Source organism: Apodemus sylvaticus, chromosome 9 (assembly GCF_947179515.1).
Source record: "Apodemus sylvaticus chromosome 9, mApoSyl1.1, whole genome shotgun sequence".
NCBI lineage: Eukaryota > Metazoa > Chordata > Mammalia > Rodentia > Muridae > Apodemus > Apodemus sylvaticus.
Genome location: NC_067480.1, coordinates 24,611,129 through 24,755,307, shown reverse-complemented (window position 1 = coordinate 24,755,307; position 144,179 = coordinate 24,611,129). Strand labels below are relative to the sequence as shown.

At 45.8% G+C, this 144,179-nt stretch overlaps 2 pseudogenes; both read right to left on the bottom strand.

Moving 5' to 3' along the window:
* Window positions 1-70,842: 70,842 nt before the first annotated feature.
* On the bottom strand, window positions 70,843-132,506 carry LOC127692807 (40S ribosomal protein S2-like; annotated as a pseudogene).
* A 5,464-nt stretch (window positions 132,507-137,970) lies between these two features.
* LOC127692806 (PEST proteolytic signal-containing nuclear protein-like) lies at window positions 137,971-138,739 on the bottom strand (annotated as a pseudogene).
* Between the last annotated feature and the right edge of the window lie 5,440 nt (window positions 138,740-144,179).

Here is a 144,179-nt window from a genome sequence, read left to right as displayed (position 1 = left end):
CTTTTAAAGGTTATCGCTTATAAACGGGATACTATTGTCTTATTGGAACAAGAATGAATATCTAGACTATTCCACGTAATCTATTTCAAGAGCTGAATGTTATTGTTCATTTACTGGGACAAAAGTGAACTTCTGGAATATTCCATATAAGGATTTGCAGAACAAGTTCAAGAAGGAGAATTTAAAGCAAATGCCCAATGGCCGGAGGTGAGCCATTAGCAAACTAACATCTTGCAGAGATGGCAGATGGGAAGGAGAGGGATGCATTCCTCTCCTCTGAAGTAGCTCCGGGCATGGGGAAGAGCCCTCAAAACAATGGACCGAAATCCTTTCCTAAGACAAGCCCTCTGGGCCCCCTGTCAGAACCCCACTAATCGCTTCCCAAACTCCCCACCCTGTAGTTGAAGCCTGGCTCACAACATTTACAGCTAAGTACATTATTAAACAACGCTTGCCAATCCCTGGGGGAAATGTGGCAAGGAATGAATAATTCTGAAAAGATCCTGGCATCTGTGTGCACTAACCACAAATGGCCATCAAGTCAGAGCAGCGAGGGAGCAGGCTGCTGAATGGGGAGCTAAGGCCCCCATCTGATCCCTCCTACCCCTCCACCCCTCCATCCCCACCCGCTTCTCCTTTTCAGGAGGAAGCCACAGCCTGGTCCCCACCCACAGTCAGCCCCAGGGCCACCTTCTCTCCCTTTGATCCCTACAATGAATCAACCTAATTCCTCCTCAGCAGCTCCACCAAAATGCAGCATTCAGTCACTGCCCTGCACTTCTGTGAGGCTCCCCAAAGCTCCTCTAACCCCAAGGCCAAGCAGAGCTTGCAAGTAACAAACCACCTTAGAGGCTCTTCTTGCAACCAGCTCCAGTGTACAGTAGCCTGCCTCTGGCCAAAGATGGGAGCACAGCCCCCATGGCAGCCAGCCTCTCCCCTAACCTGTCTTATACTTCGTGTTCTAGGAATGCCTTTGATTCCAGATGCCGTGTTGTTGGGGAGATGGCCACACTGACTTCTGGTATCCTTCTATGGTTGTGACATTGGCTGATGACTTAGCCTGAATCCAGCTTTTAGGACCAAGCATGTTCTGGTTGCAAGAATGGAGGTTCAGATAGAAGTTCTGAGACCTTGCAAGTGAGGATGGCAAGGGAGGGTCTCCATGAACACGGGACGGCTTTGCTCCATGTCAAATGGAGCAGGAACTCAGCCAATATCCTCATGCAGTGTCTCCTTAGCCCTGTGTGGCACTAAGTCTCTGTCTCTGTCTGTCTGTCTGTCTGTCTGTCTCTCTCTCTCTCTCTCTCTCTCACACACACACACACACACACATTCACACACACACACACACCAAAGAAAGTACATACTGGAGACCATTAAATTTCTCTCCTTTTGGGAGCTGAAAAGACACTATCTCTACACTACTCTAGTGAACATCCGGGCTGCCCCCACCTTTTGGCAACCTTGCATGATGGCCTTCTGAACAAGGGCTTACAGAAATCCCTTCAGACCTTGCTTTCAGTTCTTTCGCATATACTTAGAGGCTGGATAGCCAGATAGTATGGTTCCTCTTTGAGGGATACCCACATTGTTGTACGTTAGCTAGGAGGAAGGTTTCTCAAAGGGCACCCCCCCACACACACAGCGGCACACCTATGCCAACAAAGCATATTCAAACCACCACACAGGGTTAAGAGGCATTGGTGTAAGGAGCTGTCTTGGTTAGAGTTTTACTACTGTGAACAGACACCATGACCAAGGCAACTCTTATAAGGACAACATTTAATTGGGGCTGGCTTACAGATTCAGTCCATTATCATCAAGGTGGGAATATGGCAGCATCCAGGCAGGCATGGCACAGGAGGAGCTGAGAGTTCTACACCTTCATCTGAAGGCTGCTAGGAGAAGACTGGTTTCCAGACAGCTAGGTTGAGGGTATTTAAGCTCCTCCCCATAGTGACACACCTACTCCAATAAGGCCACACCTCTTAATAGTGCCACTCTCTGGGCTGAACATATATAAACCATCACAAGAATGATACTCCAAAGGAGTCACATGGGGACAAATTAAATTTTGGCGGATAGAAGCTAACACAGAAACTCACAACCAGTCAAATTGCAAGAAATAAGTGTGTGTGGGTGCTGTGGTGGATTGAAAATGCAAATCTCTGTGTTCGGGCCCAGCCTGGTTCAAAACAAGTTCCAAGTCGAGAAACGCTTAGGTCCGGGCATGGTGGTTCAAGCCTTTAATCCCAGAACTCAGGAGACAGAGTTCTGAAGATCTATGAGTTCAAGATCAGTTTACAGAACAAGTTCCAGGACAGCCGAGCTTAGGCCGTGACAGGTATAATAGAAAAGGGGGTGGGGTGGGGGTGGGGGCATGTTCCAGCCCCAGCAAGGGGCAGAACTCTGAAGCTTCAGCCATGTAGCTCTGGCTTTAGAGTCAAGAAGAATAGATGTAACCCCATCTGGAACAATTGATGCTGGTTAGCTAGAGCTAAGAAATTAATTAGTGTGGTGATTAAAAAAGAGACCAGCATCACTGAGGTGAATCTTCTGGGAAGAGTTTTCTGAGAATACAAAGAAGCTGTGTTCCAGAGATAGCCAAGGTTGTCTTGGTACACTTCTTCTGGACTTGGTAATGTGTAAGAGTCACCCAGGTGGTACTAGTTTGGAAAGCTCCATGAAGGGGTCATGGAGATCAGCTGAGGCTTAGCACTGTGAGAGGCCAAGAAATGGCACTGGTGAAGCTGCATCCTCAGTTGCTTTTGGCCCAGGACGGAATGGGTCATGCAAAGGAGTTGAGATCATGGCACCATGAAGAGAGCCTATGAGAGGCTATTGATGAAGCCTAGTTGCAGTGAAGTGTCCAGTATATTGGAGATGCCAGTACCATGGGATGACCACCAAGAACAGCAGCAGCAGTGCGGTGGATCTACTTATAGCTTAGGGTGCTACAGAGGGCAGAGCTGGAGGAGTGACCCAAGCCCTTTGGAGGAGCCCGGAAGATCATGTGTGGATTCCAGACTATGGAAAAAGAATCTATAAAGTTGATGTTGTTTTGGATACCCCAAGATGTTAAGGATGCCAGAGCCCTGGGATACCTGCTAACAAGGAGTGGAAACAGCCCCAGAAAAATAAATGTTTTGCAGTGGTCAGGGCTGAAAAGAGTTAGACACCAGACATGGAGACACAGAGTTTGGAGTTTGCCCAGCTGGGTTTTGGTCTTGCTTTGGTCTAGTATTTCCTCGCTATGGCGTTTCAGAATGGTAATGTGTATTCTGTGCCATGATATGTTGGACATATGTAATCTGCTTTTTTATTTCGATTTTATAGGGGATTACAGTTAAGAGATTGCATGGATCTCAGAAGAGACTTTGAACTCTGGAGTTTCAACATCGTTGAGACTATTATAGACTATGGGACTTTTAAAGATGGACGAATGTATTTTTCATTATGTTGTATTTAGATATGACCCCCATAGAATCATGTGTTTGAAGAAGTCCATGGGGGTCAGGGAGTGGAATGTGGTGGTTTGAATATGCTTGGCCTATGGGGAGTGCTACTATTAGGAGGTGTGGCCTTATTGGAGGAGGTGTGGCCTTATTGAAGGAAGTATGTAACCATGGGGGTGAACTTTGGAGGTCTCCTCCTGTGCTCAGGTTCCACCCAGTATGGAAGAGACCCTCTTTCCAGCTGCCTGCAGAAGAGAGTCTCCTTCAGGATGATCAAGATGTAGAACTCTTGGGTCCTCCAGCACCATATCTACCTCCATGCTGCCATGCTTCCTGCCATGATGATAATGGACTGAAACTGTAAGCTAGCCCCACTTAGATGTTTGCCTTTACAAGAGTTACCTTGGTCATAGTGTCTCTTCACAGCAACCCTAACCCTTGGAAAGTCTAACCAAGACAGGTGCTCACCCACAAATAGGACAACCATGTCACACTCCTTTCCTACACGGCTCAGGGAACCATCATGGAAGATAGCCAGAAAGATTGAAAGAGTTCGAGGTCAGAGAGGAGCAGGATGAAAGAATTTCTTCTGGATATAACAAGATCAGCACTTGAGAGCTCTCAACAACTGTGACTTTCTGCAGAAAACCTGAACAAGATCAAGTCAGTCATTGTTTAGTGTAGAAGGGACCCCCACCCCACCCCAGCCGAGGAGCTATTAGTAGGTGATGGCTTATAGGGGAGGGAGAGTCAGTTTTCTTTTAGGGTGTGTTTCCTGGTAGGTTGATCATCATCCAGGAGATGGCCTACCCCCCAAGAGTATATGGATAACACAAATTGAACTCTGTGAGATAGATACGGATATGGATATAGATATAGATGTAGATATAGATATGATGTTGGAAATGGGTGGACGGTAGATCTGGAAGGAGAGGGGAGGGAGAGAGGAGAAGGGATGAATATGATCAAAATACACTGCACACAAACATGAAATTCTCAAAGAATTAATAAAAATATTATATCAAAAGCATTCTGCACAAAGTCTAGTGTTATTGCTAAAGTCTGTCCATGCTATTCCTCTAAGAGAAGTTGTCCAGCTGCTTTAGTTTCACAGGACATTTAAGAAGAAAGTCAGCTTTCTGTCAGGGAGCTGGGAGTCTACAGCATGGTCCTGGGAGTAGTCTCTGGCCCCTCTGTGCATGCTGGCCTGCAGTTTGCATTGCCTCTCAGTTGTGTAACTGCTTCTTGGGATTATTAACCCTCTTAAAGACTTCTAGAGGCCTGGCAACTCTTGCACAAGGAAACAGTCCAGGGAGGTTGGGGAAGTGTGAACATGGACCATGAGATGTCCAGGATACCCAGTGTGATGGTTTGTACATGAATGGCCCAGGGAGTGGCCCAATTAGGAGGTGTGGCCTAGTTGGAGTAGGTGTGTCACTATGGGTGTGGGCTTAAGACCCTCACCCTAGTTGCCTGGAAGTCAGTCCTCCACTAGCAGCCTTTAGGTGAAGATGTAAAACTCTCAGCTTCTTCTGCACCATGCCTGCCTGGATGCCTCCATGTTCCTACCTTGATGACAATGGACTGAAGCCCTGAACCTGTAAGCCATGCCCAATTAAATGTTGTTCTTATAAGAGTTGTCTTAGTCATGGTGTCTATTCACATCAATAAAACCCTAAGATACCCAGCTATTATTTATATGACAGGCTACTCTAGGAACCTCAGGCAGGCAGTCTTAAGCAGAGATCTTGAGTGCCCTTCTACCTCTGGAATGACAGAGAAGGACTGGTACCCCAGGAAATGCAGTTCAGTGATATAGAGATAGCCACAAAGCTGGCTTTTCTGGTGTGGAGACGGGTTTTCCACAGCACAGGTGAGTTCTTCTGAGATGAATCACTACAGATGGTGGTTCCAAATAGGCTTGTGACCATGGAGACACTCTTCCATGGCCTCTATGAGAGCTGGGCACCTTGAAAGAAAGAGCTAGATTGTGATTGGAATGATTCTTTATTCATAGCAGGAAGTGAAGCAGAAAGTGTATGTATAAGAGGCGGAGCACTTCTTAAAGTCTTAGGTCCTGATAACCCAAAGGGTACTAAAGCCCACACTCTCATGGAGGTGGCATCAGATCAGAGAATGTTTGTAGGCATATTATCCCAGCTACATATGAGGCTGAAGCAGGAGGATCACAAGTTCAAGGTCATCGGGGGGCTACACTACGAGGTCAAGGTCAGCCTAGGCAACTAATTGAGACTCTGTCTTAAAATAAAAACTATAAAGAAGGCCAAGGGTATAACTCCATGGCAGAGGGCTTGCCTAGCATGTGTGAGGCTCTAGATCACTGATTTTTGACCTTCCTAATGCTGTGACTCTTTAATACAGTTCCTCATTTAGTGGTGACCCCCGAAACTTAAAACTGCAATTTGCTACTGTTATGAATCATAATGTAAATATTTGTGTTTTCTAGTAATCCTAGGAGACCCTTCTGAAAGGGTTATTTGATCCTAAAAGGGGTCATGACCCACAGGTTGAGACACTGCCCCATAACCAAGTAGGAGTATAAAATGGACAAACAAACACCAAAATGCTTTGCTAGCATATAAGTAGAGATAGCTCAGAAGGTTGGATGTCTGGATGAGAACTGTCTCCCGTAGGCACATATATGTGAACACTGGGTCCCAGCTTTGGTGGTGCTGTTTGGGGAAGTTATGGAACATTTTGAGAGGTGCATCCCTGCTTGGGGAATTATGATTTGGAGGTAGGCTTTGCAAGTTAATAGCTTTACCACACTTCTAGTTTGCCCTTCTGCTCTGTGTTTTGTGGTGGAAGATGTGATCTCTAAGCTCCCTGCTCCAGCTGATGGCTAACATGCCTTTTCTGCTGTTATAGACCTTCCTTCAGGAATCATAAGCCCAAATAAAATCTTATGTAAGCTCTCCCCCCTTTGGTCATATTGTATTTTATCACAGTAACAGAAAGTAGTTAATATATTGTCTTTGGAAGGAATTACTTTAGGCAGGCTTATTCAGGCCACATCGCTATGACCTTTGCTCTGAGAGAGATTTTCCAGGTTAAGAAGGCTGAATGTCTTCTAATATAGATTGCCAGACTTCCAAGCCAAGCTGATTGGCAGCTACCATCTCCCAGTGTTACAGGACTTTGCCTCTCATGGTTGCCATGGAGTTTAGGTACAATGGAACTCAAGGAAGTCCCAGGAAAGTGTGATATGTTATTCAGGTTTAGGTATTGCTATTCGAAGTCAAGTAAAATCTCATTTGCTTTAAAGTCATTGATACTGATTTACTCACACACTAGAAACCTTAATTTTGTGATTCAGTTTCATCTTTACAATGACCCTGAAGGCAGATATCAATCATATTGGTTTTGTTTTAAATAAATATAACTTATAGCTTTTCTATTTTAAAAATATGACCTTAAGTGTTAAGTCTTTGGCTCATATTTCTCATGAACACCATGTAGCTCTAAATTGAACACACGAGGAATCCAGAAATTTATAGATAAGATTAGACCAAACAGCATCTCAAAGCCCAGGCCGATGTGCATGCGGGGCCTGGCTGTCAGTGCTAGTTCATAAATACAGAGAGGTGAGAGGGGATCAAGCAAAGAAATGAAGGTCCTATTTCTCCTGTCACTCTGGCTGTGGACTTCTGCCTCACTGGGTTGACAAGAGGAGACTCACCAGGTTTTCCTTAATCTCTAGCAGGAAAGAATGAAAAGAGAGGCCCATAGTGGAGACCAGGCTTGAGAAGGTATCACACAGACTAAAAGTGCAAAATGACCCCCAGACTCTCCTGAAGAGCTGCAGAGCTGTCCCTGTTAGCTGCAAAGAAGATACGGAGAAGAGGAGAGGTGATGCTATACAGCTGGAAAATGCGTGACAACCACAGGAAGAGAGGGAGATCCGATGGCAAGGACATTTGTAGGCATGCTACAGGAGAATGGAGATTCTCTTCAATGTGGTGCTGAAGAACATGAGTAAAACCTGGACACAGTTTATTGGTGGTGTGTTGGGGAACCAGGCTCTGTTGAAATGCCATGGATGGCCATGGGTAGGACTTACTGCCTACATTGGTCCCTAATGCAGGACTCAGACAGGTGAACAGAGGCTCTGAGACCCAAACATGGTGCTCACAGCACATCAAGGCCCTGACTGCCAGACACAGTCCGACATACAGTAGCCCTAAGGTGACGGGAAAGTCCAGCTTCTATTTTGAGTGTGTCTAAAGGAGACACAGAAATGGTCAACACTGTGTCTATCCGTGTGTCTCTGTCTCTATGTCTCTATATGTCTCTGTGTGTCTGTCTGTACATGTGTGTGTCTGTGTGTGCCTGTGTGCCTGTGTGTCTGTCTCTCTGTATGTGTCTGTGTCTCTATGTATGTGGTGTTTTTATGTGTATATCTCTGTGTGTGTATGTGTGTCTGTGTGTGTGTGTGTGTGTGTATGTGTGCCAGAGAGAGAGAGAGAGAGAGAGAGAGAGAGAGAGAGAGAGAGAGAGTGCAAGAGATAATTGAATGAATGCTTTGGCACCATGACTAAACAAATCTCAGCTCTGCATTGAAGTTTCTTCCCACCGGAAGTGTCTCTTCCTATCAGGATGAGGTCAGTGGTAAAAATATTTTGAAGCATCCTGGGTCTGCTCATTTCCCTCCGCCCTCTCTCCTTTCCTGAAGAGTTTATCATCTAGCCTGGCTGCTCCTCTCCCAGCGTTCCCATCTCTGTGTAGCTGATGCAGGTACTGCAGTGGCTGACTGCCACGGTTCCTCCATGAAGCTCTCCCGTGCCCTCCCTGCCAACCCCAAGCACAGCCTTGCTGCACAGACCCCATGAACAGCGTCTTCCCAACACAGGTCAAGCAGGACCACGCTCCTGCTCTTAGACTCTGGGTCCTTCCTTCATTAACTGGCTTCTGCCTGCTCTGCTCTATCTCTGTCCAAGGTCTCTGGCACCCCAGGACTCCCCACAGCTTCCTCAGAGAATTGCCGTTCTGTGGGACCAGCTACCTTCTTTGCTCTGCAAAAAGATCGCCTTTTCCAGCCACTGATTAACTCGGGCTCACTCGCTCCCGTGTTTGTGTGCAATGCACCCAAACCACGAATCCTAAACTTTAAATGGGCATTAAGTACGGGGTATGAATTATATTTCAGTAAAGCCATTTCCCTCAAAGGCAGCAGCGGCGGTGGGAACAAAGCACATATCCTTACTCTCCCGAGGGCCATGCCAGCTCCGTGAGAATGTCACAGTCTTGCCTTGTCCCTTTAAAAGGAAAATGGAGAACAGAAGGGCTCCCTCGCCCCTCTGCCATCTGGGTGGCACAGCTCAACCCAGCTCCAAGCGATGTTCTCTCAGATGTGATGCACCAGCATCCCCTCAGGGTGGCCCGCCTCTCCATCCCACCCAGCCTCCTGAGGAGGAACACCCTGGCACAAAGCAAGCAGCCTGAGGCCAGGGCTGGCGGAGAGACAGGACCCCCACCCCCACCCCCTCCCCCTGTTTTAATCCCAAGGATTAGCCACAGCTGTTGTTCATTCCTCCTGCTCCTTCCCTTTCACAGCTGCTCTGCACACTTTGATCTCCCGAAGCCCTGGCCAGTTGAGGTGGCAGTGGCTCAAATGAACAATTTGCTACTTGGCTGCTATTTGTTCCTGAGGTGTCCTCTTCAGCATGCCTCTGCTGGCTCACTGGGACGCTTCTTCTCTGTTGGAAGCTGGGCTGAAGGAAAGCTGTGAGCGCCAGGCACATGTGCTGGTGACTTCTAACTTGCACCTCTTTAGCTCTAAACTTTCAAGGCAGTCAACAGAAATTTACACAGGACAGAGGACTGCGCGCCAAGGCCAGACTAACTCCCTGGGTGCGTGCGCGGTGGCCAAAGCCAGTGTGATGTTATAGGAAAGCCACCTTCCCATTGCTGTATTTACTCGTCTTCTCTTTCTCTGTGAGCAGAGCCACCATTTTCTAAGGTATTTGTCCTCCCCTAGTTGTGTCCATGAGCCTTTTGGGGAAACTTTGCATATTTGTGTATCTACACCCTAACACAGGAACACAGCAGATGCCTCTGTATCTATAGGAGTGTACTGAAATAGATACAAAAGTGGTGACTGTTAATCCTCACTGACAACATGACTGCATTTGGATTACTGATGGGGACATGCATGTCTTTGGGCATGCCTGTGAGGGAGTTTCCCGAAAGGTTTAGCTGAGGAGGGAAGACTTAGTTTGAGCATGGATGGTAATATACAGCTGGTGGAGCCTTACACTGAGTGAGAAGGGGAAGCCGGTCGAGCAGCACGCAGTCACTGTTCTCGGCTTCCTGACTGTGGACACGGTGTGGTCAGCTGCCTCATTCTCCCACCGCCGTGCCTGCCCCGCCATGACGGGCTGTACAGGCCACATTTAATCCAAGATAAGCCATCTTCCCCGTAAGTGACCTTTGTCAAGCTTGTTGTCACAGCAACAAGAAAACAACTAATATAATTAATGTATCCAATCAGTATCTTTTACTAATGCCACTGTTAAGGGTTAAGACCAGAGAAAGAAAGATGAAGAAATTCATTCATAAAGTCTATTTATAGGAAGAAAAACAAAACCCTAGATCAGGGGTCACCGAACTTAAGGCTTTAAGGCTCTGGTTTCTTTTTGAATGGACCATTAAAAAAAACCTAATATTTTTTAAAAATCTGTTTTGAAAAGAATGCCTTTTTAAAATAGGGAAAAGCTGATAGATGATAGAGACCATCTGTGGCACATGGAGCCTAAATTCCAACCTTTGAACCTCTCTGAGCCACACTGGAAGAATTGTTTTGTGACATAAAATAAACCCAAGGTGTTCAACTCTGGCTCTTGGTCTGCAAGAACATGCATACATACTTACGTTTTACAGGACTTTGACACAAAGAGCTGTCCTAGGCTATGTGCAGCCCGTGAGCCACAGGTTGGACATCCCTGCTGGGCAGCCTTTACAAAGTTTACTGATTAGCAAGTCTGGGGCCCTTTGACATCTGAAAGCCACCCATCAGGTGCTTTCTCAGACCTAAGGGAAAGAAAGACCTATGGTTTCAGCTGGCCACACCTGGGAAGTCCTGAGAAACAAGGCAAGCAGATATGAGCGCGCAGACCCCACATCCGAGGTGAACCACACAGCAAATGGCAGTTTGTGGTTCAGCTCTGCCACCTCTCAAGCTGGACATAGAGGCCGTGGCCCTGAACTGGCAAAGCTGAGGGTTAGTGATGTTTCCATGGTTTTACCCTGTGGTGCTGTGATGGTTTGCATATGCTCGGCCCAGGGAGTGGCACTATTGGAAGGTGTGGCCCTGCTGGAGTAGGTGTGGCCTTGTTGGAGTAGGTGTGTCACTATCACTAGGTATGTTGATGTGAGCTTTAAGACCCTAATCCTAGCTGCCTTGAAGTCAGTATTCTGCTAGCAGCCTTCAGATGAAGATGGAGACCTCTCAGATTTCCCTGTACTATGTCTGCCTGAATGCTACCATGATGATAACGGACTGAACCTCTGATCCTGTAAGCTATCCCATAAATGTTGTCCCTGTGAGAGTTGCCCTGTCTGTTCACAGCAGCAAAACCCTAAGACAGGTGTGAAAGGCATCCACAACTTCTCTGGACTAGAGGCAGCCACCTCTGCATTAAGTGGCTGTCCTCTCTTGCCTGTTCATCCCTGTCCAGTGCCAGGAGTCCCGTGTGTTCTGCAGGCAGCCATAGCTGGCCTTACCACTGAAATCTCATGGTCCCCGTGTGTTTCCCTTCCTGTTGCTGTGATAAAATCCTCTGACAAAAAACAACTTAGTGGAGAAAGGGCTCGTTTCGGCCCACAGTTCCTTGATAGAGTCTATCATGGGGAAGGCATGGTGGCAGGAGAGGGTGGCGGCTGTCATGTTGTTGGGAAGCGGAGAGTGGAGAGTGCTGGGACTCAGGGCTTCCCTCTTTATTCAGTCTGGGAACAGAGCCCATGAAATGGCTCTCCCACATTCAGAATGAGTCTTTCCAACTCAATCCCCTTAACCTGCTTAGTCCCTCAGAGGAATGTCCCGAGGTCTACCTCTTGATGACTCTAGACCCTGTCAAGTTGACAGTCAGTGTCAGCCATCACACTCTAGTAACAAAGGACTTCTCTGTAAAAACCAGAACTTCTAACCCTGCAAGGTTCTGACTGTATCAGGGGACGTGACAGTGTCCCAGCTGGGCCCCTGGAAGGACGATGTGTTTGTCGTCAGGGTCTCTTAGAAGCACATGCCACAGCAGGATCAGCCTTACCAGAAGAGGCACCTATGACGCCAAAGGACAGCACAGCCTGTGGAGGGGAGCTGGGAGGGCACATCCATGGTGCAAGAGAAGAAGGAAGAGTGTAAGGGAGATCTCATCCCGCGACACAGCTCCGAAGAGCCATCCAAGCCGTGGGGAATTCTGGAAGCATCCTACCACCAGTAACTTCCTGTGGAAGCTGGGAGAGAGAGAAGCAAGATTGGTAGGGAAACCACCAGGGAGAGATGGAGATCTATCCAGGAAACCAGGGGCAAGCATGCAAGTTCATTTTACTTGTAAACTTGACACAGTCTAGAGTCACTTGGGAAGAGAGTGTAGATTAAACAGTCTATGAGCCTGTCTGCATTTTTGTGACATTAATTGAGGCGGGAAGATCCTCTCACTCTAGGTGGCACCATTCCCTAGGCAGGGGATCCTGGAATGTCTGAGTGGGGAAACGGAGCTAAGTGCTAGCACACAGGCATTTACTGATGACGCTCTCGGCTGTGGATGTGACTTTCATTTCCCCCGACAAGGTGACTTCCCTATGATAATGAACAAATAACCCGGAACTGTGAGTCAAATAAACCCCTTCCCCCTCAGGTTGCTTTGATCAGGGCATTTTACTACAGGAACCGGAAATGAAAGCAAGACAGTGAGCAAGTGGCCTGGGACAGGAAGGACTCTGGGGTCCGCTCAACCCTGACCAAGATGGCCTGCATAGCAGGGTGCTCCCAAGCTCACCAAGCTGGAGTCACTGCTCTGCAGTGGATAGATGGGCCTGGGCCTCAGTTCCTAGGACTAGCCTAGCCCTGGCCTGGGAGCTAGAGCTGACCCTGAAAGATGCCCAGCGCTAGGGGCTGCCAGCATACGGTCCCTAAAGTGGGAGGTGGGTTCTTTTTGTAAGGGGCGCTGAAGCAGGGTGGCTTTAGGAAGACCACACCAACCTTTAAAACACAAGCTCCTGTTTTATTGTCAACATTGACTTAGATGACTGCTTATTTCCTTCAAGACCAGTAAAAGGATGCTGAACATTTAGAGCCCATTTACAAGCATCTCTGTTGCTCAAGAACTTGCCCTTGATGTGAAATATCAGGGTCAAAATATAGTCACGTTTGAGATGCTTTCTTCACAGTGCCAATTTTTCTCACACCATCTGAACTATTTTGCACGATACCCTATAATATGCAAAAGTGCTTATCTCCTTGAATAAGACAAGCTTTGGATCGTCAAGCTCGGGGTGGGGGTGGGAGAAAGCCACAGACCTTGCTGTCTGATCTTTAAATGCAGTTTGAACTGAGTCTTTGAGCACTGGAAAGCTGGACGTGTTTTTCTCGGTGTTATAAAACCAGTAATCATTTTGTCCCTCCTTTGTGAGTCCATATCTTCTGAGAGACAGAGGCTGAGACAGGACTGACCCTGCAAGGCATTCCCTAGCATCTGTTTGGCAAGGACACTAGGAGGAGATCTGGGAAGACCCACGGCGGGTTGTCCCAGTGCTGTGAAGGCTTAGGCACTAGAAGCAAGGAAGGAAAGGAATGGTGGAGGGCCACTGTCAACTCCAGTGCAGTCTGGGTGTCTGTTCCAGGGGCCGACTCTGCCATCTACGGAGTCTCACCCCCACCCCAGGAATGGCCTGTCATAGTATTCCTGCCATCCTGGGGCACCCGCTCAGATCAGACTGCAGCAGGTGTGACTTCACAGCTGAGTGACTGACAGATTTCAGAGGCACACTGGTGCCTTCCATCACTCTCCTCTGTGGAGATGCGAGGGATGCATTTCCATGGCGACACAAGAATCCATCCTATCTGTTGGCCCATCACATAGAGGCATTTTAGTGCTGTGTAGTTGATTTGCATGAGGTTTTATATAATTAGTATTTGCCCTCAGTTTATGGTTATCTCTTTGACTATCAAATTTTTAATAAGCTTTTAAAATTTTTTTAATTATGCATAAAAGGAGGGTCTGGGACATGATGCATGTGACCCCCGAGGCCAGAAGAGGTAGATTCCCTAGGAGCTAGCTAGAGTCACTGGTGCTTGTGAGTCGATTGATATGGGGTCTGGGAACTAATCTTGGGTCCTCTTCAAGAGAAATACCTACTCCTAACCATGAAAGCATTTCCCCCACTATTATTTATTTATTCATTTAGTTTTTAAACAGGGTATTATTTTATACACCTGGCTAATCTGGAAACCCCCGCCCCCCTACTGTAGAACAGGCTGGCGTCAAACTTAGAGACCCTTCTGCTTTAGCCTTCTGGATGCACAAATTAAAGGCGTGCTACCAACCTTTTATATAGATTTTAATTTAGTCAAATTTATATCTTTCCCTCCCTCTTTGTTCTCTTTCTTTGTTTCCCCCCACAGTAGTGTAGGGTGGGCTCATTTGGACTAAACTTTTATATTTAACTTTTGACCAGCGCTAGCATTTGCAGTATGAATTTAAAGTCAACAACGAATTGTTTTAAAACAGAAGGAAAGCTAGTCAAGCACCAGGATTCATCGCTCTCTTCTTCCTGACGGAGGAAGCAATGAGCCCCACTGCCTCCAGCTCCTACCTGTGAGTCAATATAAGTCATTGTCACAGTGTTTTAGCATAGCAATGAGGAAAGGGGCAAACATACCGCGAAGCACAGATTTTATTACAAAATAGAGCTGCACTGATGCCCCTATTGGAGACCAGAAAAACCAGAGTAGACTTTGCGCTAATCTAAAGCTGAGACACCTGCTATGCAGGAGAGAAAGGTAGAGCAGGGGCCTCGAAGGACCCAGGCAGGACACAGGTGGAGGATGCAGGGAGCTGACTCCAATCCTGGGGGTTGGGGGGCTGGCCCTGGCTCCGCCCTCTGCAACGCCCCTCCCCGTTCCGGCTCTGCCCTCTGCAACGCCCCCCCCCATGGCTCCGCCCTCTGAGGCATGGAGCACTGAGCAGAAGCCTGACTTACAGAAGAGCAGAAGGGAGATGAGGTGCCATCAGGCCACGGGGCACTTCAAACTCAGCAGCAGCAGCTGCTGCTCAGGGAATCTGTTGAGGGAGACTCTCCTGCCAAAAATAAGCACTGAGAATAGAAGGCTAGCCAGTCCCGGAGTCCCTCACTGCTGGGAAGGTCTACTATAGACACCCAGGCAGGAGCACTGTGGCCAGAGATGCTGCCGCTCACCAGCCTGCTCCCACCTCCGCCCCAGTGTGGCAACCAGGGGAGGTGCCAGGAGCACAGGCTCAAAGAAGGGTGGAAGTTTAAGTCTATATACTCAGAATGTACAAAGCAGAGCCCAAATCTAAGTAAGACCTCACAGTTGGCATTTTACTGGGGCTTCCCAGATTTTTAAAAGGGACTAGATAAAATTCAGAAGTCATTTCTCAGTAGATGAAATATTCATCTTATAGTAATATGTTTAACAAATCCAGAAGTCCAGAACATGTGTGTGTGTATGTGTGTGTGTGTGTGCGTGCACACACACTCTCGCACTCTCACACTCTCACAGTGGAGAGTTGTTGATTGTTTGTGACAAGGTCTCACATCAGACCGTCTTTGACCTCTTTATGCAGCTGAAGATGATCTTGAACCTCTGATCCCTCCACCTCAAGGCCATCTCCAGTCTCAAGTGGAGGTATTACCAGGATGCACCTCACACCCAGTATCTGCAGTGCTGTGGATGGAACCCACGACTTAAGGCACTTTAGGTAAGTACTCTCTCTACCCACTAAACTACACCCTCAGCTCTGGATCTTTGGGTTTTAGCTCTTGTCTATAGGTTCATGAGGAGCTTGTGGCTGTGTTGGGTTTATCTGGGATAACAGGGCCCAGCTCTATTTATCCAATCTCCTGCTCTCCTTTGGACAGTGTCTCGGAGGGTGGGGGCCCTTTTATGGTGTGAGTCCTCTGCTAGAACTTGGTCTACTAGCAAAGCCATGTGACATTGTTCTAAGTCAACTCCAGGCAAATTCCCCTCCTCACAGTCCACCAGGAGGCACTGTGGAGTCATGTGGAAGAAGGCCTGGGATGTGTGATCTGCTCCAGAGAAGGTGGAGACAGGTATACAGTCCACTCTACTCCTCGCCCAGCAGGAGAGCTGTTTTGTTTTGTTTTCCAATGAGTTCAGGGCTGGGCTGTTTTTGGATAACAGACCCTAACTGTCAGCTAGAGTAAAGCCAGGAAGGGTTCCCTTCACACCCCATCACTGTGACCTTTATGGACTTGGCTGACATGCCTTCTAGGAGTGCCTTGACAAAGTCATGGCACAGATTTCTTATCCCAGGCAGGGCTAGTGGAGGCGAGCCTGGTTGTCTAGCTGGACATAATACAAAACAGCTCCCACAACAAAGTGTATTTTCCGCCTGGGGCCACAACAAAGTGTATTTTCTGCCTGGGCACGGTATGTAATAGGGCAAATGTGGTTACGTGGCTGCTCTGCACTATTTCAAAGGCATCATGAGGAAAAGGCTTAATGGCTCACCACTGGTCCCCAGAGCGATGCAAAGGAGTGGTTGAAGTCAGAGTGCCCCCGGAAGTCGGTAGACACTGGCTGGCGCTCTTTCCCGAAGGGCCCAGGCACATATCATTTGGGAGCCCATGGGCCTCACAACAAGCTAGTTGTTCTCTAGTGAGGCTAGTTGAGCCTAGTGGTCAGTGGGACCTGGTTATGCCACAGTAACAGGCACGAAGTCTTGGGAGCTTCAGCACCAGCGCTTGTGCCTTGTTGGTCCCACATGGCACCACAAGTTGGGAACTACTCCACCCCCCCTCCCTCAGGGTCCAGGATGAAGGGGACTCCGCTGTTTGGATGTCACCGGTCACACAGACATTCAAGCTCATACTTAAAACCTCCTGATCTGAATTCACACACAAACCACTCACACCTCCTTGTCCCAAGCTTGGCCACCCTAACCTTGTATCCTGCCCCGCGGGACCTAGTTATTCGGGGAGCCGAGGAGGACCAAGCTTGTTAAGAGAAACGGGCGGGAAAGAAAAGTGAAACCAAGCAAAAGGGGTGTCTTGTCAAGGCCTCTTTAATGAAAAGCTGAACGCCTGGTTTTGAACACACCATAAGAGGAAGTGGGGGGGGGGGCTGAGGGGAATGCTAAAGGCACAGAAAGAGGAAAGGTCATTGGGGTGGATGCTGGCTGTGGCATCTAACAGCCTTTCTGGAATGCTGGTTGGGTCTAGACAACCCCAGGTGTTTGGCTAGGATAAGAACCAGTTGATCAGCCTTGTGTGAAGAAGGGGGTGGTTCAGCTGTAAACAGCAAGGTTAGTGGAATCTCAAGGTGAGAGCTGTTGAAAGTCTGGTTTTCCACAGTTTGGTCTCCCACAACCTTGAATACGGTTATGGTTAACCTTGAATATGAATCCTACGCTGTGCACGTTATTGGAAATACACCACTCAACACTGGGAGGCAATTTCTAATTTTCTTCTCAAGAAGAGAAATCCTCAGAAGACTTCCTCTGAGATCCTTCAGGATCATTCAAATCTTCAAGGACTTCTCTGTCAGTAAGATTGGAGAGGGGCAGGCCAAGTGGCTCCCCTCCAAAGCAATGAGCGTGCTGGGATCAGGTGCAGGGCTGGTGTCCCTCTGTCTCCAGGCAGATGAAAACAGGTGACACAAGATAGGTGTCAGCCAATGGAAGCCAGACTGACAAGAAGCCCAGGAGGGGCCCTAAATCCAACTGAATATTCTAATATAAGTTTACCACCCACACAACAAAGAGATAAAGAAAATCCCCTTTCTTGGGGCTTATGAGTAATTAACACACTAAATCCAACAAGCATCTCTTCCTTCTTTTGTTTCTTTCATTTTTAATACAATTCTCATTAAAGCTTCGTTATGGTATAACCTACGTAGAGGAAAATGTGCTCATATGAGCAGTCAGAAGAATAAACATCTATGAACAAACACACCCACAGAGCCAACCTGCAGCTCACCAGCTGAACATCTCATAAATCTAGACCCAGATCCTGCCAGCACCCCAGGGATCCCCATGGAGGGGGGGGGGGTCCTTCCACCGTTCAGGTTTTGAACAGAAGAGTCTGGCTTTGTTGGCTTTTGGACTTCCCACAGACAGAATTGTTTGGTTCAGGATGACATGTCTGGCTCAGAGCTTTAAGATCCCACCTGCGAACCTCATTTGCATTGCTGTGTCGGGCCACTTTGATTGGTCCATTTCTGATGCTGCGAGACTCCACTGTGTGTCTCTTCTCTCATCCTGGAAGGCTTTGGCGGGTCCTTAAGTGTCATTCTCCGGTATGATTCTTCTAAGTGTTCGCACAAAGCTCTGTTGGGAACCCAGAGGCTGCTGCATAAGAGGCCATAACAAGGTATGTGTGTTCTGTCTTCAAAAGACCACAGATGAGACAAAAGACACAAACTCCTCACCAAGTTTCTCTCTCCGCTCATTCTCTCTCCTTTCTGAGGGGTGTATAATAGAATCTTCTTATAGTGACTTGGGAGGCAGACCATCTCTGCATGTACGTCTTGGCCATCTGGAGAATTTCTCTAATGGCTATTTGGTCATGTCTTTTTTTTCTACTTTCTCCTGAGTTCTCCCATTGGAGAGTGGTCCTTTGTATCTTCTGCATGAATCCTGCATCAGGCACATGTCATGGAGAAGTTCCTACTCCCTTAGGGGCTGGGGAGATGGCTCACTTGTCAAAGTGCTTTCTGCACATGCATGAGGACTTGAGTTAAATCCCCCATGATCCATGGAAAAGAAGCTGCATGGCGGAGTGAACTTGTAATCTCAGTGACTGGGAGACAGAGATAGGCATATCCTTTGGGCTCTCTGGCCAGTCCTCTGGTGACTTAGCAAGTTACCAGGCTAACGAGAGATCCTGTCTCAAGAAACAATATGGACAATTATGGAGGAAGGACACCTGGGACTTTTACCTGCATTCCTGTACATTGTAAGGGTCCATGAATTGCTGAAGAATGATACCCCAGACTCAATAGTTTGTAAATGCAAAGAGTGTTTTATTCTGCAGAAGTCCAGCATGCTGGGCCTCCCATTACCAGAATAGAGAGACAACCAAGTGAGCTTGCAGGCTCCATTTAAAGCACACTGGAGTTCTGGCAAGGATGGGCCTTATCTTTCTCTATCTCTGGGCATTCTGAAACCATTATGGCGCATGGGGGCTGGAGCCTGCGGGTTTTTTCCTACTAGTAATTGATTTGCCTGGGCTTGCCGGGACTTGCCTGGGCTAGTCTTAGGCCTCATCTTCTTAACTGTCAATTTGAAGTCTGTCATGGAATCAGGCTAGCCTTCTCAACATTTGCATGCACACAGATTACACACACACATGTTTTCCCTTACCCCCTGGGGCTGTTGGTCACTGGCCCACAAGGACAGAGAGCAGAGTTGACCTGTGAGTAACGGAAATGACAGACTTCGAGGCTCAGCTTCAGAGAGGCAGCTGAGCTTTATTCAGGGTGAACCAAGAGCTATATAGTTTTTGGGAAAGACATAGGGATTTCCAGGGTGGGTAAGTATCATTGGCTAGAGCTTAGGTACTGAAGAATGCCTCATTTGCAAGGAGAGACATTCCAAGAATTCCAGGTGGGTTCACCTGTAATGTAACCAAGGCTACATAATATTCCTAGGGATATGGGGATTGGGCTCCCAAGATCGGGGAGAGAAGAAGAGGCCCCCTGCTAAGAAAAGAGAGTACTGGGGCTGGAGAGGTGGCTCAGAGGTTAGGGGCACTGACTGCTCTTCTGAAGGTCCTGAGTTCAACTCCCAGCAACCACATGGTGGCTCACAACCATCCCTAATGAGATCCGACTGAAGACAGATCTGAAGACAGTGTACTCATATAAATAATAAATCTTTAAAAAAAAAAAAAAGAAAAGAAAAGAGAGTACTTCCTCTTGCACTGAGCTCAAGAGAGCTGTCTGGACATGTAGGACTTTGATGAGCAGCAGAAGGGCCCAGCACATAAGTACACTGTCTCCCTACCTGTGTGTGTCTTTTCCTATTTCTCTAATCATAATATAGCCAGAACTATCGCCTACCTTACCAACATGTCTCTGCAGTGGCTAGAGTTTGATATTATAGACATGATTTTTCACAAATGGAGTGGGTTTTTTACATAGGGTGCAATATGTTTAGAGTTATAGACAGGTGGATCAGCCCAGACATCCCCCCTCACAAATTCATGCCCACGGTCCATTAAAATGAGAGACTTCTTCAACAGGATTCAAATGTACATCTACTCTGAGGTATCATCTGTGATTTTTATCAACCCACCATGACCCACGAGTCTTCAGAGACACTCCATTGAAATGTATCTACACCCAACAGCTGAGCGTCTGAAACATCTAGTTCAGATCAAAGTGAAAATGGAAAATCTTTTTGCTCAAATTGGAATCTTCCTAGAGTCCTGCTCACACACTGGACATCCCGACTTGGGATGTACATTAGTTCTATGAGAAAGAAACAGAGGATAAAATGATGTGCCTCTATCAAACTGCGTGAGTGGTGTGGAGTCATAAGCTTTGAGAGTACAGGGTGGACATTTGGATGTGTCAAGTCCAAAGCAGGATGTTAAGCAGCTCCGGTCCAAGATACTGATGTCTCTGTAGTGTGGGGTCACACCAGGAGTACATCATGGTCTCTCACTCACAGCATCTGAGAGGACCTGCAAGGAGAGGCGGATGGATGGACAAGCTGACCCTTGGCAGGCACGGCTGAATGGGGAGCATCTCCTGGGGGGTGAGAAGACCCCATGCAACACAGCCTGGAGCATCCAGCTAAGCACAGCCCCTCACCACCCAGTCTCTCTTCCCAGAGTTCCACACCACTGTTTCTGACGAAACCCACAGCCATCGTGGCCATTGCCAGAAGAAAGGTATGCCCACCAGATGGGGCATCTTGATCATGGGAACTTTCCAGCCCTTGTTCCTCTCCCAGGGAAGCCTCTGGCTCTCTGGCTGGAGCCTGAGTGCACGGCTTTTCAGTAGGATGTGCCACCCAGCAGACCCGGAACCAGCTGAGCACTGGCAGAGGAGGCCACCACGCCACCTCTCATTCTGCCCACCGCACGCTGCTGGGTAAAGCAAGCTGGCTGGAATCCCCAACAAGACAATACTGAGCCCACATGTGGTTTTGAGGAAAGATATTTCTACCTCCCATACAGACCCAGAACAAGTAAATAAACCCAATAAATTGCCAACTGTGAGAACATCTCTTTTGAAGAATTCTCAAAATAAGACTGATCCCAGGCTAGAAAATGATGTCCTTGGATCCATACATCTGGTGACATCTCCCATCCCTGGCACAGTTGGGAGTCTGCACCAGTGTGAAGACAAGAACCTGTGTTAACTAGTCCTGAGGTATCTAGACAATTCTTAGGAAGTAGGAAACTAAAGCTGTTTACTCAGGGCTCCTGGATCTGAAACTTCAAGAGAAGTGTGTCTCCAGGATACTCACCTAAGGCTTCTTCCAAGGCACGGTGCAGAAGAGCAGCCAGACATCTTTGCAGACCTCTTTGTCAGTCCACAGATGTGACCTGGGGACAGTGCTGGCATTCTGTCTGGCTCGCCTGAGACCCTGCTGGTGCTCTAGCCTCTAGCCCCACTTCAGTCCCCAAGCTGGTCACCTTTAGAAGGCAGGGAACACCTCTACTGTAGAAGCCTATATGTCCTTACCTGCCAAGGATATTGACAGACTCACCTGACAAAACCCCTTCCAGAATGATTTGGCTTTTAAGCTAGAAGCAACTGCAAATGGTAAATGGATATAAGATTGGTTTTTAGATAAGAATTTTCAGGTCTCCAATTAAGATCCTATCAAGGGGTTGAAAACTGATATTTGCCAGAGTAAGAACATACAGAAACTAGATTGCTTCCTTTCAAGATGCTTCACTCAGTGAGACTGAGCAGCCGAGGAAAAATTACATTCTTATCCAATCTAACACATGCCTCTAGTCAATGATCAGACAGTCTGTTGGGATAGCTCTGTCTCTTTCATATCTCCCAGTCTTCAGGCAACCTTCTTGTGCCCTCCCTCCAAGGGCATGTCAGAGTCTTGGAGGTTATAGGTTATGGTGAGATGCTGGGGTTCAGGCATCACCAGGCATAAAATATATAGTGGTCCCATTAGTGTAGACCAAAGATGGTTGGGGGAGGGGCCTGACTTGGTCTTTACTGTGGCTCAGATCCCTGGCTGGCACAACCATGGTCTGTTTTCAGTTGAGCATCAACCCAAGGGCTCTTCTGTCACTCCAGTACTGTCTCACCATCCTGATGTGCTTCTTCTGAGTCTGACTTACTTTGTACCTTGGTGTTTGAGCCTGTCCCCCCCCCCCCACACACACACAGGGTCACTTCGCTCCTTTGAGAAACTTCCCACCCAAACTCCAGAGAGCTTTGTGGGTCCTCCCATGTGTAAGCAAGACTCTCTAACTGCCATCCCTACCTGTTGAGTGGGGGAGGAGTGGTCAGGACACTGTGGGATTGTGGGAGTATCGTTTGTAAGGTGTTCTTCTGTGTGATCATTCTCTCCAAGTCCTTAATGGGCAGTGAGGCAAAACATACTGCCATTTTCTTTAACTTCAGTCTCTCTATTAACAACACTCCTATGTCTGTTTGATTTGGTTTCAATTCTGGCACGTAACTAATGGTTTTTCTTCTTTCTCTCTTTTTGTCATTTTGTGGAACTATCACAGCAAAATGAAAAAGCTGGTTTATACTGCCTCAAAAGGGCCAATTGTCAGATTTTCAGGGAATTTCAGTCTGGTTGTTCAATATTGTCTTTGTCTTTAAAGGTAAACTACATGAATTTACAATTAGATAAACTGATTAAAAGCAAAACAAACACTTAAAACACATGCTTCTTAATCATTTTTTACATTTTCTCACTATTGACATCCTGAATGTGGTTATGTGTGTTGTGTCTCAAGGGTGGAGACACTGTATAAGGGCGGCCACCAAGAGTCAACGCCTCTCTATTCTGCTTCCAGAACTGGTACTGTTTTCACCATGGACACAGGTAGATGCCCCAGATGAGGGCTTGGATTGTTATATATCAGTATGGCGATCAGCCTGGACCAGCAAGTTGTTCTTCAACGACAGGGTTCGTGGGACGGCCAGAGGAAGAGATGATTAAGAAGACAGAAATCTGTGGTCAGGAGGTCTTGAACTATCTATGTTTTATGCCAGTCACGTTTATTAAGTACAGCATCTTACATACCATTTGCAGGGAAATGGCGGTCAGCAGAGAGCTCAATCAGACAACATTGGCAAAGTGAATGCACGACACCTCAGATGCAGCTGCCTTGAGATTGATAACCATAGCCCTTCAGAGGGAAAAGCCACCTTTCTGGGAACTAAAACTTTATTCCTGTGAGGCCCCAGACTAGACCTTGCCAAGTCTGCCATTGGGTGAGGATGCAGAACTAGTTTCCTGTGTTATCATCAGGACCTCTGAGAAAGTCTTAGATCAGTCTGGCTCTCAACCAAGCTGTCACCACAAAGTTAGTAAGTGACTAACACATACTAATACTTTCTAAGTGACTAATACATCTAAATACTTTCTAGAGAATAGGCTGCCTTTTATACCTGAAAATTCAAACACAGAAAATGTCTGGGGAAGAATTGGCTTTAAAATATATTTATTAGTATTATTTCATATGTGTACATGTGTGTGCCTTGATGTGCATGTGGAGACCAGAGGAAAAGGCTCAGGACTTGGTTCTTTACTTCCATGAGAGGCTCTGGGGAATCAAACTCTGCTCTTCAGTCTTGTGCATCAACACCTTTATGGGGTGAGCTCTCTGCTTTTCTGGTCACTTGTTCAGATCCCATTGTACAAGATTGTCTTCCCACACCCCATTTTCCATACATCTATTTCCTTTATGTTTTTGTAGCATCTTTAATAAAAGACCTTATGTGTATAAGAGTAACTAATGCTTTTTGTAAGAGTTCAAACAAGGTCTGGCAAGATGGCTCCTCAGGTAGAGATGCTTACACACATCTTGATAACCTAAATACTGGGTTAGCCTCTGCTGGGGTCCCTGCGAGCATCATACCAGGCAGTTGCTGCCAGCATATTTAAACACAGTACAATTTAGGAAAAAGTTTTCTGATGTAATACAATCCCTGGTGCACAAGGAGGCATAATTACATTGAAATTCAATTCAAAGTTCTTGTCGTTTCTTCCAAGAAGATGGGTTCTAGAGATAGGCTACATGTATTATTTTAAGGGCGTAGGGAAGGAACTACCCTGGCCTCTGTGATATGGAAAACATAGGGGTCATTTTGGCTCTTAGTCATCTCCTTTCTTGATTGTGGAAGCTTGACATAGCCTGGCCCTTCAGAAAACACAGATCACCAGGCTGTTAGTCACCTTCAGTCCCCAGCCACCTGCAGGGAAAAACAGGTTATACAGTCCATTCCTTCAGGAGGACAATACTGTGTGCTTAACATTCCTGGTTTCCATGGCAATCTGTGGGCACAAGAACTGTTGTGCTCCCAACAGTCTTCTGACCTCCTCACGTGTGCTGCATCACACATCTCACACACAGACACGCACACACATGCACATATATGCAGCATAAATTCACAAATTTAAGTAATATGCTCAAACAAGGGATCTAGGGAGATGGCTTAGCAGAGATGGCTTAGCAGTAAGATGCTCATCACATGAGCATGGACCGGGCCGTGTAAGTGCTGGTGGGCAGGGCAGTCTGCTTGAAACCCCAGCAGTCAGGAGGAAGAGACAGGCCTCAGCAGAGCAAGTTGGCTGGCTAGACTATCTGAATCAGTGAGATCTGGGCATAGTGAGAAGAGATCCTGCCTTCACGCAGAGCATGGAGAGCAAGCCAGGAAGACGCCAGAAGTCAACCCCTTGCCTTTATGCATATATGGCCATACATCTGCAAACATGCATACACAAACACATGCACACATACCCCTCACATATACACTTCGAAAATTTCAAATTATGTGTATATATATGAAGTATATATACATCATATGTACATATACATCATATACATATGCATAATATACATATAGATAATATACACATATATCATACACATCATGTATACCATATACATCATATGCTGCATCACACATCTCACACACAGACACGCACACACATGCACATATATGCAGCATAAATTCACAAATTTAAGTAATATGCTCAAACAAGGGATCTAGGGAGATGGCTTAGCAGAGATGGCTTAGCAGTAAGATGCTCATCACATGAGCATGGACCGGGCCGTGTAAGTGCTGGTGGGCAGGGCAGTCTGCTTGAAACCCCAGCAGTCAGGAGGAAGAGTATATCATATATATCATATACATATGCATAAATACATATAGATAATACACACACACACACACATATATATATATATATATATATATATATACACACACATCATATATACCATATACATCATATACACATGCACATATATGGGCTTCCTAGTGTATTTATGACCATCTTTCCCATGACTCTGATAGTTGTCACATTTCTTCAAAACTATACTATCCCACTGGGCAGCTGTTTCCATGACCACTAATTTTCAATATAAGCAGAGTGCATACTCATTTCTGTGCATATATTCCTGGCATTCACATGAGCACTTTACAGGAAATGTCCCAGGAAGTAGAACCATCAGGTCAGAGGGCATGCACACCTAAAATGTTAGCAGACAAATGCAAACTACAAGCCTCAACAGGAATGCTTGCTTCTACCCTCTGATGGCTACCTGCCTGCTGCTCCCTGCCCCCCACTCATCTCCCCCAGCCCCCCAAAAACTGCTTTGTACTCACATCCTACTTTTTTCAAGTTTTTGAATATGTTTCTTTATTTTTAATCTTCTCCGTGGCTGGCCCGATTTTAAGTACAATTTTATTCTGTCACCATTTATGTTTTGTTTGGAAAAAAAAGACATCTTTTTATAACAATCTCCTAAAGAATAGAAAGACATCCCTAGAAGACGTGTATTTCTTCCATGAAATCAGTTTATTCTGAGGCAAAGGCCTTCGTCACGGCTGTCATGGCGACCACCCTTCTCTGTGTCAGATGCTCACCACACCCAGAACTTGATCCTTGGAGCCCATTCTCTGCTTACCCTGATGTATCAGCTTAGATATTTGTCATTGTGCTAAGAGACGTTAAAGGGCTTGCGTGTTTTATTATAGAAATTACCAACACTCCAAAGCACCTGGACAATGACCCCCAAACCCACCATCCAGATTCAGATATGAAAATAGAAAACCTCTGAGATGTTTTCATCGGCTTTCCTTCCTCCTTCCTTCCTGTCTGTCTCTCTTCCTGCCTACTTTGCGGGCTTCCTTTTTTTCCCTGATGCATCTCAAAGCTAATTCTCGATATGGCATGATTTCATTCTTCTCCTCTTCAGTTTGAATTTCTCTCTAAAACATGGGCATTTCCTTACCCAGATAATAATAATAATAATAATAATAATAATTTTTCTTATTTTGTTATTTTATTTATTGTATAATGCCTTTTGTTCATTTTATATATGTGTGTATATATATTATATATATAATTACTTTTATTCAGTTGGTTTGGAAGAATCTTCTTGCAAAGTCTACACTGGATTGCTGGTTTGGGCATCCTGGGCTCTGTGCTCTGGTATCCAGGATTCTTAGAGATGAGATTTAGTGGAGGGACAGTTCCTGCTCCAGTTCCAATTAACTCAGTGACCCAACCCTTTCAAGTCTCTCTTAGGATGGATATCTGATTAGCCAGACCGTGTGTAAGGCAGCCCAGTAACCGTGGTTACACCAGTCTGGGGAAGACCCAGCCTCCTGGGAAGCCCAGACTCTTAGGGTGGCCCTGGGAAAAGTTTTTTTTTTTTAAGTTTATATCACATTAAGAAATTTCTGAAGCCAAAAAATCACTTTCATCACGTGAAAGGTTAAACATAAAGAACTTAGCACTTAGGCAAGGCAGCATTTATTTCTAAGAAGATAATTTGGTAGATCAAAGGGCAGATTATGCAAATGTTTGTAATGGATTCGATATTTTCCCCAGCAGTCACCAGGAGCCTGAGTGCAGGGGAAAGTGGCTGTGTCTGAAAATACCCTGGTTGAGGACTGCTAGGTCCACAGGAGAAAAAGCAGACACGTCAGGTGCCAACAGAAGTCACTCACAGCTGTCACCACATTCCTTCCCAGGGAGACAGGACTGAGAACCGAACTGTGCAAGATATAGAACTTTCTAGAAACCCTGGTTGGCCTTGACCAACAACCAAAACCAATACAAATGAAATTGCCTGTGGAGATAAAGAAACTAGCTGAATGAAAGCATGAAATAAAAGGAGGATGTGACCACTCCTAAGGGGTTGAGGTTTTTATTTTAGATATAAGGGAGAGCACAGGCACAAGCAGAGGCATCTGGAAGAGTCCACAGTGAACATGGCCGGCACACTGAACTGGGCCATATAAGGAGTGAGAAGGGGAGAGAGGGGAGAGAGGATGAGAAAGGTTCCAGAGGTCAAGAGAGCAGGAGTGAGAGGGGACCAGGGGACCAGGAGACCAAGAGACTGACACAGCCTAAGTAATTGGGTTATATGGGGAAGAGAAGCTGGGGGAGGGGCCCTGGAAGGTTTAGGGTAGGGTCAGGGTATGCCAGCCAGGATGCCTCCATAAAGGTATACTACTGTGGATGCTGAGAGAGGCTCAGCCGACAGCATCCACTTTGATATGTCTGTTCTGGGTTGAGAGCTAACATTAGTGAAGAGCAGGCTGGTATAGTCAAGGTATAGTCTAGGCTTCCCTCAGCCTCCAGGTTGATCTCCGACGTCACTCTGGACCCTTAGAACTATTCTTCATTCTACGTGGTGCTTCCTCTCTGGGCTTCTTGTTATCAAGCAGGTGCTATGCAACTGTGTGGAAATAAGGACACTGGTCTCAGTCATTCTTTTGTTACAGAAAAACATTGAGTCTAGTCAAGATGAGCACAATGCTTCCTGATGAGTCCTCCATCTTGGTCTGTTTAAGACGTATCTAAAGGGAGAAAACCTTATAATTTCTCCACTCCTCCCCACTCTTCTGACTCATGGGCATAGCAGCACCCACCCTCCAGACTGTTCTGAAGTTTTCATGGAAGGACGCTGTACTCTGTAAGAATTCCTGGGTTCTGGTGTCCTTTGCCCTCCCATGGCCCACAATGCCCTTCGTCGTCCTGCAGGAGCATCCCAGGCCACGTGACTCCATTGCCTGTGGGAGCTCTGCGGCTCATCTCTGTGACCCCGTGCGCGCGCGCCCGGGAGAGGCAGCTGCAAAAGTGAGGCAAAGCGGATTTTAAAAGCAGGGTTCATGGACTGAGACTTTCCTCTCCTTCAGTGTCAGCTCTGTGTGCTGTGACAACAGGATGAAGAGGCACTGGTGTGAACTCAAGCCCCACTTAGCTCAGGCCACATGAGAGGCGCGCACAGAGAGGCTGCGCACTGCCCATGGCGGAGTCTTAGCGCCAAGACAGCCAGCAAGCTGCTAACCTCTATGAAACTTCATGGCCAAGCAAGGAGAGACCAGCAGCCTTCCTCGAAGGGACGGCCTGAAGCTGGTTTGGCAGGAGCCTGCGCAGAGCGGGGTCCCATTTGACAGTGATCTTCCTTAGTTTCTGTCTATAAAGCTATTAAGAAAGGGGTAGGTAGTATGGCCTCTCTCCTCTCTCTCTCCCTCTCCCTCCCTGTCCTCCTCCCCTGTGTCCTCCCTCTCCCTCTCAGGTGTCCTCTTCCTTCCTGGTCTCCTCCTGCTCTAAATCTCCTTCCTCTTCCTCTATCCTGTCTCCTCCCCTTCCCCTCTCCTGTCTCCTCCTTTCTGCCCCTTCCCTGTTTCCTTTCCTCTCTTTCTTCCATACCCAGCTTACCCATCTCCTGCCCTCCCTCTCCCCTCCCTTTTCCCCTCCCCTCTTCCCTCTACTGTTTCCTCCCTTTTCGCCCACTCAGGGTTTTGTGCATGCCTGTCAAGTACCAGTGGTTTACATAGCTTTTGGAAAACATACCCTAAAGTTTCTCAAGACATGTATAAAATTGAGATTTAAAACATACATGTTGTAAGTATGTTTATTTTTTTCTATTCATTAACAGAGCACTTGTGATTCAAGTTTAAAGGGGTAAGAGCAGCCGACTGTGAATCCAAGCATGTGGTTAACATTCCAGCATCCAAGGCACCCGCCCTGTGATGTTCCCCTTTCAAGGGGCAGCACTGAGTTTTCCCATTTCCCATACAATTGTTTTCACTCTTCTGAAGAAGGTTCACGGGGTTCTGTAAGCAGGGAAGTCGTTCTATATGCTCTCTTTTTTGTTCTCAACATTTCCCCTGTGAAATTAAAAATTATCTATGGGCCTGTCCTCCCAGGAAATCAAACTATACATCTGTATTTTTTTGGGGGGGGTTCTTCTTTCTTTCTTTCTTTCTTTCTTTCTTTCTTTCTTTCTTTCTTTCTTTCTTTCTTTCTTTCTTTCTTTTTTGGTTTTTTGAGACAGGGTTTCTCTGTATAGCCCTGGCTGTCCCGGAACTCACTCTGTAGACCAGGCTGGCCTTGAACTCAGAAATCTGCCTGCCTCTGCCTCCTGAGTGCTGGGATTAAAGGTGTGTGCCACCACCACCCAGCTACATCTACATCTTAGGTAGTTTCCAGACTCAGTCTGGGAGAGACTCCACCACATCCAGACACATCCAGACACACACATACACACATACACACTCACATACTCACACACACATACTGAGGTACACACAGAGAGATAAGAAGTTCCAAGTTTTGAAGTTGTTTGTCACATATCTTGCTTAATTCAGGTGTAGTTATTGCTACTAGCTATAATCAGAGGCCAGGGAGATGTGACCCCCATCGCCTTCTGCCGTTTTCATCAGAGTATAAATGTTAAAGAGAAAAGAAAAAAAAATCAGATATTTTAAGTGGGAGGGGCTGTGGGTAGGGAAACGGTGTCTCCATTTTCCCCATGGAAACACAAAGCGAGGTGAACTGTTCATATATAAGAAAAATTCATTTTATTAAGCTACAGTTAATAACAGTCATTTCATAATGTGTCACTGAAAGAAGCCAAGCAATCATCCTTATCTATTTTTGGGAGATCCAGGATATGATTCACATACCTGTTCGGAGAATGTGCTGCTAATGACCAGACGACAGTGCAGATGCTTCCAGAAGGAGGCCTGCTGGGGTCATTCTGGGCGCTGTCACCGGGGTCCTGTCATAGAGCACACTGTTGCAGGAACTGCCAATCTCAGGCAGGTCCTGCAATCCTCATGCCTGGGTTTCCTCGTGAGGGCAGCTACAGCGCCGGCCTCATAGGAGACTCCTCAGGAAGCAAGTAAGACAGTTGAAAAGTACGCAGTGAGCTGGGGAGGTGACTGCGAAGAAAGTGCTTGCTGCCCAAGGGTCAAGACCAGAGTTCAGTTCCCCAGAACCCACATAAAAGCCAGGCAGCTGTGGTTGCTCCCTGCAACCCGAGCACTAGGTAAGCAGAGATAGGAGATCCCTGGGGCAAGCTGGCGGCTAGACCACGGAAATGGGAAGCTTCAGGACAGCAAGGAGGTTCTGTGTCAACAAAGTAGAAAGAGATCAATGAAGGCACTGTCAACTTTGGGCTTTTACACACGTGTGCACATGCATGTCTCATGGTGTATCCCTACACATGTGCACTCACACGTATGCAAACAGGCATGCACACTGAACAAACACCCTGCCCAAAGCACTCTGCACAGATAGGGTCCATGTGTGTTTGCTGTTAATATTATCACTGTCCAAGACAATGGAAGCTCCTGTTGGAAGCTTGGTTGGAGACTTGGTCCTAATCTAGTTCCAGAAAGAGGGAGGGAACTGTTCCTTCCTTTCCGATCTAGTCCCATCTCCTACAACCTCAGAAGATCTCACAGGATGCCAGTTAACATTAGCCAGTTCCCAGCTCCTGTGTCACCGACCTTCCCTGTGCCACTATCTTCTTCGTTTCCTGAAGAGCCTGGTGACACAGAACAAGTGACGTGATTGCTCTAGGCAGAAGCTCGGAACGCTTAGAGGTCTGAGGAGCCAGGGCCGGGGTCAAACAAGCTGTGTTGACTCCACTGTGCCTCCCACCTGTCTGACTGGCCTCTGTGTAAAGAGGATGGCTAAAGGGAAAGGGTCAATCATCCCATGCTCAGCTGAGCCCAGACTGGGTGATTGTGCACCTCTCTGTTGGTCTGAATCTCCCCCAGGACTCTCCTCACTCTGGGCTGCCCTGCCCTGTTAGCATTTGACTGTGTTAATCAGCCTGTAGACATCAGATGGGGCATTGATGACCACGGTTCATGTGTGAAATGGCTTCCCCAAAAGGCTGGTATGTTGACGGTGTGGTCCTCAGCCAGCGAAGCTTGCTGTTTGAGGAGGCTCTGGAAACTGCGGGACCTGGGGCTTACCTGGAGGAAGTGGTCGCTGAACTGTTGCTTTTCTCATTTCTATGAGAAGATAGCCAGTAAGGAGCCAGTTAAGGGCAGAAGGGGTCGTTTGTCTTAGGGCTCAAGGGCTCCCTCCATATTGCGTGAGAAATCACACAGTGGGAGATGAGGCAGCTGCCTGCATCCACAATCAGGAACCAGGGGGAGATGAAGGCGGGTGCCCAGAGCGTTCTCCTACTTCCGTGGTTCAAGACTCCAGGCCGCATTTAGGGTGGCTTTCTCACCCCCAGACAACCTAAGCTGGGCTACCTTTCAGAGAAGCACCCAGAGATTTGTCTCTATGGTGACCACGGAGCCTGCCAAGCTGGCAGCCAGCACACACAGGGACCATGTCTTTGGGGACTGTTTCTTGTCCCGGGTCCTCTCTGTCTCTCGGTGGCTGCTTTTTGTCCACCAGAATATGAGTAGCACCGGCCACATCATGACGTTCAGCCTCAGCCTAGGATCAGTAGAGCCAACAGCCAGGGACTGAAACTTGTAAAAGCATGAGTTTGAAAAAAAACAAAACAAAACAAACTTACTCCCTTGAGTTGGTTCTGTCAGGGATAGCACAGAAACTAAGTCTCATGAAAGATTTGTATGAAGGGATTTTGATTTATTTCAGGTTTTTAGAAAATCAAAATAGTGTGCAAGGAACAACACACGCCTCCCAAACAAAATGGGACATTTAAAGAGCCGGAGGTCTAAGCCCATGTATTAGTCACATGGGAAATGCATTCAGTCTGTTTCCAGCATTGAAGACTAGCAAACGGATCAGAAGATGGGGAGGTCTTTACATGAATCGAGAGGCCCAGCATACTTCACTTTTACAGCTCTTCTCTGATTAGTTCTGACAACTTCTAAAGGGAAAATGCCAGTCATGTCCAGATTCCCAAGTTGACTGCCTGAGAGTCTATTCCCAGGATGATGTCAATTAATTCGCTCAATATGTGGAAGAAGAAGCGAATCCATAACCTCCAAGAGGAAAACATGTAAGTGTGTGTACAGTGGACGTTCCTCGCTTCCCATCTGATTAAGGGTACCAGGCTGGGTACCCAAGCACAGGCCTGTGTTGTCACGTTATAATTGCTGGGTCTCTCAGTGAACCCAGACCTGCCTATTCAGTTAGTGTAGCCCACCAGCTTGCCACTGTGATCCCGGATCCCATCTCTGCTCTCCCAAGCATTGGTACTCCAGGCAAGGCACCATGTCCATCCTGCATTTATGTGAGCTTACAGTCCTTTACTGAAGAACTAGTATCTCCTAATACACTTGACTCATTCTGTTGGTAAGTGTTTATTTATTTTATTCTTTGTCTTAAAAGTTCATCCTACATTTATTAGAATATCACCTTTCATTCTTTTGGTTGGTTTGTTCATTTTTGTTTTTCAGGACAGGGTTTCTCTGTGCATATCATTAACTGTTTTGGAAATTACTCTGTAGACCAGGCTGTTCTCAAACTCTTGAGATCTGCCTGCCTCTGCCTCCCTGGTGCTGGGATTAAAAGCACGCACTACCAAAGCCCAACCAATCATCTTTCTTTAAGAAAAAAATGAAAAAAAAAAGACTTGTTTCATTACTTGTTAATTATATGCACATGTGCAGGTCAGTGTATATATGTGTGCTGGTGTCTGCAAAGGCCAGTGCTATGGAATTTTCTTTTTTTGGAGTTGGATTTATGTACTGGCTGGTTTTGTGTGTCAACTTGACACAAGCTGGAGTTATCACAGAGAAAGGAACCTCTGTTGAGGAAATGCCACCATGAGATCCAGCTGTGGGGCATTTTCTCAATTAGTGATCAAGGGGGGAGGGCCTCTGGTGGGTGCTACTATCCCTGGACTGGTAGTTGTGGGTTCTATAAGAAAGCAAGCTGAGCAAGCCAGGGGAAGCAAGCCAGTAAGTAACATCCCTCCATGGCCTCTGCATCAGCTCCTGCTTCCTGACATGCTTGAGTTCCAGTCCTGTCTTCCTTTGGTAATGAACAGCAATGTGGAAGTGTAAGCTGAATAAATCCTTTCTTCCCCGACTTGCTTTTTTGGTCATGATGTTTGTGCAGGAATAGAAACCCTGACTAAGACAAATTACAAGCAGTTGGAACAACCCCATGCGGGTGCTGGGAATTGAACTCTGGTCCTCTGTGGAATAGTATACATCCTCAACTGCTAGGCCACCACTCCAGTCCTGAAAATCAACTTTCTAATTTAATGGTCTCTTTTGTTTCATTCTTTTCTCCCTGATTGTACTTCTCAAAACCCTTCATTTAGTCTTCTGAAAGTGACAGATACCCACTTTATCACCTCCATGGGTTTCCTTTCTAACCTTTCTAGTTCTTCCGGATTAGTTATGATTATCTATTCTAGTTTTTATACAATTTCCCAAGCTCACTGATTAGTCGCTTCTTCAAAACATTTTTATCTTAGGAAAATTTTAAGGCTTTGTCTCAACACTACCGTATGTATAGTTTTGACTTGTACTTGAAGTTTGTGGAGTTTCATTGCTAATTTCTAAATTTGCTCTCACAGTGGGCAGATTTACTTTTTGACTCAAAATGGTCTGAAAGAGTGTTTTGTGAATGTCTCACCATATTTGGGAATTTATTCTTTATTATTCACTGCATCTGTTTCTAGCTTTGGGACACTTTGGTAAAATAATGTAACCTGTGTGATTTCTGTTCTGAGATCTAAAATGAAGGTTTCCCCAGCCTTAGATGGAACAGCACTCTGTAAATAGCCAGTGTTCGCATGGGGAGAAGGGCTCTCTCCCCGGAAGATAACAAAACCCAGTACACCTGTCGAAACATGTTCACAGCAGTTCAGACCCTTGTCTGTCTTTATTTCTTGTCTCCATTTGGAAGACGCAGAGGAGGCACATCAGCACAGCTGACAGTTAGCAGGCTTCGATAGCTTTTCCCCTGGCAGTTCTGATGAGACTTGCAGCCACATATTAATTTCAGCGCTATGTTCTGCAGCAAAAGCTTCATGGTTTCATACATCCCACAGCTTTTTTTGTGGAATATGAAAATAAGTCCTGACAATGTTCCTAGCTTTCTGCATTTCCAGGGCAGGCTTTGGGACAAGTTCTCCAACTCTAGTGCATTCTCCAAAGCTGCTAAATGTGGCCAAACCACATGTGGCCCAGATATCAATTTGCTCAGTGGTTTTGCTGATGTTTTCAGAGGCACCACCGCTGTCCTTTCTCTCATTATAACCCAGCCGATCCAGTGCTGGGGCTCAGTAACTCCTTCAAGGTATTAGTTTACAGTTCTTAAATGATGGGGTCGCCACATGAACAACATGAGCAAGGTCTCATTTGTGTTCAGACATGAGCTTTGACTCTTGGCAAGACTATCTCCCTCCCTTTCTCCCCCAAAATATGCCGCAAAGTTTAAAAACTCTAACACAGCTGGTGAGGTTTCAAAGGCAAGATATGTTGTTGCTGTGGCTGGCCTTGCTCTGTTCATATCTACCCATATTTGGGGTTTGATATTTCATGAAATTTGGATAGATAATTGGAAAAATTTGTTTTTCACTAATGGCATCATCTTTCTGGAAAAATCTTTTCTTTAAAATACGTGGCCTAGGGGTTGGAGAGATGACTCAGCACTTAAGAACATTAGCAGCTCTTGCAGAGGACCTGAGTTTCCAGCACCCTCTTGGCAACTTACAACTGTCAGTAGCTTCATTTACTGGGGGCTCTGATGCCCTCTTCAGGCCTTTGTGGGCACTGTGCATACAGTGCACACACACACACACACACACACACACACACACACACAGGCGAATGCACAAATTAACCATAGATAGATAGATAGATAGATAGGTAGATAAATTGTTTTTTTAAAAAAAATAGTAGATAAAGCTCTCTTCTGCTAAGACTGACAATATCAATATCAGTTCCATCCCTAGGACACACATAGTGATGGAGAAAACTGACCAGTTGCCCTCTCACCTCTACATATGCACTACAACAGGTACACACACACACACTCACACACACACACACACACACACACACACACACTACAAAAAATAAGTTCCTGCATGTATACATCTATACATACACACACACACATATATATATATACATACATATACATACATATATATACATATATATGCGCGCACACACAGGCATACCTATACACATAAACCTTTATGAACTAGCTGCCCTTCCACAATCACAAATGATCTTACAGAAAGATGAGAAACCTAAAACTTTAATCTAACTTGAAATGTATCTAATTTTAATGTAATTTGACATTTGAAAAGCCTACCCCCATCACATATTCAGTGTGTGCCCTTCCTTGATCAGATGACATCAGCCTCCTGCTTCCAATATGGCAGAAAAAAAAACCTCATCATTTAAATTTTCAGTTCTTCAATTGTTAGTAAAATTAAACATCTTCGTCAGACTTCTTTTGAGACAGCGTCTCCCTCTAGTCCAGGCTGCTGGTCTTGAACTCCAGGGTGATCTCCTGATCAGCCTCCCACAGACAGGGGCTCCAGGTGTTTGCCACCACAGCTAGCCATTTCCCTGAGTTCTTCTATAGCTGTTTGTACATCATCTGTCCATTCACATGCAGAGGCATTGCCCATTTTTTATTTTTTTTTTTTTTGATTTTTAAACTGGATGGTGTTCTAATGTAAGTACAGTGGAGGAATATTTATCTTCTATCATATAGATGAGATTTTAAAGACACTGTACACACAGTTGGCTTCATAGCCTGGCTGGGGTTCCCTTCCCAATCTGTTCTCAGTAAAAAAGACAATTGTGAGAGAGTCATGTTATTCTTCCCACAGATTATAGTAGGGCCATAGTGTTTACACTGCTGAAAACCCAGGTTGAATCCAGGCTTATGTCCCAAGCCTCCCATGTCGCTCTCCTGTGTTTGCTGTCCAGCTCCCACAGAGGAGCTGCTATTCCCAGCTTGGCAGCTCATTTTCGCCTCACGGGGATCCCCTACCCTAGAAAGCTGCAGTAAGTGAGCCCTGATCCTAACCAAGAACCCACTTGACTTCATGTCCTGTCACTCATAGTCAAAAAGTTTCTGACCTCAGAATCTCTGTGCTGAGTCTTGAGGTGCAATGGATGGTTTTATTTATGCTTAAAAACTATAGCTCAGTTATGGCGACTGCCATGGAGACATAGGCAAGGCCGCCTCCTGTGTGGCATCTGCTGTGAACCCAGAGATGCCAGATCCTAATCATTTTGTCACCACAGGTTTCCCTCTAGATTCTGAGATTCAGCAGATGCGTCCACATCCTGTCATTAACCATTGGGAGATGCTGCCAGCCTGCTGCGCCTCCTCACTGAAGAGCCAGGGCGCACACACGTGGCCTGTTCCAGCTGCAGCCCAGCCTACAGCCCCTTTCAGAACCTCCACAGCTCTCTGCTGGACAGAAGTTGACAGGCTGCGGGAGGTCTCTGCTCCACCACCCACTCTGCCAACATCCCTGAACAGGCTACAGGCAAAGGGAAATTGGACTCAGTCCCATTGATTTCCAGGTCACTGCAGTTCTAGTTGGCAGCTAGCTTGTTTTACAGGATTGTAAGTTTGAGGAAGCAGTCACAATGATGTAAGGCCAAGTCTGGATAAGGGGCATTTATGATCAGTGGACAAGGGGATTTAGACCAGAAATGCTCTGGTCTACCAAGAAAGGCCTAATGACTTCATGTTGTGATTTGAATGAAAACTGTCACTCCATAGTTCAAAGTTATCATATATTTGAACTTTGGTCCCCAGTCAGTGGTGTTGTTTAGAGAGGTTGCAGAAACTTTTGAGGAAGTGGGTTACTTGAGGGGTGGGGCTTGGGACTGTATAGCCAAATCCACTTCCGGTTCTTTCTTTCTTGAGTGTGAATGCAAATGTGATTAGCCAGCTGTCTGCTCTTCCCACCAAGCCTTCCCTCCTCACTGTTGTTCCCTCCCCCACAGCTATGGACTGTATCCTTTTGAACTGCGAGCTAAGTGAAACCCTTTCTCCTCCTTGTTGCTTCTGTCAGGCATTTTTGTTCTAGCAACTAAGTAACTAACTAAGAAAAGTAACTAAGACAGTTAAGTTGATACTATGTAAAGTTAGCTGAAGAATTAGCAGCATAAATTCAGGAGATAGGGAGGAGAATGGGGACAGGTCAGGGAGGGAGGAGGGATGCTGGCACATTCTAGAGCAGTGCCAGCTTTCAGACACTGACGGAGTAGTTGTGGTCCTGGGCAGTGCACATCAGGTTCCCAGTGTACTCAATGAACCTGTTTCCTCCGGCTTGACCATTAGGCATGATGGTGAAATGGGGCCCCACAGGCTGTGTTGTGTACTCTAGCTCCCCTTCATTTGGCATTATTTTGAAGGCTGTGGAACCTGACTGGGAAGTAGATTGCTGTAGGTAGGTCCTTGAAAGTTCCAGCCGGCCCTTGTTTCAGATGTAACTGCTTCCTGGTTCCCGTCATGTGTCTGCTGTGACAGACCAAAATGCCCTGGAAACTCTGAGCCAAAAAAACAGGTTTTTCCTATCATAGTTACCTTTTTTGGGTATTTGGTCACACTGACATTAGAGTAACTAATAAAGTCACATTAGCTGAGTGGACAACACTCTTGGAGTATTGCCTGTGTCCAGCAAACATCCAACTCCAACCACTACCATCCTCACTGTCCCTGCAGTGCCTGCCAGCACTGTCACGTGACCACCCACTGCAACAGGTGCTCTGCCTGACTGCGCTTCCTGTGGGCCTCCATTGCTGACACTTTACCCGAAAGTAGTATTGGGGCCCATAGATTGATGGCTGAATCCCCAAAACTGCTTCCTGATCACAGGCAGCAGGCTGGTGCCTAGCCTTCTAACCTGGATGTAACTCAGGCTCTCAGAGAAGCTCTAGGGCTCAATGATATGATTTCTATTGTTTATCTGTCGCTTAGTGTTGTGCTAAGAAGAGTTAGTGAACTCCAAAAGACCACCAAGGAGCCGTGTTCGGTGTAATTGCATTTGGGTCTCTTTATTACGAGCTCAGTCTTGGGCTCTCCTTTAACCCAACCCCGACACAGCAGGACAGGAAGGGAAGGCGGGTCAGCCTCAAACCCTCAGCAGGACAAGCTTTTATAGGGAATGGGAGCAAGTGAGCGGGTGTCCAGCCTGGCAAGGGTCTGATAGAATAACTATTGTAACCTGACAGGTGGGTGTTCTGAAGCAAGACCGTGAACAATCACAATTGGTCTGAAAATACATCTGAAACAACCAGACTAATCTTTGATTAACCGTTGCTAGGAAGTAGCTAGGGAGTAGCTCTGGGATAGGGGCCAAGGACAAGTCATGGGGTCCTTCCTGGTGCTTGGGTATAGCTTGGGTTCTGCTGTAGGTCAAGTTCTTAGGCTTTTTTTCTTTTAAGATGGAGACTGGTCCAAAGATGGAGTAGGTTTAGCCTCTCATTAGAAAGGACATTATACAGAAGCAGCCAGGTGGGAGATTCACAGCTTTCATATTCTACCCATGGACACCACGCTCACGGCTATGTGAAAGCATTTTGAAATATAATCCTTTGAGATGTATAAAGGTGTAATCACATAGCCATGTTTGATTAAAGCCCAGCCAGCAGTGATTGACTCGTACCCACCCCCCTTCCCAGATATGGTGGTGGGGGTGTGTGAAAGTCTTAGCCTCTATGGCAGGATGTCCCCCGCAGCCGGTTCAAACCCAAGGCTAACAAGAAGTCCACCAAGTTTTCTTCTATCTTCCAGGAAATTCTAAGGGATTTAGGAGCCTGGCAGAGAGCCAATATTAAACCCAGAGATTCTTCCAGCATCCTATCTGCAAAAGCTTCAGGAATTTTGTGTCAGAAGTCAAGAAAGAAAACCCATAGATACATTTCTTCTCTTGTATCCAGAGAAGGGATACAGTGCATTGGGAGAGTGGTGTTTTCTTCAGAATGGCAAATTTCTAAGGCCCCAGTGGCCAATAGAGCACCCATCTACCTGTGCCCTTCTCCAGCCTTTCTATGTGCTCATGATGAAGGCACTTGGTCCTTGGTCAGCTAGAGCTCCCACAGGGACCAATATTGGGCTTCATGGTTCTTAAGTTTAGGATCCCAGACTGTCTTAAGTTATTGACCCAAGCCAATCACCTTCCAGGATCCCCCAGCACTCTCCTAGTTGATATTCTTCCTACTCTGTCATGGACGGAGGCTCTGATGGACACCAGCCCACTGTGACCAATAAACCCTTGGGCCACCCACTGGAAAGACACCACCCTTCTGGCTAACGGTTTCCTGACCCTTGATTTGGGGTAGAGCCTAACCTTCGCTTTCCCCTAGGTGTGTGAGGAGCCTGCCAGGAGGTTCTATTCTCTTCTCATCAGCATAAATCCCCTCCCCCTCGCTGGCAAAGATATCTGTGCAGAGTGTGCCGGACCCTGCTGTCCCTTCGGCTTTCTTCCTGGTCTCTCAGTGAATTCCAGATATTTGCAGCATCCATTCTGCAAACATGCTGTCTTCCAAGGTCAAATATTTTTAAAGATATTTGCCCTCTCTTGCCTGTCACAAAAAGGATTGCTTTAAGAAAACACACTTAAAAGCACAAATTGCTCTGCCTTTGACCCTCTTGACCCTGGACTGTGAGTCTCCAGACAGCTGTTGTGTCCTCTACAACAGCAGGGACCACAGTGAGCCTTCTTGTGTTTGTCCTTGTTGCCCACAACTCCTGCAAGGCTGACCAACTGTTTCTAGCAAGGTAATATTCACTATGTGGTAGATGTATAAACACATAGGTGACACAGGGCCGGGAGATGCTTAGCCAGTAAATCGCCTGCTGTGCAAGCATGAGGACCTAGGTTCAGATCCCATGACTGGTGTAAGAACTCACTTGTAGTAGCCCAGGTCGAGGACCCTAGTACTATGGTGTTTGAGAAAGTCAGATCACCAAAGCTCACTAACCAGCCAGTCTAGCCAGCTGGGATGTCTGGGTTCAATGAGAGATGCTGACTTCAACAACAACAACAACAACAACAACAACAACAGTTAAGAAAGACATCTGATGTAGATGTCTGTCTTCCACTGCAAGGGCACAATATGAATACATACCTGCAAGACATGTACATACACAATCACATACACACATATTCACACATATACACATATAGTATACACATATTAAAATAAAATGTAAAATAAGAAATAATCATAAAACAAAACAAAACATGAAATTAAATTTAAAAATAAAACAAGGTCTCGCTGGGCCATGGTGGTACACACCTTTAATCTTAGTAGTCAGAAGGCAGAGGTGGATCTTTGAGTTCAAGGCTAGACAGGCCTACTACATAATGAGTTCCAGGACCACCAGAGCTATACGGAGAAACCCTGTTTTGGAAAAACAAATAAAATAGAGGTTGAAGAGATAGCTCAGTGGTTAAGGACACTGGCTGCTCTTGCAGAAGACTGGGGTTTGATTCCCAGCACTCCTGTGGTATCTCACAACTTTCTGAAACTCCAGCCCTAGGGGATCCAGTATCACCTTCTGGCCTCATGGACACTAAGTATATGCCATGGACACACATAATATTCAGACAAAACAAATATAAAATTTTAAATAAAATTAAACACCAGAAAGTAGTTAATACAGTAGTTAATGTAGTAACAGGCAAAACATGCCGCACATTCTATCCACTGACTTTTCCTGTTCCTGTTCTCTGTAGGATAAGTAATCAGACCCTCGATGGTTGCAAATCATGCTCTTTTCTCATCTTCAAAAACACTATATTTACAGCCTCTCTATTTGGAGAACTTCTGCAAGGTTTCAAAGAATTATAATGCTGAGGTCTGTACTGAGCTCAGATCTTCACCCAGAGAAGATATCCTGTTATCCAAGAACACAAGTAAAAAGTTCCCATAGATTCTAAGTGGGTATTGTTAGGTAAAACAGGACAACCTGATTCTAACCCCAAGTGCTCATTGTGGGCACTAGAAGGTTCCAGTGGCTCCAGGCTATGCACAATACTGCCATGACTTCCCTTAACCCCTTTCTTACCCATGGAAACCACAAGAGGCCAATTCCAGGAGTCCTCAGGCAGCTGAGCCTTGCTTGCAATCAGCCTAGCAAAACCACTTCCCATTGGGTTTAGAGTTTTTACAAGGTTTCCTTCAAGTATTTACAAATTACTTTACTTGCCACTGTGATTTTAAAACAAACAAACCTGATGCAGACACTCAGTAAGAAAGAGTTTGTTTTGGTTCCTGGTTTGATGGTTTGAGAGGATACAATGTATCACATTAGGGAAGGCATGGGAAGGTCCTCTGAGCTCCTGGCTGTAGAGGTGGGATTCTGAGGCTGCTTACTTCCATCTGTGTAGATCAAGAACACAGCTTAGGCTAGAACTGTAGCTGGACTTAGATATAAACCAAAACCTGACCTCAGTGACTCACCTCACCAGCCAGGCCCCTCCTCCTAAAGGTTCTACAATCTCCCCAAACCACCCAGCCATCTGGAGACCAAGTGTTTAGAGATTTGAGACTGTGAGGGACATTTTACATTCAAACCTTAGCATCAGGTCTCTCTGACATAAAAATAGGAGAGTTCCATTCTCCCTTATTTTTATTGCTCAGGTAGAAACTAAGACAAGGAAAGAGAGGAAGGCTCTGGCAAAGCCAGCAATTGTTGGAGGCCTGACAGCTGGCCTCTGAATGGAGTTCGGCTTGGTGCTGGAGTGCCTGCAAGGGTAACTCATCCTATTTCCTTCTGCTGACCAGGCCTAGTGGCTCTAGGTGGACACTTTGAGCTGCCAGGTTTTCTTCTTAGGTATACAGTGTCATTTAGTGGTGAGCTCTGGCAGTGGTGGTAACAGGCTGTGTCTTAGCCCCACCAGAAGGACACAGAAACTTTGTCTGCCAAGAAGAGGCAGGTGACCCAGAAAAAGGGGAGTACCCTGGGGCAGATCCTTCCAGCCTCACACTCCAGCTTCCAGCTTGTTCTAGCTCTGGGGCTTTGGGAGAGCCGCATCATCCACACAATATTAGACCTACCTTCTGCCTTGTCCCCTTGCATGCTGCCTCAATCCTCATGACTTAAGGGCCTTCTACCACATCTGTCTTAGTCTACCTAAACTTTATTTCAGAAGAAGTATGCAAGAAGTCCCTACCATCACACACACATGCACACACTCCTCAGAACACCACCCATCTTGTTCTCTTCTTTAACTGGAGTCTTTTACTGACTTGGAACTTGTTGATGCACCTAAGCCGATTGGCTGATGAAGCCCAGAGACCCACCCATCTCTACCTCATCAATGCAGGGACTGAAATCCTACACCAACTATATCCAGGTTTTCCATGTGAGTTGTAGGAATAGAACTCAGGATCTTGCATTCACACAGTTAGCACTTTATCAACTAAGTCATCTCCTCAGCCCCAATACATTGAATTTCTCATCTGGGTCTTTTCCTGGGTTCAGGGAAGGTAGTCTGTCCCCCTTCTCACTCTGCTGAGTAGTGGCAACTCCTATGATTACAAGGGGCAACAGATGACAGGTGACTACCATACATGCACAGCTGAGCCAGGACGTTGGGCATGTTACTTTCCATGCATTTCTACTTGTGATGCTTGAAGTTTTTGAGGGTCTTATCAGGACCTCTCCCCTTTGTAAGTCCACGTTCATCTGTATCCATGTGATTGGCATGAACCAGACTCAACAAACTGTGTAGACTTTAAATGTCCATTTGGTGACAATGAACTTCTGAGGTTGTGACAACTAGGTCAGGCTTAGCTGATTCCATGGCTACAAAGACTTGATCACAGTACAGCATTCCAAGAGAAGATCCCCTTCTCTCCAGAGCACTTGAATGCAGAGACCTTGCACTTAGGAAATGATAATTCTAAAAGAAAAATGCACGTGTGGGAGACACTACCCCTGCCACTTACAAGAAAACAACAAAACCAAAGCCTCCTCTTGCAAATGATTGGATCAAAGCTTCAACTACACACAATAAAAAGTACTGGGGTGTGTTTTCTGGAATGATCTGCTTTCAGTTTCAGCCAGATGGAGGCTGAGGTTAGGGGAACAGTTCAATAGGGAAAGGTTATTGTCAGGGCTTGGGCCATTGCAGAGATTACCCATGGGGACTAGGAGCTCTAAGGGTCCCAGGAACTCTCTATGATTGTTTGTTCAAACTTCTAGGCATTTAAATTTTAATTATACCAAATGAATAGGCAAGAATACAAGAATGCAAACTCTGTTTTCATTTGTTGTTGTTCGATGGCACCAGGGTCTCCCACCTGCTAGGGAATGCTCTTCCTCTGAGCCATAACTTTAGCCCTGATTACTATCTATGCCATTATCATTACTATTTAATTTTCTACAATGGCCAGCTTTATTTTATATCATCCTCGGAAGCAAACTGTGGAAATTCAGTAGCTCCCTTCCTCACTGGCTCTTCTTATGACCATAACCTGGAGAGGGCATCAGATGAGGAGGAGCTTGGGCTCCTCTTAGTGAGGGGGAACAGTGAGGAATTCTGCTGAATTCTGGGCAACACCAGCACAGCACAGACAGACTTTGGACATCACAGATGAATCCCAGCAGTCCACCATGGAGTCCCAGTCATATGGGAGCAGTGTTTTGGAATGTGTTGGATACAGGTTTGGGAGAACTCATGAGAAGCAGCCTTCTATAGTCCAGCTTCCAGGAAACACGGTGTCTGCAGAGAGGGGGAACACTCTGCCTGTGTCCTGTCTTAACTATGCAATGGGAAAAGACACAAAATGGGAAGGCGAGGACGGAAATGACGAAAAGAGATGAGGACTAGGCAAAGAGTAAGACACACACAGTCCCTGAAGCTCCTTCTCAGAAGCCCCAAAGCAAAGATGGTTGCTTCTGCCTTTCCTATTTTTCTCCTTCCTCTGCCCCTCTCTCCTCCACCCTTCTCTCTGTCTCCAATGCCACAGGGAGAGTTGACAATTCATCTTCTTGAATAATTATGATATAAGTTTTTGAGCTCTTGGAACTATGGGTGTTTCAGAAGCATGGAGAATTTATTATCTTTATTATTTTCCAAACAGCAAAAATTAGATCACTTCGGACAACTAATAACGTGTTTTCAGAAGCCCTAGATAAGTGATAAGCTAATATTTATACAACGGACCTTTAAAGTGTGACAGCTTAGGAGCTCCTGGACAGAAGCCCAGACAGTTGACAACGACAACGAAAGGAAATTTTAGAATTCTCTTTATAAAAAAAAATCCACCTTCCACTTTGTAATTGCTGTGCTGACCAAGTCTGCGATTATTCTTTGACAGCATAATTATACTTTAATTGTATAGCGCTTGCATGTTCAATTGTAATTAAGGATCAATCCAGGAGCCAATCTGTTACCATGATCATGAAATGTTAAGACTGCGGTTCTCATGGTTCTGACTTCTGTTTTCCTCTGCTCACTGGAACCCTTTAGTTGCAATGAAATACCTCCAGGGACAGTGGGGACTCTCCCAGAGACATTCAGATGCTCAAAGGTCCTCAAAGAAACAGGCCTTGTCTGTCAAGAATCTAGCTGGAGGCTATTTCGCCAAATGTTCTGAAGACAATTTGAGGAAAATATTCTGTTAGGCAATCAGCTCCCTTGCGACAATGCAGTCTTCAGAGAAAGACGGAATCCTTCTGTAGGGGGCTGGGTGGGGTGCAGAAGGCTTGTCCAACTTCTCCTTGGATGGCCCCGTAGAGCAATGCTTCTCTTTCTTTCTACTCTAAATGTTAAGTGATTCTGACTGGGAACTTAGTCTGGTACTAGTGGGCAATGAAATGACCCTTCATCCTGGGAGGACCATTTGTTGTCTGTCTGTTTTACACTACGTGTTCCCTTTGCTTTCAAGGCTTCTGGGACACAGTGCACTTTGCACCCCTTGCTGAAGCACTCGCTTATTAAAATAGGAAAACATTTCACATCTATCGTAATGTTTAACCATCATGGGAACACCCATGGCTAACGCGCTGCTGTGACAGATGGACAGGCCAGAAAACAGAGAGCAAGAATCTAAGGAGAGAAAATGGCCCTGGTTAGGCTTACCAGTTAGCTACCTGCTCTTCGACATTCTTATCAGGGGGGAGGTAGCCAGCCATGTCTGCGCTGAAGACAGGGCCAAACTCAAGCATCACATGCCAGGGTGGGAAAGAGTTAGCTCAGGGGATTGACAGGGATGAAGGTAACATCCTCGCTGGGTGACATCAGCAGGCCTGGAAGAGGAGGAGCCATCAATGTGGCAGCAATCTGGGGAAGAGAAAGTTTGCCTGCGGTTTAGATGTTCCCACTGTGGCCATCAGTAAACTCCCAAGGGGACAGGGCTGCTGTACCCTTCAAGTCACTAGGTCTGAAGACTTTTAGGATTAAATATGAAAGTGTTCTTTAGTTTTGTTAGGGAGGTAGGTGTGTGTTCTTTGTTTGAGTGGTTTCCAAGAACCCAAACCATTCGTGATCTTTAGGAATCCTCCATCTCAAGCATTTTAGAATGAAGCGAAGCCCCAAGTTCCAGACTTCCCTTTCCCAGAATCCCTGGGAAACATGGCCAGGCTTTACCAACCAGAGATAGCTTTGCCTGTGGCCAGCTTGGCGCTGCATCCTTGAGGGTGGGCAGGGAAGCTGACTGCAGTGGGGCTGGTGCTGAGCTCTGACCCCAGTAGCGGGTGGAGGTCAGGGGTAGAGCGCTACTGGGCAAAGTACAGTGAGGAAGGTGCAGTCGTCCTCCTTACTCTGTGGAGTGGGTGTCACACTGGTTGGTCGTGTGACCCCTTGGGTCACCTCCAGTCTTGGCTCCTTTAGGTCCTGGCTAAACAGATCTTCCAGTCCTGGGTACAGCTATTTAATTATCTAGAATGGCCTAGGTGCTGTGGTTCCCTCTGGTTTGGCCTACAAAAGGCAGGCAGAACAATTTTAATGTGAGTCGCATGGTATTTGCATATCATTTGCATGCAACCGCAGAACAGAGGATATGAGCCTGGGAAGTTCCTAAGGTGACAGGATAGGGCTGGACATGTGGCTTTAGCATATTTGGTGCTGCTCTGTGGCTATGTATGTGGACATTCTCATCTGAACAAAATCTGTATTTCACAAAAGCAGTCCATAGGCTTTTTTTTTCTTTGCTTGCCAACAAATAAGAACGTGCAAATGTTTGTTTTGTAACACCCAGAAGATACAAAGTTCACAGTAACTCCTCACTGACAGTACAAAAAGTATTGGGAGTTCAGTGCGTTAGTGTATGCTTCAGAGTATCCTAAGGCCAACCGTTTCTGTACAGCCTCCTGTGAAATGATTGGGTCTTTGGAGACTGAATGACTTCATTCTAGAACTTTCTCTGTTCATCCCGAGGTAGCTTCTGGGCTGTAGGCACTTCACCCTGGGCTGATGGAGCAGTGCACCAGATCGTTGGAATAAATGGGATTCTGACTCAGAGATTTCCAAAGGGGTGGTGGGGTGTTCCAGGAGGTGTCTGAGCCTGGTCTGTCCCACATGCCAAGGGCCATGAAGCAGGTGTTAGGTAGAACCATAAACTTATCTTAAAGGGGAGTGGGGAGTGGGCTTGCTTCCCCAAGCCTTAGACCCACCAGCCTCTGCAGGGCTTTGCTCCAAGGAAAAAGCTTGGGGGCAGGTGGTAGGGGTGGTGTTCTGATTTATTCCAGTCTTTTAAAGTTAGAGCAGAGAGGAAGATCACAATCTAACCAAGGGAAGCTGTTAGGATTTTGCACTCAGGTCTTGGATATCTTTTCTTATGGCTCAGGGCATCTGGATTCAGGTTAGGAGCTGAGCTGCCTGCACATGACCGGATTGTAGCAGCTAACAGCAACCACAATGATGAATTGCCCCACAGTCCTGCCCTCCTCCTGGGAAAGGAGCTGTATTCACTGAGCCTCCTAAAAGGTGCACATAGGAGAAAAAAAGCAGAGGCTCCCCATGGGTCAGGGCTGAACCTTGAGCCTCCTTGGTTAGCAAGTCTGAACTGGTTAACAAATAGACAAGAGCAGAGTTGAGCCTGACTCTGTAGGTCTGGTCCTGGGGATTAACTATCCTGGGAGAGAAGTGAGTTTGTAACAGTTTTGTTTGTTTGTTTGTTTGTTTGTTTTTTAATGAAATGAAATTGGGCTGCATGCCCTATCAATAGGAATGTTCACCGCTTTAGTCTAATCCCACTTCCAGGAACTTACCAAGGGGCCTCAATCAAAGCTACCATCAAAGCTTCAACTTCAAGGCTGTTTAGTTCATCTGTACTTCTAAAATACTCTATAAAAGCAGTGCTTTGAAATGAGCTATGTGATTTCAAGACTGAGATGAGAGGCCAGCAAGATAGCTCAGCAGATAAGCCGCTAGCCACCAAGACTGATGGCCAGCCTGAGTTCAACCCTTGGGATTTATATGATGGAAGGAGAGAACCAACTCCGTGCTCGTTGTCTTCTGTCCACCATGTCTATCCACCCGAATGGGTGACTGAATAAATGAATGACTGAATGAATGAATAAATGACTGAATGAATGAATGGATAAATGAATGACTAGATAAATGAATGAAGTAATAAATGAGTGAATGATTGAATGAATAAATGAATGAGTAAAGAATGAATGATTGAATGAATAAATGAATGGGTAATAAATGAACAAATGAAAGATTGAATGAATAAGTGAAGAATGAATAAATGAATGAATGTATTCAACTTTTAAAAGAATGTTGATGGTCGAGAAACTATAGTTCCTGTTTTCTGACATTAGAAATCACTTAAGACATTTCTACTAGGGAAGCATCACCCAACTCTAGCAGGCACTCCCTGGGAACCTACAGACCACTGTGGAAAGGAAAATAAGTAGACTAACTGCAGATCTTCACTTTTTCCCCTATCCTCCAAATCCAATCTTCTTTACCCGCAGCCCTCCCATGCTCACATCAGCTGCTGAGGTCCACCCTGCCCCATCTCCTGTGAGTCACATAGATCTTCCCCTCCTAATCTTCCTCCCCTACTCATCATCTTGTCACAGATCCCAACACCAGCAGGCAGTCCCTGGGACTCTGTAGGCCACTCCAGAGAAGCAAGTAGGCCAACCACAGATCTTCACCTCTCCCTCCTCCATTCCTTCAAGTCCAAGCCCTCAGTCTTGCCCTCAGCTCCATAGCAGACCTTCTGATGTGACCTTTCCTCACTCTCTGCCCCATTCCCAGAGGACTAACAGTTCAAGTGGAGTATCCTTCTTTCTCCCCTCCTGTGCCCCCCTAGGCACCTCTCTCCTAGCCCAACTCCATTCTTAAGTATCAGTTGCTGATGCCCAGAAACACATTTTATCTGGAACCTCTATTGGCCATGCCTATCAGGATTCCCGAAAAATTTCCTACCAGGTAACGTACACCATCATGTTCCCCTAAGAACCAGAGAGGAAATAGAAGGCAGAGAACAAAACACACACTTAACAAAACCAGGGCCACATATCAGCATCTAAAATCACAAATTTTCCCAACCCAGATGACAAGATGCTAGTATAAAACACAGACACTAACAGTCAGGGCAAGTCCATCTCCAGCAGAGCCCAGCAGCTCTTCCACAGCAGGCCCTGAGTATTGCTAGAGCACAGGAAAAGATCTTACTTAGAAACATTCTTTATGAATATGATAGCAGTCCTTAGAGAAGGAATGAATAAACCTCTTAAAGAAATCTGTAAAAACACAAGGTAGAAGGAGATGACTAAAGCAGTTCAAGACCTAAAAGTGGAAATAGAATCAACAAGGAAAACCCAAACTGAGGGAACTCTGAAAATGAAAGTTTAGGAACTGGGACAGGAACCACAGAGGCAAACTTTATCATCAGAATATAAGAGATGGAAGAGAGAATCCCGGGCACTGAAGAAACAGTAAAAGAAATAGATACTTCAGTCAAAGAAAAAGTTAAATCTAAAATACTCCTGTCCCAAAATATCCAAGAAATCTAGGGCACAATGAGAAGACCAAATCTAAGAATAATAATGAAAGAAGAAGAAGAAATCCAGCTCAAAGTCCCAGAAAATATTTTCAATAAAATTATAGAAGAAAATTTTCCTAGGCTAAAGAAGAAGATGCCTACCAAGCACACAGAGCTTCAAATAGACCGAAAAAGAGAGTCACCTTGGCACATAACAATTAAAACATTAAACATTCAGTAAAAAGAAAGAATATTAAAAGTGACAAGGGGGAAAAATGACCAAGCAATGAATAAAGGCAGACCTATTAGATTTACATGTGACTTTTCAATGAGCTACAGACTCTAAGAGGTCACAGATGAAAACCCCGACTATTATACCCAGCAAAATGTTCAATCATAGTAGATGGACAAAATAAAACATTACACGATAAAACCAAATTTAAGCATTATCTATTCCTAAATCCAGCCCTACAGCAGGTGCTAGAAGGAAAACTCCAAATACAGATGTTAACTACACCCAAGAAAACACAGGGAATAAATAATTCCAGACCAACAAATCAAAGCAGATAAACACACACACACACACACACACACACACTACCACCACCACCAGCAGCAACAACAACAAAATGACAACAGTCAGCAAACACTGCTCATTGATCTTTGAACATCAATGATCCCAATCCCCCAATAAAAAGACACAGACTAATAGAATGGATGTGAAAATAGGATCCATCATTCTACTGCATACAAGAAACATATGTCAACATCAAAGACAGACATTGCCTCAGAGTAAAAGGATGAAAAGATATTCCAAGCAAATGGACTCAAGAAGCAAGCTAGTGTAGCCATTATAATATCTGACAAAAATAGACTTCAAACCAAAACTAATCAGAAGAGATAGGGAAGGACACTACATACTTATCAGAGGAAAAATCCATGAAGAGGATTTTGTAGTTCTTAACATCTATGCAGCATACACATAGGTACCTGTGTTCATAAAAGAAGCACTATTACAGCTTAAATAAGCTGATACTCACCCAAAGTGTGAGACTTCATCAATAGACTGGCCATCCAAACAAAACTAAACGGAGAAATGCTGGAGCTGACGTAAACCAGTGGCCCTATCCAATATTTACAGAATATTGCACACAAACACATACACACAAAATATACATTCTTCTCTGTGGAACTTTCTACAAAATTGGTCACATACTTGGACACAAAACAAGTTTCAATAGATACAAGAAGAAAAGAAATAACTCCTTGAATCCCATCTGACCACACAAATTAAAGATGAATATCAACAACAGAGACAACAGAAAGCTTACAAACTCATGGAAACTGAACAATGCACTGCTGAATGGAAAATGGGTCAGGACAAAAGAAAAAAGTTAAAGATTTTTCTAAAATTGAATCAAAAATGAATACACAATGTACTCCAACTTATGGCACACAATAAAGATGGTTCTAAGAGGCAAGTTCACAGCACTAAGAGCTTACATTAAAAAAAAGAAGAAGAAGAAGAGATCTCATACTAGAAACTTAACAGAGTACCTAAAAGCTTTAGGACAAAAAGAAAACATACACAAAAGGAGTAGACAACAAGAAATAATCAATTTCAGGGCTGAAATCACTACAATAGAAACAAAACAAATCCATCCAAAGAATCAATGAAACAAAGAGTTAGTTCTTTGAGAAAATGAATAAGATTGACAACCCCTCATTCAAATGAACTAAAATGCAGTGAGAGAATATCCAAAGTAATGGAATCAGAAATGAAAGGGGGCATAACAGGAGATGCTGAGGAAATATAGAGTCATAAGGATGTGCTTGCAAAGCTTTTACTCCACCAAACTAGAAAGTCTAAAAGAAGTGGATAATTCAGTCAATACACACACTTGCCAAAGTTAAATCAAGATCAGAGAAGCAATTTAAGCAGACCTATAACCCTTGTGAAATAGAGGCAGTAATAAAAGTCTCACAAACAAACAAAAAACAGGGCCAGATGGTTTTAGTTCAGAATTCTATCAGACTTTCAAATTACTCCACCAAACAGAAACAGAATGAACACTGTCCACTTTGTTTTATGGTGTCACAGTCACGCTGATAACTAAACCACATAAAGAGACAACAAAGAAAGAGAATTACAAACCAATTTCCCTTATGGACATAGATGCAAGAATTCTCAATAAAACACCTGCAAACTGAATCTAAGAATACATCAAAAAGATCGTCCACCATGACCAAGTAGGTTTCATCCCAGAGATTCAGAGATGGTTCAACATATGTAAATCAATGAATGTAATCCACCAAATAAGCAAATTGATCATGGTATAAAAAAAAAATCACATGATCATCTAATTAGATGCAGAAAGTGCCTTTGACAAAATCTAACACCCCTTCACAATAAAAGTTCTGAAGAGTTTAGGTATACAAGGACATACCTCACTATAATAAAGGCAGCTTACAGCAATCCCATAGCCAACTTCAACTTAAATGAAGAGAAACTCAAAGCATTTCCACTAAAGTCATGAATAAGACAAGGTCTCTCCATACCTATTCAATGTGGTACTTAAAGTCTTTGCTAGAGCAATAAGACAACTGAAGGAGATCAAGGGAATACATATTGAAAATAAATCAAAGTATCTTTATTTGCAGTAAGATGGTATTCATGAGTGACCCTAAAAGTTCCACCAGTAAACTCCTACAGCTGACAAATACTTTCAACAGAGCAACCAGATACAAATTAATTACAAAAATAAAAATAAAAATAAACTAGTAACCCTCCCATTTACAAATGGCAAATGGACTAAGAAAGGAATCAAGGAAACAGCTTTTACAACAGCCTCAAATAATTCAGAATATCTTGGGATAACTCTAACCAGACAAGAGAAAGTCTTGTAGGATAAAAACTTAAGACATTGAAAAAACCACAGCTATCAGAAGACGGAAAGATATCACACACTCAAGGATCAGTAGGATTAACATGGTAAAAATGGCCATTCTACCAAAAGCAATCTACAGATTCAGTGTAATCCCCATCAGAAGTACAGCACAGTCCTTCACAAATCTTGAAAAATATTCAAAAGGGAACACAGTTTGGCAAGATGGCTCAGCAGGCAGAGAGTGTATTGTTACACAAACCTTACAACCTGATTCCACCCTAGAACTATGTAAAAAAGTCAGACTTGATGGCATGCATCTGTAATCCCATTATTCCCATTGTGAGTCAGGAGACAGACACAGGAAGCTCTCAGGAGCCTGCCAGCCGGGCACGAATTTACTGTCAGCAAACAAATGGAGAAGCCTGCTTCGACAAGGTGGCGAGAACTAACTCCTCAACGCTGACCTCTAACCTCCACACATCCACCATGGCACACGTGTGTCCATATGCATATACCACGCACACACCAATAAAATAATAACAATAATATAAATAATAATAAACAATACTTTTAGGCAGGCTTTTGGTGTGGTTGGCTTAAAATTGATACAAAGAAAAAGAAATATGAGAAGATCTAGCACAAAAAAACCCATGAGATGGAGAGACACAACAGGGCCAGAAGGAAGGCAGACATTGCAGCTGAAGACGTGGGAAGAGAGCCAGAGGGATGACTCCATGGTGAAGAGCACTGGCTGCTCTTGCAGAGGTTCCAGGTTCAGTTCTCAGCACTGGGGAGGCTCACAACCACCTGTAACTCCAGTTCCAAGGGATGTAACACATTCTTCTGATCTCCAAGCACACACGTGGAACAGGCTTCAATGCAGTCAAAATATTCATATACATAAAGTAAAATGAAATATAAAGCTTAAAAAACACACAGTCAGATGCTGGAGACACTCATTGTCTTAAAAGAAGGGACTTGTACAGGAGTCACAGGTGAAGGACATTAGGCTAGCAGCAAAGCTTGCAGGCCCAACTGGTCTGCTGCTGGCCAAGAGACTGAGAAGGCATCGCCTAGTGGTCCACAGTCTACCCTGTCCACACCCCCACAGCAGGAAGTGCCACTGGAGATCCTTCACGGCTGCTGTGTGATCATCACCCCTGTACAGTGATGCTGTAAGGGGTACACAAGGGACAGGGACAGAAGAGCAGCTGCTACAGGACATCACTCATTGTTGTCACAGAGCAGGTAGCCATGGCCACCCCCATTGCCATCTGGGGAAACCCAGGAGATGGACAGGGTCTTTGTAAGCCACGAAGCCCTTTTCAACATGCAAAGTAGAGTTTACTGGCGGGGATTGTATTTTTCATAGGTTCATAAAGAATTTCTCAATACGTGTTAAGGCAGGAATGTGTCGCTCTGTATTTATGGCCCCAATATAACAACTTCTCATATCCGTCATCTATTGTAAAGATAGAGAAAGGCCAGAATTTCAAGCTCTCTTTCCATTAATAGTTATGAAACAAATAAACTAAATAATTCAATAGTTGAATGATTTGTAAGGTGTGGAAAATAAAACACTACATGCTAAAGTACAGCTATAATAGTGAATCAAGTCCGGTCTTAAAATTGAATTGGGTATTAGAATTTGGAGGTAGGGTGAATTTAGGAGCTTTCAAGTAATAGGGGGAAAAACATGAAATAAACATTCAAAAGGTTTGGTGATAAAAAAATGTTTAATATGTATGTCCAGATGAACTGAGATGAAATATTCTCAGAAATATTTATATTATAAAATTCACAGAAATTGGTTTGAAAAGAGTTGAACTCAAAAGCACACAGGGCCAAAGGATTTCAACCCATGCAGAGGACACATCTTATTAATTCATTCACTGGGGTCACAGATCAAACCCTGTGTTCTCTGCATGTTCACGCGGTGTTCTAAGCACTGGCGTGCTGGGCTGAGCCTTCACCTGTACGGAGGCCCTCTAAAAGCTCCTGTTGCTTCTTTTTCACAGATGGGGATTGAGTCACAACGGGGAATGAACTAACTCCTCACAGTCATGCTGCCAGGAAGGGACAAAGTCATCACGATCAATGTCTATTTTCTCTTGCTCATGATATTCCATGACGGAAGTCAAGGAAGGGGGAAGATGCGTCCAAGGCAGTAGGAGGTGAGCAAGCTTTGCAGCAGTCAAGGCATCAGGAGCAACTGAGGGGGTAAGAACGCTGGAATGAATTAGTGCCTCTAACTCGAGAGTTTTCACATGTAGAAGCACACGTGCTGGGTTTGCAGCAACATGTTTATGCATGCCGACAGCGATGGTTGGGAGGATGTGTGGCCTCTTGGTACGTCTCTCCTCCCTGTGACCAAGTATCTGGCAGGAGCCACAGTGGGGAGGAAAGGTTTTCTTTGAGCTCTTGGTTCCCAGGGGAGCTTCCATCCATCATGGCTGAGAAAATATGGCAGCTGGAGTGTACAACAGACTTCTCACACTGCTGCTGGCCACGAAGACCCAAACCAGAGGCAGCTACAACATCCAAGACATGCTCCTCCGGACTCAGCCTCCTCCTGGGAGGCCAAGGCTGAACAATAGCATCTCTAGCTGGAGACCAAGTGGTTTAGGGACAGGAGTCTGTGGGACATTTTAAACATAATCCCTGCAAAGTGAAGGTGATTGGCGTGGTGATCGGGGTCAAATGAAAGGAAAAGGTCAAGTCATGTCAAGACTGCCTGTTCCTGGCACACAGCAAGGGCTTGCTCACTGCTGAAGCTTCCAGGGGCTCGGGAGCCCTTGTATGCATCCCTAGAGGATGCCTGTCTGTTGTGCTACATTCTTTGGGCATCTTCCCTAGTTTCCTGGCCACAGGGCAGTTAAGTCCCATGGTCTGAGGTCTTATCCCCACCCCCAGCCCCATTGTTTCTGGGGGAATAGAGGTGGGAGCCTCTATTCCCACCAGAGATTCAGCCTGGGGTGTACTGTGGGAGAAATACCCATAGGTGAACTTCAAAGGGTTCTCTTCCCAACGTAAATTTGAGTCCGGAATCTCATATTGTAGACTGGGTAGTGCAGAGGAACGTGCACAGGAGGTTTACTGGGTAATCTCTTCCATAGAAGGAGAACACAATAGCACAATATAAGACATCACACCACTCATTCTGAATCTTAACTGCAACAGTTCCTTGGTAACCAGCGCTTTCAAAACCTGCACATCTTTGCAGACAGCACATTTCTGTCAGAAGCCGTTTAATGATGCCGTGTCTGATGTTGACAATGACCCTAACAAGGGCGTTTTTCTGCTTATTTCATTTTAACTGCACGGGTCCTGTGAGGCCCTGGGAGCTGTTGAAGGTGTGTAATTTAAAACACAAACCCAAAATAGCCCCCTCTTAATAGAGTGAGTGACTTCTAGGATGGTAATCAGAAGGGGATTCAGCAGAGTTCCTTCTTTGTTCTAGCTTTGTGTGTGAGAGTAATAGATTAGCTCACACTTTCTCAGTACTCTATCATTTTTCCCATGTTTCCCGAAGTCTCCAGGGCTGACCCTGCCCTAAGGACTTGGCCCCAGAGAAACCAAAGTGGTGAGACAAACATGTCTCAGTTCTCTGTGTCCTCATCTCTCTGTTACAACAGCTCTCTGAGGAGGATGGATGTTTTGGGTACCAGTTTTATAGATGAGAGAACTGAAGTAGTGCTACTCCATTCTCCCAGCCAATGAACGGAAAGCCAGCATTGCAGCTGTCAATTCTGGGTACGAATCTACTGACTCTAGGCAGAAGTTCTCAACGTGGAGTCACTCACTAGATACTCAGCTCACCTTCTAGTGCTGCATCCACATGAAGGCATTGGAGTCTGAAGTCCACTCTGAAGGCAAGAGTTGCGTGTGCAAGCCCTGTGGGATGCTGATGCTGTGTCCTACACCTCCACAACTGCATATGTCTCTGTAGAGATCGCATCTCTATTCTTCTGCTCCGTATTTGGACAGCTTCACCTTAACACTTGCTACTGTGTCCAAGGTGGCAGTCCTAAGCCCACATTCTTCCTACCAACCATGTCAGCATTTCTCAACAACTCACCCTCTACCCACTCAACACACACACACACACACACACACACACACACACACATGCAAACATGCACACACAGGCACACACACAGGCACACACAGACACAGACACACCCATACACACACAGAGAGACACAGACACACACGCACACACACATCAGGGTTTGTGTGGTTCCCACAGGTGGCAGTTATCAGCAGTCCCTCACTGGACACCTCCAGCCCAGCAGCCTGTTACGTCAAAGGATACAGGAGAATCAGCACTAAAGACATCTGACCATGGACATCACAGGCTTAGCCAATAGCATCCCTTCATTTTTGCTACATCCTATTGTCCAGGTAAATGGCTACGTTCAGGCCATGGTCAAGGAGGAAAGTGTCCTGTTGGGGCGGAGACAGTTAGATCAGGTCTTCATGGTAGTCACCTTAGAAAGAGGGCATTTCTGGTGGTATGCTGTATTTGTTTTCTGGGGGCTTCCCTAACAAAGCACAGCCACAAATCACCTGTGACCCTCCAGCCTCCAGCCTCCTGTCTCCCCCCAACTAAACTCTTCTTTCTGGTCTGTTGTACAGTTCTGGGCTGCTGGTGGCAAGGAACTTCCAATAAATCCCCCAGTGTCTCCTACAGGGGTTAGCTATGGGTTATACCCATGTTGACTGTGCCTCCCACAGGGGCCTACATTTCCCCTCAGTTGTTCTACTGTGGGCATCCTCTGCCTTTCACTCTAATGTCCCCACATGCTCTCTTCCCTACAGAGTTCCAGACACTTCTCTACTTCCACAGACAACTTCATAGGTCTCAAGGAAACAGATGGGTACCTATATCAGGCTGGAAAAGTCTTTCTAGAGACCATTGTGCAGGGCCTAGATCTCAGGCCATCTTTTCAGATATGAAAATAGAAAACAAAACACCCATGTGTTAACTGTAACAGTGCTGGGGTCGTGCAAAGGGGAAGACAGCACCACGACCTGGGTGAAGAGCTCAAATTCATCAGTCCATCTTCCCCCACACCTGACACACTGCCCTAGGCCCATGGACTCAGGCCAACACAGGTGACCTACAGGGTCCACCCCCAGGCTCTGTGGAGAGAGCCCAGAGCTTACCACTCCCTCCATTACTTTGTAATCCTACAGTTGTGTTTATTTAGTCAATCTCCTCTCTCCTTTCCTCCAAGTCACTGCCATGACTCTCACACCAGGCCTAAATTTTCCTTGACCTCAGAACTATGTATCAAGAGGCATGTTCGGACCTGGCCTGCTCAGAAACCTGGCCCACCCCATGGCTCAGGTTCACAGAAGAACTAAAGACTCCCCCTAGAGAGGAGAGTATAGGTTCTATTAGGAAAGGTTCCAGTGACACTGGAGAGTGATCCAGGGGCCTTTTCTGGGTCTATCATTCTGTGCCTGAGAGAAGGGTTTGAATGAGTCCTACTGTTCTGACTCATAGTTTCCCAAAGCCCTGATGTCTCACTTGAAAAATGACATATGATGAAGACTTATCACATGAATTCTGTAAAGGAAATATACTTCTTGGGGGTGGGTAGGATGGGAGTAGGGCCTGGGGGCCTGGAGACCTGGGGGTGGGGCATCCTACCATGTATAAACCAATGGCTGTGTGAAGGAAATGAAATCATCGAGACACAAAGGAGCCTTGGAGGTGCTCCTGTTAAGAAAGAAGTCAAGGGCTTTAATACATGTTATCCCAGGCTGTCAGCAGTCACAGCTGGCCACTGTCCCCATGCCTGCCTTTGCTGTGGGCCCAGTCCATGCCCCACCCCCACCCTCAGCCTGGGGGTGGGGGTGGAAAGCTTCCTCAGAGAGCAGACACATTGTCTACGCCCACCAGAGAGAGGTTGGCATCCAAAATGATGCCCACGAAGCAAACGGCAACATTTCAGGGTGCCCGGCAGTGTGAGAGATGCAAGGGAGTCACGTTGCATCTTCCAGACACACACACAAGCATTTCTCCACCCAGAAACCGTTTTCAAAGGAAAACACCAGGGAGATAATAGTGGGTTTGTGGAAAAGGAGGAACCCAGCATAGCTGGGCATTTCTGCTCTCTTTGGAAACCACAGAAACCACATCAGGAACAAATGAGACTAAAGAAGGCTTCCTGCCAGGGAGGGGAGGCGGATGAGACTCCTGGAGTCACTGAGACAGAGTCGGGAAGTGGAAGATGTTTCTCCAAGCACAGGCAGTTCCCACGGTCGTCAAACACGCATCTTCCATGAGACACACAGGGTGACAATTCATCGTTCAGCTGACTCGGCCTCCAGGCAGCCCAGTGCCCAGGAGGCTCCTCAGCAAAGCTTAGTGAGAAGTGGGAGCCCAGGATCTGTCACTAGGCTTGACAGGGGCCCGGCCACCAGAAGAAATGACACCCCACTTTTGATTACATTTACTCTTGCAGGAGAGTTACGCTGTCCCAGGATCTGCAGTCCGTCTACTGGCTTGATTGAGTCACCCTCAGGTTCCCCATTATTGCCTAAAGGTGCTTGGAGAGGACCCTGATTCAGAGTTCAGGGTTAAGAGTGGCACTAAATGTCTCCCATCCCTCCATGGAGTCCAGTCCATGAGCTGAGTTGGAGGCCAAAGGAGACTCAGGGGACGGTTGGAGAAATGGCTTGTTAAGCTCATTCAGATGGTTCCAGCGGCTGAGTTTGCCTCCCCCCCATGACCAGAGTGGGGGATGGGGCAGCGTGCTGACATTTTGCACGGGCACTCCTGATCCCATTACACATTGTTTTTCCTCTTCTCTTTTTAAAATCACACCAATTGCTAATATAATTGCTGGGTGTTCTCAGAGAGATAATGGCACAGCTTTTGATAAGCAGCCCTAGCTACTACCAGAATTTCTGAAGCATTTTATCCTGGTTGCAAAGCACATTTCTGGGTTCAAGATCAATGCTATCAACCCAGGGAAGTAAGCTAAAATGATCTGGGACACCTGGCCACATTGCCTTTGCCCTGCTTTGAATTTTTATCTTATGTATATGTGTGTGATGGGTGGGTATTTTTTCCTGCATGTGTGTCTGTGCATCATGTGAGTGCCCCCCATTTTGAAAGATTTATTTTAATTTGTGTTCATATCTATGCATCTCTGTGTGTATGCCACTTGTGTATGTAAAGATTCCCTACAACTAGACTCACTGGCCATGGTGAGCGACTCCTTGTGTGTGCTGGGAACCAAACTGTAGTCCTCTCAAGAGTAGCAAGTACTTGACATCTGGCCATCTCTCCAGCCCCTACATAAAGAAGAAAATTACTCACTTTTTAAAATGGGGGAGTCTTGCTATGTAGCACAGGCTACCCTTGAACTTACGATCCTCCAACCTCAGCCTCCTGAGTGCTAATAAGAGTGTGGCTCCACAGCTGTGCATGTCTGAAACTTTATGAAAGAATGGGATCTATCACACTCAGGCGCACAGTTACAGTTGTGGGATTAGCTTCAGACAGTTCAGAGAACACTAGATGAAGGAAGAAAGTAGCACAATAGACGTCTCAACAGACAGAGGGAAAGTGCTCAGTCGCGTTTTCTATAGATGAAGAAATACTTAGCAAAGTAAAAAGGGGGAATTGCCCTTATTTGAGCTTGCTGTGTAACAAGCATCTGCAGCCAGCCAGAAAATCTATAAAGTCCTTCCATGGAGAGGCCATGAGACAGAATGCCCATTTCACTGGTGTTGGTGGATGCCACGGTCAACAGCACAAAGGACTTAAGACTTGGAGGGAAGGACAAGACGTCATCACTCTGAGATGATCTACCTGAGGTACATGATGGGTTCCGTAGTCTGTTGGAGCCAAAAATACTGTTCATTAAAGATTTATTATGAGACTCTTTCAAAATAGATAGTTTTAAAACAGCAGGGTCTTGCTATGTAACCCAGTCTGACTTGGAACTCTCCATCCTCCTGCCTCAGCTTCCAAAGTGCTTCGATCATCATCGTGCACCACACCCCTGCTCAGACCTTCAATGTTGTGTTCTAAATCAGTGAGAAGCACTCACAGGGTAGCACATGCTTGGGTGTCTACAAATTCTATGGACCGGTAAGCTGAAGGTTTCTGGTGGAGAGACAGAATAGAAGCTGTGTCTGAATGAATGGAGAGATGACCTGGACTTTTGGGAGAGGTGGTTTCCTGCTACAGAGATGTCAGCTATCCCTCCCCAAACCGATCTATAAATTCAGTGAGAGCTCAATCAGACTTCGGTCTGATTTTTGTTTTAGAAATTTAGTAACTTATTTGAAAACTTCATGGTGAATGAAAGTCCACTAATACTTAAGTTGATCTTACAAACAAGGAACAGATGGTTTGAATTAACACATATTAAGTCAGTCTTCAAGGTCGTGGGAATGTGGCATTGAGTCTGGAATAGACAAATAGATGAGTCGGGCAGAACAGCGAGTTCTGAAAGAGGGCACTATGGGAACTCAGTGCCTGTTAGTGACACGGTGACACATACCAGTGGAAGGGCATAGTTTGCCAATGATCTTGGGAAAATTGACTTTATACATGGAAAAAATTCAATGAGACGCCTAAGCCCAATACCAGGAAGAGGGGCATCTGTTCACAGGAAAACCAAAACGAGGCAGGAAAACTATGAAGTCAGGAGAAGAAACGGTTGCACTGAGGGATGAATTGGGTTAGGAAAATCCTTCTGAAATAAAGGCACAAATCACACGGCAAATTTGACAAAAAATGATTAAGTATATTAAGTTAAGGATTTGTATTCAGAAAAGGGCATTGTGGACCAGGCGGATGGAGGACAGTTACTACAGATAAAATTGACAGGTATGCACATGCAAAGCATGCTGGGAATCCTCCAACTCTGTTCGGGAAATGCAGTGAGGAAGAACAAAGAGCTATAAATGAGAAAATTACAGAGAAGAAAGCAAAGCCCCGAGCTTAAGGGGTGGGGCTGCACAAAACCATCAGCTTGAATCAGAAAAATACTAATTCAAGTTACTCTGAGAAATCTGTGGAGGAGTGCAAAGGAATACCTGAGAACATGGGGACCCTGGAGAGAACATGGAAGGGACCGGTCCCCACTGATGGTTTGTGGGAAATAAAAGGAAGGGGGGGGGGGTAATGGCAGCAGGTCCTACATAGGAGAAGAGCTGGCAGGCAAGGCCAGTGTGGGGGCTAGGGGACACTGGCAGGACTGCACCGCGATAGGGAGGGTGCGGGCGCCCAAATAGCTGTGGAGCTAGCAGGAGGCTGCCCGGAAATCTTTGCCCAGAAGGCAGGGCCGTTTGTATGGCCCCTGGTACCTGTTGAGAAGCTGCTTGGCTGGGAGGAGGCTGGGTCCTTCCCTGGTAGCTGGAAACACCGAGGTCTGCTCCATGCTCTTACGCAGCGGGTTTAATAAAAGAGACAGTTCATAGTTTTGATGTTTTATTATTAAATGAGTAAAAGGAGAAAAGGAGATAAGGAAGTAAAGAGAAAAGGAGAAGATGGAGAGATGAGAGCAGACCATGACCACACCACATGGAGAGAGAAAGAGGGGGAACAGAGAGAGAGATGAGGAGAGAGAGAGAGAGAGAGAGAGAGAGAGAGAGAGAGAGAGAGAGAGAGAAGCCTCCTTTAATAGTTGGCTGGGTTGCCTGGCCGTTGCCAGGTAACCGAAGGGGCAGGGAAGAACTGGCTGTGGCTAGGTGACTGCAGAGGTAGAGTCCAGTCAAAACACTAGGGGCCTGGGGCGTGGCCACACATGACTGAGGGTCACAGGATTATGGAGCTGAGGAGTCAGCAGTCATGGAGCATAGCTCATGGGTTCGGTCCCTTGTAGAAGAATGTTCTCCTGGGTCTCTGGAGTGGCCTTGCCTCAACCAGGCAATAGACTGCCTCACATCACAGTCCCACAATGGTTTAGCATGACTCACCAAAACAGAGAGCAGCACCCTTGAAAGGCAGGGACTCTGAAGGCAAGGTGCAGGGCTGGCAAGCTGCCTTCCAGGAGCGCATAATCGAAGCAATGTCTCTATCAGGGCACAGCATGGGGAAGAAATCAAAACCACCACTTACCTTCTCAGTGCAGGTCTGCCTACTGCCTTTTCTTTCTGGATTCTGTTAGACTGAAAATACTTTCCTTGGTCTTGGCTGCTGGGACTATTCATTTTATTTGAAGAATCACCCCTTCTGTGTGTCTGACACCGGTTGGGGGTCATGTCTGATCATTTCTTATCTGGATGTTTGCTCTGAATATTTTTGTCTTTTGTGTCTTCCAGGCTGCTGATCTCTACATCTAGATGATCTCCAGCATCTAATCTGCTTTTCAACACTGTGTCTTGAGCTCCAGGCTGGCAGTTATTGGTACAACTCGGCTGTCTTCTTGATCATTTCCTTATGGTTGCCCAGTGTTACAAATGTAAAAAGCGAGTAGACCATGGGTGTCTTAGGGGCGTGGACTCTGTATGACAAATGCTTCCCCCCATGCTGTCCCAGTACAATGCCGTGAGAACACACAATAGTGTGTGTGCACTGACTGGGTTCTAAGAGTGAACAGACTGCCCATAGTCCCCTCAGGACCACCTCTTAGCCTTGGGGCAACTGACTGGTCCCGACCTCCTCTGAGGAGTAGCAACACAGTGTTCCCTGAGCATCTGTGGATCTGTTAAGGGCCAAGAGGTATCCATACATCTTAGTAAGTCTCCAAGGGTCCTACAAACCCACATCAGATCCTATAGCCACTCTCGAAGCTAGAAGTTCCATCCAGAACTGACAAGCCATCGTGGCTGCAATTATTTTAAAAGAGTTTGGACACTGGGTACATGAATAAGTAATAAATATTTAAATAAGAGAAGAAAATGGCGTAGTGGGAAAATGTACTTCCTGCCAAGCTTGAGAGCCTGTGTTTGGTTCCTGGAACCTACAAGGAAGGAGAAAAGAGCTGCCTCCCTCCCACACATTGCCCTCTTACCTCCACATGCAAGCCACGGTGTGTGAATGCATGTGCAGGCATGTGCGTAAATGTAATAGAAATAAAAAAGGTACCATTTAAGCTTTTTTAAAAAATAAGAGAAGGAAAATTCTAGAAAAAGATAACATTGCAAGAGGGAGGACCAACTGGAAACCCAACAGTGAGAGGCAGAATTAAATGCATTAGTAAGTTAAATACATGATATTAGACTGAACACTCTGAACCCTACAATTAAAGTAGTGGTGTGAAGCAGGGGAGGTGGGCAGGGTGAAGATGTGAGACATCTTGATATTTTAAAGCAGTGGAGTTGAGGAAGAGGCCACCATACACATTGGTCAAAACCCGAAATATGCAACACTAAAAGGGACTGTAGTTGCAGCCAATGGGTTTTAATTGATGATAATGTAGAATTAAAGGCTCACTCATTCTCAGATTTATTCCGTACTAATGCAAGGTATTAGTAATAGAGGGAAGGAGGGAGGGAGGGAGGCAGTAACCAGGAATTCTATTCAATTTCCAATTTTTATATACCCAAAACTTCCCCAAAGAATAAAGTCCATTAATTTTTTTAATGACAAAGCTGTCAACTGGATACAGTAGCAACTCACAACTGTGTGTTTCACACAAGAGACAGAATCAGTGCAAACTACAGAGAGATTGACGAGGAAAGCCGAGAACATCAACCCAAAGCAAGCTGGGCCTGCCGCTCTAATTAAGTGAAATAATTAATAAAACAGGAAATTGTTAATTGTGGGGCACTCTCAGAACAAGGGCTGCCGGAGAGACGCTGCTCCAGATTTAGATATACCACACAGCTTAGGCTCAAAGCATCAAGAGCCTAACTGAAAGGCAAACTGAAAGGAGGTAGCGCTGGGCCCAGAGGAGCCTGGTGACAACTGCTGAGATGTGTCATGGGATGCTGGCTTCCAGCCAGATGGGTTTGTGCAGCGCCCTGAGCAGATCTAGGCGGGGAGCTTCCTCGGAGCAGCTGTGTCAAAGCCTCCTGCTGAGCAGGTAGGAACACTGGCCTTACCTTGGAAGGGACACAGAGGTCAGGGGAGATGGCCAGAGGCCCCTCCTCCGAGAGTCTGGCGTAAAATAGAGGAAGCTAGGGAAAAGAAACTATGCTGCTGCCAGCAAAAATAGCAGGAACATGTAACAAGACCGCGGCTGGTCTCATTAAATTGTTGTCCACATTTGCGCATGCGTGAAAGGAAGACCCAAGCTGGAAGGAGACATTAATGAGAGGATAGGACCAAACTTCATCGTGTAAGTGTATGGAATTTAGAAAGATTAAATGTGAAGTTTTATTTAAAATAAAAAAGAAATTGCCCTGGATAAGTGTTTATTTGTTTGTTTGTTTGTCTTAACCAATTAGGAGCAGAGCCAGACTCCTGTGTGGGCTGATTCCTCAGGATGCTGTCTGACTTTGCCCAAGATGCCTGAGCTGGTGTCTCAGGATGGACTTCCTCACAGGGGCAAAGGCCTGAGGCAACACCAGCCCTGGCAGGGGTGGTCCGGGGCAATGACCAGGTGGGCACAGCACACAGAGGGAAAGAGAGCAGGCAAGGCTCAAAATGCACGGCAAGTTGTAGATGCCAACCATAGGGCGGCTCTGAGGTCCAGCAATGATGGTGGATGGGCCCAAGGTGAGGGTCTCCCTGGAGCCTGGGCTAGGGAAGGAGAAACCAAAAGCTGTAGCAGGGCTGGCTGATGTCCTAAATATTTATTCTTTGTTTAGAGAGACAGTGGTACCTTTTACAAATGTTTGGCGATATAGGAAATAAAAATAAGAGAAGACATCACAAAGCTATCTTAGACACACTGGGGACTAACATTCTTTCTGAGAGAGAGAAACAGAGACAGAGAGAGAAAATGAATGGGGTACATACCCAGGAGGGTGCAAAAGGCAATTGTTTATCTTTCTGTTTTGTTTTGTTTTTTTTTAAAGATTTATTTATCTTATATATGTGAGTAACTGTCACTGTCTTCAGAAACACCAGAAGAGGGCATTGGATCCCATTACAGATGGTTGCTGGGAATTGAACTCAGGACCTCTAGAAGAACAGCTTAACCACTGAGCCATCTCTCCAGCCCCAATTATTTATGTCTTAAACTTGAAAACATCACCCTGGGCTTTTCCTCAGAGGTTTGACATTCTAAGACCAATAGATAAGAGAGCCCATCTGTAGCTGGGCGGTGGTGGCGCACGCCTGTAATCCCAGCACTCTGGGAGGCAGAGGCAGGTGGATTTCTGAGTTCGAGGCCAGCCTGGTCTACAGAGTGAGCTCCAGGACAGCCAGGGCTATACAGAGAAACCCTGTCTCGGAAAAAAACCAAAGAGGGGGAAAAAAAAAAAAAGAAAGTCCATCGGTTTTGGAAAAGGAACTTCAATTAATTTAACTAGAAAGTTCCAGAAATACAATCTACCAGCATCCTCACCCGAGGTAACAGTGGTACCCGAAACACAAAGCCGATAAGGGTGAAGACGAGAATCAAGGATGTTAGTGGTGGACCTCAAACAAGTCCAAGGTGCTGACAGACAGAGCCAAGTTGTCATGATGCTCTTCAAAGGCTCCACATCTCCATCCCCCGTGTACTAAAAATCTTCCTGGACTCCTTGAGGACCCTCAATAGGCATTTTATTTTAAAAAAGCAAAATCTAAAGTCTGAAAACAATGGCCAACAGTTTCTTTAGGGTACAGGGGTAATGTGTAAGCTGTTGAGATGCAAACTGGGAAGCCATATTCTTCCAAGAGCAAGAGGAACAAATGAAATACACACTGACACAAAGTGCCTTGGGATGTAAATTATATTTCAGTATCAATCTCTTAGTATTGCTCACGTGTTTATGCATCAAAATAGCTTCCCAAAGAGGTTGTCTTCGCCATGATTCTGACTTAATGTGACGCTCTGGCTTGATGTATCGGTGGGTTCAATGTGCTGGCATCCGTGAAAGCAGAATCAATATTTTAATCATGTGGAGGCTGGGTGAGTAAATCCACTCTCTGGTGCTGCGTGTAATTTACAGCTCAAAAATGACAAATGCAACTCTTCCATGTTGAAGACCAACCCAAATAGCTCAGCTTCTATTAATGTTCCTACGTTCCCTCAAAACTGCAAACCACTGATCAGCTCCACTTTGAAGATAAGCACCGAGCATGGATGTTAACCTTGAAATACTGCTGGAGAGGTCTTGTTCCCGCCTGCTTTTCTTGTTTGTTTGTTTGTTTGTTTGTTTTTGTTTGTTTGAAAAAGGGTCTTATTATGTAGTCCTAGCTGTCCTGGAACTTGCTGTATAGGCCTCAACTCACAGAGAGCTGCCTGGCTCTGATTCTTGAGTGCTGAGATTAAAGGAACGCACCAGGTCACTATTTTTAAGTATGAGTGTTTCCTGCATGTTGGACCTCATGTCCATGCCTGGTACCCAAGGAGGCCACAAGAAAGCAGAAGATCTCCTGGAACTGGAGTTCTGTGTGATTGTGAGCCACCATATGGAAACTAGGGATTGCACCCAGGCCCCCTGAAAGAACAGTCAGTGCTCTCCGCCTCTGGGTCTCCAATGGTAAATAGAAAAGTTTACATTGTTAAATTTTGTGATTTTTATTTATCGGTGTTCTCAGGCGGCCATACTTCCTAAACCAGCCTGCAATACTAGCCCAAGGCTTTCTGCCTTCCAGAGCACCTTTCCGAATCAATTGCTGCTTCTCTTAGATTTCAACTGAAGCACATGGCTTGAGGCTTTGTGGCTCTGGTGCAGTGTGTGAGGTTGGTAAGAGTCTCACCCCGCCCGCCACATGAATCCTAGGTTGGCGGCCAGTGTCTCTGGTGTGACAGACCCACAGTGTCTAGGAACCCTTGGCTCTCCGACTTTGTCTCCTAGACATTCATTTACTACATCCTAGACTATTCTACTTCTCGTTTCTTTTCTTCTAGCTCTCCAGGATTTCTCACAGGTCAGTGAGTTTCCTAAGGCAGGAGGAGAATGTAATGGACTCCAAAGTCCAAGACCCAGTGCATCAGCGTCTCTGTGGAACAGATCCTCTTGATTTGCAGGGGTTCTGCTCTACGAATCACTGAGGAGACTGAGCAAGGGAATGCTGAGCCAAAGACCATTGGGGTAGAGCATTTTGAATTCAGAGGGATGCGGGGTAGCCAGCAGCCACTCAATGCATGCCCTTAATGTAAGTGTCTGTTGTGTGACTCCTGGCTAATGTACAGTCTGTTTGCACATGTGCACACACATGTGTGTGTACATATGGGTGGGGTGTATGGTGTACACATGCATATGCAAGTGCATGCGTGTGTGTGTGTGTGTGTGTGTGTGTGTGTGTGTGTGTGTGCAGATGCACATGCACATTGAGCATTTGTGTTTGAGTGTGTGGAGACTGACCAGGGGTCAGTTCCGGCAGTCATCCTATGTGTACTATGTTTATTTCTTCTCTTTCTTTTTTCGTTTTGAGACAGAATCTCTCAGTGGTTCAGAATCTGTCAAGTTGGCTAAGCTGGCTGAGTAGCCCATCCCACTCTCTACTTCCCTAGCTCTGGGATCACAGCACTCATCTCCACATTGGTTTTATTTTATGTGGATTCTGAGGATCACACCCAGGTCCTTGTGGTGGGCTCAGCTGTGCAGAGTGAGACACCTAGCTCTAAAGTAAGTTCTTCCTTCATTAGCATGGAACTCCTAACCAAGGGCAGTACAGTGAAATGCTGGCAGGAGGTGTGTCTAACAGACACATTTCCTCCATAAACCTTCTTGTGCTAGGAGGCCCAAATAGCTTGTTAACCCTTTTTGGAAGATACTTTTAAACAGCAAAATCACCAACAAAAGTAACAACATTGTAACAAAACAACCACAAAAACTAACCTTAGGGCTAAACAGACTGAATCACATTCTGCAACCTGACAGAAAGACAGACCTTGGCCTTTGGCCTGGGCTGAGAAAAGCCAAAGATACTTTTCTTTGTGGATATCTGCTAATGACTTCGAAGTCCAAGAGGCATCAATTTGGGGTTGCAAACAAATTTTAATAAGTAACCAAAAATTCCAAAGTAAAGAATCCATAAGTAATGAGCACCAGGGATTGTATTTTATGTTTCCTGTTTAGTCCCAGTGTGCGCACAGCATCCTTAGGAGAGGAGAGCGTGGGATGGAGTTGCATGGGTTTCAATTGCTCTGGGTGACTCTCGGGGTGAGACGCAGGGCCCTCAAGATCTGTGAAGCAAGGATTGCAACCTATTCCCTCCTTACCTTCTCACACAGCACCCACTTCCTTCAAGGAAGAACTATTCCTTGAACTACTCCTGTATGGAGGCTGCAGTTGGAATGAACCACTCAGAGCTGGGCAGAGGCCCAATATGACCTAGTCTGAGACTCACTGCCCCACTGCCCTAGTCAGTAGTCCAAGGGACAGAAACTGTGGGCAGAGCAAAGTTTCTGGTGGATACTTTTAGGAGTGTAGTGTCTTCACGACTGGAGTTGGAGTTTTGCTACTTGAGAAAATGCAAAACACCAATGTGAGCACATTGTGCAGACAGGTTGGACCCACTCAGCGAACCTTCAAAATTCTTTCTCTGCATTTTAAAGCTCTTTTTCTTTTCCTCACAACCTTCTTTGCTTCCTTGACCTACTTACAGCATGAGGCTGCTACAGACTTCTTTTCTGGAGATGGATCACAGGGGCTTTTGTATGGTAGGCAGTATTTCATCAGTGAACCATGAGCATATCCCAGCCCTTGGAACTAAAGACCTTCGTGTGTGTGTGTGTGTGTGTGTGTGTGTGTGTGTGTGTTACTGAAGGCTGAACCTAGGACCTCTTATGTGCAAGGCAGACATTCTACCACTGAGCAACGTCCCCAGCCTGCTTGCTTTCTGAGTTTTGGTTGGTTTGTTTGGATACTGGATCTCACCAAGTTCCCCAGGGTGGCCTGGAACTTACTTCATGGCCTAGAAAGATCTCGAACTTGTCATCCTCCTGCCTCAGCTTCCTAAGTTGTAGGGATATCAAGTCTCATCCCAGGGCACAGCTACCTGTCATCTTTTTGAATCCAGCTTTCCCATTTGTTTTAGAAACTGATCTTCTTCCTCGAATGGGTGGCCATCCTTCCAATTTGAAACAGGCAGTGTCATTGTTCTAGTTAATGGTTAAAAGGAGAACAGTCCATGGCTGCAGGTGCAGCTGGGTGGCGGAGGGGAGCAACCGGACTTCAATACCAGCTAAAGCAGCACCATGGGGCTCCTGACTCACATTTCCGCAGGGCGCCCTCAAGGCTCTTTCTTTACAGAAGCTGCCAGCTCCACACACAGAGCTTGGCAGCTCCCGCTTCCTCTTGCTCTCAAGAACTGTTGGAGACTCGTGATATGTCAGAGTGGAGAGCTAGCCTCCTGGCTGCTCCATCACTCACAAAACGCAGACCTCTGATCTCGTCCTCTGATCTCCCTTCTGGGCCTGGAGGGTCAGCACTGATGCATTTTCCCTCTCTTTATTCTCTGACCTGCCTCTCACCAGTGTGGGATAGTAGCTGCCAACTGCTAGTCTGTGCTCTGTGTGGCCTGGTACAGACATTCAGTCAAGAAAGGAGCACATAAAGAGCAGCTAGGCTGTGTAGACCTTGTAGACCACTGGTTTCTCAACCTGTGGGTCATGATTCCTTTTTCCAGGGGTCACCTAAGACCATCGGAAAACACAGATATTTACATTGAGATTCATAACAGTAGCAAAGTTACAGTTATAAAGCAGCGATGCAAATAATTTTAGGGCTGGGCATCATCACAACATGAGGAACTGTATTAAAGGTCGCAGCATTAGGAAAGCTGAGAAACACTGTTGAAGACCAAGATAGTGAAAGTGACTGATGTCAAGTGAGTTGCCCAGGCTCACAGCACTCAGAGATGAAAGAGGTGGGACCAGAATCTAGCCTGGCTGACTCCAAAGCAACTAAAATATGACTGCCTCAGCAGAGTCACTGCTGTGGAGCGTGGGGAGGGAGGGTGCTGGGGAAGGAGGGTGCTGGGGAGGGGGGTGCTGGGGAGGGGGGTGCTGGGGAGGGAGGGTGCTGGGGAGGGGGTGCTGGGGAGGGAGGGTGCTGGGGAAGGAGGGCGCTGGGGAGGGGGGGTACTGGGGAGAGGGGTGCTGGGGAGGGAGGGTGCTGGGGAGGGAGGGTGCTGGGGAGGGGGTGCTGGGGAGGGGGGTACTGTGGCACAAGAATGTAGCAGTCTCCTAGAGAGATTCTGAGATTCTGAGAATCTAGCTCTCTTACTTGCAATCTTCTCAAAGAGAGGTTCATATATACATATACACATACACCTACACATATGCATACACATACATATATATTCTACTGAAGCAAGAACTAGTTCTTTTACAGTGGAGTTTCATTATGAAGCCCAAGCTGACCTGAAACTTCTTATGTGGACTAGACTGGCCTCAAGCTCACAGACCCTTGCCTGCCTCTCTCTCTGTATCAGAATTAAAGGTGTGCACTATCCTGCCCAGCTCCTGGAGCAAGAACTTTAATACTTTAGTGAAGAAAAATTATATATATGTATGTATGTATATACACACATACATACATATGGAGAGAGAAAGAGGAATTAATTTCCAGTAAGATGAAAACCAAAGTTTTTGTAAAATATGTTATTAGAATGTATATGAATTAGAATACAATTTATATGTATTCAAAGCCTTTTAGTAAACAGACCCACTTCGAATTTCCTTTAAAATTACTTACCTGTGTTGATATCTCTCATTTTACAAACTTATCTTTAAGAATGCCTTGCTTCAATCAAAATCCTTTGAGAATAATTACCGAGTTTTGTCTTCTTTTGTTTGTTTTCCCCTTGTGTCTAGTATAGGGACTTAAGATCTCATTTTAAGTATTTATTTTTTTCTTTTCTTTTTTTAAGACTTAATTCATTTATTTTTCTTGTATAAAACCACTATGTGGTAGCCACAGCTGGAGCCTGGGTCCTCTGAGCAGAGACTCTGGTGTGGGTTTTCACAAGATGATCAGTGAATTCCTGATAAGGAGCCCTGGTGAACACTGTCTCTCTTTCCAGAGGTCGGGGATCAGGTAGGTCTTGGAGATGGCATCAAAGGTGGCCTTGGCAAAGTTGCCCAGGGTGGCAGTGCAGCCTCTGGCTGACGTGTAGCTGTCGTCTATACCTGCCATCATCAGGAGCTTCTTGGGCACAGGAGCAGAGACAATGCCAGTGCCTCTGGGGGCAGGGATGAGACGCACCAGCACAGAGCCACAGCGCCTGTCACCGTTCATGGAACAGAGTGGGGCTCTAAGTAGCCTCTCTGCACAGGGACGATGGAGAGCTTGGCCAAGATGATGGCTCCTCAGATGGCAGTGGCGACCTCCTTGGAGCACTTAACACCAAGACCAATGTGACCATTTGAGATAAATTTTATAAACAGCCAGAAATGCTGAGAGCTAGCAACACAGATAGGTGATTTTAAAAGAGAAAGATTTTTTTCTCTTTTTTTATGAATTCTTAAATTTATTCTCTGACAGTTTCATACATACATATATTGTATCTTCATCATATCTGCTCGAATCCACCCAGGGTGCCCCCATTTCTCCTCCTTTCACCTGCACGTCGTTTTTATAACCCTTGAAGTCCAAATAGTACTTCTCATATGTGCATGAGTGTGGCGCTCCCCGCTCCCCCCCCCCCCGCCGATATGGATAATCTACCAGCAGCCTAAAAATGGATATTTCTTAACCCGAGCATTGCCCATTTTACCCCAAGTCAGCATTTTGAGCCAACCCACGGTGTTCCAGAGAAGGCACGGATGACAAGCTCAGGTCCTCTACTGAGCATGCTCTATTTTAGTCTTGCCCAGCATGTAGAAAAGGGATTTGGCAAGGAGCCCAGCTGTGACAGGGGCCTGAGTGGAAAGACCAAGGAGAGACAGGTGTGCTTGGAACCGGATAGAGTCGGCTCAGCACTGTTACACCACAGCTACTAACCAAGAGGGCTGCTAGGCCTGGACAGGACATAACCAAGCTAAACTGTGTGGTCAAGATAGTGACCCCAGCATATTTCAAAGAAAGGGGTGTCTCAGCAGTAACTTGCTCGTGTTGATGATGTGTTGAAATGAAAGGTCAGGCCTACATCTATAACAGTAAGTGACTCTCTTCTCGAGTTCACTGTGACCCCCCTCATTATCAGCTCCATACTTGACCCACATCTGGGGTTCGCAATTATGCTTTCATATAGAACATTGAACTAGGTAGACAAAACACTGGAGCAAATTAGCACTGTTCCCTCCAGAACCTTCTGGAGTATGATGGCTACTCTTCCGTCTCACCTTGAGTGGATTTTAGAACACCTCATTAGCATCTCTAGCTCTGTGAGTTTCCAGAGAGATTTACTGAGAAGGGAAGACCCACTCTGTCTGTGGGTAGCACCATCCCCTGCGCTGGGGTTCCAGACTGAATGAAAGGAACAAAATAGTATCATTCATCTCCCTTGTCTTCCTGACTGTGGATACAATGTGACCAGCTGCCTCTGGCTCCTCTCACAGGGAGAGCTCTTCTCTCATCCCTGCCTTTCTCACTGTGATTGACGGTACCCTTGATGGATGGTACCCTCAAACGGTGAGCCAAGACAAGCCCTCCTTTCCTTCCATCAGATGCCTTTGTCATGTATTTTTATCACAGCGATGGGGAGAACAGCCACTAACGCATGGAGTTTGGAAGAGGACAACCGCTTAAGGGGAGGATTCAGAAGCAGAAGAGCTCTCAAGAAAGAACTCTGACTATCCAGACAGGCTGTTAAATTTATAATGTGCGTTTGGCTATAGTTAAGAACCTGGAATGGATTAGAATGAAGCACATGGGTGGCTTTGGGACGTAATTAAAGCTGTGAATTAATCAGATAGACAGTGTCCTCGTGTGCTTTATGTTGCTGTGATAAAACACACTAAGATAGGGTTTATTTGGCTTACAGGTCACAGTCCATCGGTGAGGGAAAACAAGGCAGGAACTCAAGACAGGAACCTGGGGGCAGGAACTGAGTGAAGAGCACAGAGTGCTGCTTGCTGGCTTGTCTCTAGGCTTATATTTAGCAACCTTTCTTATATACCCCAGGCCCATCTGCCTAGGGATGGGACCGCCCATAGTAGTCTGGGCCTCCTACATCAACTACCAATCAAGCGCAACGCTCTACAGGCCAGTCTGATGGAGGCAGAACCTCAGTTGTGGTTCTCTCTTTCTAGATGTATCAGGTTGGTAAGCAAAGCTAACGAAGGCAGAGAGGAGGACCTTGAAGCAGACACTGGCATTCCTTGATGGTTCCACTGGGATTCCTTCTCAGTAGATGGGATAGGTATGGCCTCCTTCATATCTCATGGTAGTCAGACTAGCTAGAAGTGGGATAGTGGTAACCAGAAGGGGTTAATATCAGGGTACTTATTCTTGACCCATGCTATATGAGCATATATGCCACCCATCCCAGAACTCCTGTCAGATGGCCACTCTTAGAGCCTGTCCTGGCTCGTTTTGTGTATCAACTTGATACAAGCTAGAGTTGTCAGAAAGGATGGAGTCTTCAATTGAGGAAATGCTTCCATGAGTTCCAGCTTTAAGGTATTATCTCAATTAGTGATCTATGGAGGAGGGTCCAGGTCACTGTAGGTAGTGTTATCCCTGGGCTGGTGGTCCTGGGTTCTGTAAGAAAGCAATCTAAGCAAGCCATGGGGAGCAAGCCAGTAAGCAGCACTCCTCCATGGCCTCTGCATCAGCTTCTGCCTCCAGGTTCCAGCCCTGCTTGAGTTCCTGTCCTGACTTCCTTCTGTGATGAACAGCAGTGAGGAAGTATAAGCCAAATAAATCCTTTCCTCCCCAACTTATTTTTTGGTCATGGTGTTTCGTCACAGTAATAGAAACCCTAAGAAAGAGCCATACATAGCCCCTCCCCCCCAACTAATCTCTCCCTTCAGTCAAGAGATTCTATAGCAAAATAAACCAGGAAAACAAACAGTAGGTTGGCTTCTCAGGGGTAGCCATGAAGCCCTGTGCAGAGCCAGCAGGGTGGGCAGGAAGTGGGTATAAAAAAGTGGGGAAAGCGCCTTTTAGGCCAGCATCCTAGGCCTCATGCTACAGCTACAGTCTCCCAGCTTTGTGTCCCTATTATCCAACCTTCAGCCTCCAGGTCCCTGTGTGCAAATGGAGAATGTCCCCTTCTGACACTGGGAAGGCTGGCCCGGAGGGGAGTCTGCTGCCGTGTAGACCACAGCTTATGGGGTCCTGACTGGCGGGTGAAATGCAGGCTATCTCCAGGCCTTGACAGTGGGGGTGACCATTCCTGGAAGTGAGGAGAGGAGGCAGAGGCATCATTTTCCTGACTCTTGGCTTCCTCCCCAACTACCAGCAGCCAGAGAGTCACTATAAATCTTCCTCAGACACCACCATCAGGTCTTGGCAGGAAGGAATGATACTGCAGGACACCTGTCAGCCACCTGAGTGGAGGGAGGCTGCAGCTGCCGGATGGCATCTGTGGTGCCTCCACCGTCACCTGCCGCAGTGGAGACCGGGAGGCTAACACTCCATCTCGGTTTGGCTTTCACGTTGCCTTTTTACCCATCCCGGAGTCTCCTGCTCCCCCTTCCCATCAGCCTTGCATCACACATCACCCCAGGGTACCTTGCAATTCTTGCCTCTTTCTGGATAGCCAGGCCTTGTAATCCTCCTCAGACTTTACTCATGACAAGCTCTCTTCTCATCCTCGTTTCCGCATCAGGAAGCTCTCAGCACCGTGCCTTCCCGGGCTCCCTCTCCCTGTACCATACCCAGAGGTCACTGTTCAGTTCTCAGAACCCCTTTTCTGTGGCTTATACACCCTTGTCCTTGGCATTTCAAACCCTGTTCTTTGCTCTCTGTGAGATATCCATCAGTGAGTACTGCCCTGCCCGGCACTAGGTTGAGCGTGAAAAATGGAGCACCTTGGCAGCCACTGAACAGGACGGAGACCTGACCCTCCTCCCTCCCCTATCACTATCATGGTGGTGGCTGAAACTGACCATTGGGTGGTTTGCTTGGTGGACACTGTGGGCAGCTGTTTCCTCAGCCTTGAAACATTCCCCATGGGAGGAGCATGGAGGCTCTGTAGACTCCAGAAATAAACAAAGCACCCAAGGCCCAGCAAGCCCCAAGAGAGAGTGGCAAGATTCTCAAGGCTCCTCCCCAGTTCGTACAGGCTGTCACAACTGCTGAGGAGACCTGCCAGTCAGCAGTATGCCATGCAGCTCCAGGGGTGCTGGGGTCAGGTCAGGGGTCCTTTTTGGTCATACAACTGCTCTGAGCCACCCAAGCTTCTTTAAGTGAAACCTTTGACCCTACCCCTGTAGGTGACTCCAGTAAGCTCACTGACTTGCTAAGCCTGACTCAGGTAAGACTATGTCTTTGGTCTTCAGGGCCCCGTCTAGAGTGAGCAGACATTTGTTGACATCTTCCCTAGGCAATGTCACACAACAGACACTCCAGTTCCCTGCCCCATTGGTCCTCTTCCTTCTGGTTGCCTCCTAGTCTTTCAAATGACCTTGATTCCTTCACCACAGAGAGTGAGAACTTCTTCCACTTCTGCCCCTTGCCCGACCCCTGCCCCCTGCCCACCTCCACATGTCTTCTTCAGAATAGACCTGGCTTGTCTGCCAGACCACTGGTCTAAGTCCCTCCAGCCTTCCAGGACTCATCTGTCTCTTCACTGTATACAACAGTGGGATCCTGGCCCATCCATAGGAAGCCATTGAAGACCCTGACGGTACGGGACTTGGGCCAGGCTGAGGGCTCACATGGCCTCTTGAGTCCATTTAGGCTTTTCCTTGCTGTTGTCTCAGTCTGGTCACCCCCAACATCCTCTGCTTTCTACCTCCATCCCCACAAGGTACCAACTACCCCAACATCTCAAACATCTGTTCTTTCTTCACCGAAACAGAAGGTATTTTGCATGGCCAGGAGCCACTGTTTCTGCTTAGATCCTACTCTCCAAATGCACACTGTTTTCCCTTGTCTACCGTTCTCCTCATATGGCGAGGCCCAGAGGGTCTCACTGCATGTGGCCTGGGCCTCTGAATAAAGGATGCAGCTCATCCCTGCTTCATAACCTGGCAATCTACGCAGTGTGGCCTAAAGCATCCTTGGACACCCATGGACCACTAAAGCCCCACACAGATGAGTCCCGCTGCAGATCATCAATCCACAGTGTGTAACAAGTGAATGGGTGCTTCTGAAGGCTTGGGTAACCTGCTGCAGTTATTAGGACAAAGACCACAAAGAGGACTTTGAGATGGCAGGTGACCAGTTCCATCCTCTCCTGCAGGGACACACAAATCAAGCAGGTGGTATGACTGAGTCCCAGTTCTACCCATTACTGTCACAGGCTCACACTTCCTAGGAAGAGTCAGAGGCTCTGAGATTTCCATAATTCTCATTTTAAAGTGGAACACAGAGACCTGAAGGTAATGAAATGCCTGAGTCCCTATCCTGACATCTGCATGTCGTGCTTTCAGCCAAATCCGACCTAGAGGCTCACGGGAACTCTGGCTGGTAGGTCTGGAAGCCCACTGGCTCTTCTAAGCAGGCTCTGTCCTCTCTACCAGGCACACAGTGTGGGGCTATCCAGCAGTCTCTCCTTGTTCAGTGGCCCTGGGTCTTTCTATGCAGCAAAGCACAAATGAGGCACCCGCTGGTGTCCATCCCATTATCAGGAGAACCAGGCATCCTTCCAGGCTAGCCCACTCATCAGTCATTCTAAGGAGCTCAGAGGTAGACATGTGGCCACCAAGAACTCACAGGGGAGAATGCCTAATGTGTCCCTAGGTCTACCCAGCTCCCCAGGGCAGTATCCTAGTACTGTCCTTTGGTCCCTCCCTGTTTTTCTTTCACAACTAAACCCTGGGGTCTCTTCCTCTTCACTATTTCTGTGTCCAAACCTCATCAAGATGACAATATAAATGTGTTTAATCAAGGTGGATTGGTCTCAACCAAAATAACTTGTTTCAGCCAACTGAGTATAATGTTAAAAAAAAAATTCCCAACCACACATGACTGCATCCCAAACCTCAGGAGCAGAGCATAACCTGACTTAGACTGTTTAATGCTTTCTTTCCTGGTTAGTGCAGGAGACTGATGGTGCAGCTGGGCGTGGGGAGGAATGAGACAAGCCCCTCACAAGCTCAGCCACCCTCCCACCACAGGTTCTGCAGATCACCTGGGAATTTGGTGGCACCACGCAGCCCCAAACCTGTTGCACCCCGTCTGTTTTCCGCCACCAGAAGCAGAGCGTTTGGGACAACACCTGATGGTGCTTCTTAGCATTAGCTATTGTATTCATTTTCTTGCCTGTGTTGTCTGCACTGGAGACTGTTTATATGTTTAAGGTTTGGTTGCCAGCGGATGGCCTTTGAATTCTCCCCAACGACTGAATTCCACGATAAACTCATAACATGATAGCATTATTAGGATGTGGTGGAAAACAGATATGGGCCATCATTGGAGGAAATTGATCGCAGGGAAAGATAGACCTTGTGCCGAAAAGTTTGTGAATTCTCTCTGCTTCCTGGCTGCTCTGTGGTAATCGTCTCTGTTCTGTCACACCCTTCCTCTGCTGTGACGCTCTGCCTTGCCTGGGACCAAAGCAATGGAGCCAGACAACCGTGGATAAATAAGTCAAAATAAATGCTTCCTCCTTTAAGTGATTTAAATCAGGTATTTATATCACAGCAATGAACAACTTGCAAACATTGATGCCATAACAAAATGTCAGACCCAATCAGCTCAAATGATAAAAGCATATCTTCATAAAGGAAGTCCAAGGTCAATGCATTGTCAAATGTGATTCCTCCTGAATATCCCTGGATTTTAGGTAGCCTCCTTCCTGCAGAATTCTTGCTGTTTTTCCTCCATGTATATTAAACGTCTTTCTAGGTATCCAATTTCCTATTTCCTGTGTGTGTTGGGGGAGGACAGTTATCCGTGTGTGTGCTATATGTACACAAGTGTGTGGTGACTTGTGCAAAAGCAAGAGCAGAGACTCAGATGTCTTTCTCTATTGTTTCCACCATATTGCCTCAAGACAGTCTCTCAGGAAACTGGACATTCACACCTTCAGCTAGACTGACTGCCCAGTGAGCCCTAGAGATCCCCCTGTCTCCACCTTGGTGCTGGGGGCTACAGGCTTACGCATCCCTGCCTAGTTTCTTTCTTTTTCTTACCTCATGTTGGAAATTTAAACTCAGGTCTTCATATTTGCAGAGTGAGCATTGCTAGACTCTGAGCTTTCTTCCCAGCCTCCAAATCTTATAAGAATCCCAGTCAAACGACATGAGGGTCCAAGCCTGATAGCCACATTTTAGCATAGGCACCTTGGTTAGAACCCGAGGTCTCCTCATCTAGACAGATGCTAGGCTACTGCAGGCTTCTAGAAACTGAATTGTGGGGGGAACATAAGCTAGCCCATAATAGACAAGGTTTATTCCCTATTGTGGCTTTAGATACTGGCTGCACCAATCTAACCACACACCCCTGAACGTCTTAACCTCCCAAACCACAGAGTTCAGAGAGTGCTGTGGAGAACATGGGGGATTCTCCAGCCCGGATGAAACCTGCTCTCTCCTCTCTGTTCCCTGCATCACAGCTGTGTACCTGTAGATTTGCCTGTTTGGAGCACGCTCAGGAAGTTCTCCTGCTATGACCTCTAAGGCACTACAAATCACAAGCCCTCCTCTAAGAGCGCTACCTTAACAACCATGCAGCAGCCTCCAGAGCTGTGGGAAGCTGCTGTCCTTTGTTTTGTCCTGTGTTTATATTCTGAGCCTAAAGGAAAACACAGGCATTATTCTAACTTCCTGTAAGGAAAAGCTTGATACCAAAGCTGCTACCTCTGCTGAAGTCACTGAAAGGTTCCAGGGCCATCGCCCATTTGTTTTCCTGACTTTCTATTTGTCAGCTACTATTTAAAGGTAACTTTCTGTGTTTCAGTTTGTTTTTCATTTCTCTTGTCCAAATATAAATCCATTATAATTAACATATTGCCACTTAGCAGATTGACACGCACAATGTTATTTATACCCAGCTTTCTTCTGACTTTGTAAACTAAGGAACGAATTAATTTCTGACTTTTAAAAAATTCCTTCAAAACATCATCAACCAAAATTCTGTTTTGAAGATCCTTTAAAAGAATCTTGTGGATGTGTTTGCTTGTATGTGTGTATGTGCAACATGAGTGCAGTACCCACAGAGGCCAGAAGATGGCACTGGATTCCCCTGAAACTGGAGTTACAGATCTGTGGGTGTTGAGAATGGAACCTAGGTCCTCTGCAAGAACAGTTAGTGCTCTTAACCACCGAGCCATTTCTCCAGCCCCTGAAATTATATATACCACTGAAATTTAATTAATTATATATATTATATATATATATATATATATATATTATTTAATATATATTAAAATTTTTACTCTACTTTTTACAGTTCTCCAACTTTATTTCTTAAAAGCTGACTTCCAATGGACACGACTTTGAGAACTTTTTAAAAAATCATTTTCCCAATAAAGCAGTATCTCCTCTACTCGTAAGCAGTGAGAAACAAGAGCCTGCCTCTCAGATTGTAATTTCTCTATCTAATCTATTCAAAAAGCGTTCTACTTTCTACTTTTAAAATGCTGTCTGGAACCCACCAGGTTCCTCGGCTCCACATGACTCTTTTAAAACATCTACATAAAAATGCTTCAGCAGGTGTAAATTGTGGTTCTTGCCCATGGGAGTCCAGTTCTGGTCCTCAGAAACTGGATACACCTGCTGAGTGGCCACCTGCTCTGTCTGATGTTTCCCCAAAGGTTCACTGTGAAGGCCTGGTGAGTGGCAATAGCTACCACTGGAATTTTGTGCTGAGTAACAAGAAGGCTCTTTTTAGTCCTGGGTTCTAGCAGCTTGCAGAATGCCCCACAGTCTAAATTATACTGGCTCTTTCTTTGTCACAGTCTGTAGGTTGTTCATTCTACTTCCATGGACAAACATTGTTACCTAAAGGAATAGAGCCCTTTGCTTTTCCTCCAGAAAATAGAAGGAAACACACTAAATATGAAACACACACACACACACACACAAATAAATACACACAATTGGAGAACAATCTCCTCCAGACTTCCAATTAGTCCAATCTTCCTCAGACTGGGTTAATTCATAAAGATAATGAGAAGACGGGAAACGATGCCTCTGTCAAGGAAACGATGCCCAGGTCCTGAGTAACTCTCTGCACAAGGCAGAGGCTGTGGTATTGAGTTCACAGGCAGATTATCTCAAACCTCTGGGCTCAACGCTACTGCTTCATGGGATCCAACATAGCAAGCCATCACAAGCAAATACCCTATAGTGTCAGTCCAGTTCTGAAAGTCAAAATGCATTAAGTAGGGGCTAGAGAGATGGCTCAGTGGCCAAGAGCACTTGCTGAATAATCATGAGGATGGAGTTCAGATCCCAGCACCAATGTAACATGCCACGTGTCCCCTGCATTCCTGTAACCATATCTCTGAGGGAGGCCAGCCCAGGAGGATCGCTGGGACTTGGTCTTTCCCAAACCTCCAGGAAAATATGAGCCATGGGTTTACGGAAAGACTCTGTCTCAAAGGAATAGGTGAAGAATGAGAGACGACAGATGATGTATTGCTCCAGACTCCACACATGAGCACACATACAAGTACCTGAATATCTCATGCACAAAAACACATGCATACAGAGATAAATACATCTTTGAAAATGTATTGAGTAAATATATGAATGAACGAACAAATGAATGATGAACGAGTTATGTGAAGGGCTGAATGAATGAGTAAATGGACACCAGAACAAGAATTACATCTTTCTATCTATGTGGGTCTGAATCTCTACTTGATAAATTCTGGGATCTAGGCATTTTTTTTTGGAAAGCCCTCCTCCCTCTAAACTGGAGGGAATACAAATCAAGATGGAGACATCCCCAGATTGCTCATTCAACAGTACAGGAGGCAGAGACTCTTGTAACTCCTTATTTCTCATCTGAGCAATGAGACAGAAAGCTTGATGGCCTCCCACCTCACTACAGAGGGAGGGAAAAATAAAAGGACTGAGAAACCACCTTCTACCAGTGTCAGCAGACAAGGAGACACTCCTATAGAACCTACAGCTGTCGAAAGAGTAACAATGTAACATTAGATAACTGTGTGCCTGATAGTCTTAAATGAGCAGAGTCCTGGAAAGACAATCAAACTTACTCAAGAAGACATAACAGAAACAGACAAATATTGGTGGAAGACATTGAAATTGTGTTTTAAAATCTCCCCACAAAGGAAATCTGTAGGTCTGATGGCTTTACTGGTGAACTATAGCAAGCATTTTATGAAGAAGTTCTAGTTCTAAACAAACTTACCCAAGGAATTGGAAAAACAAAACTTTTGAACTCATTCTATGCTAGAACCCCCAAACCATTCAAGAGGCTAGGCAAAAGCTGTATAGAATAGCTTCCCTGAACACAAATGTAAAATCTTAACATTTCAGCAAATGGAATTCAGATATAGAAGGAAACAAGCCAGCATTCGAAGAAAACTTAGTCACCTAGTCAATGGAAACCCATATCTCATGCCATGCAGAATACTAAAAGATTGAAATTTTTCTTCCTAAGATCAAAGATAAGGTCTGAGATATATATTCTTATAACTTCCTCCACTTCTGGAGGGCCTAGTCAGTTCAATAAGTAGATAGATAGATAGATAGATAGATAGATAGATAGATAGATAGATAGATAGATAGATAGCGATATTTCTCATTTGTTAGTACCAGGCTAGGGTGCATGAAGCCTTCTACTCTTTGCTTGTTTGCCAAGGGTAGTGACTCATACCTGTAATCCCAGGATTTGGAAGGTGCAAAATTAGAATTCTACTATAAAGGGCATTTAAGGCTGTGTTGGATAGAGTGGGGGTAGAAAGAATGAAGGAAGAGATTACAGTCACCCTGTGTGGAAAGGGTGAATTAGGATTGTCTTTACTGTATTGTGACACCCCTGCATCCTTGCATGAAGAACGTCTAAACATTTAAGACATCCCTTATGGTCACATTAAATATATGCAATAATTAGGGGATGAATTAGTTGAAAGATGTTTGAGAGCTATATACAAAATCTATCCCTGATTCAAAGGAATCAAAGGACCCTAAATAAATGCATGGGACTTGGGGCTTGCTTATGGATTTGAAGGCTTGACATTACCAGAAAACAACTCCCTCCCCATTCTTATACCAAATCATTAGAGATCCAGTTCCTATCTCAGAAGAGTTTATGGGGGGGAGAAAAGGTTCAGGATGATTCTCCTGAATTAAGTCCAAAGAAAAAGATTTGCAATATCAGAAATAACATTGAAAACAAATAAGGCTATAGAAGCAAATTCCTGATCTCAAGAGGTCTAAACCCACAGAAGTTGACACATTCCAGTGTTAGCATAAGGCTTCAAAAATAGACTCATCGAAGGAAGTAGAGTGTTCAGAATTAGACCCTCACATCCACGTGAGCATCTGATTTCAAAACCAATGTGTGAAGGCAATTTGATGGAAAAAATAGTCTTGTCACTAACAAAGCTGGGATCATTTGGTTGGATTTGTGTATAATGATCCACATCTCACGTCATGTGCAAAACTTAATTCAAAATGCATGGCAGACCCATATACAAAGCCTAAACTTATAGAAGCCTGCAAGCTAGCATAGCAGACTGTCTGGGACCTGAGTTCAGATAAACTCACTTATATACAATATGAAAAGCATGGGCTATGGGGGGGGGGGGCGGAAGTAGGCTGGACTTCATCTAATTCATATTGATGTGTTTATCAGAGAGAGGAGATGGGAGGGTTCTTCCCCATTAGAAGGGCTGGGTTATAGATTCATACTGTAATCAGGATAAAAACCAACTCAGACAAGAACTCATGATGGATTCAAAAGCCAGGGGGAAAGTGCAGATTATCTAGTGGCCATCAACAAACTGACTCTAAAATTTAAATGTAAGGTCAAAAGATCTAGAAGAACACAATGAAGGAGAAGACAGAGGAGAAGAGGAAGAGGAGGAGGAGGAGGAGAGAGGAGGAGGGGGAGGATGAAGGGGAGGAGATCAGGAATGTGCTCTCTCTCCAGGCAAACATGCATAACTAATCAGAACAGAAAAGGGAGGAAGGGCCAAAGATGGGAAGGAAGGCAGGAGAGAGGAGGGAAGGAGATCATGTTCACGGGAAAGCCTAGAAGCTGCCCTCCTTGGATTTCCTGAACCAGCCACACCCAGGCTATTCTGTGTTCATCCTGCCTTGGAAACACTCTACAAAACAGCTTCTTTAGATGGAAATTCCTGTCTGTCTCTAGGTGTTAATGGGGTCCCAAAGTGTCACCCTAGGAAGAACATTAAGAAAGTCACTATGAAGTGCTTACCCCCAATTGAGTGGGGGTTCCTTCCACTTTCTTGCACACCTTTCTTGTACACAAATAGCCAAGCCCTTCTAGCCTATTCCATAATGGCAGCGAGGCAGGGAGCCTATGGGTGGTGAGCCAGGGCATTCAGGGGAAGCATGGAAAATGGCCAGAAGTTGTGTTTTAGGCCTTTTCCTGTATATGAAAAAGATTCGGGGGTCATTTACTGTCCTGGCTAGTTTTATGTCAACCTGACACAAGCTAGAGTCATCTGAGAGGAGGGAACCTCAGTTGAGAAAATGCCTCCCTGAGATTGACCTGTAGTCATGGTTGGAAGGGCATTTTCTTAATTAGTGATTGATGGGGGATGACCCAGTCCATTGTGTGTGGTACTAACCACGGACTTGCGGCCCTGGGTTCTATAAGAAAGGAGTTTATTTTGCTCATATGTCCACATCGTTGCTAGTCATCGAAGGAAGTCAGGGCAGGAAGCTGGAGGCAGGACCTGATGCAGAGAGGCCATGGAGAAACGCTGCTTACTGGCTTGGTCCTCATGGCTTGCTGAGTCTGCTTTCTTATATGACCTAGGATTACCAGTCAGGGATGGCACTACCCACAGTAGGCTGGGACCTGCCACATAACTATGAATCAAGAAAATGTCCTACCAGACACGCCTACAGGTCAAGCTGGTGGAGGCATTTTCTCAACTGGGGTTCCTCTTCCTAGATGACACCAGTTTGCGTCAAGTTAAAAGAAAAAAACAAAAGCAGACAAACACTAACCAACACAGTTGGCTGGTCCCGGTTGTCAGCTAGACTACATCTGAAATTAACTAAAACTCACTTGTCTGGGCACATTTCTGAGGACTTTTTTCTTAATTAAATCATCTGAAATAGGAAGAGATGCCTTTTATGCAGATCTTTTGAGGTGGGAAGACACACCTCGAATCTCGGCCATATCCTCTGCTGCCAGCCTATATAAAGGACATGGAAGAAGTAAGCTGTCTCTCTCTTTGCCTGCAAGCTCTGTCTCTCTTGATCTCTCTAGCCATTCTGTCACGGGCACTAGAGCCTACCTCTTCAGGGTTCCAGTGTATCCTGAAGACCAGATGAGACATCCAACCTCATGGACTAAACTACCACTAGATTCTTGGACCTTCCTTTGGTAGACAGCCACTGTTAGACTAGCTGAATCACAGTCTGCAAGCCAGAGGCTCTTAATCTGTGGGCTGCAGCCCCTCTGGAGATTGAATGGCCTTGTCACAGGGGTTTCATATCAGATATTTATATTATGATTCAGAATGATAGAAAAATTACAGTTGTGAAGCAGCAATGAAAATAATTTTGTGGTTGGGAATCACTACAACCTGAGGAACTATATTAAAGTTCTTTAGGAAAAAGCATTAGGAAGGCTGAGAGCCTGTCAACCTTTCTCAAACCATTCTAATAAATCCCCTTTATATTAAGATATATAAAGGATATATATACACACATGCAAGCATTTTCTTTCATAGCCAAGATGTTTAAATTCAACCTTTTCTGACTTTTAAAACCAGCTTAAGGAGATTAGTTTTTGAGATGATAGTTCTGCTGTTGAAAGCAAGTTAGTTTTAGGGATTCAGCTACAGGCCATTTTTAATGAGGAAAACTTGTGAAAATCATAGTGTCTTAATCTATAAAATGTCCTCAGAAAGCTATAGTTTTCTGAGAAATGTGTACATCACACTAAGAAGATTGACCCCTCTCTAGGCAAAGGCGATGTCTTAATTACTTTTCTACTGCTGTGATAAAACACCATGATCAGGAGGCTTATATATGGAAGCATTTAGTTGGAACACACCGTTCCAGAGGACCAGAGGCCATGACCATCCTGGCAGGGAGCCTGGCAGCAGGCAAGCAGGCATGGCTCTGGAGCTGGTGCTGGAGCAGTAGCTAAGAGATTACATCAGATCCAATAGCACGAGGCAGAAAGAGAAAGCTAACTGGGAATGGTGTGGGTATGTTTAAACCGTAAAGCCTGCACCCCCAGACACATCTCCTCCAATAAGACCACATCTCCTAATCCTTTCAAGTAGTTCCACCAACTGAAGACCAGGCATTCAAATATATGAGCCTTTGAAGACCATTCTCATTCAAACCACCACATTTTGCTCTCTGGTCTCCACCGGTTTGTAGTCCTATCATGATGTAAAATGCATTTAGTTTAACCCTGAAAGTCCTCATAGGCTATCAAAGTCTCAACACTGTTTAAATATCCAAAGTCCAGTCTCTTCTGTGGCATGCTCTTAACTGTAACCCCTTGTAAAATCAAAAGGTTAATTATATGCTTCCAACGCTCGGTGGACAGAATATACCATTACAATCCTATAAGGGAGGACTCTGGCTACAGTGAAGATATACTGGACCAAAAGCAAGACCAGAACCCAAATCCTGTGACTCTGTGTCTGACTCTATGTCCAGTGTCAAAGGGCTTAGCTGGCTTTGCCCTTACAGCCTCTCTCTCTCTCTCTCTCTCTCTCTCTCTCTCTCTCTCTCTCTCTCTCTCTCCCATAGACAGGGTTTAGCCCTGGCTGTCCTGGAACTCTGTAGAACAGGCTGGCCTCGAACTCAGAAATCCACCTGCCTCTGCCTCCCAAGTGCTGGGATTAAAGGCGTGTGCCTCTGCCACCACGGCTGCCACCGCCACCGCCACCGCCACCGCCACCACCACCCAGCACAGCTTCACTCTCTTAAACTGTGAAGTACCCACCAGGGCCAGAAGATGCTGTCATAGTCTTGTAATGAATTACAGGCAGTTGTGAGCTACAATGTAGATGTTGGTTATCAGAACTGGGATCCTCTGAAAGAACAGTGAGTGATCTTTTTTTAAATTTATTTATTATGTAGTGTTCTGACTGCATATATGCCTGCATACCAGAACTGGAGCCAGATCTCATTATAGATGGTTGTGAGCCACCATGTGGTTGTTGGAATTTGAACTCAGGACCTCAGAAAGAGCAGTCAGTGCTCTTAACCACTGAAACATCTCTCCAGCTCCCAGCGAGTGATACTAACCACTACATCATCTCTCCAAAAACTCTCCAGCTTACTTTTTGAGACAGGGTCTAGCATTGAATCCAGAGGTTACAGGTTGGTTAAGCAGATTAGCAGCTAGTTCTGGAGATCCACCCAGTGCTTTTCCTGTCCCCTCAGTACTAAGGTTACAGATATGCACCACCACACCCTGCTTTTGTGGGTACCAGTGACCTGAATTCAGGCCTTCATGCTATATATCAGATACTTGACTGACTGACCTGTCCCTAACTGTTTAGATCTTATGTTTAAGACAAGTTTTCCATTTATTTCGTTGTTATTGTTGAGAGTAATGATTGGTTTTAATAGCTAACTTGACACAATCTTGAATCACCTAGAAAAGAAGCCATAAAAAGTAATTATCTTGATTAGGGTGTCTATGGGACTGCCTGTGAGGGTGTTTACCACTGGGGTGGGAGCACACTGAGTGTGGGCCACACCATCTCATGGCCCCCAACAGAATACAAATGCAGAGGAGAGCTGAGCACCAGTGTGCTTTAACCATCGCTCTTGACTGTGGATGTAACATGACTGGCAGATTCAAGTTCCTGTTGTCTTCTCTGCAGCAATGGAGTACAACCTGGAACTGTAAGCCAAATAAACCCTTTTGATCAGGGTATTTTTTTTTAAATCACAAAACCAGAAATGAAACTAAGTCCTTAAGGCAGAGTCTCATGTAGCTCAGGCTGTCCTTGAACTCATGGTCTAGCCAAAGATTACACTGAAGTGATCCTTCCGCCTCTACCTCCCAATCTCGGGGATCACAGACATGCGCCGCCATGCCTAGCTTTCATCCGTTTTCACAACCCCCGACTTTGTAGTGTGCCTCCCTCACCTGGAGCTCCCCACGGAGACTTGGTGCACCTGCAGGCACTGTCTCCCTGGAGTGCTGGGACTGTGCTAACTCACAAGCTCAGGCCCATTGCTCGCCCACTTCTTTCTTATCTTTGCCAGCAGTAGACTGAATTCATCCCATGTGAGGCGCTGAGGGCTTCATCTACAGGCCTATAAGCCCATGTGCCCTCTTAGACGATAGACACTGAACTAAAATCCAGATCCATCGTCCGCACTGCTCTGAGATTCCAGGGGACTTTCCTCGATGATCCAGGCTGAGGGCAGGACTCAGTTGCAAGTCGTGTGAGGCTATATTCTTTAATTTTTTTTTCTTGTGCTGGCTGTCGGTAGGGGCTGTCTTCAGGGCCTAGAGGCCTCTCCCAGTCCTGGCTTATGGCTTCTGAATCTCAGCCCCAGGGTGTTGAAATACACTCATTGTCCTGGCCTCCTTTATAGCCTTTTCCATTTTTAAAAGATTCATGTGATTAGTCTGGGCTCCCTGGATAATCCAGGATAATCCCTCCATTTAAAACCCTCGTTCATCAGATCTGCCAAGTCCCTTTTGCTGGGTCAGATCTAACAGTTACAAGCTCTGAAGGTCCGGTGGGAATTGGGGGGCAGCACTGCTCCTCACTTCACACATCAGGGCCGAGCCCTTTTCTCTCTCCAGGAGGTGGGTGCACGGGGAAGGATGCTGAGCTGAAAATGGAATCTATTGGGCATCTCAGGAGGTGTCAGTGGCTGTGTCGATGCTCACAGCCTCCACCCACTTTGGTTTTTCCTGGAGCAAACTGTAAGAAGATTGACACTTCTGTGAAAGGAGATGGCCATTAGTGGCCCCCGGTGGGATGACATCTGAGCCTCCTTGATTGTCACCACCCCAGCTGAGAGCATCCAATTTCCACAGTGCCAGCTGCAGCTGCTGAGAGCACTGACTTCAGAGCATTTGACTTCAAGTCATGGCTCTGAGGCCATAACTGTTTGCCATCAAAATAACCCGCTGCCTTCGAAAAATAACAGGCAAAGCCGGGCAAGTCAGGCACGTGCGTGCACAACCCTGCTTTTGATCCACTAATTTATCTTGTCTCCTAGAAAATAAAGGATGCTGGTTATATGACGGACTTCGGGTACCGGGAAGGACTTCTTTGGTCAGAGTAGATGACACCTCTGTGGTCTAGTATGGACGAGGTTGTAATGACGAAGACAGCTGATGCAGGCTGGCACACCATCTCCTCCTCCTCTTTGGAACACTGATGCATGGAATTCGTTTTACTCTGGGTGTGGCCACCAGCTTCCTGTCAATCATCCTTTTTCTCCAACCAACGTCAGTGTTTTCCTTGCAGCTCTAGACCTCCATCCAGCTGTGCTATCATCAAACCCTCAAGGGTTTTTTTCCAGGATGACTCGTTGCCTTCATTCATCTGCGAAGAGATCTGTGTCTTTAACTGATATGTTGTCAAACGAAGCAGGCTGTGTTTGGGTTTAAATGAATCAGAAGCTTCTAGAAGCATGATAATGAAAAGCCGCAAATCCCCCGTCATCCCTCCTCTTCCCTCACACGCCAGGGTCAAGTCTGCTTAGCCTCTTGAAGTTTTTCACTAATGTTACGCTTTCTATCTCCATGCACAAAACCCCAAGTTCTGATTTGTCCACCTGTTATTCTTTGGTGGCCTTATCTTATTATATCACCAGCTTCCTTCCCCACAGAATCGTCTCTCATTGTTAGTCACGTATATCTCCTTCCAAAGGATCCATCCAACACAGTGATCCAGGGTGTTTGAGGCAGCAGGCAATAAATGAGTTTCAAATATAATGGTTCAATCCAATCAAATTTGTAAATCTGATAAGTTCCAATAAAATATCAACAAATCATTTCATGAAGCCAGAGAAGTGGCTCAGTAGTTTAGAGTGTTTTCTGTGAAGCCCTCAACACTGGAGTTCAGAGGCACCCACACAACAAGCCAGGGATCTCACAAACACCTGTAACTCCAGCTCCAAGGGATCAAGTGTCTGCTTCTGGCCCCTAAGCATGCACTAGCATACAGGCATACAGGTGTGTATACATGTATACACACATACACAAATAAAATTAATTTTCATTAAGAAAAGAACTGTTTAGCCGGGCAGTGGTAATGCATGCCTTTAATCCTAGCACTTAGGAGGCAGTGGCAGGCAGATTTCTGAGTTCGAGGCCAACATGGTCTACAGAGTGAGTTCCAAGACAGCCAGGGCCACACAGAGAAACCCTGTCTTGAAAAAAACAAAGAAAATTAAAAAATTTAAAAAATTTAAAAAAAAGAAAGAAAAGAAAAGAACTGTTTATTTCATGTCCATATGGGAAAATAAAACTACAAAACCAGCATAAAAATGAGGGAGAGGAGAAAATCTGCACCAGGCTTGCTGCCCCAGTCTCTAGGGAGGAGTCTCTAGCCTCCCCTCAGCTGTCCAGTCTCTGTGATCTCCAATTAATTCAGATATGACATGCAGAATAAGAGCTGTCAGGAGCCAGAGAGGCCATGCTCAGGTGAAATTCATACATTATTTTTAAGTTTGGGGGACAGACTCCTGGGGGCCATGTTTTTCTGGCCAGGTGATTGACAGATCCATATGAAAGGAAATGAAAGTATGAAAGTATATCTGTTTTATACCAACCCTCTCACCCCCGCTAGAGAGCAAGCTTTTCTTATGAACTATGCCTCGATAGAGTTACTAGAGAAGCCAAATTTTAATTCCAAGTTTTTAAAAGTTTTCTTAGTGGAGAGAGAGAGAGAGAGAGAGAGAGAGAGAGAGAGAGAGAGAGAGAGAGAGAGAGAGAGAGAGAGAGAAACAGAATGATCAGACACTTGATGCACCACAAAGCAAGATCCTTAATCACACTGCACATGCATCTGCAACACTTCTGTTCATCTGTGGGATTCGTGCAAGTGCAAAGGAATACAACAATTCAAGAAAAAAACAAAAAACAAAAAAACCCAAAAGTACAGTTTGGCACTGGGACCTAAGGGTAATTCTCCCTAAATAAAAGATTGTTTCACGCTGTCTGTGCAGGTGGGGGAAAACAGCAGCCAGGTAGGTATGTGGGGGGAACAGAAATATTCACACAGTGAGAATAGCAGTTAAGTTGGAAAGTTGGAACATTGAAAGAAGGGCCCTGTAATCTTCAACACGTACCTGGGGGCAGGGCTAGGGAAGGGACATCTGGAGAAGCAAGCCTGTGAGTCTTCAGAACTGAGTTGTTGACTGCTCTGCAAAGTGGGTGAGGAAAAACCTTGACAGGCAGGAGAGAAGTGAGGATTTCCATGAGGCAATGGGAAGGGAGCACAAGCTCACTGCAAAATTACACAAAACAGGAGCAAAACCTGTCCGCTACAGACTGCAGTTTTTAAAAGTGTGTGTGTGGTGTGTGTGTGTGGGGGGGGGTGTTTGTGTGAACGTATGTCATGGATGTACAGGTGCCCTCAGAGACCCTGAAGAAAGGGTTATCAGTGGTTGTGAGCCACAATGTGAGTGCTGGGAACTGAACCCTGGTCCTCTGCAAGAGCAGAAAGTGCTCTTAACCACTGAGCCATCTCTCCAGCTCCCAAAATGCAATTTTTTTGCCATCTTGAGAAACTAAAATTCTAAATAAATGGATAAATGTTTCTAATGTAGATAAATGAAACTTCCCTGGGTTTTATGTCTTATACATCAAATTGACCAAAAACTTGACAGGGACATCTATTGTGAAAACCAGGAAAAAACAGGCCTTCTCCTGCATTTTACCAAGAATACAAGTTGGCTGGCACTGGGATATAGCTCATTTGGTGTGGCATTTGTCACAGAAAAGAAACAAAAACAAAAACAAAAACCAAGCACCTGAAGGTTTCTAGAAAAGATTTGGGCAAGAAAATTGGCCAGAAATTGTCATGCATATGACTTATAGTAATACGGTTTTAAGATGAATAGATAGATAGATAGATAGATAGATAGATAGATAGATAGATAATTGATAAGCTATATTATACATAGATGGATAGATTATAGATAGATGGATAGATGATAGATAGATAGATAGATAGATAGATAGATTAGATAGATAGATAGATTATAAAGATGGAACATATATAACAGAAGACAGATAAATTATATTGATAAGTGAAAGAAGATAGATAATAAATCAACAAGAGCCTGACAAATGATTGATCGATATGGTAGATAGAAGCTAAAGGACAGGGATAGATGGTAGATAGACAGGCAGAAAAGATGGACAGAAGATGGATGGTAGACATGGAGAAGGGTACATAGATAACAGACTTAGAAATAAATGACAGAATGACAGATGGTAGCTAGATCCAAGATAGCTGATAGAGAGGTGACAGGCAGATGGGTGGTAGATAGATTGATGGATGATGGATAGCTAGCTGATGGTTTGAAAGATGGCAGGCAGATAGATAGATGACAGGTAACAGAAAGATGCTTGCTTTTGCTTTGTCCACTGGGAAGACTAAGGATGAAGTCCACTGGGAAGACTGAAACTAAGGATGCCACGTAGTCCTTGCTAAGCGCCACACACTCTGAGGAACAGGACTCCAGGCAGTGTTCAGTCTCCAGAACTAAAGCTGGGAAACTATATAAGCCTGAAGAGGCTTCTGTTCAGAGCCAAGGGGGAGCTCTGGGAACAGGTCAAAAGACACAGGGCATCCGAAGGCCAAACCTTCCCACTGGCCAAACTTCGGACTGTGTGAGCATCAAAACAGAGAATGAGAAGCAATCATCTCTCACGGCAGAAATGGAGCAGGAATTCTGCCCAGCCCGTAAGCCTAAGGGTGTCAGAGAGGGTAGGTACCAGACCAAGAGGACTCTTCCATTGCACAGCCAGACCTGGGGTAGAGCCACCTAATGGCTGATCAGACAAAAATGTTCCCCCTATGATTTTCCTGTACTTTGCCCATCGCCATCAGGGGTATGAAATACAGTGCCTATTGCCATCTTGAGAGCAGCAGGGGTATGTTAGTCACAGCTCCCAGGCTAGAAGAATTACATAACCAGTTTTAAGGACATCCTGGTTGCAGGTTGACACGGAAAAAGCCAGCCAGCAATCTGCTGTAAGACAGTGAGTCATAATGTGGGAGCCATGCCCAGACAGGTCCACCCTAGGGGAAGCATCACCCTTACGATTCATCAGAACAGACACCTTGTTTCTTTGACAGCATGTGATTCTAAACCCCAAGTCACAGGCTGGACCTCTTGCACACTCAGGGTCTCCTGTGACTTGCAGTGTTGTTTGTTTGTTTGTTTGTTTGGGTGGGTGGGTGGTTGGTTGGTTTGTTCATTGGTTGGTTTTAATCATGTCTGTAGTGGCTATTCCTAGTTGTCAACTTGACTATATCTGGAATGAACTACAATCCAGAATTGGAAGACTTACCTGTGATCCTGATCTTCAGGCTGGGAGATGCAAGTTTTTGACCTGGATCTTGGCATGGAGATCTTGAGGCTATGAATCCCAGAAAACTAAGGCAAGGAGATGTCTGAGTTCAAGGTCATCTGGGATAAAGCAAGTTCCAGATCCAGGCATGGTGGCACACACCTTTAATCTGGGCCATACCTTCTGCTGGAGACCTACATAAGGACATTGGAAAAAAGAGGATTCTTCTTCGCCTGCTTGCCTTGTGGGACTGAGCAACTGCTAGATCCTTGGGCTTCCAGTCATAGCTTCTACTGACCATTGTTGGGGAGTTGGACTGCAGACCGTAAGCTATCAAATTCCCTTACTATATAGAGACTACCCATACATTCTGTGACTCTAGAGAACCCTGACTAATACAATGTCAGATGCTCCTTGTCACTGTTCAGATGGAGCCTGACCTACCTGGGTTGTGTGAGCACAGCACGGTCAATATCACTGCCCCCGATGTCCCTTCTGATTCCCTGGAAAGTAATGACCTTTTACCACACCTAACTAATTCAAACTGATTCCATAACCTGTGTGTGTCCCCACTGCCAATCCTGGCTCTGCATGCCCCAGTTCCTGGAAATCAGCCTCGTCATGAATTCAATTAACCATGCACCCTGGAGGAACTATTTCCTCAGTCGCTATGGCTAGGGACCCGAGCTGACAGCAGGAAGAGAGATTGTGCGTTTCCACACAGCCCTTTGTGTCTCAAGAGCAGCAGCCTGGGTGTGAGGAGGAGTCAGGGAAAGGAGGGCTCTGCAGTTTTATCTGTCACCTCCAAAGTCGTGCTTTCCTATCCACTCCCCAATTACCATCTGTCTTAGCTACAAGCCTCAGAAAACTCTAGTTCCATGTCTGGTTGGGAATATCTACGTGATAGCTGAGTTTCCCCCTCCTGTCTGTTCTTCCCTCTCACCTTGTGAGACCAAGGGATACAACTCAGGTGGTCAGACTTGAAGGTGAGCCCCCAAATCTCACCATCTCACCAGTCCCCAAAATGCTGTTTTGAAAGCAGAAGTTTAGCTGTCTAGGGGACTAAAGGTGACCAACGGAGGGAGAGAGGCATTAGATGTGCGCCCAAAGGACAATACAAATATGTCCTTATGGACACATTTAAAAAAATAAATCACTAGAACAAACATCTTAATTCCTGTGTTCATCTTCCTTTCTTTGTGAATTATTAATTATTATTTTAATCACTCAAATGTTTTTGTTCCAAATTGCCCTACCCCCAAAGTCTAAGAAACAAAACACAAAACCCCAAGTAGACTAATGAGGTTATATCAAACTAAGAAACTTTTAGGCTACGAATAATCAGCACAGTGAACAGGCAACTTCCAGAAAGAGAAAATGAAAACATAGTCTTCTCGGAAGAGTTGTGCAACCACACTGGAGAAAATAGGAAATAATTGCCCACAGCTCCGGAGTCACACATAAATGCTTAGTGTTTGTCGAAACTTTTTACACAAGTCTGCTGTTCACCTTTTGATTTTTATATAATAGCCTTGATCTTTTTCATCACTAGGACCCTAGAACTGGGCTTTCCCAAGCCCCACTGCTCTAGAGAGCTTATCTACACAGCATGGTGTCCCAAGGAGAAAGCTCTCACTCCCACACCCTCTGCCCTGAGCAGCTCCTCTGAGCTTTCAGACTCAGTTCTAGGTACTTTGCTTTGCTTAGGATTTTGATTCTTAAGATGCCTTAACACAAGAGGGTGCCTTAGTCGGAGTTTCTACTGCTGTGATGAGACACCATGACCAAAGGGACTCGGGGAGGAAAGGGTTTATTCTGCTCACACATCTATATAGCAGCTCATTATCCAAAGCAGGGAGGGCAGAAATATGGAGGAGGAACTGATGCAGAGGCCTTGGAGGATGGTGCGCAAGGTCTTGCTCCTCATGGCTTGCTCAGCCTGCCTTCTTATAGAACCCAGGACCACCAGTCTGAGGATGGCACCACCCACAATGGGCTGGGCCCTCCCATATCAATCACTAATTTAAAAAATGCCCTATGGGCTTGCCTATGGCCAGATCTTATGGAGACATTATCTCAATGGAGGTTCCCTTCTGTCAGATGACCTTGGTTTGTGTCAAGTTGACAGAAAACCAGCCAACAAAGATGGTATTCTCAAGTTTATATACATACACACACACACACACACACACACACACATATGTGTGTATACATATATGTATACACACATACACATATACATATATATTGTATCTGTTTGAGGGCTAGAGAAATGGCTCAGTGGTTAAGAGCACTTGTCACTCTTGCAGAGGACCCAAGTTCAGTTCCTGGCACCCACATGGTGACTCCCAAGCAAGCACCTGTCACTCTTGCTCCAGGGGATTCAATGCCCCTTCTGTCCTTGAAGGCACCTTTATTCATATGCATACCCCTGCAACCTAAACACACGTGTGCATACAATTTAAGATACCATTAATCTTTTAAAACTATGCGTTATAAAGATTAATGAGATTGATCAGCTGGGCGGCGGCGGCGGCGGCGGCGGTAGCAGTGGCTGCTCCAGCTGAAGGGCCATCAGCGGTGGAACCAAGGCGACACAGGGTCCAGTTAGGCCCTGCGCCCACGACCACTGACCTTCGCTGACCAGCCGGGCGACAAGCAACTGCGGTTCTGCGGAGCCTTTCGCTGCACGGAAGCCACTTCAGAACTCGGCTGCCCGCCAGTCAGGAGAGACTCACCGCCATCTTGATCCCGGGCTCCAGAGATCGGTCAGACTGAGGTACACAAACATAATCCTAGGCCCAACACCGCAGGGGTCGGAGCCAGACGGGCGTTGGCCTGCACCCAGGCCCTGGGCTGTTCGAGTGGCCATAGGGGCGCCAACCCAGCCAGGAGTTTTTTTTTTGCCCCGGCCGGTGCACGCGCCGCCATTTTGCCTACAGGAGCCAGAGTGCTCGGGAGGGCAGAGACTGCTAACAAGCGTAGCCTGAGGCTAACAAAACGGGGGTCTAGGCCCCAAAAGGCACAGGACTGACCCCAAGAACTGGGCGGCTTGGTGGGCCATCTGTGTGTCAACCAGCCCAGGAGGTTATTAGCACAACAGACTCTCCCGGTGCTTTCGCAGAGCGCGGACGCGCACGCCCGCCATCCGGGTCACCTGGCGGACCCAAATAACAGACATAGCCCTAGGGGAACTTTGCTCGGACCTTGGCCTCCCAGGCGTTTGCCTGGACTCAGGGCCCAGGCGACAAGGCTAACCTAGTGTGCGCCAGCCCGGTTGGGGAAATCGGCTGCCCAGCGGAGTGAGCGGAGCGCAGGGGAGGTCACAGCAACATTCACCTTCGGAGCTCCCTGGGGGTGCACACGGGTTCCACCTGGTCCACAGACACAATCTGGGGCAAGGCCTCAGGCAGAAGCCCCCAGCTCAACTCTCTCCGCTTCAGATCAGCCTGGGTGGCCGCCACATCTCCAGGTCCCTCAAGAGGCTAGTGGGGGCTTCCGGGCGGCCAGCTGGGAGAAGTCGGTGTGCTCCAATAAATCCTGCGGGCCCCAGCGGGAGCCTTCAGGTGCCTGCTTCGGGATCCGAACAGCCTGGACAACAGCACCCTGTCCATAGGCAGTGCAGAGTGTAAGCTGTGCACCAGAGGCCAACGGGGAAGGGGCAGCTTGCACTGGTGAGTCCAGCACTGACAAGACCAAGTAACACCAGTGAGAGCTAGATGGCAAAAGGCAAACGCAGAAACGTCACTAACAGAAATCAAGGCAATATGGCAACATCTGAACCAAATTCTCCTCTACCAGCAAGTCCTGGATACCCCATCACACCAGTAAAACAAGATTTGGATTTAAAATCACTGGTCATGATGCTGGTACAGGAACACATGAAGGGCATTGAGGAGAAAATGGATCAAAAGTTAGAAGCCCTTGCAAGGGAAACACAAAAATCATTGAAAGAAATCCAGGAGAATACAAAAGCCAACAAGGAGGAAATGCAAAAAACACTTAAAGAAATACAGGAGAACTTTGCTCAACAGGCTGAGGTCATGAAAGACGAAACACAAAAATCTCTTAAAGAAATACAGGAGAACTTTGGTCAACAGGCTGAGCTCATGAAAGAGGAAACACAAAAATCTCTTAAAGAATTACAGGAAAACACAAACATGCAAGGGAAGGAGCTAAGCAAAACCATCCAGGATCTAAAATCAGAAGTAGAAACAACTAAGAAAACTCAAAGGGAGACAACTTTGGAGATAGAAAGCCTTGGGAAGAAATCAGGGGACAGAGATGCAAATATCAACAACAGAATACAAGAGATAGAAGAAAGAATCTCAGATGCTGAAGATTCCATAGAAACCATGGACTCAACAGTTAAAGAAAATGCAAAGTGCAAAAAGCTTGTAACCCAAAATATCCAGGAAATCCAGGACACAATGAGAAGACCAAACCTAAGGATTATAGGCATAGATGAGAGTGAAGATTTACAACTTAAAGGGCCAGCAAATATCTTCAATAAAATTATGGAAGAAAACTTCCCTAACCTAAAGAGAGAGATGCCCATGAATATACAAGAAGCCTACAGAACTCCAAACAGACTGGACCAGAACAGAAATACTTCCCGTCACATAATAATCAAAACACCAAATGTTCTAAACAAAGAAAGAATACTAAAGGCAGTAAGAGAAAAAGGCCAAGTAACATATAAAGGAAGACCTATCAGAATCACAGCAGACTTTTCACCTGAGACTATGAAGGCTAGAAGGTCCTGGGCAGATCTCATGCAGACTCTAAGAGAACACAAATGCCAACCAAAACTACTATATCCAGCAAAACTCTCAATCACCATAGATGGAGAAACTAAGATATTTCACGACAAAACCAAGTTCACCCAATATCTATCCACAAACCCAGCCCTAAAAAGGATAATAGGAGGACAACACCAATACAAGGAGGGAAACTCCACCCTGAAAAAAGCAAGATAGTAACCTTTCATCAAACCCAAAAGAAGTTAAGCAATCAAATTTAAAAAATAACGTCAAAAATGATAGGAAGTAACAATCACTATTCCTTAATATCTCTTAACATCAATGGACTCAATGCCCCAATAAAAAGACACAGACTAACTGACTGGATACGTAAACAGGACCCTACATTTTGCTGCTTACAGGAAACACACCTCAGGGTCAAAGACAAACACTACCTTAGAGTAAAAGGCTGGAAGACAATTTTACAAGCAAATGGTCTCAGGAAACAAGCTGGAGTAGCCATTTTAATATCAGATAAAATTGACTTTCAACCCAAAGTCATCAAAAGAGACTCTGAGGGACACTTCTTGCTGGTCAAAGGAAAAATACAACAAGAAGAACTCTCAATCCTGAACATCTATGCTCCAAATGCAAGGGCACCCTCTTTCATAAAAGAAACTCTATTAAAACTCAAAGCACACATTACACCTAACACAATAATTGTGGGTGACTTCAACACTGCACTTTCCTCAATGGACCGATCAGGAAAACAGAAACTAAACAAGGACACAATGAAACTAATTGAAGCTTTGGACCAATTAGACTTAACTGATATATATAGAACATTCTATCCTAAAACAAAAGAATATACCTTTTTTTCAGCACCTCATGGTACCTTCTCCAAAATCGACCATATAATTGGTCACAAGACAGACCTCAACAAATATAAAAAGATAGAACTAATCCCATGCCTCCTATCTGATCACTATGGAATAAAAGTGGTCTTCAATAGCAACAGAAACAACAGAAAACCCACATACACGTGGAAATTGAACAATACTCTACTCAATGACACCTTGGTCAAGGAAGAAATAAAGAAAGAAATTAAAGACTTTTTAGAACACAATGAAAATGAAAACACAACATACCCAAATCTATGGGACACAATGAAAGCAGTGCTAAGAGGAAAACTCATAGCCCTGAGTGCCTCCAAAAAGAAAATGGAGAGAGCATACATTACCAACTTAATGACACACCTGAAAGCCCTAGAACAAAAAGAAGCTATTTCACCCAGGAGGAGTAGAAGGCAGGAAATCATCAAACTCAGGGCCGAAATCAATCAAGTAGAAACAAAGAGAACCATACAAAAAATCAACAAAACTAGGAGCTGGTTCTTTGAGAAAATCAACAAGATAGATAAACCCTTAGCCAGACTGACCAAAGGGCACAGAGAAAGTATCCAAATTAACAAACTTAGAAATGAAAAGGGAGACATAACAACGGAAACTGAGGAAATCCAAAAAATCATCAGATCCTACTACAAGAGCCTGTACTCAACACAACTGGAGAATCTGGAGGAAATGGACAATTTCCTTGACAGATACCAAATACCAAAATTAAATCAGGACCAACTAGACCATCTAAACAGTCCCATAAAGCCTAAAGAAATAGAAGGAGTCATAGAAAGTCTTCCAACCAAAAAAAGCACAGGACCAGATGGTTTCAGTGCAGAATTCTACCAGACCTTCAAAGAAGAGTTAACACCAATACTCTTCAAACTATTCCACAAAATAGAAACAGAAGGAACACTACCCAATTCCTTCTACGAAGCCACAATTACGCTGATACCAAAGCCACACAAAGATCCAACAAAGAAAGAGAACTTCAGACCAATTTCCCTTATGAACATCGATGCAAAAATACTCAACAAAATTCTTGCCAACCGAATCCAAGAACACATCAAAACGATCATCCACCATGATCAAGTAGGCTTTATCCCGGGAATGCAGGGTTGGTTCAATATACGGAAATCCATCAATACAATCCACTACATAAACAAACTCAAAGAACAAAACCACATGGTCATTTCATTGGATGCTGAAAAAGCATTTGACAAAATTCAGCATCCTTTCATGCTTAAAGTCTTGGAGAGAACAGGAATTCAAGGCCCATACCTAAACATAGTAAAAGCAATATACAGCAAACCGGTAGCCAGCATCAAACTAAACGGAGAGAAACTTGAAGCAATCCCACTGAAATCAGGGACCAGACAAGGCTGCCCCCTTTCTCCTTATCTTTTCAATATTGTACTTGAGGTACTAGCTCGGGCAATTCGACAACATAAGGAGGTCAAAGGGATACAAATTGGAAAGGAGGAAGTCAAACTATCATTATTTGCAGACGACATGATCGTCTACCTAAGTGACCCAAAGAACTCCACTAGAGAGCTCCTACAGCTGATAAACAACTTCAGCAAAGTGGCAGGTTACAAAATCAACTCAAGCAAATCAGTGGCCTTCCTATACTCAAAGGATAAACAGGCTGAGAAAGAAATTAGGGAAATGACCCCCTTCACAATAGCCACAAACAGTATAAAGTATCTTGGGGTGACTCTTACCAAACATGCGAAAGATCTGTATGGCAAGAACTTCAAGACTCTGAAGAAGGAAATGGAAGAAGACCTCAAAAAATGGGAAAACCTCCCATGCTCATGGATCGGTAGAATCAATATAGTTAAAATGGCCATTTTGCCTAAAGCACTATACAGATTCAATGCAATACCCATCAAAATCCCAACTCAATTCTTCACAGAGTTAGAAAGAGCAATTATCAAATTCATCTGGAACAACAAAAAACCCAGGATAGCTAAAACTATTCTCAGCAACAAAAGAAAATCTGGGGGAATCAGTATCCCTGACCTCAAGCAATACTACAGAGCAATAGTGTTAAAAACTGCATGGTATTGGTACAGTGACAGGCAGGAGGATCAATGGAACAGGATTGAAGATCCAGAAATGAACCCACACACCTATGGCCACTTGATCCTCGACAAAGAGGCTGAAAACATCCAATGGAAAAAAGATAGCCTTTTCAACAAATGGTGCTGGTTCAACTGGAGGTCAGCATGCAGAAGAATGCGAATTGATCCATCCTTGTCTCCTTGTACTAAGCTCAAATCCAAATGGATCAAGGACCTCCACATAAAGCCAGACACTCTGAAGCTAATAGAAAAGAAACTGGGGAAGACCCTTGAGGACATCGGTACAGGGAGAAAGTTTCTGAACAGAACACCAATAGCGTATGCTCTAAGAGCAAGAATTGACAAATGGGACCTCATAAGGTTACAGAGTTTCTGTAAGGCAAAGGACACCATCAAGAGGACAGATCGGCAACCAACAAATTGGGAAAAGATCTTCACCAATCCTACATCAGATAGAGGGCTAATATCCAATATATATAAAGAACTCAAGAAGTTAGACTCCAGAAAACCGAACAACCCTATTAAAAAATGGGGTACAGAGTTAAACAAAGAATTCTCACCTGAAGAACTTCGGATGGCGGAGAAGCATCTTAAAAAATGCTCCACTTCATTAGTCATTAGGGAAATGCAAATCAAAACAACCCTAAGATTTCATCTTACACCAGTCAGAATGGCTAAGATTAAAAATTCAGGAGACAGCAGGTGTTGGAGAGGGTGCGGAGAAAGAGGAACACTCCTCCACTGCTGGTGGGGTTGCAAATTGGTACAACCACTCTGGAAAGCAGTCTGGCGGTTCCTCCGAAAACTGGGCACCTCACTTCCAGAAGATCCTGCTATACCACTCCTGGGCATATACCCAGAGGATTCCCCACCATGTAATAAGGATACATGCTCTACTATGTTCATAGCAGCCCTATTTATAATTGCCAGATGCTGGAAAGAACCCAGGTATCCCTCAACAGAAGAGTGGATACAAAAAATGTGGTATATCTACACAATGGAGTACTATTCAGCCATTAGAAACAATGAATTCATGAAATTCTTAGGCAAATGGATGGAGCTAGAGAACATCATACTAAGTGAGGTAACCCAGACTCAAAAGGTGAATCATGGTATGCACTCACTAATAAGTGGTTATTAACCTAGAAAACTGGAATACCCAAAACATAATCCACACATCAAATGAGATACAAGAAGAAAGCAGGAGTGGTCCCTGGTTCTGGAAAGACTCAGTGAAACAGTATTTGGCAAAACCAGAACGGGGAACTGGGAAGGGGTGGGAGGGAGGACAGGGGAAGAGAAGGGGGCTTACGGGACTTTCGGGGAGTGGGGGGGGGCTAGAAAAGGGGAAATCATTTGAAATGTAAATAAATTATATCAAATAAAAAAAAAGAAAAAAAAAACATTAGTATTATTTTACATGTTTTTTTTTTTTAAAGAAACATTTGGGTCATATTAAAGCCTTCTTAAATTGAAAAAAAAAATAAAGATTAATGAGTTAATATTTATACAGAAGTTCGAGAATGCTGGTAAGAGTTGTTTTTAATACCCAAGTCATAATCACACCTTTTAAAATAACCCCTTTCTGTTCTGGAACTGGAGAGCTCATTTTTATTCATTAATTCCCAGTTAAAGAGACACGTGACTGCAGCTGTCACCCCTCTGTAAGGCAAATTCCATTTTCTTGGGGAGCTGATGATGGGATTTATTTTTAAAGACTGGTCATGGGGGATAAATAATGTGGACAAAGCCTTTTGTCCCCAATAAAGGCTTTGCTGTCACCTGCCCACTGGGCCTCCACCTACGTGGTCTCCCCTGGTCCTTCTTTGGTTTTTTTTTGTTTTTTGTTTTTTTTTTTTTTTGGTTTTTTTTTTTTGGGTTTTTTTTTTTTTTTTTTTTTTGGTTTTTTTTTTTTTTTTTTTTTTTTTGGTTTTTTTCGAGACATGGTTTCTCTGTATAGCCCTGGCTGTCCTGGAACTCACTCTGTAGACCAGGCTGGCCTTGAACTCAGAAATCTGCCTGCCTCTACCTCCCAGAGTGCTGGGATTACAGGTGTGCGCCATCACCGCCCAGCTGGCCACCGCTTCTTTATCCCTAGGGTGCATGCTGGACAGAGGGTTTGACCAGCTCAGTGTCATGGACACTGGGATTACACAGTGAAAGCCACTGACCTTTCTCCAAGGATAATGGGTTCTTAGCATTTCTCAGGGAGGGGGGGCTGTGGAACAAGGGGAGCTTGCTCCAGAGTCCTTGGCAATGGGCCCCAGATACTCTCTAGATTTCTTCCAGCTCTTGATTTCTTGCAGTTTTAAGTTGAGGCTGCCTCTCTGGGGATGGAGTCAGAACCGCAGCACCAGCCTAGAGCTGCAGCCTGCCCGGGGCATAGGTCCCCAGTTCATTCAGTAAGACTTGAGGGTAAAAGAAAAGGCACAATAGGGTGGCCGCCATGGGGCGTGGCCTGATGCCTGGTGTACATTATATTTTTCTCTAAGACCGTATTTCCTGATTCTGAAGCTGTCTGCCTGCCTTGGAACAGGAATACCGGTCACACACCCTGCCTCCATAGCAAGGCTCCTAGGGCCCATTCTCAGAATCCTCCCACACAATAGGGACAATGGCCCCTTGCCCTTTGCACCTCCAGCCTTCTTACCCTATCCTCAGTGACTCAGAGACTCCACAGAGCCACCCCACTTAGCCCAGTCCCATGTGTGCTGGCTGGACACACTTGACCCACCCAGGAAACATTCCCGCTCTGAGTCTTCTGGATTTCAAGTCGCAGAGACTCACCCACTGTCTGTCTCTCTCCATCACCTCTGACGATACAGATGTTTAGGAAGGAATCAGAGACTTGCCAATGAAGATTTCAAATGAGAAAAAATGATGCAAATTTAATGAAGCTTGGTCTATCTTAAGGACTCAGCAGTCAGGAGCTGTCTCAACTCCCAAGTAATCTCACAGAGACACACCCACTTTCTGTAATCTCAGGGAGACATGTCCCAACCTCTGTAATCTCAGGGAGACACGCCCCCTGTAATTTCAGGGAGACATATCTCCACCTCTGTAATCACAGGGAGACACGCCCCCTCTGTAATCTCAGGGAGACGTCTCCACCTCTGTAATCTCAGGGAGACACGCCCCCTCTGTAATCTCAGGGAGACATGCGGCACCTCTGCTTTTGCTTCCTCAGTTCACATGGTGGGTCTCGGGACTTTATATGAAATCATGGGCACCTGGATAGAGCTGATGGCTTACTTCCAAGCCCAATGCTAGAGGCCACACAGCAGTTACTGTCTTGAGTCAGGTACCCACTGAAGAGCCACTCACTGCAGCCAGCAGGTGTCATGAGGAGCAAGAAAAGGAAGAGAGGACAGCAGAACAAACACTGAGAGAGGTGAGCACACGGCGCCGGGCACACAGTGGCAAGAACTCCTTTCTCTTCCTCCTCAGACCCTACCACCCCAGGCCTCATTCCGCCCAGACATTTACACGTAGCTCTCATCTGTGTTTTTTTTTTAAATGTTTGTGTGTGTTTGTGTGAGGCCACACATGTGTGTGCAGGTGCACATGTGTGTGAGTGCATCTGGAGACTAGAGGTCAACTTGGGGTGCCATTCTTCAGAAGCCACACACCTTGATTATTAGGACAGGGTCTCTTTCTGACCTGGAACTTTCCAAGCAGGCTAGGCTGCCTGGTCAATCTCCACCTCCCCAGCACCGGGATTCCAACCTGTGCCATTGTGCCCAGCTTCTTAATGTGGGTTCTAAAGATCAAAATCTGATCTTGATTCAATCCTGCAAAGCTGGCACTTCACTGACTGAGCCATCTCCCTGCCTTGTGAATAGCTTAGAAGGACCAGTCACCCTGAACGTCTCTTAAAGACCTACACTAGGACCCCTCTGTGCAGTTTATGGAGCAGATCTAATTGGGAAACTGAAGTTCAAATACAAGCGCCTTTGTCTGTCACATCCACCAAGGGCTAGGCTCTGCCACCTGAGGTGATCCAAGTTCCAGGTTCACTTCTGCTCTGTGTGCAAAGGAAAGTTTGACCAATGCCCCTAACACGGAGGTGAGGAATTCCCAGTGCTAAGGGACAGCCTCAATATATAGATTTATTTTTAATGAGTATGTTTAAAAGAATAATTCTTTTTAAAAATATTATTTATCTAATATATATGAGTACACTGTAGCTGTCTTCTACACACCAGAGGAGGGCATCAGATCCCATTACAGATGGTTGTGAGCCCCTATGTGATTGCTGGGAATTGAACTCAGGACCTCTAGAAGAGTAGTCAATGCTCTTAACTGGCGAGCCATCTCTCCAGTTCCTCAGGATAATTCTTAATCTCACTTTAATGCTTTTCCAAAGCCATATTGTTGTCTGGCTCTCTCTCTCTCTCTCTCTCTCTCTCTCTCTCTCTCTCTCTCTCTCTCTCTCTCTCCCTCTCTCTCTCCTTCCCTCCCTCCCTCCCTCCCTCTCCTCCCCTCCCCTCCCCTCTCCTTCTTCCTCCCCTCTCCCTCTCCCACTCTTTTGGTTTTTTGGTTTTTTGGTTTTTTGGTTTTTTTGGTTTTTCGAGACAGGGTTTCTCTGTGTAACCCTGGCTGTCCTGGAACTCACTCTGTAGACCAGGCTGGCCTCGAACTCAGAAATCCGTCTGCCTCTGCCTCCCAATCGCTGGTATTAAAGGTGTGCAACACCACCGCCCAGCACCTCGCACTCTTTCTATCTCTCTCCATATCCTCCTGACGTAGGGATGTTTCAGGATGAGTCTGAGTTTCAAGAGATTTTTAATTGTTTTAATCTCTTTGACAAGTGTCATTTGCTAACCATGCTGTACAAATTGATGAGGCAGAATATATGTGCAAGAAGGGTGGTGTTTTTAAAGGAGTTTCAACAGCAAGACAGACCAATTTAAGCTATACCCCTCAGGCTGAATTTACACACAATATCCTTTATCTGCGTATTATTTGATATCGGCATTACAGCTGCCATCTCCGGGAATTTAATAAGATACGTGAGAAGCTCTCTCACTGTACGCTCTTTGTTCCAGTCTGTAGGCTCTGAGATGTGACCTCATGAGCAAAAAATGAACAGGATGACTTGGCTATTCCCAGAGAAGGAACCTGCTAACAGAGCGCCCACGTCCCCACCCAGCAGTAGGAAACAACAGGGGGAGATGACTCTATTAACCAGAGAGATTCTTCACCAGAAACTACCATGCAAATGGTTTACTCACCTCCCAGCACTGGGCAGGTACAGACAGACAGACAGATCCTTGGAGCTTGTTGGACAGCCAGACTAACCTACTTGGTGAGGGCTGTAAGGGGCTCTACCTCAAATGGGGGATGGTGGAGAAAGGAAGGAGAGAGGGAGGGAGGGAGGGAGGGAGGGAGGGAGGGAGGGAGGGAGGGAGGGAGGGAGGGAGGAAAGGAAGGAAGGAAGAAAGGAAGGAAGGAGGAAGGAAGGAAAGGAGGAAAATGGCACCTGAGCAATTATATTTGAATTTATTCTTTGGCTCCATGTGCACACACACACACACACACACTGCACACACACACACACACACACACACACACGAACACACACACACAAATATACACAGCAAGAAAATATTTTTACAAAGGTTTGAGAGATGGCCCAGGTTTGACTTCCAGCACCTGTGTAGCACCTCACAAGCTCTCCAGTCACCGAGGATTTGTCGCCCTCTTCTGGCCTTCAGAAATACTACATGCATGTTGTACACAGGCATACAGGTAGGCAAAAACACCCACACATAAATTTAAAAGAAATCTTTTAAAAATCTTTTTCAAAGATTCTGCTATTGGTATAAAGCTTTTTTTAACATTCAAAAGGCATATATAATACCCTGACCTGTCCATACAGCATGAATACCATCTTAAATTACATTTTTTAAAAAATCACTACTCACTATACACATCTATGAAGACATATCTAGCCCAATTGAGACATATAATTAATTAGTCTACATTAGCTGAAAGCCAAATAAACCTGAAAAGCCTTATGCCCAAGCATATAGCTATAGTCTATAGTAATGTTAGAGCTGGCTGGCCCACAGGGAACTGGTCCAAATTGTAGAGCCATGAGCCTTACTGTTTTTTGCTTTTTAAGCATAAAAACCACACAGCTGACAATATCAGTTAGCAAGAAGCAGAACAACAGAAGCCAAAAAGCAGGGTTAGTATATTTAAGAACTTTCCCAGCCTCATCCTGAGACCATTAACTTGGCCTTTGCCTCCGTTTTGGCGGTGGACTAGGTCTTTGTTTCTGTTTTGGCAGGCATTGCTACCTCCATGCTGGGTTCCAAGGCCTGAATGGGCTTTTATCATGGTGTCAGTTGTGCTAACTTCTGTAGATCTACTAAGGTCTGGGGGCCTGTTACAATAATTAAAATTGCTATATGGGCTCTCTACAGTTTCTCAACTTATCCCAATTTTGGATTTTTGTTAGTATCTCCTGTATTGATTTACTTCCTCTCTGACCAAAAGCAATTTTGAGAGAGAAAGATTTATTTGGCTTAGATTTTTCACATCACAGTCTATCACTGAGGGAAGTCAGGGCAGGAATCTAGAGGCAGGAACTGAAGCAGAGGCCATAGAAGAATGCTGTTTATTGGCTTGCTCAGTCTGCTTTCTTATAGAACCCAGAACCATCAGTCCAGGGATGGCACCGCCCACAGTGGACTGGACCCTCCCACATCAATCACTAATCAAGAAAATGCCCCACAGACATGCCCACAGGCTGGTTTGTAATGGAGGCTATCCCTCCTTTGGAGTTTACTCTACTTTGTGTCAAGTTAACAAAGGATAACCAGCACATCTCCTTAGTGCCTAGTGGAGTCTTTGTGAACTTTCAGAGAAAAAACAGAGTTAACTAATTTACAGCAATCAGTCAACAGATTTACCCCAGTTGAGCATGGAGTGTGGCCTTCCCATCTTGTCCAGAGAGAAAGGCCACACTCACTTCCAAGTGACATTTCTCTTAAACGTCTTTGACTGTCTTACTGGATACTGGACTCAGTCCAGTAAACAAAAACCCATTTGGCTTCCAACAAAGGAAGTGAAAGGTGACCCACAATGTGTGGCTGTGTGATTGTTGCACAGAGTAGGCATCAACTCCAACAAAGACAGTTTAATCTCACCAGACTGGACTGAACAAGAGGGTAGGAAAAAATCCTCAGTGCCCGCAATAAAGCTCAACATTCTAAGACCTGTCTCGTAGCCTGACATGAGACTGTCTGTGTGCTTGGGGGCTTGGCAGCCTTTGCCTTGCTGATTAGTGCCAGCCATCTTTCCAACTGTGGCTGTCCTCCCTGCCTTGCTGTCTGGAGCTGACCATGATCTGTGAATAGTTTGCACCAGGACATGGGAGGTACTCTCCTTAAAGGGTGTGGACAGCGTTGCTACCCTGTTTCCCCTGGGAGGCGCTGTTGTGCTGTTGAAGCAGCTGGCAAGGCTTTATAGATAATGCCCTGAACTGCTGGAGTCCAGGAAAGGAGTGGTCCTCACAGCTGGGATGGGCTGGAGCCAGCTTGTCTCTGCTCACACAAGCCAGTTACAACACTGATAAATGAAACACTGCCAGGGCTTTTGTGAGCCAGGTGCTCGCCATTGGCAAGTAGAAATCAGCATGATGAAAACATCTAAGCCACCAAACTCAAGTCAGCAAATGCCAAGCAGTCAGGAGTGTGGGATTTGAAGCCCTTCCCCTGAGGAAGACAATTCTCAGATTATTGTTGAAGGTTTGCCAATCATCCCTTGGCTACCCAGACTACCTGGCAAGTTTACCTGATCGGTTTCGTGGGCTGTTGAAGAGGACCTGATTTCCCAGATGGAATCCAGGGCACCATCAGAAGTTACCTCCTCCAACTGATGCTAGGAAAGAGGACTCCCTTCTGCTCCCCGGTCGTGAAGCCAAAGCACGTAAGAGATGTCTGCGATGGGTGGCTACATCTTAGCTTTCTTTCGTTCTCTAGGTTGATGCTCTGAGGGCTAGTAGAACAGCCTGGGAGACAAAGGAACTCCTGAAGAGAGTGGTTAATGGGGCCAATGGATGTCCCGTTTCCTGGAGCAGAGGTGAACTTGTGCTAAATGCTTAAATTACATCCAAGGTTAATCATGGACACGATGATGGCGGATGCATTAAAGATGGACTAAACCCTCCTACCATAGTCCTGGGCTTAACCTTGCCATCAAGCCATCCCGTCTTCTGTTCACCTGAAGGCTTTCTGCTAGAAAACTAAAACCCTCGGAGAGCCACAGACTGCCAGGAAGTGCTGTGTAAAAACCCAGTGATGTGTCCAGGCTGTTCCCTGATGCTACCCAGAGTTCCAAGCTGCTGCAGGTCCCAGCGTGATTGACTGAGTAAAAAAATGATCCTGTTAGATTCCCTTCCTCCTCATCCCCTGGCTCCGTTCTTCACCTGTATTTCCTGGGACCACCCCCAACCCCAACAAAAAATTCCTAGGACCCGAATCCTGACCCCCACACACACAGCTTTCTCTCAGAGGCATTGGACTACCATTTCTTTTACTGAAGTGTGCTCCTGAGTACTTGATCACCTGTACCCTGCAGTTCATAAAGGAATCAGAACTTCTCAGAGACAGAGATGGCAAAGACAAGATGGCTCGTGGGGTCTGTCAGACACAGGAACCCGTGCTGGGTGTTGGCCTCAGCATCGCACACACACTTCTATCCAATAAAGACTTCTTCCAAGCCTAAACCCCTTAACCTATTTTTTACTGAAGGCTGAGTAGAGGACCAGTGTCTGGAGGGCTCTCTAAGAGTTTTCAAGTAGCACAAAGCAGACTGATCAGCACAATGAAGGGTTTTGTTCTTGTCCACCAGCTCCGATAGCTATGAAGACATTTATAGCCCACTATTTCCTTCTTGATAACACATTTTAAAGTAAATCCAAGATATCTTGTTTCCCCATGACTGTTCCACTAGGTATCACCCAAATGTGATCTCCTGAAAATAACAAGACAAAATTGTCTGTTAAAACACACGGCCAATCCCGTGCTTGTAGCAAAAGATTAGAGCATTTCCCTAAGACCAGGAGGGAGCCTAGAATCTCAGGAGAGGTGATAAAAAATGTTCTAAAGCCAGATTGTGGTTAACAGTTAGTGCTTTGTGAATATATAAAAATCACTAAAGTATACACTATACATGGATGGACCATACACTGTAGGGACTGTATATCAATATGGAGGGTGTGCGAGCTACCTGGAAAGGGAGACTCCAAACATGAGAGAGGATTTGCTGATATACTTGGGTCACTGTGAAAGGTGGCCTTTGGGGACAGAGTAAAAGGAAACAGGTGCCTTGCTCTAAAAGCCACCAGGAACTAAGTCCAGTGGACAATTGGAGAGATCACAGCCATGAAAGCTTGGTCTTCTCAGAGCCAGAGAACTCAGTCAGCCCTCCCGTCCCTCTGAACCACTGTGGGGCTGTATATGGGAGCTGTTTGGGTTCCATTTTGACTTGGAGTCTGAGTCTCACCGTGAGAACCAGGTTGGCCTGAAACTCTGTGGATCAAGTGATCCTCCTGCCTCAGCTTCACTCAAAACCCATGAGAAGTGTGAAATACAGAGAGTCCTCTCTGTACCTGGCTCAGCTTATTTTAAAGTACGGTCTTCACGGCAAAACAAGAGCGGAAGATAAATGTGGACGACTGCTTGGCAGCCCTGCACTTTCTGTCGTCTTTCAACAGACCTTCAACAGAGGTCTAGGAAGCCACAAAGAGTTTTCAAAGGGGAAGCAGGGACACACACACACACACACACACACACACACAAGCTCACTTTAAAGGGATGGTCTGCATCATCTACCACTTTGAAAACATGCAAAGTGACACTTGAGGAAAAAATAGGAGGAAAACAAGCTTTGTAGTTGAAGGGTGAAGGGCAGGATAATTACCATGAAATTTAAATATTCTACGAGCCAGTGTTTTTTTAAAAAAAGTGATAAAAATCAAACAGAAATAGAACAAACTGAAAGATGTTTCTAAATCTTAAAAGTCCAAAAGTTACAAGAGAAGGTGCATAAGACAGTATTAACATTTAAAAGCGGAACCGTACACGTGTATGGTCTGTGTGTCATTGTGTCTATGTGTCTGTGTCTGTGCTGGGTCTGTATATGAGTGACTCTGTATATGAATGAATGTGTGAACATATCCGTGTTTGAGTGGCTGTGTGCATGTGTGTGTGTGTGTGTGTGTGTGTGTATGTTTGAGTGTGTCTTCATGTGGGGGAAGTGCACATGTGTGTGAGTGTTGTACGCATGTGTTGGTGTGGATTTACGTGTGTGTATAGAGGCCAGAGGTCTGCATCCAGTGTCTTCCTCAGTCACTTCTCCATCTTTATTTTTTGAATCAGGGTCTCTGTAATGGTTTAAATAGGCTTGGCCCAGGGAGTGGCACTATTAGGAAGTGCAGCCTTGTGGTAGTAGGTGTGTCACTGTGGGCATAGGCTTTAATACCCTTGTCCTAGCTACCTGGAATAGTTTTCTTCTGTTTGCCCTTGGAACAAGATGTAGAACCCTCTGCTCCTCCTGCACCATGCCTGCCTGGTTGCTGCCATGCTCCTGCCTTGATGATGATGGACTGAATCTCAGAACCTGTAAGCCAGTCCCAGTTAAATGTTGACCTTAGAAGAGTTGCCCTGGTCATGGTGTGTGTTCACTGCAGTAAAACCCTAACTAAGACAGTCTCTCACTGACCCTTGAGTTTGCTAGGCTGGCTGTACCAAACACTTTACCAATGGAGCGACCCCTCCAGACCTCAGTAGTAGAGCTATTTTGGAAGGAACAGAAGTACACTATTCTTAGCCACAGCATTGTGGTCTGGTCAAAACCATGAAATAATGAAACAGAAGCAACAACCAGGACACTTAAGACCAAGGGCCTTGAAACCTGAGATTTTGAGAAGCTTCTAGAAAGTGGATGCCACTTTGAGGCCAGGAAGACGCATCAGGAATGTCCCATCCATGCATTTTTCCCTCACTCTCCCTCCCAGGCAGCCAGCTTCCTGCTAGTGTAGACTTACAGCTTAAAGCAGAGGTCTAATGATCCCTGAGCCTTCTGGAGGGCAGGAAGGCTCCACCCTTCACCCATGTGCAGGGAAATGGGAGTTACCCTGACACACAGAGAGTCAGCCTCTCTGCCTCCTTGCCTAGGTTCCAGCTACCCATGAGAAACTCCTGAAGTACAGAGAGGCTTCCTGGGTTCTGCAGGCCACTGGATTCCTGGATGGTAGGGATGGGGCATGGGAGTCCTGGCTGTAGTTCCCAGCTGCTTTGCCCAGACTCAAGCTGTGTCTGACTGTGACAATCAGGCATGGTTGTCTGCACACTGCTGGCTGGTACCAAAATTACTCTGTCAGATAGACAACCCCCTGGACCATGCCTAACCTAGACTCCAGGGAGACCTGGACAGGAACTTCCACTGGACGGTAGTAGAGACAGCGACCCAGTGACTCCACATAGTCTGGAACCCTGAGCAAGCATAACTTGGTATCATTTTATGACATGCACCAGGATAACTTAACAGATGGCTTTAGTTCTCAGAGTACTCAGAGTACTCACCTTAAGGAAGGCTGAACTGCACAAGGTCCACATGTTTCAGGGTGTCTTCTACAAGCCCACCTACAGCCTCTATCTGAAACAGTTGAGTCCTAGCCCAGCCTCTCCACCAAGGAGCCCTGTGCTAACTCCTGTACCCTTGTGGCTTCCTCCTGAGAGCAGCACTGTGTGGTCTCCAGGACATACCCAGAGACATGTAGCCATCTTGTTCAGCACTCACTAAAGCCAGATAAGATGATTCAGGGTCCAAGCATGGTCCAGCTCTCTGGTTTTCCTAGTTCTTATGCACGGAGCCACTCTCTCAAAGTCCCACCCATCCCTGATTGACAGACATACAGAGCTATATGCCAGGCACAGCTTGATGAGCCGGCTACTTGTCTCAGAGCCAAGGAGACCCCTCTAGCCATCAGAAGACAGCCAGTCTCTCAAGGAGATGGTAAGTCAAAATCAACTCTTTGAATGCTGTAATTTCCAGAGTTGAGAGAAAATTAGAATGGGAATATAAAAGAGGTAACAACCACATTAAGGGACTTTTAAAAAAGATATAATTAAAAAGCAAATGACTGAAGGCTTGTTTGGCACCTGGCTGTCAACTTCAGAAGTCAAATCATTCCGCCTTTATCTCTATCTCTAGGGGTGGTTGTACAAACAGGAATCAGCCAAGGGCTCTTGACAGGCGGATGCCACTTTCCATTATAACAGATGGAGACAGAGGTCTCCTTGTTGGGGAAGGGCCAGTGATCAGAGTCCCTGATCTTAGAATAGAGATGGAAAATAAGCTGGCGCCTGAAGTGAGGTCACTGTGCCCTGCTGCTAACGAAACCATAGTGATGACATCGGTGAGAATCCTGGCAGGGACATGGCACCCAGCTCAGATGGAATGGGATGGCATCCTGTTTAGGAGCATCAGTAGCATCAGAGACTTGCAGTAGCCACATCAATATAACTGCCCAGCTGTGACCAACTGCCTCCATTCTCCACCGAAAAGCATGGCTGTCGAATAAGTACAGAAGCCTGCAGATCTGTGAGGTCAGAGCTTCAGAAACCAGCACAGCATTGATGTGTGGCTTCTTCCAGGGCCTGGTAACACAGGATGGGGACACAGTAGTGGGCAAGTGTTTGTTCTGCAATGTGAGGATCTGAGTTCTGAGCCCCAGAGTACACATAACATGCTAATACATACAACATGTAATATAGGACATGTGCCTATATCGACATGGGTCATAGAAACTGGAGAGTCTCTGGAAGCTTCTGGGCCAGATAGACTGTCAGGTTACATGGTGGTAAGAGACCCTGTCTCAAATAAGGTGAGGACCAAGACCCAAGGTTTCCTCTGACCTGCACGTGCCTGCATTCAGACACACACACATACACACAGACACATATATGTGCATGCACATACAAAGATTTAAACAAATAGTCACAAATGGCAACTCACAACAACACATTACATACATTAAATGTGTCAAAAGTCTAGAGTTTATTCTCACTACACATGCACACACTTATACACGAATACAGATTCACATATACATATTTCCATATACATACATACACATACATGTGCACATGCATACATATACATGTGCACACACAAACTGGCAACTCTGTAAAATGATGGTTGTGTTACCTATTGATTGTACCACAATGCATGCTCGTACCTTATCCTCAGACTGCAGACCTTAAATACACACGTCAATTTTAGTTCAATAAAATCAGAAACCTTTGTGAATTTAAACAGAGGGAAAAAATATCTGACACTGTAAGTGATTCAGGAATCCAAAACTATATTAAGTATTCTTCAACTGGGATGAGAGCTAAGCAGGTGAGAGCTTCAGGGTCCCACATAGGATCGCAGGAGCTGCGGACAGCCAGAGAAACCAGCAACACAGGAACAGAGTGAGAGCCAAAGTAAGGACGCACAAGCTCGAAGAGAGAAATGGGCTCCGAGGTCTTAATCGCATTGCTACAGACCATGAAAACTCCGCAGAGGGAGTGGACAAGAACCAGCAGGAGGTCTCCACTCCCAAGCCCATCAGAGGCCAAGGATCAATGGCAGAACAAGTGTCACTGAAGTCATTTAGCAGCATCCCTGATCATGTGGGGCCAGTAACATTTGTAGAAATAAGCTTAATACATAGGGAGGCCTGGAAGTAGCGTACTTACCCAACAGGCGTGAGGCCCTGGGTTTGATACCCAGCACTGAGAAGAGAAGCAGTATCTTAGTTAGGGTTTTGATTGCTGTGGGGAGAAGCCATAACCATGGCAACTCTTATAAAAAGAAAATTTAATTTAATTGGGGCTTGCTTAGAGATTCAGAGGTTTAGTCCATTACCGGCATGGTGGGAAGCATGGTAGTACTCAGGCAGATAAGATGCTGGACAGGTAGCTGAGAGTTCACTTTGATCTACAGGCAGCAGGAAGAGACAGTGAGCCACCAGGCCTGGCTTGAACCTCTGAAACCTCAAAGCCCACCCCCAATGACACACTTCCTCCAGCAAAGCCACACCTACTCCAACAAGGCCACGCCTCCTAATAATACCACTCCCTAGGAGCCTATGAGAGTCGGTTCATTCACACCACCACAGTGAGAAAAAGGGAAGAATAGTCAGTGATGGATACATGGACCCCACATACACAAGAAGCACCAACCCCATCAAATGCAGATAGCTACCTCTCCAACTGACTTATGAAGAAACTCAATTTACAGTGTGTGCAGCATAAGGCTTCCTTGTTATCATAGTGTGTGTGTGTGTGTGTGTGTGTGTGTGTGCGCGTGTGTGTGTGTGTGTGTGTGTGTGTGTGTGTGTGTGTGTGTGTGCAAGAGTCAGTTCTCTCCTTCTACTATGTGGGTGCCACGCATGGAACTCATTAACCAGGTTTGGCAACAGACTCCTTTATCCACTGAGTCATCTCACCCACCCAGCATAAGGCTTTCTTTCCAGAACTTAGAATCAGTTAATATGTGTAACAGAGTAACCAATTGTGTGTGTGTTTAACATCCTAATGAGAATTCTCCTTGGAGAGAATTTATGCAAACGCATTCCATGCAGATGCACTCCTTATCCTCAAGGGGGCCCCATGCAAGACTGCCACCCTGAGCTGTGCCTCTCTGCTCTCTGGGAAACATCACAGCTCTTCAAAGCTCTGTCACGTGTGAAGAGCTTCGCCTTTGGAGCTCTGGGAGCTGCCGGTTGCTGAGACCCACCCACACACATTCACGTCACTTATTGGTGAAGGAATTGACTAGTTCTTACTGACACTCACCATCCACTCTCTCTATGCTGGATGTGTTTATGGTTAAATCAATTAGCAAGTAAGTTACAATGTCAAAGGCTGTTGGTTCTGTGAAGGAAGGAAATAGATACTTCGCCCTGCTCTGCCTGCAGTAAGGGCAATTACTGTCACTCTCTTGCTAAAGCTCCCTAGAACACCACACATTTTCTATTGCTTTTCTTAGCGGGGCTCATGTTACCCCAAACTGCCAATGATATATTTTGTCATTGTGAGGCAAATACTGCTTTAAGCACCTGGTGACCTTTCTTATCGGTGATCAGATTATAGAGACAGAGACGTCCACAGCCACCACTGTAGCCCCTGAGTGAGGCACGTGACAAGCAGTCAGGCAGTCCTCTCCTGGAGACACCGCTCCCAGGCCATCTGTGGCACCAACACAGCCTGAAAATCCATTGGATTTGAAGGCTGCAAGCAGAAAATCCAGATGTTGCTCACAGTAAATTGGGCCCTAGTTGCAGAAAGGCAAAGCCCACAGGAACTGGCATCTGGAAAAAACCCATTTGGCTACAGAGGAACCTCAGTACTGTGGCCCTTAGAGACCATTGTCCTCTGAATGCCTCTCCTTTCTGCCTCCCAGAAGAGCCAGATAGAGATTGGAAACAGGAAGGCTTAGGGGGTGAGGGAGACATTTTTCTTTTTTTTTCACAGTTTTCAGTCTTGGTGCTATTATGTAGCCCAGGCTGTCAAACCTGTGAAAATCCTGCCTGTCTCTCCTTATAGACATACACCACCTGTCTTAGTTAGGGTTTCACTGCTGTGAACAGATACTGTGACCAAGGCAACTCTTACAAGGGCAACATTTAATTAGGGGCTGGCTTACAGGTTCAGAGGTTCAGTCCATTATCATCAAGGCAGGAACATGGCAGCATCCAGGCAGGCACGGTGCAAGAGGAGCTGAGATTTCTACATCTTCATCTGAAGGCTGCTAGCAGAATACTGACTTTCAGGCAGCTAGGATAAGCGTTTTAAAGCCCATGCCCACGGTGACACACCTACACCAACAGGGTCACACCTTCTAATCGTGCCACCCCTAAGCTGAGCGCATTCAAACCATCACACCACCACACCATGCAGGACAACCATTTTGTAGGACTTTAAGCTAGTGGAGAAGAAGTGGGAGATGTCACTGCTGGAACCAGACACCAACTAAGGAAGCCAGCAGCACCAGGCACCAGCAGAGGCAGGAGCTGATGCAGCCTGGTGAGCCATTGGCAGGCTTCTGACCTCTACCACTGTGAACTACGATTGTTTGGTTAAGACACATTTGCTTTGTATGACAAAAAAACCATTGTCTTCAGGCCTCTCCCCTGCCCAGCCATCCGCCTTCATATACACACTGTGTGCATGTCTGCACACAGCATTTCTGCCATTACTGAGATTGTCACCTACTGGAGAGGCCAGAGAGAAACCAGGACGTCTCAGGTTGTTCCTACTTAACCATTATACTGGGCTTCCCTGGACTGCAGTCAGGGAGGGCTTCCCTGAAGAGAAGCTATTGAAGTGCAGCCTGGAGGATGAAAGAAAGCTGGGCATTCAGTGACTCGGGATGCAGGGCTCCAGTCAGAGGGGAGAGTAAACACAGGGAGAGAGAGAGAGAGAGAGAGAGAGAGAGACAGAGAGAGAGAGAGATGAGAGAGGTGTTCAGAGAAGTGACTCCTTGTAGATGTATAGAAGCAAATGATACATGTCTCTAACAGGAAGGGCACAGAAGCCAAGCCACACAGGCTGCTCCATTCATGTGGCAAGATCCCATAAAGGCTTCCATCCAGCGGCTCCGTGAGACGCCACGGGAAGTGGCTGCAAAGAGCGCAGGCTGATCTTTGGAGTGCAGACATGCCCTCACACGGGAATACAAACCTGAAAATCTGAAGCCAGCTTAAAAATATTCACATTGTGTGGGTTTGATAAGGAGTCAGCCATAGACAAGGATCAGTGTAGGCCTGTTGTTGGTGAATGGAATCAAGGCCACCCGGGATTGGAAAACAAGAAGGGAGAAAGTCTGATAGCTCCTAGCCCTTTGTGAAGCTGGGGGTGCAAGAGGGAGGACCTGATGTAAGGAAGGAGGAGGGAATCACGGGGAGCACGGGGAGCACGGGGAGCTCTACATAAGGCTGGAAGCAGGGCAGCCCTGGGAAAAGCTGGGGGAGGAGTCTTGATCAGCAGGTGTGTTAGCTACTCATCTGTTGCTGTGATAAGACAGCACTAAGCAACAACGTGCTTAGTCAGGCTTACGGTGCCAGGGGACTGAGAGTCCATCATGGTGAGGAGTCATGGCAGCAAGTAGCAAGCATGGTGGCAGAACCAAGGTCATACCTTCAACCTCAAACACCAAGCAGAGAGTGTGAACTGCACATAGAGGGAGGTTTTGAATTCTCAAAGCCTGCCCCCCAGTGACAAACTTCCTCCTGAAAGGCTGCACCTCCTAAACCTTCCCAAACAGCGCCACCAACTGGACACCAAGTATTTAAATACCCGAGACTATGAGGGACATTCTCATTCAAACCATCACAGCAAGGATGTTGGAGGGCCAGAGAGAGACAGATGGGAAGGAAGAATCTTATAAGATCTGAAAGCCAAGTTTTAATGCCCAGGAAGAAGGGGCTTCCATCAGGGGAATGAGGGAGAGCCTGGAAATTCAGGGTGACCCCTAATAGCAAAGGCCTGATTCCCTGAGCTAACTCTTTTCCAGGGAGTCTCAGAGAAGAGAGAAGACACCCCTGCCATCACAGTGGAGCTCCGATTGATTAACAGTGATGGATGTGTTCCTTGCATGTGCTGGGCACCAGTCCAATAAAATGGAAACACCTCTCTCTCTCTCTCTCTCTCTCTCTCTCTCTCTCTCTCTCTCTCTCTCTCTCTCTCTCCACTTTCAAATTTTATCTACACTGCAAGTCAGGAAAAAAAGATATGCCCACAAAATTCCATATGTAGAATTTGGTGGAAGTTTTTAGATTTTTTTTCCGTACAAGGGCAAAGAAGTAGATATACAAAATTCACAGATGGATAAACTCATAGGCAACCCACCAAGTGAATTAATTTATGTCCATTGGAATTTTTGTTAAAATAAAAAAAATAGGGCCTGGGGACATGGCTCAGTGGGCAAGTGCTTGCTACATTAGTATGAGGACCTGAGTTTGATCCCTTCATAGATATAAAAGGTTGATCATGGTGACATACACTTACAACCCAGTACTGGGGAAGAATAGACAGATAGGTCACCAAAGCTCATGGGCTAGCTAGCCTAGGCAATTGGCAAGTTCAAGGTTTAGTGAGAAATCCTGTCTCCAAAAATAAGGTGGATAAATGAAGCAGGAGGTCATACAACTTTAGTCTTCCAGCCTACACACCCACATACATGTGGATAACTCCAAGAAAATCTAAGTTGATATTTATTGAACATTATTCATTGAGATGCACCTGTTGGGTTAGGGACAGCAGTCTCCTCTACACACAAACCGCACTTCCCCAGTGTGCTGTTCTTCTGTACAGATGACTGAAGGAGAAAAAGACTGTTGGTTGATGGTTTTCTTGATCTCTCTGTCTGCCTCCCATTTGTGTTCATTACTCATATTTTTAAAAATTGATCTACATAAATGCTATGTATCTAGAAAATACGATAAAGTTACACAAGAATGTGCTATCATCTGGTTCCACATCCAAGTCCCTCCACCGCCACCCATGGGACCTAGCTACAATTACAATGCTAACCAAGAAGTTCTGGGATTCACCACAATGAGATACATCCCTTCAGATGGAGACACCCTTCTTTGCAAAGTATTCTTTTATACCATATTGCACAGAGCAAGCAATCCCCCTGCCTCCTGAGTCTATGAGACTGGTAGGCTATGAGAAGTTGATTCTTCTAAGAGTACAAGATGCATCGCCAATTATCTTTCCAGAGCAGAAGGTGGGAAGCAAGGCTACCAGAACCCCAATACTTGTCAGCATTGGTGTGATATGAAAAATGGATGAACCACATGTGATTGAAGCTGATACTGAATGGGACATCACCAGAAGTCTGTGGACCTCTCTGGCATCAACACTAGTGCCTACGTTGATAGCCAGACACCCAGTTCCTCTCTGTCCACACATCATGGAAAGGTACCCTACACAGTCTGCCATCCAAAGCCTCCTGCCACCTGCCCCTCATGGAGCCTGACTGTGTAGGATTCCCCACTGCCTCTCCATCACCCCAAATACATCCCTACCCCAAGCCTAGAACCTCTGCAAGCTCTTCTCTCTTTGACAGGGCTTTCCCCTGACCTTATCTTCCTCATTCAAACACCAGCCCTCCCAGAATTCAGTCTTGTGAACTCCGAAGAAGGGTTCCGCTTGTCCAGGCTCCCTCCTCTGCTCCTCCACTGTGAATTCATTGATGTCCACAAAGCAGCCTGGGCTGCATCATCAAAACTTCCGCATCTGTCTGGACAGTCGGAGGGCAGTATTTTAAAACAAGGTCTTTGCAGGTATACCCAGTTAAGATGAGTTAAGATAGGCTCAGAGAGGGGACAAAATCTAACGGCCATTGTCCATGTAAGAGAAGACACACAGGTAAGAAGGTCACATGAGGACGGAGGAAGATATTGGAGTGGTATGCCTAAAAACCAACAGGTGCCAAAGGTTGCGGGGAAATTCCCGAGGCTAGGAGAGGCCTGGGAAACTCCCTAAAAGTATCTAGGGAACTCAGCTGGACAACCTTGGACTCCTGGTCTTTGGAACTGGGTGAAGACAGACCTCTGTTGTCTTTTGCTACCTAGCCTGCTGAATTTTGTTATGGCGGCTGTAAGAGATAAGCAGCCTTGCTACCCTAATGCCCTCCGCACACTGTCTACAGCGCTACACCTGAAGCACAGGCTGGTAAGGACTGCCGATATGAACCATTCTGGAGTGGAGATCAGGAGAAACCATTCTGGAATCATGCTGTGTTCCACAGCGCCCACAGTGGCAGTGGCAGTGGTGGGCAAGCTTATTTTCATTGCAAAAGGGAGCTGCAGCTGGCTTCCCTGAGTCTTCTTTCCAGTCCTGGTTTTATAAAACTATCCACAGGGCCTACTGTACTGCCTTGTCTCATCATGATAAGACCTTGTCAATGTGCATCTCAGATTACGTCTCCCTTTCCCCCCATGCCATTCCCAAATCACACACACACACACACAAAGTCTGATTTTATTCCAAAAAGTTGTCCTCAACACACAGTGGTCCTAGTGGCCCTGTCAGTCTATTCTATTTGTGTCCTTTAAGAAAAAGTTGCAGCCAGGCGTGGTGGCACACGCCTGTAGTCCCAGCACTTAGGAGGCAGAGGCAGGCGGATGGGCCAGCCTGCTCTACAGAGTGAGTTCCAGGATAGCCAGGACTACACAGAGAAACCATGTCTCAAAAAAACAAAAAAAAAAAAAACAAAAAAAAAAAAAAAAGAAAGAAAGAAAAATTTCAGAGGGCTGGAAAGATGGCTCAGAGGTTAAGAGCATTGACTGCTCTTCCAGAGGTCCTGAATTCAAATCCCAGCAACCACACAGTGGCTCACAACCATCTGTAATGGGATCCCATGCCCTCTTCTGGTGTGTCTGAAGACAGTGACAATGTACTCACATATATAAAATAAATCTATGCTAAAAGGAAAAGAGAAAGAAAGAGAGAAAGAAAGAAAGAAAGAAAGAAAGAAAGAAAGAAAGAAAGAAAGAAAGAAAGAAAGAAAGAAAGAAAGAAAGAAAGGAAAGAAGGAAAGAAGGAAAGAAGGAAAGAAGGAAAGAAGGAAAGAAGGAAAGAAGGAAAGAAAAAGAATGGAAGAAAGGGGAGGGAGGTAGGGAGGGAGAGAGAGAGAAAGAGAGAGAGAGAGAGAGAGAGAGAGAGAGAGAGAGAGAGAGAGAGAGAGAGAGAGAGGGAAATCTTGCTTCTGCCTGTCATGTTGAGTGTGGCATTTTCTCTGCTGCTTCTCTGAAAGGTCACTTCACCCAGAGTCAGGCATGGAACACCAGAGTGAGCACGGCCAGCCACCCTCTTACGCCTGTCACAGTCTCATCTTTGGATCCCCTCATAAAACCCAGCCTGGAATGGGTTTCACTGATGCCTGAATTAAGCGGCCACAGGACTCGATTCCAGAACTGTTTAGGAAGGCAATTAATTTATGGTCAATTAACTCTGGTGTTAACCAGCTAGCTTAGGCTCACCTGTGATGCGTGAAGTCTAAACAGAGGAGGGGGAGGAGGGGGAGGATTTGCCCTGACAGGTGACACAAATGGAGGACTGACAAATACGGAGAAGTTATCCAAGGAAACTCTATCCAGCTTGGGGCAGCAGGAAGAATGGAGAGGGCCAGCTTGTCTGGGGGACTGCAGTGGGGTTAGCCAGCAGCCCTGATTGCTGACAGACCCCCTCTTGCATCAGAGGCTATCACTGGTAAGGTCACTCATGGTTCAAACTTTCCCTGGAAGGGACACCTGAGTGTGTGTGTTCCTACTCCAGACCCCATGTGGCCTGACAGCGCTGGGCTGGGGGCAGAGACAAGTCTGCAGTGCTCTCCTGAGATCCATGCCGAGTAAAGTCGGCAGGGCAAGGCTGGAAGACGCTGGTGAGATGGTGACAAGGAAACTTTACCCCTCCAGGTACAGATGTGACATGGTCCCCCTACCTGCTAGACATCACCGGTCAGTAAGATGCCCATAACTAGACTGTTCTCCCTGGGGCTGGATGACCAGGGGCCAACGGGTCACTGCCCCACTGGGAGCCAAGGTATACAGGCTGCACCACGGCTATGCCCACTTGCTTGGTATCATTTATAGTTGCTAATTCTACCATCCTGGCACGGTTACTGCGGCCAGGCCCTGAGGCCCACCAGCAAGACCTTCTCCATAGCCCCATTTTTTTGTGGTTGTTGAAATGTACTGTGACCCAAATAAACTTAGTTCTTTTTAAAGACATATTTTTATTTTTAATCATGTGTGTGAAGGATACTAGTGTACAGAGACCCAAAGAGGCCAGCCTGGGGCATCGTATTTCCTATAGCTGGACTTTTGGGCAGTCGTCCCGCAGCTGCGTGATGCGGTTGCTGGGAACCAAACACCAGTCTTCAGGAAAAGCTGTGAGCAATCTTAGTCACTGAACGGTCTTCTAGCTCCTGAGTGAGCCCGTGTCTGCTTGCTCCATACCAGTCATGCTCGAAGGTTTCTCTCAGTGGCCTTCTGGGTGTGACCCTGCTTGTCACACATGAGTGCCCTTTTCAGTGTTTTCACAGATGCCCCCATCACACTCACATGTGGGAGCCAGACTAAGTGAGGAGTCCCACCTGCAGGGCGTGAGAGGGGTACTGTGCTGCCCCCTCCAGAAACTGCCCTGAGGCTTGACTCTGTTTCTTGTAAATAAGATGAGGTGTATTAAAGTTACTGGATCGGGGCCAGGAAAACCTGAGCAAAGGAAATACTTTGTGGGGGATTTACTGTGGAGAGCGATCCAGCAATATCCTCTCAGCGGGAGCGGTGGCCTGGCTCTAACAAGATGAAGTCTGATCGGGTTAATTGCTCAGCCTGGTCCTCACAGCAAGACAACAACAGGGCTCTGAGCTGCAGCTGATGGAGCTCCAGCCCAGAGGAGGCTTAGGGGAGTCACTGTTGAGTCTCTGCTCGACGGGGCGCGCAGGCTGAGCCTCTACAATGATAAGCTTTTGTCTGTAAAACGGGGAAGATATCGTAGCGGGGGTTCAGTTCTCAATAAGTAAGAATAAAGGTGGAAACCGTTGTTTTAAAGAAGTGTTGAACAGTATAGAAGAAATGTCCAATTGCATTAATAATTACAAGCAAGATTGTGTGGGTGCATAACCCAGTATATATCACAGACAATACATATCATAGACAACTTACAAGAGCCAGAGACAACATTTGATTTTAAAGAGGCAGAAAAGGGTGTCTCAGCTCAATGTCGACAGAAATCCAGCGCCTGTGGCTAGAAAGCAGCTGCCATAATGCTGAAAAATCTGCAAATTCTTTACTTTCTCCATCTTAATTCTTCACAGCACATGCTCTGTGTCTCTCTCTGTCTTTGTCTCTCTGTCTCTTTCTCTCTGTGTGTCTCCCTCTGTGTCTCTCTTCTATGTCTAACTCTCTCTGTCTCTGTCTCTCTCTCTCCTCCCCCCCACCCAATGCTGGAACATAGTCATAGGGCAGAGTCTTTGATTAGTGTCTAGACCATTTCAGCCATGGCACAGGATTACTAAAGGCTTTTGGAAGGAAAAGGAAGCTCCCAAGTCTCCATGGTTCTAGCTAGAGCGAGTCCATCTGCATCCCCAAGTCCTGGGATAGACAGCTATGGCTCAGGATACTTCCCCTCCCCTCCTCTCTCCTCCCCTCCTCTCTCCTCCCCTCCCCTCTCCTCCCTTTCCCTCCTCTTTCCTCCCATCCCCTCTCCTCCCTTTCCCCCCCTTTCCTCTCCTCTCCTCCCCTCTCTTCCCCTCTCCTCTCCTCACCAAAGCCATGGGGAAATGAAAGTCAGGGCTTTTTTTTTTGTGTGTGCTATGTTTTTGCTATGGTTAATTTTAATGTTGTTTAATGTTGGGTGTATTTGAGAGATTACTAAAATCTTCTCTCACTCTCTTGCCTCTTTTTCCACTCCCACAGTGTAGACACTCTTCATTTAGATGCCCCGTAGACTACAACTTCCTACAGCAGACAGAGTCAGGTACTTGTGTCCTGGATCCATAGGCAGTCACCATGGAAGAAAACCCTGAAATCCTTGTAGTCATCCATGCCGTGTTTGTGTGTTGTTGCTTCTGGTCCCAGAGCCTTCCAAGGCATTGAACAAGGGACTTGTCATGCAAGCCTAAGGACCTGAGTTGGAATCTCCAGGACTCAGAGAACTACAAATCTGTAATTCTAGTGCTCTTTTCTACTGGGAGATGAAGGCAGAGACAACAGAATCCCCAGGAATTCACTGGCCGCCTAGCCTGGAATATGCAACTGTAACCAGACACTCCATCTCAAACAAGGTGAAGGTGAGGATTGTCACTTGAAACTGTCCTCTGATGTCCACAAATACTATGGCACTATGTGCCCCCACAGACACACACACAGACACACACACACACACACACTCATACACACACACACACATATACACACTACACACCTACTACACATTCACCACACACACAAACACCAACTACCCACACATGCACATACCACCACCCCCCACAACACACATACACGAAAACACCCCACACAAGTACACACCATACCACAAACACACACACACACACACACACATCAAAAACATACTGCACACCTACCATACACTCACCACACACACACAAATGCCAAATACCCACACATGCACATACCCACACACACACAACACATACACAAAAGCACCTCACACAAATACACACTATACTACAAATACACACATTCACAAACCATACTCACCACAAAAACATGTTCACACCACACACATACACACTTTTAAAGTAAAAGAAATGTTAGATCATCCTAAGGCCCTTTATTACAAGTTCAAGATGCTATACAATTCTTTAATTTAAATATAACCATGTCTGGGAGCCTCCCTCTTCAGTACAGTGACCCAGAGAGCCTGTAGAACGAAACTGCTTGCCTCACTCCATCAGCCTCAACTTGATGTCTTTGGATTGAAAGTCAAATCTAAGGAGAAATCAAGGTATTTTTTTCTAGAAATATTTAGGAAAAAATCCAAGGGTGGGGGTTACATCTGCTCCCCGACAGCACACGTGCAGGGAGATGCCGAGTATCTCACAAGCAGGAGAAGCAGCATTCTGGAGCAGTTCTCGGGCACTGCAAAGGCTGAGAACAGAACCTCTGGGAAAAAGCCAAGTACACACATTCAAATGCCCTTCCCACAGGCCTCTAGCAAATACTCCAAAAGAGAGGTGAGGGGCTGCAAAAGGCACAGTAAATGGCTTCCTCTGTAGCACAGGCCTGGAGAGAGATGTGGTCACAGACTCAGGAAAGGTGTGGTCCCTCTTGAACGTACTCCACAGAGACAGAAATATTTTGAACTTCATGGAAGGGGCATACAGCATGAGAAATGGTCCACTAGGCTGGGACAAGGTTGGGGCTAAGGCTGTATGCCTCTGGCTTGGGTAAGGAAGAGAGGAACATGGGCTAGTGTTTATTAAAGTCCTCACCCGCAGGAATAAAAACAGCATTTTCAAAGTCTCAGACTAAAGACTTGGTCATATAATTCTGCCTGAGACTAAGGACATGACCTGGTTTTCAAAACTAAGTCCTAGCTGGCATGACTGCCCATAAGGGGTCCTAGTTAGTTAGTTTCCTACATGGGTTCCCAGCAGGCTACAAGCTAAGCCATGATGGAGTGTTATTGGCTCCACCCTGATTTCAGATGCTCCTGACTCCACATTAGCTTAAGTAGCTTAAGGTAAACCAGGTACATTGCAGCCAGGATGGGGTTCTCTTAAAATTATGTTTAGGGTGTGTGTGTGTGTGTGTGTGTGTGTGTGTGTGTGTGTGTGAGAGAGAGAGAGAGAGAGAGAGAGAGAGAGAGAGAGAGAGAGAATACATTTGAGTGTGGGCACATGACTGCAATCACCTGATATGGGCACTGGGAACCAAACCCAGTCCTCTGGAAGAACAACAAGTGCCCTGAACAGCTAAGACATCTCTCTTTGCCTCAGATAGATTCAGGCGTGCTCTGACCCTTATATGCTGTCTTACTTAGGGTTTCACTGCTGTGAACAAAAACCATGACCAAGGCAACTCTTATAAGGACAACATTTAGTTGGAGTTAGCGTGCAGGCTCAGAGGTTCAGTCCATTATCATCAAGGTGGGAGCATGGCAGCATCCAGGCAGGCATGGTGCAGGAGGAGCTGAGAGTTCTACATCTTCATCTGAAGGCCAATAGGAGAAAACTGACTTCTAGGGTTCTAGGATGAGGGTCTTAATTCCTCCAACAAGGCCACACCCTATAATAGTGCCAGTCCCTGGGCCAACCATATTCAAACCATCACATATATCTTGTCTTCTGTCCCAAATAGTGAATATCTAACCAGAATGATGCTAGCCAGAAGCATGCGGCCGTACTCCCTCCTCACTGGTCTCTGTAATGCTGGATCTATCTGTTTTCTTCTGTCTTAATGTTCCTTGGGTTTGACCTCAGACCTTTGAACTGTGTTGCTTTGAAATGCCAAGACACAAAAAATTGAATCGCCCTGTCACTGCCCCCATCACCAGGCTGTATTACTGAGTAACAAGAAGGAAGCATGCAGGCTGAGGAAAATGGGGCAGGAGGAGTCTGGCCTGCAGCAGAAACACACAGAGATACCCCTGCTGCATGTAGAGCAAAAACCTTGAGGAACGCTCTCCAGTCTCCGGAAGTGCACAGTGATGAAGAAGAAACCTGGAGAGGGCAGTGATAGATGGAAAACAGCCCTAGCAACAAGAAAACCCAAATTTAACTCGGCTCCTGACTGTGGTGACTCAACCGCACACTAACAGGATAGGGAAAAACCATTACCCACCCGAGCATAATTCCCCTCAGATCAATCTCCATACGATGATAAACATTAACAGGGAGAAGATTTGAGAAAGTAAGACACAGTCATCATTTTCCAAGAGCCCAGGAAATCTACCAAATCAGCCTGTGATGACCCAGTTATTGCTTTTCCTCAGATATGAGACTTGAAATGAATATGATTATTAAGAAGTCATGGCTGAAGTGTGTGAACCAGCGGAGAATATCAGTATCAAGGTCAATCGCTACAGGAGCCAAAAGGAAATGCTAGACACTAAAAACTGAACCAATGGCACCAGAGACAGACCTCCCCACCCCCACACTCGCCCCCACCCCTCTGGGCTCATCAGCAGGTCTGAAATTTCTAATGAAAGAAGAAACAAGACTGAAGAGAGATACTAAAAGAGAAACAGGACATCCCTGAGGATACAATGGTAATCAGTGACCTCCACACCGACATTTACAATCATAGAGGGATAAAAGAGATGGAAGGGGCAGTGGCAGAAGAGATATCAGGGGGGAAGATGGCTGAGAATTTTCCAAAAATAGCTAAAGATCCAAAAGTATCAGAGGAGTCTCCCCTTGCTGGTGGGCTGCCTGGTTATATCTGTGAAGCACAGCCGGGTGTCTGAGCTACTCCTTAGGCATGCTGAAGGCACGGAAGTATGTAGTCTTAAGGTCACAGTGATGGCTGAGGTCCCCGAACGTCAACAAGTCTTTCCACCATGAAATGTGGAAAAGAGCAGCACACAGGGAAAGCCACGTGCAGAGGACTGATGTTTTAAACTAGTGAGAACCAGGTCAAAACTCTCCAAAAGTATCCATGTTGAGGGTGGGTCTTCCCTCCTCTCTGGAAACACCGGAACACACCTCTGGGTGTGTCTCTAAATCTCCTAATTGAGAATCAGGTGATTCTAAACCCAGTCAGATTGACAATGATGATGAACATTCACAGCCTCCTTAACTTTGAAAGCCATAATTAAATCCAATCCAGTTACTTCCATGTTCAAAATATACAGGCAGTGATTGAAAAGAAATACACACGTAAGCATATTTACCACAAACTCCATTTTTAGAAAAAAAAAAACTTCTCGCTCACAGTCTACCACTCGGTTTCATATCCTTTCGCTCTTAAATAAAACAGATCAACTCCTGGTTAATATTTACATCAATGCCACCAGACAGCTCTCGCAGGTCTGCCCGAATGCCAGATGGCTGCATGTTAAATACAGCTCAAGGAGGCTGTGCCTGCAGAATGACAAACACCCAGCTGTAAAGGGCGAGCTCCCGTCTGCTCACTTTATCAGACACCGCTCTGCAAACATTTTGGAGCATACAAGGGGCATTCCGTCAGGGTCCATTACCCAAAGCCCCTCCCAGGACAGCAGGACCCGACACCACCTCCAGGATTCCCACTGAGCTAGCAGCAGCAGAGCTCTGTGGCTGCAGGTCCCGATCCACACTTCATTCTGACCTGTCATTAAGGAGCCATATGTCCTGGGCAGGTTACTTCCTCTTCCTCCAGGCTCCAGTTCCTGGGGTATACAGTGAGGAATTGGGATTAGTTAAATATTTGTACCTGCCATCTGTCACACCCTACAGTTTTGATAATTGGTCGTTAGTTGTCTGGGAAATTGTGTGTGCAATCTGTGTCAATGCAAGGCCAGGTAGTGAGATCAGGAGAGCTTGCCCTGGCTGCCCTAGCTGGGCTTTGGTGCTGCGGATTGAATGGCGTTCAGTGTCCACCTGGTGGCGCTGTTTGGGAAGGTTTTATGACACAGATCCTGTTGGAAGAAATGGGTCCCTTGGGACAACCTTGTGGTGGAATAGCCAGGAGTACCACCCACCTGCTGTTCGCTCTCTAATTACGGGCATGCCAATGCAACATGTCTGACTGTTTTTTTTTTTCCATCCTGAAGCCCCGCCTCCACTGTCATGACCGGCTGTAGTCCCTCAAACTGTGAGCCCAAATCAAAAACAAACACCTTCCTTTTAGTTGCTTTTGCTTGGGTATTTGGTCACAGCAATGAGAAAGTAACTAATAAAGGAGTGGAGCTTTTAAGGCAGCCGATTAGATCTCTAGGATCAGGGAGATCTGTCTCCAGCTGGCACCTTAGGTCCCACAGGGTTGGGATGATCAAGAGTGGGCTGGTCACTGATTGGCTATCTCCAAGTGGTGCCTTAGTTCCTACAGGGCTGTGGTGGCGATCGAGAGTGAGCTTGTCCAATGAGCTGCCTCAGCTTGCTATCTTGCTTCCTCTCTCAACGTGGGAGCCCTGGTGCTTGGGTTCTGACTGCATGATGCCATCTGTCACATGGCACCGCCACGTAACCCTCACCGAGTGCCGATGCCCTGCCATTCAGACTTTGAAGCCAACAGAATCATGGCAATAGACTTTATACGTGATCTAGACATCCTATTAGAGAAAACACAAAACAGTAAGATCTATAGCAGCTCCCCCAGGCTCTGCCTCACTGCAATTTGCTCTGGCTGCCCCATCACAAACTCAAGTAAATTGCACCAAGCCTAAAATGGACTATGTGAATCCTTTCCCAACCTTTGGGCTTGTAAGAAAAGGGTGAGGACACTATTGAACAGCATCCCATGCTGGGCTTGGACGAATCAAGTGCCTGGATCACATCCAAGCTCTCCCAGCCTGGACCAGTCATGCCAACAGTTAACCACACTGCCACAACTTAGGTAGGACTCAATAAATGTAAACTATTGATACTATTATCAACCTTTAGCATGGAATTATCAAAACATTACAATGATGCAGACGGTCAGCACTTGGAGAATAAATGTCTGTGGCATCAAGGGGGAACTCTAGGTCCCACATCATTCGAGGAACAGCATAGCCCCCTCTGAAGAAACACAGGGGGCTACACAGCCACAAAGGCATCTCCTGCAGGAGGACCTAATTGAGGACTGCCTGAGAGAACAAGGATTGCTGACACAGACAATGTCAGCCAATCAGGAACTGCTGTTTAAAAGAGATGCTTTCTCGGGACCAATGGGGCGTGGGTGGAGGGTATTAAAGGAGCTTGCAACGGCGTTCAGAGGAGCTTGCCGCGGCGTTTCTCGCCTTCTCTCTGGGAGAGCACATCCCATGATACCATCATGGCAGTCTGTTAGTAAAGAGTGTTATGATGGTGTCACACAGAGCTGACGCTGGAAGAAAGGAAGCTATTTTTTTGTCACTTCCCCCCAGTGCTCTGTGCTGGCTTCCATCACGCTAACCCAGATGTTGTTTTCAAGCTTCCAATTGCCGAGACCCTTTAATACAGCTCCGCATGGTGTGGTGACCCCCAACCATAAAATTATCTTTGTTGTTACTTCCCTTTAATTTTGCTACTGTTGTGAATCATAATATTACTTATTTTTGGAGACAGAGATCTGCTGAGGGGGTCATGGCACGCAGGCTGAGAGCCGCTGCTAACCATCCTCAATGCCTTCTGTCTGAGACGAACAACCACAAGTAGCTCAGCAAGTCGGGTGCTGTCAGAAAAGGCCCGGGCACTATGGCACCAAATGGAACAGACACCTGACAGATTAGGATGCTAGAGTATGTGGCAATGCATGGATGGAGAGCTACAGAATGGGTGGGGATAGGAGGTTAGGAACAGACGGAACCATCTCCCAGGGAGACCTGCAGACTAGGGTACAAGCCCACAGTGTTTCCTTCCAGAGGCAGTTCCTTTCCAGGCTCAGCTCACCTCCCTGCCGAGCTGGGCTAAACCACAGAGAGACTTCACGACCATGTGTTCCTTGTCTCCCTCCCCTCCCCCAGGGTGGGAGTGGGGGTCTGCTTGGAAACCTCTGGGCTGGGACCCGCATCCGGAAAGTCAGCTAGCTCATCTTGGAAAGCACTGGCACAGTCTGTGTCTTAGATAAGCTCGAAGATCGAAGATGGTTTATGTTTGCCCAGTAGGGCTCATCTTTCTCTTCTTCAGGGCGTTGCTCTGTTGATGGTGGCACCCCGTAAACTAGACAGAAAGTCACAAGCAGAGAACAGGGGACCAGTCTCCCTTTGCTTTTTCACCCACTACCAAGCCTTTCTTCCCCACACATCCATATTCTGAGACCCTCCCAGAGGGGTCTTTGCAGGAGGGCAGGAGACAGCGGAAATGACCTTCTACTGATTACTCTCTCAGGAAAGTTTCAACAGGTGCCAAGATGGCCACACACCCAGGGTGACATGTTGTGGCAGGCGCTTCATGTTCCAATATAGAAGCCGACAGACAACCAAGAAAGGCTGAATACAGCTGGCCCGTGAGAGTCTCAGAATCCGGCCGTGTGAAGCCCACTGCAGCTGGGCCCCTGAGCTGGTTTGGAAATATGACTGGTATTTCCTCCTTGTGTTCGAGGAAGCTGGAATTTTAATTTATGGAGGTGCTGAGCCAGCCCTGCCCCCACATGTAAGCAGTGTCCCCCATCACCAGAGTCCATGCTCAAGCTGCACACCTTATGCTCCAGGCACACTCATACCCGGCAGTCTCATACCACACACACACACACACAAACTCACAGTTGGACAAGCTCACTTGCACTCCCCCACACACCAGAAACACACGTGGGGGGCGTGGGGAGGAGGGAAGGGACAGAGAGAAAGAGCTGTGAAAAGCCAAGGAGGAAGAGAGTCAAAGCTATCCCTGTGTCAGCAGAGATGCCATTCATTTGGGCCCAGCACTGTCAACACAGACTTCCTGGCTACCTGGGACTGTGCAGGGACAGCACTCATTGTTGACTCAAAACAGCTTGGACAGCCTTCACAGTAGATCCTGAAGGCCACTGGACAATCTAGTTCTCATCAGGCTGTTTGGTAGAGTTATTGGGGTTGGAACTAGGAGGCAGTTGTCCTGTGTGATATGGATTATATGTTGGTTATGAGATAGGAGGTATGTTTGAGTGGTATGGTGGGTTTCAAACTATGTGTCCACACAAGTTAATTTGTATGTGTATTTGGGTATTTGGGATAGATAGATAGATAATAGATACATACATACACACACGAACATACATACAGTGTCCATGAAGGTGATGATGTCTGTGTAATGTATATGATTGTATAGAGATACATTGTGATATATGTGATCATGTGTGGCAGCATGTGTTTGATATATAATGAGTCACATATATGTTTGAGGGGTGTGATAGATCTAGTGTGTGTCTACATAAGTGATACCTGTGTGTGTAATAGATGTGGTGTGTGCTGTGCCTGTGTGTGCAAGACAGTTGTGGTGCTTGTGTCTGTGTGACGGGTAAGGTATGCGCCTATGTCTGTGTAACAGGTGTGGTGTATGCTGTACTTCTGTCTTTGTGATAGCAATGGTGTGTGCCTGTGTCTGTGTGCACATGAATAGACCAATACCCAGACCAGTATGACCAAAGGATTCTGGGAAGATAATTTCCCCCTAACTCCAATTTTCCAGGTTTTTCCTGTTTTCAGATTTTTTTTTTTTCTCTGACTGTCTTTTTGCAGCTTGGCCCTAACCCAATGGTGAATTTCTTTTCTGGAAGTAGAAATTATCTAATCAATAGACTTCTGAGCAACATCAGCAAATTCAATTTAAGAGCAGATTAAAGTTCAAATTTTCCCATCAACTTCTACCAACACATTAGACTGTGAAATGTCAAAACAGCTCGCCTGCCACTGAGCGAAGCACCTTCGCTTTGCTGGAGAGGGCATTTCTTAGCTGCGCTGGCAGCAAGGCAATCCGAACGTCAGAGTCCTCTCCCTGCAGAGCTTCCGGCATGCCCCAACAGCCCCAATCCAGAGCTTCCTTCCTCCCAGGAACCTTGGCTTCCTTGTCAAGTGTGTCTATGAGACCCAGCCCTCAAATATTCTACAAAGGACTCCCACTGAAAACAAAGAGTGTCTCGTTAGTTTTTGTCAACTTGACACACCTGGAAAGAAGAATTGCCTACATCGAAACGGCCTGCGGGCAAGTCTGTGGGGTGGTTACATGATTAATGATTGATGTAGGAGGGCATAGCCCACTCCAGGGGGCACCATCCACAGGCTGGTGTCCTGAGCGGCATAAAAAGACTAGCTAAACAGGAGTCTGGAAGCAAGCCAGTGAGCAGTGTTCCTCCGCGACCTCTGCTTGCCTGGAGTTCCTGGCTTCCTTCAGTGGTGGACTGCAGGCTGTAAGATGAAATGAATCCTTTCCTCCTTTGGTTGCTTTTGGTCATGGTGCTTATCACAGCAACAGAAAAGCAAACTTGAACAGCATCAAATGCCAGTACCACGGAGTAGAGAGCTGGCAGGTCACAAGCCATCATGCCAAAGTCGGGTTTGTGTGAGCCGGTCCTGCTCACACCCTGACATGCTTCAGACCAGCTCCCTCTGGGCAATGGTGGGGTCAGGGAAAGGCCTACTCCCTGAGGTCGATACTGATTCACAAACATCAGAGCTGTTTCCAGGCAAAATGTCCAAGAAGGAGGTCAAGGAAGACTGACCATGGCCCAAATGGGCACCAGGGAGTTAGCAGCCTGACTGACCATCTACAGTTGGCCACTCTCTGACCCTCTGGGCTCCAGAGTGGCCTATCCTATGGGAGCCCTGGGAAAGCAGGAAGCCAGGGAGAGATGGGTCCCTGCTCCCTCAAACAGACTCTCCATTGGCTAGCCGCCCTCCCGTTCACTGATCTCAGTTAATTGGATGCCTGTAAGGAAATAATAATCTGTCACTTTGTTGCCTTTATATTGACACACTAGCAATCCACATTCAAATAATGGATTTGTATCTTTTTGTTTGTCAGCCTTTCCACACTGACCCAATACCAGTTCTACTCCAGGAAACCTCCAAGCTCTCAGCAGTGTGGTGGTTTGAATGAAAATGACCTCCTTACACCATAGCGTGTGATACTATTAGGAAGTGTGACACTCTCTTTCTGATGCCTGCCCATCCAGATGTAGAGCTCCCAGCTACTGCTCCAGCACCATGTCTGCCTGCATGACCCATGCTCCCTGCCGTGATGATAATGGACTAAACCTCTGAAACTGTAAACAAGCTCCCAATTAAATGTTTTCCTTTATAAGATCTGCTGTAGTCATGGTGTCTCTTCACAGCAATAGAAACCCTAACTAAGACAACACCACCCTGGGACTGCTCAGGTGTCCTCCTTCCTGGACTACAAACCTGCTTCTCAGCCTTTCCAGGAGATGACCATTATTGAATTACCTAGCCCCTGACATGTAAGTTGAACCAGAAAATCTTCTTTGATAATATATACGCATGCACCCCCAGTGACTCAGTTCTAGGAAGCCCTGCCCAACACATGTGTAAGAGATAAAATTTCCCTTCAAGGTATTCCTCATGTTTTATGGAACACTATCCCACTGTAAGTTTTGAAGGGTGCCTGCAACATTGGCTGCAGACCTACTAAACAGTAGACATGTATTTCTTACATTCCAAAAGACTGAAAATCTAAAAGCAAGGTGCCAGCAGGTTTGGAGTCTGCTGGGGACCTCTTCCTCTTCCTCTTCCTCTTCCTCCTCTTCCTCTTCCTCTTCCCCTTCCTCTCCTCCTCCTCCTCCTCCTCCTCCTCCTCCTTCTTCTTCTCCTCCTCCTCCTCCTCCTCCTCCTCCTCCTCCTCCTCCTCCTTCTCCTCTTCCTTCTCCTCCTCCTCCTCCTCCTCCTTCTTCTCCTTCCTCTCCTTCCTTCCTTCCTCTCCTTCCTCTCCTTCCTCTTCCTCCTCTTCCTCTTCTTCCTCTTCCTCTTCTTCTTTCTCTTCTTCCTCTTCTTCCTCTTCCTCTTCTTCTTCTCTGCAATTTCTCCAGCCCTGTACTTTCTTTTTTAAAAAAAATATTTTTTTTAATTTTTATTTATATGAGTACACTGCAGCTGTCTTCAGACACACACCAGAAGAGGGCATTAGATCCCATTACAGATGGTTGTGAGCCACCATGTGGTTACTGGGAATTGAACTCAGGACCTCTGGAAGAGCAGTCAGTGCTCTTAACCACTGAGCCATCTCTCCAGTCTTGGGGACTGCTTCTTTACAGGCAGTTCTTTTGTGCCCACATGGAGGAGGAAATTAACTAGCTCCCCGGGGGTTGTGGGGGTTACAAGGCAGTAACCCTCACAGCTCAATTTCACTGCCCCATGGCCCCACCATGGAGGTAAGCCATCAGCAAGAGAATCTGGGGACACAATTACTCAGTCTATAGACGAGAGATGACAGCATCTCCAGGTGCATTAATACCAGGGCACCATCGCCCTTTTCCCATCTTGATAAACTGCCCCTCGTCAGACTCGCCTCTGAGGACTCAGCCTGAGAACACATGTACAGATTGCAGGTCTCTCCAATGCATCCTGTTCTTACGGAGACCCCCGTTCGCACTGCTTCTGCAATTAAATGGGCATTCCACCCATATCCTTGGGGCACAACTCTGCCTGTGACCACTCCTGACCTTGAGATCACTTGAGTCGGTTCAGCTCCAAATAACTTCAACCAGCCCTCCCTCCTGCTCTGTCCCAGCTTCCCCCACATCCTCTTCCTTCAGAACTTTGCCGTCGGAACCTTTGTTCTGTTGACAGCTGGTACAGCCATTTTGACTCCTACCCTGCAGGGCAGTGGTTCTCAACCTATGGGTTATGACCCCTTTAGGAGTGGAACGACCCCTGTGGAAGGGTCATAGAAGTAGCAAATGACAGTGATGAAGGAGCAGTGAACTAATTTATAGGGGGTGTGGTTACCACAGCATCTAGGGAGTGACCCAAGACCTCAGCAGAACCAGGGATTATATCAAACCCTGTCTATATTATATTATTTCTTATAATGTATAAACACACACATATAATGAGGTTCAATTTATAATTTTCTATTTTATCTTAACAACTTCTGCAAACTTTTTTTTTTCCTTATTTAGTAGAGACCACAAAATGTCTTACATCATTTGGTTGCCAGCACCATTATTTGTATGCCTCGGGCCATTAAAGGTCACATGGTCACAGTGTGATAATGAAATGTTTGCTATATGACTATCAGGCAGGTAGAACATAACGCACAGATACAGTGGTCACAGTGGCGATTCACACCTTGTGTGGGACAGAGCAGGGCATCAAGAGACTTATCGCCCTACTCAAAACAGCATGCATTTTGAAAATCATGAGTTGCTTTTTTCAAGGATTTTCCACTTAGCATTTTTGGAACATAGTCGACTGAGCTTTAGTTGACTAAAGCTCAGGGAAGTAAAGCCACACATTTATAAGGTTGGGGGCTGCTATATCCCAAATTCACCATCCCTTCCCAGAATGCTATTACTAACCCCTGGCTTTAGTAAAACTGGTTTCCTCTCAAGGTTATTGCTTAACTTACAATCCTCTCTGTGATATTAATTTCATTTGCTGAAGCCATAGGCCACAAGGAGTGTGGGGACTCTATGTCTCCACTGTATCTCTGTCTTCACAAGTGAACCGGAACCCAACTGTGAGCAGAGTCTAGATGTCCCTCATTTAGGATAGACCTCAATTATCCCAGGCAGCTTACTAATGCTCAACTTCAGCATCACAATTTAATCTATCTTCTCCGGAATCTCACATTTCTTCTTTCAGGACCTTTTTTTTTTTCAAGTTTGACAAAATTTATTGTAATTTTAGTAAAGACATTCGGCTCAGTCATCTCTCTCCATCTTGACCTCAGGTTAATTTGTTATTCAAGTCAAGTAAAGAATGTGTAGGAGAGGTGTTATTTCAACAAACAGTAAAATGGACAAATGGACAGTTTGTGGACATAAAAGTTAAATCTACGCATCTTGGCATACTTAAATCATGTATGAACGACTAGTGCTATGTGCATTTCAATCATTTTACTTAGGGCTTATGAAGTAAACTAACATGTAGTGAACAAAGTGTTAGGAATGCCCACAGGCTGCTTCTTGGAAGTCATTACATTAAAAATTGCCCAGTGAATAATCACCAGCCATGAAACTCACCGAAGCTGCCTCCAAATCTAACATTGCAATTTCAAGGACTTTTTATCATTTCTTTTGTCTGTGACTATTAAAGATGCATTTAACTGTCACATTTTAAAAGCCTATATACAATACAAAAATACAAAACAAACATCCTACATACAGAACTCTAAGAGCATATGCAATGAGAGGCTCCCAATGAGGATATGTCTGAAGAAGCACTTCTGTCCTGCAGTCAGTAAGTGTGCTTCCAAAACCACTGGTCATTGTGTAGATACATAAAACAAGCCATGGAGTTGTACAAACAAGAAACCTTGCAAATTCAATTCAAACTGGATCTAGTAAGTTAGTAACTTAAATGCTTCAAAAGTCACAGGTATGTCGCCTCTTCTGTCTTCATACAATGCCATACCTTTTTTCCTTTTTTGGTATTTAAACCTTTTTAAAAAATAAAAGCCAGCCAGACACATAAAGCAGTATGTACACTGATATTTTTGGTGGTGTTTATTCGTTAAAAGAAACAGCTTCCTAATGTTTTGCCTCAAGTTCTGGTAGAAATGCTTAAAAGAACTCTAGAATAGAAACCAAGAGAAGCACAATCAAATACTGAGTTACTTAGGTAGCAAATAGTGTCCCCTGAAGATTCTGAATGGAGGCAAGTTCCATCAAAATGGGCTAGTTATAATACTCAACACTTCATATAAGAATTTTTAACGAAAAAATTTTTACAGAGCAAAGTGTTGGTACCCACTGATAGCAAAACAGTACTAGCATATAATGGCCCAACACAAAATGAAATGCCCGTAGGAAAAGGTTACTCTCAGTCAATAGTCCAGTAACATTGTCTTCTCAGTCCAAGATTCCCTCACTGTAAGGCTGTTCCAGGGAGCCAGACAGTCAGGTCATGAGGGGAGAAATCAGGAGAAGAACTGCTTTCAGTTTAACTTTTGGCTTCCTTCTTAATGTGCTAATAGTTGTATCTAAAAAAATAATGCAATTCTTAGAAAGGTACCACTTCTGATTTTTTTTTTATCTGTAACCCTTGGAAACTAATCATGTGAAACTACAAAGTTAGCAAATGTCTTGAAATCTGTATACAAAACATAAATCACCTCTAATTGCAAACTCTCATTTATTAGTGTACCACTCAATCTTCAAAAGAAAAAAAAAGAAGAAAAGGAAAAGAAAAAAAAGAAGAAAGAAAACCGGCTCCAAAGCTAGTCTTACACCATTCTTTACAAAAAGGAGACTGCTCCTTCTAACTGCACCCACCCACAGCCCAACCTCAGAACACTCCACTTAATTGTCTTAGTCATGAATGTTTCCCAGATGAGATTTTATATTTGCTCCCATAGCTTTTGTTTATCGGAAAAGCCGTGCCTCCCTTTATTAAGGGAGTTTGGTCCGGCTGGTGTTGCTGTGTCCCTTCCGGTCGGTATTCATCCTCATCTTTGCTTCTGGAGGCATTTCCTTTGTCTCACTATCTTCATCTTCACTGAAAGCGGCTGCTGCTGAAAGAGGTTTTGGAGCAAGAGTTGGAACTGTTTCCTTAGGCTGACTTGCTCCGAGTCTAATGAAGATGGCGGATGCTTTCCTTGCCGTCTGCCTGCCTATGGTAAATCCAAACTCAGACATCTTCGTAGGCTTTGCTGGGAGGTCTGCAGCTTCGTCTTCAACTGATCGCTTTTCAGTGCTGCGACTCGAACTTTCCCCTCCCTTACTGAAAGAAACAGTCTTAGTTTTCACAGGTTTTTCTGCCTCTTCTTCAGGTCCTCCGGTGGCTCCGGCACGCTGTGCCTTCTCAGCCCTCTCCTCTCCCGCCTTCCGGTCCTCCACCTTCCCCGTCGCAGCCTCCCCACTCAGGGCTTTGTTCTTCCTTTGGAGTATGCGTGTGTGCGTGCATCTGTAGAGGCTAGAAGTCTTCCTCAGTCATTATTATTTTTTTAAGAACAGGGTCTCCTACTAACCTGAAACCCATTGATTCAGTGAGACTGGCCAGGCAGCCATCAAGCTCCGGGTTCCTCCTGTCTCCAGGTCCAGTGATGAGATTACAGACACGGACCTCCATACTCAGCTTTTTACATGGATGCTCGGAATCTGAACTCAGGTCCTCGTGCCTGCATCCGAGGCACTTTACTAACTTACCCATACCCCAAGTCCCAAGCTGTGCCCTCGAGGGTAATGGGTTGCCAGGTTCAGTGCCAGGCTGTGACCTGTCAATCTTGAATGACAGCCATCATCTAGAATACACTGGGTCATTGAAGACACTTTGTCTAATACCAAAGCAGGAAGAAAGTACATCATCCCTGGCTCCTGACAGCAGCCAAAGCCTGGCTTGGGACCAAGAGATGGCGATCACACTGGAGTTCAGAGTGATCAGTTCTGCTAATAGCATTTTCTCAATCTAAGTGTAATTAAAGACTAGATGTAGAGTGCATACCTTTCCTTTCAGGAGAAATGATATTGCCTAAAAATAAGATAAAGGAGCAGGAGTACCCGGTTTTACTGTGCCTAGAGCCCACAGTGATTGGTTATAACATTGTTGATAAAACAAAGCATTGTCTTAGGAGAGCAATTTTTCTCTCTTGCAGAAAGGACGCACCTGGGAAATAGGGCTTCACTCAGTGTGGCTAAAGAAAAGCAGAAAGAAATGTCCAGAGTTTAGCTCAGTGTCTCGTGGTCTGCAGTGGGTTACTTGGAGTGGAGCACAGCTGGCAGGATTTGTACAGCAGCACTGGTCATGTGGATCATACTTCGAGGTCTCAGAGAGTGAGAGAACAGAGAAATGGACTCTGCCCTCCCTGACAAGGCACCTCACTCAGTGCCCAGCCTGTACCCGAGGCCGTCTCTTCAACTCCCACCCCACAGGGGCTCAAGCAGTCAAGGGACATGAGTGGTCATTTGGGGAAATATGGGTGAGTGGAGACGTTGCTTGGCTAGTAAGGTGACTTGAAATACCTCAGTTCTACCACATCCTCTGCTCGTGGCTGGATTCTGATGAGAAATGGATTGTCTGCTGTGCACTTCATCTGAATGTGAGCAAAAGATGCTCACCAGTTACTACACATGCCTGCAATAATCCAGACACTGTGCTGAGAGCCTGGTACTGCGTATCTCAGCAAAACTATGACAAAGCTGCCATTCCAAAAGTCAGGTTCGGGTGGGTCAGTGGCAGAACTAGCCACACACCTGATATCTATACCTAAGTGTGACAACCATAAACCTAAAGCCATAACTATAGCCCTAAGCCTGACAAAGGCCTCCAGAAAGAATCCTCAGGAATGTCAACGTCATTGACATTGGAGCCCTACAACAGAGTTGTTGGCATGCATTCATTTGACAAATATTTCTGCGGCCTGTGCACATGACCTGTGAGCGAGAGATGGTCTTGTACGAAAGGGTAGATGCTTACAGGTAGCTCAGAGTCACCTCTCCAGCCCTCTAGGCTCCCTTTACAAAAAGAGCTACCCCAGATCAGAAGGAATGTTCCTAGAAAAGGTGAGGGGTGAACCCCCTATGCTCAGATTGAAACTTATAGGAAGCTGAAGGGGTGGATAGGAGAACAATTTCAGAAGTATAAAGAGAAGAAAGATGGAAGTTGACAGTTCACATCATCTGGGGAACAGATGTTTACCTGGATACCAGACTGTTGGGTACTGAGAGGTGTCGGCAAGCAGATCGAACACGTCCTTTCTTCTGAGGGTCTTACCATCTAGCTGGAGGAGACCGACCACAGAGAACCTGCCATGTGCTAGATCTTGAAAGCTACGGAGAGTACAAAGGTCAGGCAAGGAAGGAAAGGGGTAGCCTCCGGGACTAGGGAGGCAGGCTGAAGTAAATACTGTGAAGAGAGAGGGCTACGTTAATCAGCTTTCCACTGCTATCCCAAGATACCTGAGGCAATTAGTAATAAAGAGAACAGGGCTCCTACACTCATTCTGGAGATTCTAATTTGGATTTGGTATTGGTACCCAGCAGCCATCACACTCTCGGCAGAGTTCTGGTGAGGACGCAGGATGGCAATGGTGAGACCATGATGGGACACACCACTTACCTCATGACCAGGAAGCCAAGAGAAAGGGAATGGATGGGTTGCCATAGTCCTCGCTGAGGGCCTACATCACCAATAACCCAAAAGCCTCTCCCACCAGTCTCTCCTCTCAAAGGTTCTATAGCCTCCCAGTAGCATCAGGGCAGAACCAAGCCTCAACACATGGGTCTTTGGGGGGATCTTCAATTTCCAAGCACAGGCCACTTCAAGCCACATTAAGAAGGTGCTGGGTGCTGTTTGAGTGCGGGGGATCTGAGCATGCGGAGTCCTGGGCATGAGCCTTGCAGGCAGAGGGAGCAGCAGATGTAGAGAGAAAGACAGCACATAGCCCTGTCATGGACCAGCGAGGAACCAGGGTGATATGATATGAGAAAAATAACGGCTGACAAGGACCAGAAGGCCACAGCGCAGTGGTTCTCAACCTGTGGGTCGCGACCCTCTTGGCAACCATCTATCTCTAAAACTATTTATATATGATCTACAACAGTAGCGAAATTACAGTTATCAAGGAGAAACAAAAATAATTTTATGGTTGAGGGTCACCGTGAGGTGCATTAGGACAGTTGAGAACCACTGCTGTAGAAAGTTAGCCATGCAAGCTGGCCCCTGGGCGCACAGTGGGAATTGGACCTCTGTTTTCCTCTAGAGCAGTGGCTCTCAACCTAATGCCATGAACCTTTAACACAGTTCTTCATGTTGTGATGACCCCCCAGCACCACCCTAAAATTACTTTTGTTACTACGTCATAACTAAATTTGCTACTGATATAAATTGTAATGTAGGGCTGGAGAGATATGCCTCAGTGGTTACGAGCACTGACTGCTCTTCCAGAGGTCCTGAGTTCAAACCACAGCAACCACATAGTGGCTCATAACCAACTGTAATGAGATCTGATGCCCTCTTCTGGTATGTCTGAAGACAGCTACCATGTACTATAAATAAATAAATAAATAAATAAATAAATAAATAAATAAATAAATAAATAAAATCTTAAAAAATAAATTGTAATATAAAAATATCTGATATACAGATGGTCTTAGACAACCCCTGTAAAAGGGTTGTTGGATTCTGCAAAAGGGGGTCTCTCCCCACAGGTTGAGAACCTCTGTTGCAGAGTGGGGGCATCCTTGTAGCAGTGGTTTTGATCTGAGGAATAGCCAAGCCATCCCAGATTCTGAAAAATCTCTTTGTTGAGAATAAGAGACAAAAAGTGATCTGGCAGTCGGGGTTCCCAAAACAGCATTTCCAAGGACTTCTTCAGGGGAAGTCAGGAATCTGAAAAGAGAGCTCTGATGCCTCTTTCCTTGTTTCCTCCTAAACGAGCATCTCCCTGGAGGCTGTGGCACCTTTCTGACTAAAACTGAGTAAAGACACCTGGACCCCTGTGGTAGGGACAACTGGACTGACCACTCTCCCCCTTCCCAGTTTCTGCCCTAACTCCTTTTAAAAGAGCTCTGGACAAGTAGCTCAGTGTTACCCTGTGTCCAGGGACCCCTCCTGCTGTTCAGGAGTTCCAAGGGCATACTAGCATGTTCTCTCTCCTTTCCTCCCTCCCTCTCGAGCCAACCTTTGAATCTATAATAATGACGTCTCTCTAAAACTCACTTTCTATGGACATAATTTTTCTTATTCAAATTCTTCAGATAAGAAAACCAGGTCTACTGGCTCAGGGTAGCTTCAGTAGCCATTGAGGCTGGAGGAACTGAGGACCCCAAAAAGGTTTCATTATTGTCAAAAACATCCCCATATTTCTGTATCATTTCTCTAATGTGTTAAGGAACACTGAAGGGAAGAGAGATGGGGTGACAGGGGTGGGGCAGACGGGCTGCTCAGGGGTGCAGAAAAAGAGCAAGGACTAACAGGGCAGGAGGTAGGGACAGATGCGACATGCTGAGTTTCGGGATCTATTCTGAAGTTTCCAAGTGGGAAGCAGTGGTTAGAGGAAGAGGAACAAAGGGTGCTGGGGGCTCTACAGTTTCTGGAAGGAATCCCCAGAAGGCAGACAGACAGACGCAGGTTGGTGCTGGAGATGTAAACTATGTGTCTTGACCTCTAGACAGATCTCAACTATCTCACCAGCTCAAATCAATCTCTCTGTGTGGTGTGAATAGACCATGTTTAATCACCGTTAAATGTATGTAATGGGATACAAGCCAGGCGGTGGTGGTGCACGCCTGTAATCCCAGCACTCTGGGAGGCAGAGGCAGGAGGATTTCTGAGTTCGAGGCCAGCCTGGTCTACAGAGTGAGTTCCAGGACAGCCAGGGCTATACAGAGAAACCCTGTCTCAAAAAAACAAAAAACAAAAAAAACCAAAAACAAACAAACAAAAAAAAAAACAAATCCCCAAAACCAAAAACCAAACAAACAAAAAAACAAAAACAAAAAACCCCCCAAAAAACAAAACAAAACAAAAAAAACTGGATGCAAGGTTGTATTGGGGACTTGCTTTGCAGCCTTGAATACTATAGTGCATGCTTTCTGCAACTAATGACCAATGAAGTAACATAGTTTCAGTCCCTATCAGACCACCCTTCTAAAACCTGCCCATCTATATTTGCACCTCTGACCATTAAGTACTCAGAGCTGTGGGTGCAAACGGAAAAGCATCCTGCGGTGCCCACCGATGTCCTGGCAACAGAGGGGTTTTCATGGCAGTCAGCTTCCAATTACTGATGCTGTAAAAGAAAACCTCAAAGAAAGAAACCTGTCAGTTAGGATTAATAGTAACGAGAATAAAAAATACCAGCAAGTGGGAAAGAAAGTGATAAAAATAAATCAATCTTTTATCAAGTCAGACAAAAATTCAGAATATTTGCAGGATGGGCTTTGCCTGAGACATCGAATGCTTTCCAGTACTTTCTACTCATGAAAACAGGACAGAAGTTCATCTCAAAATCCCAGCAGGGACACCATCTTTTCTAGATAATAATGGAATGCTCTAATTTAGCACAGCCTCAATGCCTGAACCACTCTCTGAACACTTGGGAAGCTATAGACCTAAATACCAACTATGGCCATGTCTTTCCTTGCCTACTCCACCTCTCTGCCTCTGCCTTCTCTCCAGCCTTCACCCTTAAAGATTCCACACGGATTATCCAAGAGCCATAATACAGATCCTAAACCTTAGAGATGATGTGGAAATACACAAATCTGTCATCTCAGATGATATTTAGGTAATTACTACTAATACGATGCCATAGGTGGGTAGGTTGGGGTAATTTTGCTCATAGGTATGATTCTAGGGCAAAGCACTGCATCTGGTAATGGCCTTCCTTGCTGGTGGAATCGTGAGACTCGAGTGTGCATATATGACTAAACCTGGCTTGCCGGTACAGAAGCTGGGCTGGCTAGCAGTCCCTGGGATCTTCTTGGTTTTGACTCCTTGCCACTGGGATCCCAGGAAAGTGCAGCACTCCTGGTAGTTCACATGGCTGTTGGGGATCCACACTCAAGTC